At 46.7% G+C, this 143,052-nt stretch overlaps 4 protein-coding genes across 4 annotated transcripts; 2 read left to right on the forward strand and 2 right to left on the reverse strand.

Moving 5' to 3' along the window:
* Nucleotides 1-3,470: 3,470 nt before the first annotated feature.
* Nucleotides 3,471-47,439, forward strand: ENTPD2 (ectonucleoside triphosphate diphosphohydrolase 2). The gene is made up of 9 exons (XM_079962144.1): nt 3,471-3,703; nt 25,811-25,928; nt 28,242-28,392; nt 30,519-30,678; nt 31,140-31,367; nt 32,016-32,285; nt 42,755-42,874; nt 43,860-43,994; nt 45,169-47,439. The coding sequence occupies exons 1-9, from the start codon at nt 3,581-3,583 to the stop codon at nt 45,370-45,372; spliced, it is 1,509 nt and encodes a 502-aa protein (XP_079818270.1). The 5' UTR covers nt 3,471-3,580; the 3' UTR covers nt 45,373-47,439.
* On the reverse strand, nt 36,916-40,973 carry LOC307207933 (peroxiredoxin-2-like). Its single transcript, XM_079962270.1, has 5 exons — nt 40,830-40,973; nt 40,169-40,322; nt 39,266-39,388; nt 38,144-38,274; nt 36,916-37,210 (listed from the first exon to the last, which is right to left on the reverse strand). The coding sequence occupies exons 1-5, from the start codon at nt 40,930-40,932 to the stop codon at nt 37,125-37,127; spliced, it is 597 nt and encodes a 198-aa protein (XP_079818396.1). The 5' UTR covers nt 40,933-40,973; the 3' UTR covers nt 36,916-37,124.
* Nucleotides 47,440-55,092: 7,653 nt separating the features above from the next.
* NPDC1 (neural proliferation, differentiation and control 1) lies at nt 55,093-109,913 on the forward strand. Its single transcript, XM_079962248.1, has 9 exons — nt 55,093-55,266; nt 90,293-90,433; nt 99,209-99,292; nt 100,255-100,422; nt 101,776-101,842; nt 102,540-102,624; nt 103,097-103,176; nt 105,147-105,243; nt 108,852-109,913. Exons 1-9 carry the CDS (start codon nt 55,206-55,208, stop codon nt 108,927-108,929), a joined length of 861 nt encoding a protein of 286 aa, XP_079818374.1. The 5' UTR covers nt 55,093-55,205; the 3' UTR covers nt 108,930-109,913.
* A 17,582-nt stretch (nt 109,914-127,495) lies between these two features.
* Nucleotides 127,496-136,560, reverse strand: FUT7 (fucosyltransferase 7). Its single transcript, XM_079962217.1, has 2 exons — nt 136,358-136,560; nt 127,496-129,182 (listed from the first exon to the last, which is right to left on the reverse strand). The coding sequence occupies exon 2, from the start codon at nt 129,106-129,108 to the stop codon at nt 128,050-128,052; it is 1,059 nt and encodes a 352-aa protein (XP_079818343.1). The 5' UTR covers nt 129,109-129,182; nt 136,358-136,560; the 3' UTR covers nt 127,496-128,049.
* Between the last annotated feature and the right edge of the window lie 6,492 nt (nt 136,561-143,052).

Here is a 143,052-nt window from a genome sequence, read left to right on the forward strand (position 1 = left end):
GTGACCCCATGGACCAGAGCACGCCAGGCACTCCTGTCTTCCACTGCCTCCCACAATTTGGTCAAACTCATATTATTATTATTATTATTATTATTATTATTATTATTATTATTATTGCAAGCTGGCCTCCTGTACACCACTGCTTCTCAACCTCACCATCCTTCATCTGTGATATGGAGATGATGATGATGATGATGATGATGATGATGATGATGATATTTGTATACCACCCTATCCCCACAGGTTTCAGATATAACGATGCTTGCCTTGCATTTTGAGGCTGTTCTTCTCCTGAGCACATAAGGTGCATTGAGTACTCAGACACTATGTATACAGTTCATGTCCTGCATTTAAGTGCCATTCACTTGAATTAAATTTAAGTGGGATTGGAATGGCTGGATGAGTAAATAAAACTTGGTCACCCAAAGAGATGCTTCTGGGTGGCCCACAAGCAGGGCCATGGAGGCAGTAGTCCTCCCTGTTTGCCCCCAGCATCTTGTAAGTGGCTGGAGGCAGACTGTGTCTGGGTATGGAGTGCTTGTTTAGATGGACCAGGAGATCCATCTGGTCCTCTCTGAGTTTCATCTGCAGAGGAGGGGCATTGCCCATCCCCTAAGTGGTGGTGTCTTGACTTGGGAATACACCTTCCAATCGACTCATCTAACCCGCAGGACAACCCTTTGAAGTAGGTTAGGCTGACAGAGGCAGTGGCTGGCTGCCAAGATAACACACGGTAAGCCTCCTGCTGAGTGAGGATTCGAACGCTGCTCTCTCTTAGGTTCTAGTCCAATACTCTAACCACTATGCCACACTGACTCTCTACTGCTTAGCAACACCAGCCCCATAAAAAGCTGTGGGAATACCATCAGAGGAGTGTGGTGGAATGGTTAGAGCATGGATGGCAAGCCCCTGCAGTCCTCCAGTTTTTGTTGGACTCTGTGAATTGAAAGCAGAGATGCTGTATGTGCCTTTGTTATCCAAGAAAATATTTTACTATCTATCTATTGGTGTGGTGTGAGCAAACTTTTATTCTGAAAGTGTGGCCCAGGTAAAAAGTTTGAGAACAACTGCTCTAGTGTATAGCATATTGGTTTGTTTGTTTTTAAATTGTGCTAATACTTGATCTTTATATGCCCTGCCCTGAAATTCATGCTTTGGATGACTACATAGTTTAGACATCTTCAGAACAAATAAATGGTCACAATTTTATGGAACTTAGTATTTTTTGCACATGTATCCTACTACCTTGGGAGCTTGAGACAGCTGATGGGAATCTTTACTAAAATGTACATAACAAATAAAGAGTAGCTTGGCAATCAAGATTCCCACATGGTGTTTCAGATGCCTCTGTTGGGGCAGGGGGAGCCCACAAAGAGGCTCATCCACAAAAGCCAATTTTATGACATTTATAGCCCACTTTCCCTCCCAGGGACGCGGGTGGTACTGTGGATTAAACCACACAGCCTAGGACTTGCCGATCAGAAGGTTGGCGGTTCGAATCCCCGTGACGGGGTGAGCGCCCGTTGCTCGGTCCCAGCTCCTGCCAACCTAGCAATTCGAAAGCATGTCAAAGTGCAAGTAGATAAATAGGTACCACTCCGGCAGGAAGGTAAACGGCGTTTACGTGTGCTGCTCTGGTTCGCCAGAGCGGCTTAGTCATGCTGGCCACATGACCTGGAAGCTGTACGCCAGCTCCCTCAGCCAATAAAGCAAGATGAGCGCCGCAACCCCAGAGTAGGCCATGACTGGACCTAATGGTCAGGGGTCCCTTTACCTTTTTATCTTCCCTCCCAGGAGAGCTAGGCAGCCCTTCACTTCCTCACAACAGCCCTGTGAGGCAGGTTAGGCTGAAAGACAGCAGTGGGCACAACAGCACCCAGAGAACTTCCAATGGATTTGAACTTGGATCCCACTCTTTCTTCCTAGACTGATGCTCTAGCCTAGGAATACGTACAACCTCCATCAACTTTGTTGGACCGGTCATGTTGTTCAGATGCCCAATTATCATCTTCCAAAGCAACTACTCTATTCCCAACTTAAAAATGGAAAGCAAAACACAGGTGGACAACAAAAGAGGTTTAAAGACGCTCTCAAGGCAAATCTTTAAAAAATGCAGTACAGTGGACGCTCAGGTTGCAAACGTGATCCATGCGGGAGGAACGTTTGCAACCCGCAGTGCCGCGCGCGTGCACGCACAGGTTACGATTCAGCGCTTCTGCATGTGGGCAAAGCGTGATTTAGTGCTGTGCATGCACGACCGCTGAAACCCGGAAGTAACCTGTTCCAGTACTTCCAGGTTTCGGCGTGTCTGTAACCCGAAAAAAAACAACCTGAAGCATCTGTAACCTGAGGTATGACTGTATAAACATGGGAAATTGGGAAACACTGGCCTGTTGGGGAATATCTTTTACCAATGTGTATTGCACTTTGAAGAAGAATGAACTCAGGACAAAAGGAAGAAATGAGATGATGATGGTGATGATGATGATAATAATAATAATAATAATAATAATAATAATAATAATAATAATATCCTGCCCATCTGGCTGGGTTTCCCAAGCCATGCTAAGAGGAAGGCATGTTTGGCAGACTCTCACTGTGATCAGCTCCCACACGGAAACCTATGTCCCCACTGTGGAAGGACGTGTGGATCCAGAATTGGCCTCCACAGTCACTTATGGACTCACCATTACGACCGTGTTCATGGAAGACAATCTTACTTGGCTACAAGGGATCACTGAAGAAGAAGAAGACAACCTCCATCAATCCTAACCATTGTGTGCCACCCTGAGCTCCTTGAAGAAAGGGTAGGATGGAAATGAATGGAATCTATCGGATTTCCTTACCCATATATGCCCACTTGACCACTTTGATTGCCAGAATGGGCACTGTTATACCTGCTGCACCCATTCCATATTGCAAGTACTCAGTCTTTTAGTGTGGCAGCACCTGTACACTTTGGAACTCCCTGCCTGTTGATGGTGCTTTCACCTTACTCTTTGTGGCGCCTGCTAAAAACATACTTGTTTAAAACAATAAGCAATAGTCTAAAACAGATTAAAACATCTGGGCAGCCTTGTTTAAACAAGAATGCTTTTAGCAGAATGTTTAAGAAAATGTAACTTTCTGAAAGTTTTAAATTGCTGTTGTTAGTTTTTCCTTATTGTTGATTTATCTTTTTTGTAAGTTGCTTCGATGTTTGTGTGCCGTTGTTGCTGTTTTAACAGTCAAATTTTATGAAACAGACACATTAGCACATAAATCGGCGGTAGCCTGCGCCTGCACAGAGAGGTTCCACCGACCTGCCATCCCCACGCGTGGGGCGCTGGTACTTCCCAGAAAGCCCGGTCCAAGCTGACTTGGCAGCTTTGCTAAGAGGAGGAGGAGGAGGAGGGACTCTTCCCTACCTGCCCAGTCAGGTCCCGCCCCGCCTTCCTTCTTTGGCTGCGCCGGCCTCTTAAGCCGCCCGGTCAGGAAGGAGGAGGAGCTGAGCTTCGGAGCAGCGGCGGAGAGCAGGCGAGACGCATCAGCTCCGGTTTTCGGTTTGCAGCTCCGGTTTTCGGTTTGCCAAAGCCGCGAGATGGGCAGCGGCGGGACCAAGAAGGTGGCGGTGGTTCTAGGCGGTCTGGGCTTGGCGGCGTTGGCGGGCCTCCTGCTCCTCTGCCTGCCAACCAAGGACCTGCGGGAGCCTCCCGCTTTTAAGGTAGGTAGCGCGCGTGCAGCGCCCGGCACAATCCAGACGCCCGGCGTAGCCTCCGCTGCAGCTGGCGTGGAGGTGGTGAATCGGGGCACAGCTCTGTCTCCTCCAGGAAAAAGAGCATGTGCAGAGGCACTCAGCTTTGCAAACGGAGCGGGCTTGGGGCAGCGTTCTGCAGCAGAGCATCTGCCTTATGCGCGGCAGCTCGCAGGCGCAGTTATTGGCATCTCCCAACAAGGCTGGCAGCCTCCTTCGTCTGAGAACTTGGAGAGCTTCCGCCAGCCAGAGCTGGCACTGGCAGCGCTAAGCGCGGCGGACCAGTGGCCTGACCCCAGTATAAGGCGGCTTCTTATGGCTCCATTCTGATCCAGCTCTTCATTCAGAACCATGAGGACCGGAGCTTTATTTTAGTAGGGGAAAGAAAGGCTGTAGCTCTGCCTCAGAGCGCTCGCTTTGCGCGCAGGAAGTTCCTCGTCCGGTCCTTGGCGTTTCCAACGGGAGTCACACGGGGCTTCTGCCAGTCAGTGTCAGAGGACCAGTTCCTCAAACAGGGAGATGGGATGGGATGTTGTTTCTAACTTCCACTTTTCTGCGGGTGGTGGCAGCGCTTCTCTCCGCCTCGAGTTTCCGAGCCCATTTAATGACCTCCAGTTGAAGCCCGAACTCTTGAGTTGAAAGCAAACCAACTTAAATGTTTTATCCAATTGAAGAGTTCAGAAGATGAAATAAAAGGGCCCCATCTAGGATGCAAAGTTGGAGAGAGCTCAGTGTATTACACAGTTTCCATAGGAACCTCTCCATCTTTCTGTTCAAAAGTTGTGGAGAAGTATCTCCAGTTTGTTTTTCGTTTGGGGTGTGTGTGTGCGTGCGTGTTGAGAGTCATTGGGGACAACGCTCAAATTTTTTGTTATCCTTATTGCTATTTATTAATTTATTAGCCAACCCCTCATGCTAAGGTTGGCGGGTTACAGCATTAAAACCAATATTTAAAACAACATAAACTCTTAAAGCAACTTGCAACCATAAATATATGTTGGGTCCTAAAAACACGCGCCTCGAGTGTTAAAAGCGTTGGTCCTTCATGGGCGTGGGGTTGTCTCCTTGCTTTGAGTTCTAATGTCGCGGCGTTTAAGGGTTTGTAGATTTAGATGCGTTTTCCAGGTGGTTTGATTGGAGGCGGGCAGGGTTAATGGGGTTGAGGAGGGAAATGGGTCGCTAGGGAGAGGGGATCCCTGACTTAGCATCTGTCTGGTGCAATTGGAAGTTCATCCCCACTCCCTGAAATTGTCATTGATTTTGTTCTTGAACGGGTGGTGGAGGAAGGGCTGGCGCTTCCTGGGCAGTTTAAAGTTTAGTTTCTGGTGAACAAGTGGGATAGTCCAGCTCTTTGCGCTGTAATTCAATGGTAGCAATTCTTTAGGGGTTTCGTTGGAACCCAGGGCTGAGCCCCAGGGCTGAATCCAATCTCTCTTCATGGAGCGCAACGAAAGGTGGTCCTTTAAGGCCCTGTCTGTTCTTGGCTCTGGCGCCACCTATTGTTGGCCTCTCTGCTTTCTGGCTTTCTGAAAGTTTTAAACTGCTGCTGTTAGTTTTTCTTATTGATGATTTTATAATATTGTATTTTTTGTAAGCTGTTTTGAGATTTGGTTGTTGTTTTAACAGTCAAGCGGCAGGCAATTTTTCTGGGTGGCCTTAGCTGAGAAGTGGTGGCTAAAAATGTAACAGTAGCTCTGAGCATATCCAAAGTGCCACCCTACTTACTCATGCTCTGCTTATTAATTTTTTTTAATCACCTGTGTTTTAATATGCTTTAATATGTTTTAATATGCTTAGCTGAGATGACAAAGTTAACGTGTTTAATTAGAGAAAAATATTTACTGACATTTATTCAGGACTGGAAACTTCTTATGGAATTTTTCTATGAAATAAAATGCTTGTAATATCTGGATTTGAAGATTTGAAAAATGGTTTATAGAAGATAGAATGGTTGGAAATTAATGAGTAAAAACTATATTTACCTGCAGGACAGAGAACCGGGAGTCTTTTTCGTAGAGTATTTCTTTCCCTTTTCACTTTCTCCCTTTCTTCTTTCATTTATTTCCCTTTCTTCTTCTTCTTTCTGCCTTTATTCCTTTTTAGATTAAACATTTATTTCAGTGTATTATAAAAAGATATTCTGTACTGGGTATGAACTTTTGCATATCTTTGGGCAAGTATCAATAAATTTAATTAAATGGGGGGAGGGAAAATATTTTGAGATTGTTTGCTTACATCTTTCATTTTCAGCTTTTTGGATATAACCTGTATTTGGCTGACCAATAAAGTTGTTGTTGTTGAATAACCACACCCAACCTGCAACCGTCTAAAATCAGAGGCTGATATTTCTGAGTGTGACAGAATAATTTGAGTAGAGGATTGAATGCCTATAATCTCTCTGTTGTATTAATTAAATACTTTGTGTTATGTGTGGGGGGGAGGGGAGGGTCCTGGATGGCTTTCCTGGGTGCTAAAACTGGGGTATGTCCAGGGAGCAAATCATCTTCAGTGACAGGAACTCTGAATTGGTACCTTATTTATCAGCACTTATAACACACACAAAAACCCATGGTACAAATCTTTCAGATTGCACACCACACCTTTTCAAAGCAGAACGGGTTAAAATGAAGTAAAAGGCCACGCATTGTCTCCAGCAAAGTGCCACTGAATGTGCCCATTAATCTAGCATTGGATATTACCCATCTTTACATCTCCTGGTTAATATTAACAAGCTGAGATATTAACAAGAACAACTTCAGAGTGAGTGTTCTTTTAAGAAACAGTGGAAGGAATAAAAAGGTATTGCTGGGTGGACCTAAAGACCCCCCCCCCCGACCTTGCCCACCCACCCCTTTTGAAACCAATTATCAACAATTTGAAGGGGGTGGATCTGCTAAGAAATATTAATGGACTGGATGACAATGCACTTTCTTGCTATCCCTGCAAGGCCTTCAGGGCCTTTGGCACCTGGCGAGGGAGACACAGGTCAACTCATTTAGTCGCAAAGCCTGCTAGGAAAATTTAATGTCCTGTTTTTGGGGAACCCAGTACTGTTGGCCTCCAGCGCCCATCAGCCAGAACTGCCAGTGGTCAGGGATGTTGGGAATTGTAGTCCAGCAACATCTGAATGGCCTCAGGTGTTCCTCACACCTGGCCTAGTGGGCAGCTTCGCCCTGTGATAGAAAAATCCCAGTTTATCACACAGCAGCTCTTTCAAGATCTTTCAGTGGACCAGGGTTTGCACCTGACCCCTCCCATCTCAGAAACCAACCCCCGCCCAATACTGGCACGGAGTAACGGTCACAATCTTTCTTCCTTTCTACCTCCCTGGAGAGAAAGGCAATCAGTCAGCTCAAGCGCTCCAAAACACTTTAAGAATGCAAGGGTCATCTCTTTAGATCAGGGAGGGGCAAGGACTTTGCTGACATAGAACAACTGCCTGGCGTGCGGAAGAGCCCAGGTGTAAGGCCTAAGACCACCCTGGGAAGCTGCTGACAGTCGGAGGAGGCTGGATGGACAAAAGGTCTAACCTGATACAAGGCAGCGTCTGATGTTTAGAACAAGCAATCTGTTTGCTGGAAATAGTCCCAGTTTCTGTGCCTCCCTTTTTATGGTGGTTTATTGGATTCGTGTGAGGTATCTTCTTGGGCAGTTTGTAGTTTCTGCTTTGGAGAGATGCCTGGTTTTTTTTAAAAAATGCAATAGGAACCATCTTCAAATATTTGGAATGCTGTTCTCTCTTGTCTCTTGTTCCAGAGGATAAGAACCCAGATTAGTAGGTGCACATTGCAAGAAAAAAGGCTTTGAACGAAGTGGTAGGCAGTGGAACAGAATGTGGTTTCTCCTCACTAGAGGTTTTAAAGCAGAGGCTAGATGGCCTCCTTTCAGGGTTGTTGTATGAGGAGATTTCCTGCATTAAAGGGGTGAGGGTTGTACTAGAACCATGAGCTTAGCCCCTCATCCATAGCTCCACCCCTCTCTTTTCACAATACAGTGGTACCTCAGGTTACAGACACTTCAGGTTACAGACTCCGCTAACCCAGAAATAGTACCTCGGGTTAAGAACTTTGCTTCAGGATGAGAACAGAAATCACGTGGTGGTGGCAGCGGGAGGCCCCATTAGCTAAAGTGGTACCTCAGGTTAAGAACAGACCTCCAGAATGAATTAAGTTTTTAACCCGAGGTACCACAGTATACACTCATCAAGGTTCTGCTTGCTCCTTTCATATCTATCAACAACAACAACAACAACAACACAATAGCAAATATAACAACATAAGCAACAACAGTAGCATTTCAATACTATAAATACTACAAGATTGCATTAATCTTTTCTCAGAGTTGGTCTTGCTCCTTGGGAACCTCTTCCTTGAACCTTTTCCATCTAGGCATCTGGGTTGCTGAGCACCATGCCAGACAGGCAGGATGCCTTCCATATGATCACAATTTTCCAGTTACGTTTAGGGCCTATCTGTGTTCCCATCAGCAGGGCAGGTGCAATATCTGCTGTCAGGGAAGATGAGGTGAGGTTAGAGCAGGGAAGCCCTCTTGTGTCATCCACACTGTGGAAACTGTTGCCAAACACGCCTCGTTCCACGTGCATTCCTGCCATAAATAAACACAGGGCAGTGTAGGAGTTCTCCGCCTACCCTCCTGGTTTTTATTTAAATTGTTTGGGGCACTGCTCCTTAGCCCCTCCCCAGAGGAAAAGAGGCAAGAGAGAAAGGTATCCCAGCTATTTGGCAACGAGGATCTATTGTGAAATGGCAATGTGAGCTTAGGAAATGAAGTGGCACATTTAGGCAAGGTCAGGTTAAACATTAAGAATATATATACTTGCCGGTGCAGTTTGCAAATGGAGCGAGGCTGTGTGGAGAGATTGCGAAAGCGACTTCCTTGTAGTCGTCGTTTTCTTCTTTGACCACATTTTTGCACCATGGAAATCTCATACTGTATTTTCCTTGTAGGGCACATACCAGACATGCATAAATGTAAGCAGATCTGCTAGCATTTCCTTTTGTTTATCTCGCTGCCCTCCATCGTGATGGAGGCCATTTAGGTGGCTTTCAATGTAGAGAGAGAGAGATATGGTTAGATGACGTTGCTGGGCCGGAGCTCCCAGTGTTCCTGATCATTGGCCACATTAGCTGGTGCTGATGGGATCTAGGTCTGGTCTTGAACTGGGTGGGTGACCACCTAGAAGCCACACCCACCATGGCTTCTATGATAGCAGCGTCTAGTATGGTTTCAAACTGGATGGGAAACTGAGATCCCTAGCTTGCAGGGAATTGGACTAAATGACCCTCTACAGTTTTATGATTCTATGGAAGAAAGAGTCTATGGTTCTTTGCATTTATAGCCAACATTTCTTCCATAGAATCAAAGTATTGTAGAGTTGGAAGGGACCCTGTAAAATGAAGCGGACCTTCCAGATGTAACCTTCCAGATGTTGCTGGATTGCAGCTTCACTGTTCCCCACCCACTGCTATGTTGAAGCCAATGCAAAATGGATTCCACAGAGCCGCAGAGGGTTGAAAGGTAAATAGAACTTCCACATGCAGGGGCAGTCTACCTCTAGAACAGATAGGGCAGACAGACAGTAGATCACCATCAACTGCCACCCCCTGCTTGCCCCTTTTGGGACCTACAGTGCTGACTAAGTGAGATGATTGCTTCCCGTTCTGTTTGTGGTTTACCCACTTCCTGCCCCTGGCAGGCTCACATCTCCTGCTGATTTCTGGTGGCACTGCCACGACATAGGCTCACTCTTTTATTATTTCTATTTAAAGGTAGTCAAGATTTCCCACCTGTGAACATGGGATCTGTGGATCCATAGAAGGGGGATGAAGGACAGAGAGGGAGAATTGTGGGTTCATATCTTGCTTCCAGCATTCTCGCTCATCATCCCCTTTAATCTGCACCATGGGAAGAGTCACACTGACCTGTGTTACGCAGTCACTGGAAAGCTGTTTGAGAAAAGTGAAATAATATAGAGATTGTTCAGGGGAGTTTCTGCTTTTGGTTACATGCATAGGCCGGGTTGCTGTGGGAGCACTGCATTTGGAGAGTCTCCTGGTGGGGCGGGGGGAGAGGCACGGTCTCCGCATGGGCATCCTGCCTTCCACGCTTGGTATGTAAATCTCTTTAAATCCCTTGGCACCCCAGCCAAGTCTGAGAGTACTGCTTTGCCAGGGCAGGAGTGAGCCTTTTAAGAAGCCTGGGAACAATCTTGCACAATTTTGCTGAGGCCTGCATCCAAAACCCTGCCCTGCATGCACAGAAGCCTTTTGGCACCTTGACTTTGCTGGAGGTGAGATCAGGAAAGCCTTGGGGCTAATTCGTGGACTGCAATTGCTAGAGACACTTCCAAGTCGTTTCAAAGTCTAAATCCACAGTAAAAGGATGAGTGGTTTGCATTAACCATGACCCACTAATGCATTCTCTTTCAGCATGGTTACCTCTCAGCAGTTCTCAACCTGTGGGTCCCCAGATGTTGTTGGGCTACAACTCTCATCATCCCTGAGCTCTGGCCTTGCTAGCTATGGGTGATGGGATTTGTAGTTCAACAACATCTGGGGACCCACAGGTTGAGAAAGGCTGCTCCAGATATTATCAGACTCCAGCTCCCATCATGCCTGATCATTGGCCACACTGGCTGGGGCTGATGGGAGTTTGAGTCCAACAAGGTTTTAGGTCCTTGTATCTGTTTACAGAACCTTGAATAGCTTTGCTCCAGGGTACTTAAGGCACCACCTGAATATTTGTATCTCATCTCAGTCACTGAGATCATCTGCAGCAGCACTGCTGGTCATTCTCCGAGTTGGTGAAGTTCATATGAAAGCATCAAGAAACTGAGCCAGTTCTGTGGAACACTCTACAACCAGAGAACCAGCAAATTCCTTCCATTTCAACTTTTAAATGTCCGCTGAAAATTTCTACTCCTTCAGGCTTGGAATACATATTTCCACAAGAGTTAGCTGATTTCTGATTTTAAGCTTTTGATATGGTTTTTATTGTATGCCTTTATGCACAATTGTTGTAAACGGCTCTGATATATTTAGGAAGAAGCAACTAAGGGTAAGAGCTGTTCAACAGTGGAACGTTCTCCCTTGGGAGATGGTGGACTCTCCTTCCTTGGAGGTATTTAAGCAGAGATTGGATGGCCACCTGTCATGGATGCTTGAACTGAGATTTCTGCATTGCCGGGGGTTGGACTAGATGACCCTCGGGTTCCCTTCCAACTCTACAATTCTATGATCTTATGAATCATATGTAAATATTTTTATAAACATCTGGAGGGCCACAGGTTGCCATATGGAGTGCTACTTGATCAGGATCTGAGCCATTCCAGTCAGCCATGCCCCTGTTTTCCACCCCCACTCTGTCAGTCAGTATCCTTTGACTACTGACCACGCTCGGTCTTTATTCAGCAGTTTTTAGGGTTTTCTCTTTCCACCGCTCCGACTGCACTGGGGTTTTTTTTACTGGGTATTTTTGTACTTCTCCAAACTTTGGGGCAGCCCCAAGCCTCTTGACCTCCTTCTTGTGGGGGGGGGGGAGGGTGATGTTATTTTGGCTACCTAAACCTTGACTCTCATAGCCTGAATCTATCAGTCGAAGGAATGATTTGGAACCTTGTTCTGTGACCTCCCAGGACTGATCTCCTCCCATTCCCTTCTGCTCGTTCCTTTCTTCAAGTTTGATGACGCCTCCTCTGGCGTTTCTTCTTCCTTCCTCCAGATTAGCATTCAAGTCACTCAGGAGTTATATAAATGCTGTGCTCTTTCCCTGCTTTCGTTCCTACTTTCCAGCTGGAACTCTCCCTGACTCTCCTGTAACTTTGCCAAAGTGTGACTTCATCTGCAGCCTCCCAGATGAGACAATGAGCAATCCTGAAGCCCTGTTTCTCAATCTCTCTCACTTGGAAGCATTGGTGGGTAGAGCTTTGGGAAGTGACAAAATGTGCTGTCACAAACTGGCATGATATCTTAGGAATACAAGGAAGAGCTGGGTCAGGGAAGGGCTGTAGCACAGCACCTGCTTTGCCTGAAGAAGGTCTCAGGTTCCCCTAATGGCATCTCCAGGTACGGTGAAACCCTCTAGAGCTGCTGGCAGTCAGTGTAGTGATACTGAGCAAGATGCATCCTGTGGTCTGATGGTATAAGGCACTTAAATGACTACACCCCAGAACAGTTGGCCATAGAGCGAAGCAGAGGGTGAGGGATGACCCTGGACTGAGCCTTAGGTGGTCCCCAGGGCCTGGTGCAATATGTTAACTGTTGCTGGACCGATTAGCAACAGTGATCACAGAGCCATAACTTCACATATGTAAATGGACAGCTTCCAGTAACATTCATATTTGACTTCAAAAGTGGAAAGCAGGAATAGCATGGCTTCTGCAAAGGCAAGCCATGTCTCATTAACCTTTTAAAGTTCTCTGAGAGAATCTACAGGCACATAGAGGTGACCCAGCTGAAATGGTGTACTTTGTCAAAAGATTTTTGAAAATCTAAGCACCTCACCCAGGACTCCTGAGTGAGCTTAGCTGTCACGGAATGAAAGGCGGGGTCTTTTCTGTGAACCAGGAGCCTATTAAGAAACAGGGAAAACAGGAAGCAAAGAGTGGGACTAGATGGACAGTTCTCTAAATAAAGAGATATACGAAATGGAGACCCCCCCCCAAAGGATTGGTGTTGTGACCTCTGCTTTTTAACTTGATCACAAACTATCTATATGTAGGGATGAGCAGTGAGGCAGCCAGGTTTCCTGGTGCTACTAAATTGTTTAAAACAAAAAGAGTTTGAGAAGAGCTCTGATAGGACCTCTCCAAACTGACTGAGTGGGTGGTAAAACAGCAGGTGCAATTCACTGTACACAAGTGTAAAGTGAGGCACACAAATGAAATAGTAATATCAATCTCATGTTTATGCTCCCGGGTTCCGAGGAATAAATGTGGCCCTCTAGATGCTGCCTTGCAACAAGTCTCAGCATATTTCTGCATTGCGGGGGGCTGGAGTAAGATGACCCTTGCAGTCCCTTCCGAATCTACAGTTTATGATCTACGAGCTGCAAGAGTCAAGCAGCATCTTGGAGGGCTTGCAAGGGACTCCAGGCCTTTCGCTTCTTTATTTCAAATCAGGACACAGTGAAGCTGCAGTCAATTCTTCTTCCCAGAGATGTTCTTTGCAAAGGTCATTCAGCCGCTGCCAGAATGAGCCCCTGTGCGCTTAGAAAAATTCTTCTCTGTCCGGCAGATTGAGTGCCAGGACTTCTCCAAGAGACTATTGGGCTTGTCTTGGGCTTTTTGCAATGCAGCGGGGGCTGTTTTAATGAGGATCTCTTGAATTCATTCTCTCTCACTGGTGTTTCTCTCTCTCTCTCTCTCTCTCGCTCTTTCTCTCTCTGCCTCTGTGGCTATTTCCTTTCTCAGAGCTTCAGATAATGTTTTCTGCTCAGAGTTCTGTTTGCACCATGACATAGGTGCAAACTCCTAGGGGCCGAGGGATCTCCGCTCCCCCCCCCATAAAATATTTGGGGGAGCCCACCCCCACCCCCATTGATGGGCATTGCCAGTCAAATGGTGTGCATGTTCCACATCTTGTGATTGATTATATGGGGTGGGGCTTATATGGGGTATAGTGTAGTATCAAAATAGGGCTTCTTTTTTTGGCACAATATGGACAGACGTCTTTTCAAAATTTGAGGAAGAGGATTGGCTATATTTTACAAAAACTATACCAGTCAGTATTGAATCCATCAAAACTTATTTATACTGTTGAATTTATCTTAATGCTACCAGTGTTTTCAGCTGTACATAATTATTTTCCATATATTAACTAAACGTTTTCCAATCTTCTTTAAACACATGTTCTTCTTGTTGTCTTATTCTATATGTTAAGTCTGCATGTTGTGCATAATCTGTCAACTTAAGTTGCCATTCTTCTTTGGTTGGGACTTCGCTCGTTTTCCATTTGGGGGCTAACAAAATACAAGCTGCAGTTGTAGCATACATAAATAACCTTTTTTGACACCTGGGGATTCCAGTCTGAATTATCCCCAACAGAAAGAACTCTGGTTTTTTTTGGGGGGGGGAAAGAACCTTTAAACACCCCCCCCAATTCATTATAGATCACTTCCCAATACTCTTTTACTGGGGCTGGTGGGAGCTGTAGTCTAAAACAGCAGGAGGGCACCAGGTTAGTGAAGGCTGGTCAAGAGGGTAGCTCAGGTGACCCATGTAATGTTGGGGTGTCTTTCACCCCAGTTCCTCCCATTCTTAGAGCCAGCCAATTAGCCTTGATGGCCCATTGTCTATCCTGCCATGACAATGAATTGCAATGGCTTGGTCGCTGGGTGTGGATAAACGGATAAAAGCTTGAACTTGGAGTTCATGCAAGCACCTTGCAAAATTTGCTATATAAGGGCATTCTCTGAAGCGGAAACACAAACCCACTCTGCCACCTCCAGCTTTCAGTTTTAGATACGTTGTGAAGATGAAGGGAAACGTTTTCTTGGTGGTGTAAAGAAATTCAGAATCTGGCTTTGGGTCTCTCTCTCTCTCTCTAACTACTGATTGTTTTCTCTTCTTGGGGGGTCTCCTGAGATCCTTCTGCTGCTGTTTTACAACCCAAGCCCCCCCCCAAAGCCCCCAAAGATTAGAGTACAGCAATTCAAGGAACACCAAAACCTCCTGGGGCCACTGTTACGCACAATTCAATACCAAACCATGTGGGAGGTTGCCTCCCCTGTGGCTCTGCGAAAGTTGCTGCTCTGAGTTGGCATCCGTTCAGTTGCTCTCCTCCAGGAAGTGGAAGCTTCCAGGAAGTGGGGAGACAAGTCTAGCATACTCCACATTCTAAGGATAGATCACAACTAATAAATGCTTTTTGTGCGGTGACGGGGAAGCAGCATTTCCTTAGATTTGGACATGCTAGGCGCAAAAGAAAGGTAGCAAGGCTAATCGTGGACCCTTCTGCATTTCCAACTTTACTATAAGAAGACATTATTTAAAAGATACCCTTCAAAAATCTAAGGGCATATTGGCATTCCCACCACCACACGTACGTACATGTCCCCTCCCCACCCTGTATCTTGCATTCCCTCCAGCAGTTAAGCGATGGGAGATCACAAATGCAACTAAGGGCAGACCAGGGGAGGCAGATGCATGGAGCAGAGGTCTAGCCATCATGGCTAACAGCCATTGGCAGGTGGAGCCTCCAGGCAGTATGCCTTTTGAACAACTACTGCAGGGGCCAGGTCATTGATCCACCATGCTCACTGTTGTCTGCACTGACACTCTCCAGAGTTCCAGCTTGTGGCTGTTCCCAGCCGTGCCTGGAAATGCCCAGGATTAAACCTAGGAGGATTTTCTGAGGCAAAATGGTTGGCCATTGTACAAAAACAGGATACTGGTCTAGATGGACCAGAGTCCGATTCAGCAAGGGCTCGTCTTACACCCTTATGCTTGTTAAATGGAGCCTCCATTTGCAGAGGCAGTCTGCCTCTGAAAGCAGATGCTGGATAACCAGCGAAATGAGGCTCTTGCCTTTACACCCTGCTCGTAAAGGCATCCTGATTGGCTGCTGGAGGTATTGGTTTAGATGGTTCTTTGGCCAGATCCAGCAAGGCTCTTCTTAGGATATGTTGTTGTTCTTTGCACACACACCCCTCTCCTGAATGCGTCAGCTTTCCAAGAACTCTGTAATCTTTACAAGTCATGCATCTGGCAGTCCAAAGCATGTATTGTTTTGGAATTTGCAAGAGTCCAAGTCCCAACTCTAGATTTTTCCACCTAAAGGAGGGTGATAAAAAAAAACAGACTTCTCTCCAGGCTCTTTTGCAGGGGCCTGTCAAGGAAGCGGGGGGGGGGGGGGGTTGGAGGGGGGTGTTCCTGGCTGAGGTTTGACCTACAGATGTGCAGGCTGGGAAATGGGCTGCTCTCTGTTGCTGAGCTCACAATACGCTGTTTACGGAAAAATTGGCCTTGTGAATCTTGTAGCTAAATAAGCTCCAGGGGAGCCTTGCTTAAAAACGGGAGGAGAGGCTGGACTGTGGAACAAGGCAGGAGGCATAGATGACTATCAGATGTAGAAGAGAACATGGGCTGGCTGTCGGTCTGAATGTCCCCTTTTGGCTTGGAGTGGTCAGAGGTTATGGGAATGAGATTTCAAGAGGCGGATGCTGGTCCTGCAATAGGCAGAACCAATGTACAAACTGTGGAGGCAAAGCAAGCGAGCTGCTCTGAGTTTTTAATTCCCTGACGCCAGCCAAACTGCTTTGGAAATCATAGAGCTGTAGAGTTGGAAGATATCGGTCATCTAGTATAAACCCCTGCAATGCAGGTACCAAAAAAAATGAAGAAGTCCAACCTCTTGCATGAAACCATCACCATTTGCATGCACACATTTTACACAAATGCCCTGGAGTGTTTGCAAACATTCCTCTCAGGTGTATGGTGTCTGTCATAGAATGTTGGCCAACTGGAGCCTGCATCTGTGAGTCTGGATATAGCTGTCTGAATTGGATCTTAAGTTCAATTCCACATCAGCCTGCTATTTGTTCTTTAAGTTCTCATGAAAATTTATTGGTATTTTAATGCCAATTTCTGCTAATATTATTCATCTTTTTACACAGCTTTGCCCAACCTTTTATATTTTTTTATTGCAAAGCACAGCATCTTGGATGTCACTGCTATGAATACAGGTACACTGTTCCACACACTTTACCCAGTCTTATGTAATTTTGTGCACATTGCTGGACTGGATGAGAATGGCATTGCAAAATTCAGAGGAACATAAATTTTGGAGGATGGCTGTGTTTTTGTCTGCATATTTTTCGAGAAAGCAAAAATTAGGCAGGCTTACCTTTAAAGGTGATCTGGATGGAATTTCTCCCCCATCCTGAATAGTTGTCAAGACAGAGCCAGGCACTACTAGGGTAAGTGAGGTGCCAGGACTTGTCTGGAGGGAAACTGAAGCAGCGTTACCAGTTACAAGGCATTTTTTGCTTGCTCTGGATACTGTCATGTTGTCTGGGCAGCCTCTTTAGGACAATCAAGTTATTGCTTGAATGCAAACCAGCGAGACATGCCCTAGAAAATTAACTGCCCTGGAGGTGTGTATTAAGTAATCAGAAGGCATTAAGAAAAAAAAACCCATTTGCAAGAATCTCCACCAGATTTTTGACACAGAACTGGATCGTCCAGGTTCTCTGCGAAGTGGAGGGTGAAAGGCTGGTGCTGTGTGTGCATTGTTGCAAATTTGAGGACGTATCCTAAGAAGAGCCCTGCAGCAGCTGGATTGGACCAGAGGGGCCTATCTAGTCCAGCATCCTCTTCTCACAGTGGCCAACCAGAGGCCCATTATGGGAAGCGTGCAAGCAGGGCCTGAGTGCAAAGCAGCTCACTCCCCACTTGCAATTCCATGCAACTGGTACTGCCTACGATAACAATGATGGGTTTAGTTTGGATGTAATCTGAGGGGTCCCTTATAGTCCTGTGATTCTTGGCTGTGTTTTGTTCACCAGGAGCGGGTTTACAGAACAAGGAAGACCTCTAGGGATTATCTTGCTGGTTCTGAGACAGTGTTCAGCTGCCCTGCCTTTTGACATGGAAGCATGTTCCATCAACAGATGGGCTCTTCTGAAAGGAGGTCATTTGGGAACCAGAGAATCATAGAATTGTATTATTGTTGATGACTTCTGAGAGGAAGGAATGGCAGTTCAGCTGTCTCTCTGTTAGCTCAATCTTCTGGTGTAGGGAAAGCAGACTGAGAGGTTTTTTGCTCGTCCTACTAGAAAGAAACATTTTACCACCCCTGGTGAGAATACATTCCAATATGAGGGTTTTGGTTTGATGCGCGTAAGGAACTGCTACTGGTGCTACAGGTGATAATACAGAATTATTTTTGCTGTCTATGTTTATGGGGCATAACAAGGATATCAGGTCTAAGGACTTGATTCTGCATTTGCTAATTTCAGCTGGAGGAGCCGGCACTTGACACAGGTAAGATTTTGATAACCTAAACTTCCATCCTGGTACAGAAGGATTTGGACTTTAGCAACAGCAGAGAAAATGATGCAGCAAATCAGCTTTATGCAAGGAAAAGGAAAACCACAATAATTTTGCCTGTTTTGTAAGTCCAAAGACTTACAAAACACACAACATTAGCAGTTATGAACATTTGGCAACTTTAATATACTTAATGTGAACTCTGGAACTGTTTAATCTTTTATTCTTTGAGGTCACGGTGTGCCTTGTCCTTTTCTTGCATTCCCCCCCTTTTTAATTTCTATTTTATTGTTTTTCTTTTGGATAAATAAACTGGGGGATCCAATGAAGGTGAATGTTGGAAGATTATAGACAGACAAAAGAGAGTAGTTCACTCAGGGCAAAGTTAAACTTAAACTCTGAACTTCCCTCCCAGAAGGAGGATGGCTTTAAAATGGGGGGGGGGGGTGCACAAATTCATGGAGGATCAGACTCTCAGAGGCAACCAGCCACAATGGCTGTGTTCTGCCTCCACTGCCAGTGTCTGCATGTCTCCAAATGCTGGGACTTGCAGGTAGGGAGGCTGCTGTTGTACCCAGGTCCTACTTGGGCTTCCCATTTGGCTGGCCACTGCAACAAGAGGATGCTGGCTCAGATGGGCCATTGGCCTGATCCATGAGGGTTCATCTTCTGACGTCCTCGTGTTTCTGAGTCAGACTACTGTTCCACCCAGCCAACTACTGTCCCTACTCTGCTTGGCAGTTGTTCTCCAGGGCGGTGGGCAGAGAGAGCAATTTCCAGAGCTGATGCAGACATTGAAAGTGGGACCTCTTCTGCTTGCAAAGCATGCCATCTGCCACTGAGTGCTAGCCCCAAACGAGGGCTGGCAATCATGAGCTGGCACCACTGGGCACTTTCCAATGCACACGCCTCCAAAGGGGGAGGGCCACTGCCTCGTTGTTACTGCCTGTTTCTTACTCTGAAGTAGCATAGGAGGACCCAGAAGATGAGGAGGACCCTTGCCATCTCTGAGCTTTTCTGTGGACTGGACAGCATTGGTGGGGGGGGGGGAGGTTCACCTAGGAAGAGCCCACCCATCTCAAAATCTGGAGCTGGCCCTGTCCCAAATCCCGCTAATGGAGCTGGTTCTAGGTGCCTCGGCAGTGTGGATTTAGCCTGAGAGGTCAAGAGAGGGAGTTTTCCAGATGACTTTGCAAGGCTTCGGTCTCCATATCACTAGTTGACAGAGAAGAGCCTTCTTTGCACCCTTGGGTTCCGTGGGGCAGGCTCATTGCCTTTTGGAGCTGGACACTAGCCAGCAGCCACCATCCTTCAGTGGCAAAGCACAAGCTGCTATTTCATTCCATTGTGCACTGTTACTTGTTGGAATGTGAAGGCTTATCTCCCTCCCACTTAATAATGCTTTTTGTTTCTTTCATGTAGAGCACTTATGTCTCAAGTGCTTGTGCTTGCTGGCCAGAAAGGCTCTTTTCTTTTCTTTTTCTTTTTGTGATATGATACTTTATTTAGAATTCAACATTAACAAAGGAAAAAAGAAACCACAGTAGTTGCTACATCAATTCCTTTACAATTAACCAATTTTAACAATATATAAATAGTAATAAAAAAAATACATAACATCACTTTTAACTTACGGATGTTTTCATATTACACTTTTGTCTCTTTCTTAATATATCAAAAAGAGAAAGACCAAGAAGGGAAACAGAAAGAAATAAAAAAGAAGAGAAAGAAGAAGGGGGAGGGAGAGAGGGGGGGGAAAGAAGAAAAATAAAACAGAGCTCTCAGAGTAGCTGACACACACTCAGTTAAAACTAGACAGAGCCTGTCCACAGGCTTGCAGTCTAAAGAACACAATATAACATGGCACACAAGGGACAAGAGGGGACAGGGAATCAAACTCAGGCACCAACTCTTAAACAGTTGTTCCTGTAATGACCAAATGCTGGCGCTGTTCAAGGGAAGGAGGTGCTTAGTGCAGCTGGTCTTTCGGCAAAGCATCCCATCTCTCCTGCTGAGGCAGCCTGATGGAATGCCTTGCTCCCAGGGGACAGCTGAGGGAGAGGAGGAAGGAATATGTGTCAAAGGGTTACGTTCATGCTGATGGTATGAGTTGTTGTTTTCTTAATGGGCCAGGGCAGTTTTCTGTGGTTCCATGAACAAAAGCCCGCGGCCCTCCTGATGGCTGTGTTGGCAGGGGCTGATGGGAGATGTAGTCCAAAATGGCGGTGGGTGGGTGGGGACTCCAAGTTGGCCAAGGCTGGAAGAAACCTGCCCATTGGACACGGGAGCAAGCCCAAATACAGGAGAACAGCCAAGTAGTGAAGCATTGGGTTTCTGAGCTTATGCTGTAAGATTCCCAAGAAATGTTTATTGATGGGTGGCTAAATAAAATAATAGAATCTTAGAGCTGGAAGGGACCCCAGGGGTCATCTAGTCCCTCCCCCGCAATGCAGGAATCACAGCTAAAGAATCCCTGACAGGTGGCCATCCAAACTTTCTTTGAACATCTCAACTGAAGGAGAGTCTACCACCTTTCAAGGGAGCCTGTTCCATTGCCAAATGGACCTTACTGCCAGAAAGCTCTTCCAGATGGTTAGTCGACACCTCCTTTTTTAGTTGTTTAAATCCATTGGTTTGGGTCCTACCCTCCGGAGCAGCAGAAAACAAGCTTGCTCCATCCTCCCTGTAGATATTTGAAGATGGCTATCCTGTCATCTCTCAGTCTCCTCTTTTCCAAGCTAAACATACACAGCACCTTCAACCACTCCTCATAAGGCTTAGTTTCCAGACCCTTGGTCATCTTGGTTGCCCTCCTCTGCACAACTTCCAGTTTATCAATATCCTTCTTAAACTGTGGCACCCAGAACTGGACACAGGACTCCAGGTGTGATCTGACCAAGGCAGAATAGAGCAGGACTATTACTTCCCTTGATTTGGACGCTTCTATTGATGCAGCCTAGAATTGCATTGGCCTTTTTAAAAATTTTGGTTACTTTGAGTTGCCAACAGCATACTGCTGCCTGTGCCTTACAAAGTTCAGCTGATACAACAGCAGCAAAATTGACCCAGTGGGTCTCTTCCTACATTCCCATATGCCCCACAGGACAGATAATCTGAATTTCTGAGAAGGGGGAAACAGAAGGGTTAACTGGGAAGAAAATGCTCAGATGCTTCTGCTTGCTCCCTTGCATGCCCCTACAGGCAGGGGCCTCTCTTTTTTTAAGCGCTCTGTTCCTTTGATGGTAGCTTTCTAAATAAATAATAGTTTATCTTTCTGTGTACGTCTTTAAGTTGCCAATAATGCAATTGTAGCAAAATCCTGAGGGCCGTTCTTTTAAGTGGGGAGGGCAATTTGAAGCAAGTGCATTTCATTATGTATTCTTCTAATCAGGGAGAATGATTTGATGCAAATGCACTTGATGATAGAATTGTAGAGTTGGAAGGGACCCAAAGGGTCATCTAGTCCCACTGCCTTCTTTCTACCCGGCCTTTTGGCAGACATTGCTGAAATTTGCCATCTGGGAATGGATCTGAGATTGCCTGGCAAATGGAATCTCTTCTACCCCCCTCCAAGCTTCTTATCATCATCATCATCATCATCATTTATTATTTATACCCCGCCCATCTGGCTGGGCCTTCCCAGCCACTCTGGGTGGCCCTCAACAAATTTTCAAAACACAGTAATGCATCAAACATGAAAAGCTTCCCTAAACAGGGCTGCCTTCAGATGTCTTCTAAAAGTCTGGTAGTTGTTGTTCTCTTTGACATCTGATGGGAGAACTTTCACAGGGCGGGTGCCACTACCGAGAAGGCCCTCTGCCTGGTTCCCTGTAACTTGGCTTCTCACAGTGAGGGAACCACCAGAAGGCCCTCAGCGCTGGATCTCAGTGCCCAGGCTGAACGATGGGGGTGGAGACGCTCCTTCAGGTATACAGGACCAAGGCTTATCAGTGTCCTTCCTTTCCCACTTGACGTAAAACTGGTGAGGGCACCTGCATGGAACTTCCTGCTAACTCAGGGGGCTACCAGGGAGTTGTGAGTTCAGACCACATTCTGGTTGCATGGCTTTGGTGTGTCAAAGGCCCGTGCACCGCACAAGGAAATTCTCTGGGCAAACGCTCTCCAGCTCCCAAACAGTTTAACACCAAGTAGTAGTAATATTATTCCATTGATGTTCTTGTGCTCATCACTTCTCTCTTAGCTTCAGGATTCCTTACCTGTAATATAGGTGTGTGGATCAATTCAGGGGCATTGTTGCCCTGCCCTCTTTTGCAGTGGGCACTGGATCTCTTGCCCCTTCATCCCTTTAGTGGTGCAACTCCTGCTTTGCATAAAAGTTCAGCCTCCAGTGGCATCTCTAGGCAGTGCTAGGAGAATCTCCCTGCCTGATGAGTCCCTGCCAGTCAGTGTAAGCAATACTGAGCTGTATGGACTGCATTGGCTAATTATTGACAGTGCAGTATAATTTTTTTATGCCCTCATGAAAACTCAACAGTGTCTCAGTGCACCTTTCTCCATAATATATCCATTTCTGTATATAGTTTTCCTAATACAATGCATTTTGTTTTGTACGTTACAGTATGAATTATTTAATGCGAACTTTCCCCTGATATATGCATATTTGTGCATGGTTTTCACTTTGGCCTTTCTGATTGGCCAAAAGGCTGCACTGCAAGATTCGGGGAAACAGAGGTTTTGATGCTCAGCTCTGTTTCGGTTCCCTTCTTGCTTCGGGAAATGTGAATTGGGTAGGTTTGCATTTACATGAGGACCGAATTCCTCCTGCATCTCTCATTGGTGATGGGTGTTCCCCTTCTCCATCCCCGGCAGAAGCCTTGTGTGTTTCAGTTCCCTGTTCTTCATGGGCATTTGGTGGGGCTTGCCTTGGCAAGCAGGAGGGAGAAGGACGGACCTATTTATAGAATGGCTGTTCAGTCCATAGATGGTCAAAAGGACAGGAACCGTTGAGAACCCTGCCATTCTCCTGCCATGGTCTGTTTTGAGAAGGAGCTGTGGGTCTCTCCGCTCAGGTGACAGCTGAATCTTTCCTGATGCTCTCTGGCAAAGAGCAAAGTCCGGGATATCAGCTCTGAAGTGAGTAGCCTTGTAATCCCTGTATGGAAGTCCTGCACTTGAAGCACAGTTAAGTGTGGGCAAAGCTCAGTTAAAAGACAGGGGTGTGGCGGCTCCACTCCCCATCCTAAACCAGCAGGAGTCCTGTTGCTTAAACCAAGGTATATGAGAGCTGCCTGCTGGTATTCAGAAGAGGGATGGTGGAACTTTGCATGTGCTCAGAGGCTACTCCCCTTGCTCAGAGAAACACAATGGGATCCAGCCCCCAGGGGATCCACATTCAGTCCTGGTTCCTTTCTGTGTGCGCATTTGGAAAGCCTTTACCTATGGCCTCCTTAAATTAAATTAAATTAATTCAAATTTAATTAATTAATTCAAATTCAATTAATTAATTCAAATTCAATTAAATAAATTATATTTATTTTATGTATTCATTATTATTTTTAAGCCTACCATCGCTCTTGGGGCCGCATACATAGTTTTCATAGAACCATAATGTTAGAAGGGATCCCAGGGGTCATCTAGCCCAACCCCCTGCAATGCAGAAACCGCAGCTAAAATATTCATGGCAGACGGCCATCCAACCTCTGTTTAAAAGCCTCCAGTGAAGGAGAGCCCAGGAGGTCATCAGGTACCCACTTCATTTCCTCACATCAGCCCTGCAAGGTAGGGGGCGAGAGAGAAAATGAGTGACTGTCCTAAATGTCACCCAGTGAGTTTCATGATAGCCATGTTCAAATATATAAAAGGATGTCACATAGAGGAGGGAGAAAGGTTGTTTTCTGCTGCTCCAGAGAAGCGGACACGGAGCAATGGATCCAAACTACAAGAAAGAAGATTCCACCTAAAGATTAGGAAGAACTTCCTGACAGTAAGAGCTGTTTGACAGTGGAATTTGCTGCCAAGGAGTGTGGTGGAGTCTCCTTCTTTGGAGGTCTTTAAGCAGAGGCTTGACATCCATATGTCAGGAGTGCTCTGATGGTGTTTCCTGCTTGGCAGGGGGTTGGACTCGATGGCCCTTGTGGTCTCTTCCAACTCTATGATTCTATGATTCTATTCTATGATTCTATGATTGAGGGAGGGACTGTAACAGTAAGGGTGGGGGCTTTTAGGGGATAACCACCATCCGGGAATTATACTTACCCCTCCCCCACAACTTTCTTACTTTTTATTTTATCTCACTATTTGCTCCTAATCTGGAAGTGAAAGAGGCTCTGCAAGGCAGGGAGTAGGACTGAACCCAGAGATTGCTCTTCCACTGTGGTTAAAAATGTACTGTATTTTTCGCTCTATAAGACACACCTTTCCCCTCCTAAAAAGTAAGGGGAAATGTGTGTGCACCAATCCCTCTTGCTCTCCTGGCTTCAGCGATAGCCACGCAAAGCCTCTTGAGTGAAGAGGGATCCCTCCTTCCTCTTCGCTCAAGAGGTTTTGCATGGCTTTCTTGCTTTCCTCCTCTAAAAACTAGGCGCGTCTTATGGTCGGGTGCGTCTTATAGAGTGAAAAATACGGTAATAGTTATGAGAACAGAAGGAGAGCCTGCTGGGCCAGGCCAGGGGCCCCTCCAGCATCCTGTTCTCACAGTAGCCAACCAGATGCCCCAATGGAAAAACCTGCAATGGAAAAGCCCCCTCCCCTTCTGTGTCCCCCAGCAATTGGCATTATTCAGAAGCATTCCTGCCTCTGACGGTGGAGGCAGAGTAGAGACATGGTGTCTTGTAGCCTTTGATAGTCCTCTTCTTCTCCTCCATGAATTTGACTGCTCCTTTCTTTAAAGCCACCCAGGTTGGTAGCCCCCACTGCCTCCTGCAGGAGGGAGTTGCGTGGCGAGTCCCCCCCCCCAGTGGAAATAATGACACACGACACAATTATTAAGGTTAATGGGTTAAATAAGGCCACAATTATTAAGGTTAATGGGTTAAATAAGGCCACAATTTTGGTTACAGGTGATGAGCGGTATTGGCTTAGGCATTGGTCCTAACCGACTATATCCAACTTCAGCCTGTCTGCTTGAAGTCCGGGAAGGGTTAACCATCAGTAGGGGGAGTCCTGCTGATGCACATCAACTAGGAACTCCCCCGGGGTCGCCAATAGGGGGCGTGCCTTAGGCCCTCACCTCCCTATGCTTCGGACAGGGCCATGCCCCCCGGAATCCTTTATCGGACTACCCTTCAATATGCAGGGCAGGTGATGGCATAACCTCCCCTCTTCCATCTACAGAGCAATACCAATGCCTAACCGCCAATACCAAGAAAGTTGTGACAATTTGCTATGAGGTAGGCGAAAACCAAGTGGCTGGTGCCAATTTGCCAAGTGGAAAAATTCCTACCAGGCCCCTCAACGGCGACCAACCAAGGTCCATAGCAAGGTCAAGGAACGAAAACCTTATAGGGCGGGAAAAGCAGGAACAGCTGGTAAGCAGCAAAGAGGGAGATCCCCGGTTGCATCCTGCTTTTAATAAGGCAAGCCACATGCCCAGAGCCAGCCGATTGGTTGGCCAGGAGATGCCGCGACCGGGAATCCCCCCAATCGCCCAGAGGGGCCATGAAGGCCGCAACTCCACCTCCTCCGAAGGGCAGAAGTGGCTTTCCACAGTTGGACTTTGCACTGTGTGAAAAAGAACTTTCCTTTATCTGTCCTGAACCTTCCAGCATTCAGCTTCATCAGATGCCCACCAGTTCTAGCATTACGAAAGACTTTCCCCATGCTATGCATTGTTTTATAAACTCCAATCCTGTCTCCTCTTGTAAGGTGTTTAAATATAATACTTAGCCATTGATCCCCTTTGGATGATACACCCATGCCTGCTACCTCTTGGTTGGGTTGGACAGGTGGGTTTTTCCTCTTGCTGGATCTTCACAACAGCCCTGTGAGGTGGTCTTGTGAGGCACAGAAGCCTCTTGTCAAGAGTCACCTTTTGAGTCTCAGGGCTTGGCCATCTGTAATCCAGAGTTCCTTCTGAAGCTAACATCCCCTCCTTCTCTGTTTGTGCCCAGTATGGAATTGTTTTGGATGCTGGATCTTCCCACACTGCCATGTTCGTGTACAAGTGGCCTGCAGACAAGGAGAACGACACCGGGATTGTCAGTCAACACAGCATGTGTGACGTAGAAGGTAAGTGTGGCTTGTGCGCAGTTAGGCATCCCAGCCTTCAGGGGGCGCTCTACCCTTGCTGCAGCTCCCATCATGCTGTTAACAGAATGGGAATGTATTGTAGAATTGGGGAGTTGGGGCATCTGGCTGGCAGCTTACCTTTAAAAATCATTTTGAAATTAGAGGGTTCTGTCTGCAATTGGAGGCAACAACACTCAGTTCCTCAACAGATGTCACGGTTTGTTGGCAAGTTAAGGTACCGCAGGTCCTGGGTTTTGCAAGCTACAAGCAGATTACCTTAAATCTTAGCTGGTCAGCTGGTTAGGCTTACGAAAGATCTGTAGTCGACTCTGCTTGTTGCCACAGCCTGGAACTTGTTAGAGGATCCTCCTTTAACTCAGACCCACCTGTATCTTTTCTGCACCAAGGAAACCTATTTTCTCAAAGCAGAATTAAGTCTCACTTTAATTACGCAATTAAAATTGAAGCGATGGTCTGCTCTTGTCCTTGAAAAGCTCTCTGGCACAGTGACAGAAAATGACCTGCCCCAGGAGAAAGCAACCACCTGCATTTCTACCTGAGGGAAGATAGGAGAGAGCAGTGACTCATGGAGGGGCAATGGGAATTCTAGTCAGAAATCGCCATTCTTCTTCATAGGGCTCAATTTGCCTCTGAGTTAGTGATGTGGCAGAATTATCTGCAGCCCTGATTGGAAGACACTTGCAAAGATGCAGCAGACAATGGCCTCTCCTGCTCTGCCCCGCAGAGGACCTTAAGGTCCATGAATAACCATAGTTTAGAGGTTCCGGGCCCTAAGGAAGTCAGACTATCCTCCACCAGGGCCAGGGCCTTCTCAGTGATGGCTCCGACCTGGTGGAATACTCTGTCCCAGGAGACCAGGGCCCTGCAGGATTTAACCTCCTTCCACAGGACGTGTAAGACAGAGCAATTCTGCCTGGCTTTCAATTTGAATTTAGCCTGATCTTTTATTCCCCTTCCTTCTCCCCCTCCCCTTTTTATGAAGATTACCCGCTCTGGGATCCCACAGCTAATTCTCCCCTGGTCTCCTCGCTGGCCCAAATGGGACTAATTTGGCCAGCTAGCCCTGGTGATCTAATGTTTATTGGATTGATTTTTCCCCCTAAATTGATTTTTGAATTCTGAATTTATTGTAATTCATGTTTTGTACTGTATTTTATTCTATTTTTTGTTGCATCAATTAAGTGTTTTGAATTTGTTGTTGGCTGCCCTGAGCCCGGTTTTCTGAACCGGGAAGGCCGGGGTATAAATAAAAATTTATAATTATTATTAAGAGCACAACTCTGGGATTCCATCTTGTGCAATGTGGCACTTGTTCCTTCTTGGGTCAAACTGGTGGCGCCTGCCTTGGGAGTGCGTTGTGGCGGCTGGCTCTGATCTGGCCATTGTCTGAGCTTTCCAATCTGGCTTTTGTACAGTGGGCATGCCACAGGAGAAGCTGGGTTGGCCAGTCCACTATTTTCTCCCTATCCCTTTTCCCACAGAGCGCCAGACAAAGAACCAGCCTCGCCCACCTGCTTTGAAATCTTTAGTGCCAACTTCCTTTTCTTTTTTTAAGGCAATGTGGTCTCTGTTCCAGAGCTGGCATCGGTTGGGCAAATGGCACAAAAGGCCCAGGTGCTTGTTTTCAAAACATAAAATAATATGTCACAATGGGAGGAGAGGCAGAGAGCCAGGTGGGTGCTCTGCCCGTGCCAAACCAACAAATGGTTTGGGGATCCAGAGGGTGGCTCAACAGGGCGTGATTCGGCAATGTAAAGGGCACAAGTTAATCTCCTGGCCATTTCATGCTGGCTCTACACAACTTTGGGGAAAGCTAGGAGGACTTTGGGATGCGGGTGGTGCTGTAGGTTAAACCACAGAGCCGATCAGAAGGTCGGCGATTCGAATCCCTGTGATGGGATGAGCGCCCATTGCTCGGTCCCTGGTCCTGCCAACCTAGCAGTTTGAAAGCACGTCAAAGTGCAAGTAAATAAATAGGTACCGCTCCACACCATACCACCACACCACACCACACCACCCACCTGCCAACCACTTGATGTCACCATGGCACCAGACGATTGACACCTGCGGAGTTCAGTGGCGATCACTGTGTGATTGGAGGTAGCAGAAGCCTCCTCTGAAGATGGACTTTCTGTGCCGTTGGCTGATTGGCGCTGGGAATGCTCTTCCAGAGAGGCTCCCTGTGACCAATGACCAACTGGCATGACCAGTACCACCTTCTCCTTTGAATGCCCATCCCCTACTGTGCCCCTAGACTGGGAACGATGGCTTTGTCTCTGGTTGAATCCGCAGGTGGTGGCATCTCCAGCTACGTTGCAGATCCCTCAGCAGCTGGACGGAGCTTGCAGGCGTGCCTTGACCAGGCCCAGGATGATGTTCCAAAGGAGAGGCATGCAGCCACCCCTCTGTACCTGGGAGCCACGGCCGGCATGCGACTGCTCAAGTGAGAACTCCATAGCCTAGCCTGGCGTCTCGGGGCATTTTTTCATGCTTCTGTCTATCATTGCCATGTCATCCTCATCACTGGTTGTCATGGCTGCAGCTCCCCAGGAACTGGCTTTCAGAGGTAGACTGCCTCTAAAGCTGGTGGCTCCAGACAACCATCATGACTGGCTCCTCCTCCTCCCTTGAATTTGTCTAGTCTCTTACTGAAGCCACCTAAGCCAGTGGTATCTTGTGGCAGTGAGTTCCATCGTTTGCTTGAACCTGCTGCCCATCAACTTAATTGGATGATCCTCAATTCTAGTATTACAAGGCGGGGGAGGAACTTCTCTCTCTCTCTCTCTCTCTCTCTCTCTCTCACACACACACACACACACACATTTTTATAAACCCCACTTGGGCCCTCCCACTGTCTTAGAAACCTTTTTTCTGGGCCCCAAAGCTTTGAATACTGAAGGTGCTCTAATCCTTTGTTTGCACTCCATGGATGAGATCTATTTCCCATTTGGCTCTTCTTCACTGCATCAAAATTAGACTCCGTGAGGCGGCAGTTTCTGTCCTCTCTGGACAGGTCCTAGACCAAAAGGTCCCAGCTGAGTAGTATCTCTGACGCACACACACACACACACACACCTTTCATGCATTTTAACTTTTGACTATCACGTGCATGTTTGTGTGTTGCATGTGTGTTTAAAATTTGCAATTATAACCCACTTTATTATTTTGGAGCATGATTTATCTCTGTCACATAGGATTACACATTTATTTTATTTATCTTGTTTCATAAAATTTATACCCCGCTTGATTGTAACACACACACACACTGCAAAACAGTTCACAAAAAAGGATAAATCTATAAAATTGTCAATAAGAAAAATTAACAACAATTTAAGACTTTCGAAAAGTTAAAATAACAATAGACTAAAAGCAAATCAAAACTTTGCACCAACTCTCTAAACATCTGTGTAGGTGCTGCCACACTAAAAGATCAAATTGTTACATGTGCACACGTAGCGCTGATCACAATTCCTCACACCCACAGTTTCTTTGAAGGGTGTTGACCATCACCAGTGCCGTGAGTAAGCTGTGTGCACATGAGCAATCAGTGTGTGCATTGGGGTTCTAACAGACCCCCAAAACTGTTAACAAGATGCTTATGATAATATTTTATTCTCTTGTTAATTATGCTGTTTCGAAGGTTCATTTTATATTTGACTTCGTTTCACTTTGAATCTTTTAGATTATATTTTAGTTTTCTGTTGCTTTGAATGTTGCTTTGAATGTTTGACTTTCTTCAGCAGTGTTTTATTCTGGATTGTTTTATTTGATGCTTCAGTGTAGTAAACAGCACTGAGGTTCCCCCCCTTAAAAATATAAAACAGCATAGAAATGCAATGAATGAACAACAACAACAACAACAACAGCAACAAGACAACACTGGCCATCCAGTTCAGTTTTGCCTGCTTTGCACTATTTGCTGTTGAGTAGGGAGAGACGCAGGTGGTGCTGTGGGTTAAACCACAGAGCCTAGGACTTGCCGATCAGAAGGTTGGCGGTTCGAATCCCCGCAACGGGGTGAGCTCCCATTGCTCTGTCCCTGCTCCTGCCAACCTAGCAGTTCGAAAGCACGACAAAGTGCAAGTAGATAAATAGGTACCGCTCCGGCGGGAAGGTAAACGGCGCTTCCGTGCGCTGCTCTGGTTTGCCAGATGTGGCTTAGTCATGCTGGCCACATGACCCGGAAGCTGTACACCGGCTCCCTCGGCCAATAAAGCGAGATGAGCACCAGAACCCGAGTCATCCATGACTGGACCTTTACCTTTACCTAGGGGGAGTTGAAGGAAGGGCCTTAGTTCAGTGGTAGCATCTGCCCTGCAATCTGAACGTCCCAGGTTCAATCCCTGTCATCTCCAGGTAGGGTTGTGAGACACCCCCTGCCTGAAACCCTGGACAGCTGCTGCCAGTTAGTGCAGACAGTACTGAGTGAGGTGGACCAATGGTTGGACTCAGTATAAGGCAGCTTCCTATGTTCCCATGTTTCTGCACCCATGAATCTAGCTGGCTGCTTGGGTCACTGGTGTCCAACTTCCAGCCTGATCTAAACAAATGTTCTTGTTTTTTGGGCAGTCTCACTGACCCTGGGACTTCGGACAGGGTCCTTGAAGCTGTGAGCTCCACTATGAAGCAGTACCCCTTTGAATTCCGTGGAGCGAAGATCCTGAGCGGAGAGGATGAGGGTGTGTTTGGCTGGGTCACAGCTAACTACCTCCTGGAGAACTTCATCAAGGTAGAAGTGTCTTTTTCTTTCTTTCTTTCTTTCTTTCTTTCTTTCTTTCTTTCTTTCTTTCTTTCTTTCCTCAACCCCTTTTTACTGTATTAAACGTGAACCAAAGTCATTCACTGCCAGGTGTAGAACAGGACATTGCGACAGTGCAGTTTCTGCCCCAAAGGCTTTGCATGCAATGGTTAAAATCAGAGGGGTTCCCTCTGGGTTCTGCTGGACTCCAACTCTCACCAGCTCCTCCCTGCAGGCCAAGTGCTCAGGGGTGAGGGGAGTTGGTCCACCAACATCTACCAGGGCACAGGTTCCCCATAAGAGAAACTCACCATGCACAGAAAAAAAAGCATGCCTCGTAGAAAGGCTGAGCATTCGGGTGCTCTGGCAAACTAAGTCAAGAGCCAGCAGGCCAGTTCTGTCCTTTGAAGGCAGCTCCTTTAAGATGACCATACCTGTTCCTTTTAATTCAGTACGGATGGATTGGACAGTGGGTCCAGCCCAAGAAGAAGACCGTGGGCGCCATGGACCTGGGAGGAGCTTCCACCCAAATCACCTTTGAGACAAAAGAGACTATCGAGACATCTGCCAACGAGGTGGTGCTGCGGCTGTACGGTCAGACCTACAAGGTCTACACACACAGTTTCCTCTGCTACGGCAGGGACCAGATCCTGAAGAGGCTTCTGTCCAAGGTGCTGAAGGTAAGGGAGTAGGGTTGGAGGTGAGACATCTGGAGGCGCCATCCTAGTACAAAATTTCCAGTGGTAAGAGGCTCCCTCTGGACTTTCCTTCATTGGCTGTCTGCCAGGGATTCTTTAGTTGAGATTCCTGCACTGCAGAGGGTTGTACTGGGTGACTTTCGGAGTCCCTTCCAACTCCACAATTCAAGGATAGTACAAACTCCAGGGGACGCAGGTGGTACTGTAGTCTAAACCACAGAGCCTATGGCTTGCTGATCAGAAGGTCGGCGGTTCAAATCCCCGTGACGGGGTGAGCTCCCTTTGTTCAGTCCCAGCTCCTGCCAACCTAGCAGTTTGAAAGCATGTCAAAGTGCAAGTAGATAAATAGGTACCGCTCCAGCGGGAAGGGACAACGGCATTTCCGTGCGCTGCTCTGGTTCACCAGAAGCGGCTTAGTCATGCTGGCCACATGACCTGGAAGCTGTATGCGGACAAACACCGGCTCCCTCGGCCTATAGAGCAAGATGAGTGCCGCAACCCCAGAGTCGTCCATGACTGGACCTAATGGTCAGGGGTACCATTACCTCTACTTTTTACAAATTCCAGAGAATCCCAAAGGGCCCGGTGTTTTGTTGGTTGACTCAGACTGGTTATTTTCACCCACAACAGGCCGAAAGGTATGTTCTCCAGGTGAGCAACCCCTGCTGGCCCACAGGATACTGGAAGAACTTCACAGCGGCAACCATCTATGACTCGCCATGCACTGAAGCGGAGAAGCCGACCAGCTACTTCCCCACTGCTATAGTCAACATGAGCGGCTCTGGAAATGCAGCCAAGTGCCAGCAGCACGTGGAGAGCCTCTTCCAGTTTACTCCGTGCCCCTATTCCCACTGCTCCTTTGACCAAGTCTTCCAGCCAAGTGTCACAGGAAACTTTATCGTGAGTAGCTCGAGGCGGCGGAATGTCATGGGAGAAGGGAGGCCCACTGTGAGCCTTGGCTCAAATAGCAGGACCAGTATTCAGAATACACAGATGGAAAAGGGTGCCTCTGGGCATGTTCAGAGTACATTGCATTTGCCACCAATTAATCAGGGTCTTGCAAAGGATTTAAGGGGAAGGGCTGCAGCTTAGAGCACTTGCTTTGCATGCAGCAGGTCTCAGGTTCAGTCCCCAGTGGGATCTCCAGGTAGGACTGGGAAAGACGCCTTGTCTGAAACCCTGGGGAACTGCTGCCACTCAGTGTAGGTGATGCTGCGCAAGATTAACTGGTCTGACTCGGTATAAGGCATTTTCCTGTTTTCATTAGAGGAAGGGAGGACAGTGACCTCCAAGTCATAGTTCCGCCTTCAGCCCTCCACCCTGATCTCGCCCAAACTTCCATGACTATTCATATTTTTTCTAGTTTCTAATCTCCTTCAAATTCTGTGAACCCGAACACTGCAGTTATTAGATTAAACCATAGCTGCATGCTTTGCAGGGGGCCAACTTGAATAAAATATTTCAGGGGTGGGGGTGGGGAGACCCTGCTCCACATAATAAATAACAAAATGCAGTGCACACATTTGAATGGCAACCCCCATCAACTTTGGGGGTAGTGGTGGCCCTCTCAAATATTTTACTGGGGGGCTGAAGGGACCTTGGCCCCTAGGAGTTGGCTCCTACGATGCTTTGTTTTGTGTGTCTACTTTTATTGGTCTGTGACTTTATGAACAATTCATTCATTTGGATTTCTTAAATGAATACCTGCCTCTCTGTTTTCTAGTTTCAGGGATTTTGTAAACTACTGCCCCCTACTGGTGAATGTTTGAATAACACCCCATTTTCCCCTAAACAATTTGGGATATTGTTTGCTTGCACCATTGGTCCATGTGGTATGCATCTTTCCACCTGCTTACAGGATTCTGCCTGTGGCCCATGGACCACTGGTAGGCCCCCGTAGACTTTTAATTCTTAAATTTGGAAGGTGGGAAGAATATATGGGCAGAGAGGGGGGGTTATTTAAATACATTTATAAATATGCAGCATTATAAAACAAAAAGCATCTCAGCAAAACACCTCCACAAATCTTTTCTGTAGCAGTGGTAACATTTTGCCAAATTAGTCCCTTCCTTCTGGAAATGTTTTCCAAACTCTCTTCTGCATAAAATGCATTTAATTAGGAAACTTAATGGATCCTAGCATTTCCCAAAACTTACCATGACGGTTATTGGCTGTCAGGCCTATTTATTTAATTAAAACAACATTTTGCTATCCATATATTGGCAGCGGCCAACGGCTTTAAATAATAACCTCTGCTCGATTTGGATGTTTCAGCAGCTTTGTGGCTGATTAAGCCAATAACTGGGTTGAAACAAATAAACAAAAAACACATCACAGACTATTGCTCATGACAGTGGTGTAGCGGATGGGAGGGGCAGGGGGGGCTGTGTCCCCGGGCGCAGAATCTTAGGGGGGACCAGGAGCCCCCCTCATGTGATTGGTGTGCAAGCACCTGGCTGCCAGCTGACTGGGGTTGCATGAACACAGACGGGCAGCCGCTTCCATGCCAGGCAGGGGTGGTGCAGAGGGTAAATAGACCCTCCGTGCTGTGCCCCTGTCTAGTGGCAATGGTGAGGGCTGGGTAAGCAGGCTCCATCCCCGCCCTGGGGGGTGGGTAAACACTTGCTCCCGCCCCCCAGGCGCTGTCAGACAGTACCATGACCCTGGCTCATGAGTCCTAACCTCAGCGTACGACCACAAGATATTAAGTAAAATAAGGGCATTAAAAGAGCTTGCAGCCCATCTAGTCCAGCATGCTGTCCTCAAAGTGGCCAAGCAAAATAATAATATAACAATAATTTATTATTTATACAGGCTTCCCCAGCCACTCTGGGCGGCTTCCAACAAAATATTAAAGTACCGTAATGCATCAAACATTAAAAGCTTCCCTAAAGAGGGCTGCCTTCAGGTGTCTTCTAAAAGACTGGTAGTTGTTGTTCTCTTGGACATCTGGTGGGAGGGCGTTCCACAGGGAGGGTGCCACCACCGAGAAGGCCCTCTGCCTGGTTCCCTGTAACGTAAAAGTCTATTATGAGAAGCCCACCAGCAGGACCTGCGTACAAGACCAGTCTCCCCTTCTGTGCTTTCAAGCAACCTGCCATGGACTGGCTGGATGCAGAGAAGTGGTGGGAGGCAGGGGAAGAAGGCTCAAAGCCCAGGGGGTTGGTGTCAGGAGGACCCCGAGTGGTCAGAGGGAGAAGAGGGAGCAGACTGGGAGGAGGAGGTGTTAGAAGCAAAAGGGGGGACTGGGTTTGGCGAGTGGGAAGAGGCTGTGGCAGAGCACAGATCAGACTCCAAAGCAGTAGCTGATGCCAGGGAGTCTCCCACTCCTGCTTTGACCAGCAACCTTCCCCTCTGGTCTCCTAGAACACACAGAGAAATGCAATGTGCGGAGACGCGGCCTGTGACTGTGTGGGAAAGTTCCTGGAGAGGAGGAGTCCTAGTGGGCCCCTGGGAAGGGGGGGGGGACCTTTAGTCCTCTCAACTGCTTCAACAGGGCAAGACCTCCTAGAAAGCGTTGCTGAGACCACTGGGCTGGAGCTGTGGTCTGCCTCCTTGAATGAAGAATTAACTTCACTGGTCTCATAGCATTTATCGTACTGTTGCTGACCTACACCTGACTGCAGCCCTGACACAACTGGTATTCAGAAGCATTTCTGCCTCTGACTGTGGAGTCAGAGCATAGTCATCATGGATAGGGGCCACTGATAGCCCCCCCCCACATGAATTTGGCCTCCTTTAAGGCCATCCAAGTTGCAGTCTCCTGTGGGAAGAAGTTCCATGGTTTAGCTTGGTGCTATGTAAATAAGTCGCCTGCCAACCTAGCAGTTCGAAAGCACCTCCGGGTGCAAGTAGATAAATAGGGACCGTGTCAGAGCTGCCTCCAGGTCCCAGCTCACAGAGGACCAACGCTAGGCTGTAGTTATGTACAAAAGTCTTTACTGAGATTCAGTTTCCATTTTAAAGCCTCAGCGTGCAACTGTACGTCCCGACCTTAGACCGGCGAAGTCCCGTCTGAGTCTCCGCCCCCTCCACACCAGTTTAAGACTCTCGCTTTGCTCCACCTCTTCCTAAGTTCCTTTCTCCTCTGGGCCCTCCTGCCCGCTAGGGTTTCATCCTTTCTGGACTCCTCTGACGCTGACCCTGATGATTCTTCCCCCTCCTTCCGGCGGGCTTTAGGACCTGGTTCCCTATCCGGGCTACCTTCTGTGCCGCTCGCCTGTACCTTTGAACTTGGCGCGCGTGCCCAGCCTGCAACTTTCCTCTTGACCGTTAACTCGCTCTCTGATGGAGGCGTGGTCAACCCTGACTCATCTTCTCTCGCTGGTGGTGCATATGTGGGCTCTGACACCTGGAACTCCTCCCCCCCACTGCGCTCTGGTGGGGAAGCTGGTCCTGATTTCCAACTGCTGCTCTGGGAGTCCCCGCTGGCCCCTTGCTTCTGGGGTGTCCCCCTTGGCTCGCCCCTTGCCCTGCCCATCGGCGCCCCCTTCTGTGAATCTTCCGATTCGCTGGAGAGGCTCATGGAATCTCTCGGGCTGCTGTCATATTCTCCTACGCTGCCCTCGGATTGCTCCCCCTCGCTCTCCATCTCTTCTCCTCCCTGCGCTCCCGCTGAGTCCCTGACAGACCGCTTACCAGCGGGAAGGTAAACGGCGTTTCCGTGTGCGGCTCTGGCTCGCCAGAGCAGCGATGTCACGCTGGCCACGTGACCCGGAAGTGTCTCCGGACAGCGCTGGCCCCTGGCCTCTTAAGTGAGATGGGCGCACAACCCCAGAGTCTGTCAAGACTGGCCCGTACGGGCAGGGGTACCTTTACCTTTACCTTTAATGATTCAGGAACCAAGTGCTGATCCAGGAAGGACACTTCGATGAAGCTACTTTGTTATGCCAGAGGTTTGTTCAGCTTCTTAGGAAGGCCACTGCATTCCTTGCAAAAGGTCTCAGCTAATACCTAGGAGATTCTGTTTCTAGCTATCTAAAGCCTACATAATTCTAGCTCACACCAGGCCTTTGATACTCCCTGCTTTTCATTCCAGCTACGAAAAGCCTACAGCAAGCTAATGCTTCTTGCTTTGAATGTCATCATCAGAACCTTACTTCATGCAACAGCTGTATCAAATCTCAGCTTGCCTTCGGAAAAAGGTCCCAGCCAAGGACCTAAGTTTCAAAAGTGCTTGATCTCATCACTGACAGCATGGACGTACTAGAACTGCATGCTTGTTTTCCTGTTTTCTTGCACAAGCCATTTATAACACCAAGTCTACATCTCTTAACTTCAAGGAGTCCATGGAACGTTACCTCTACAGGGACTGGGGGTTCTTACTTTGCACATAAAACCAAAGGGTGGGCATAGTAATTATACCCCAATGCAAACCCATTTAGTAAAAGTATATCCTTCGAAAGGCAGGAAAGAACTCTTCTCTTTGCATCTGAGGAGCAAGTCCAGGATCACATTCTCCACTTTTGATTCTCCTTGTCATTTGCTCGTTCCGAATGACCTTCTGCAGCACCAGACATCACCACCAAGCTTATTTTAATCTCCACTTTTATTGAAGCATGAACATAAAGATGCCCTACTCAAAAAATTACATTCAAGCTACTTCTATGAACTACTACTCATGGGAGAGGCTTTCGTAGCCCAGCTCTCCCCAGAGAGTTACTTCTAGAGATCTCAACGGGAAAGATTCAGTATGAATAATCCCTTCACATTAGGCCAGATTTGTTCAGCAAGACACCTCTACTGCTGCTTGGCGAAGAAGGCCTTGCTGTCCTTTACTGTGGGCTTGATGGTGTCACCGCCAGGTTGCCAGCCAGCTGGGCACACTGTAGCAAAATGTACAGAAGTGTGGGGTTAGAATATGTCAAACAGCACTCAAAGCACATAGGTCCACATGGAGCAAGCTTAGGGCAACAAGGTACCCCCAGAAGCAGTAGAAGGAAGCTTTGGAGACATCACATATTAAAAAGTCAGAACTTACTCCATCAACAAGCACAATCTAGATTGGAGCGGCACCTTTTTTCTGGGGATACTCAAGGGTATGCAGTACCATTTTCTTCCAAATGTTAAAAATGTGGCACTTAAGTGTAACAACTTCATAGTGAATACCCACACCCTTTTCCTTAAAAAAAATAAAAAATCAAAGCAGCACTGGAGAGGGGCAAAATGCCACAGCCTTTCCCATCCCAATATGCTCCTTTTGGGGTTTCATGGTCCATAACAGGAGACTACTGTGTTTGCATATGTTCAGGAGGACAGCTGTCACTGGCTAATAGCCACAATGGCTGTGCTGGAGGTAGTATATCTCCACATACCACTTTCTGGAACTCACAAGTGAAGAGTGTACTTGCAGGCTTCCCATGGGCATCTGGTTTGGCCACTGTGGGAACGGGATGCTGGACTAGATGGGCGAATGGATTGAACCAGCAGGGCTCTTGCATTATTAAGAGTTGCATAAGGTTGTCTTGGGTCTACTTTGTACCACGCCACACTTCTGTGATGCTGAAGATGGTGGGCAAGACAGGATATGGCATGAACTGCGCTATGGAAGGCTCTAAGAAATGTTGCTAGCAGTACATCATGCCAACTTCATATATGATACCATTTGCTACAAAGGTGTTTGGGAAGCTGTTATGCACTGTCCATGGGCAGAGAGAGGCCCTTACTTGCCCCATGAAGAGGTAACAGCCACAATTTCTAAAGCAATACTGACCTCCCCCTTCTGTGTTAGCTCTATTATCCCAATCCCCACCCCTTACCTTCACCATGCTGGTCTGTGAACTGGAAAGCCTGTACCAGGCAAAGTGTCTCATCCACAGAACGCCCCACTGGTAGGTCATTCACTGTGATCTGACGAAGGATGCCTTTGTCATCAATTATGAACAGGCCTCTGGATAGTTGTGGGGAGGGGGGGAGAAAGAAGGGCAATTAAGAGCATTTATTATTATTATTATTATTATTATTTTTAAAAAAGAGGATTCAAGCTTGTATGCATTCAAGCCTAAGATGCATTTAAAGCACATGCCTTCCCCCAAAGAATCCTGGGAACTATAGTATAATGGTAGAAGGAACTGTAGTTCGGTGAGGGGCAAGCTACAATTGCCTGGGTTCTTTGGAGAAGGCGCTTTAAAAGGTATGGTGCGTATGCAGCCTTAGAGAGACAGGACAAGAGCAGACACGGGGAATTCTACCCCAGTATTGGAACCTTCTGGAATCTATGTGGCGCTTTTACTGCCTTTATCAGTAGTACCAGGGTCAAAGTTAAGAGTGGGGGAATTCTGAATCTATGCCTACGAAGAAACCTTACTGAGAGATCAACTAAAAGAGGTTGGGGCAAAAGCAGAGACAGACTCAATTAAGTTCCAGCTACAGCTACTAATTCTCTGAAGTCCAAGTCCATACATCCAAGGGCCAGGATTCTAGGACCTAGCTAGTGTTAATAGCTTTTTATATTCCAGCCAGGTTATTACCATTTAGATTACGTACATGGACTTGATGGGTGGGACCAAGCTGATGAATAGAGGATTGAACAGTCCAGCAGCATCAGGGATGACTAACCTCTTCAACAGATCACAGGATTTAAGAGCAGGAGGGACTAATCTGTTGTTCTCCAGATGCTGCTGAATTTTGCAACTTCCATCATTCCTGACCATTGGCCATGCTGGCTGCAGCTGGCAGCTCTAGTTCAGTAACACCTGGAGACTCCCAGGTTAGTTATCCCTGTGTTGCAGCACTGGAGAGAGGAGCTAAGTGGTACTTGAGTCAGCCATGTTGAGGCTTTGCTAGTGAACGCAAGAGGACTGGCATTTGCCAGGATGCCACCAGCCACAGCCCTTTGAACTGTCATCCAGAATTAAGGTTAGACCTCAAGATCTCCATACCTGTATGCAATGCCATCCTCCTCCTTGAGCACTCCATAGTCCTTGCAAATATTGTGGTTGATGTCTGCCACAAGGGGAATATTTGCAGATCCCAAGCCCCCTTCCTTTCTTGCTGTATTGATCCTGCAGGGAAATGGCCGTTAACATCTGCAATATCATTTAGAGCAGAGGTAGAGAACCTGTGAACCAATGCCCACCTCAAACCTAATCATTGGCTATGTTGGGCAAGGGCGGATGAGAGTCCAACAACGGGAGGGCCTCATATCTCCCACCCTTCCATCTTGAACGTCTGCAGACTACTACTCTAGCCATTTACTATTTAGAAATGGTTGAATCAAATATTTCACATGGGATAGATTGCCCCTAGCTTTTTGTTCCAAACTTGACATGGGGCTCCCAGACCAAAGCTGGGTCTAAAAACTGGGCAAGCATCTTCTTCCTCATCAGAAACCTAATTCTGAAGACAAACTGGAAATATTCTCCAATTAGATACAAGTCGGATCCTCTGACCCACAGAAGAGTGAAATGTTCTTTACACCCATTTAGGAGCTCAAATCAACTCTGAACACAACTGCAGTTAGTCTACTGAGGTGGCTGATAAAACTAACAGCAGCTAGGTTTGGCTAGATAAGGCTGGTGGGGACCCTCTACACCCTTCTGTCAGTTAACGTCTGCTTGGCTCCCTCCCAGTGTCAGATCCCTAGAACATTCTTAATGATGTTTCAATTCTAACCCTCTTACTAAGCAACACACAAAATAGGGATGTGCTGTTATTCCTGTCACTCAGTTTCCTTCAGCTAAGCCAGCCTTAAGAAACAACAACATAACCAAAAGTCTTCACAGTATTTGCTTTCTAGCATGGACGGAAACATTGCGCTAGATCTTGAACACCAGGCGACTCACCAGGCCAAATGGGTGAACTGAGAGTCAACCGAGGCAGCAATAACCTCACAGTTGATCTTGCGGAACTCCTCAACTCGATCACTGAAAGCTATGATCTCTGTGGGACAGACGAAGGTGAAATCCAGGGGGTAGAAGAAGAGAACCACATATTTGCCTGTGTAGAGAGGGAGAAAGCCCATCAGAAGCAGAATACTTTTGAGCCAGAAACCTTGCCTGGCTACTATCTGAAGTTTATGGAAGGAGACAACACCTGAAGGCACCAGCACAATGTACTCAAAACAAATGTCATGCCTTGACCACGATAACATTCATCCTTCCTTTGGGATATGGCAAACCCAAGGTCCATTAGCTGCACCTGCTAACAAAATATAGTATTTGCACTACACACCATCATCCCCACAGCAATCTGATTCAGTGCCTGGGGACTGATTACCTCTTGATAAACAGACGGATAATGCAAGATCCTTATGTGCTCCAATGCTGCATAGCAGGAAAATAGTTCTTAAGTGATCCATACCCAGCCTCTCTTATCAAGGTGGGTCTGGGAAACTCTTTAATTAGGGTATTTATGTCCTGCATATTCATGAGCTCAAGGCACCTTGCGACCTTAAGACTGACTGAAGATGTTGTTTAAACAACTGAAAGTGGTACTCTCTCTTACCTTTGTAGTCCGACAACTTTATTTCCTTAATGGCTCCATCCACCACTGCTGTGGCCTTGAAGTCTGGAACTGGCTTACCAATATGAGCTTTACCGGAAGCCATTTCTTTCTGAAATATCAAACAGTGTAAAGGCTTAGGTAGACAACCAAGTTGAGCCGCTTTCAACCAAGAGGTCTGCTACTGAGTACATATCCCAGGAGAGGCATTTTCTTACCTTCTGAAGGATTGTAAACAAGGCAGCTCTGTTTTGGCTTACAACTCTTCCCCAACGTCAAGCCCAACTTTTGTAGTGCCCAAACAATTAAGATGCACTTCAGAGGAAACAAGAAGCCTCATCCAATTCTGCATAGTGCTGTACAGAGCCCCAGTCACATGAGTTGTAAAGGATTATAACTGTGGAGGGTGACGCAAGGCAATCCCTGAGGAATGCAAGATCAGGGAGTCTTGCACCCTCACTCCTTTGAGGAAGACTGCAGAGGGTTTGAGTCAGTGGCCTCTTGGTTCAGCAGGATATTTTTATTAGCCTCATTCCATTTTAGCTAGGCGTGAGCAAGTGCTCCCAGACAACTTTCTGGCTAATTGAAATTTTACCACCTTCAATGCATTTCAGTTACCATGTGCACTATTTGCCTTGGAGCTCAACAAGCAGTTTCACTAATCCATTACATAAAAACATGAGGTGGTAGTGTGCTGTGTACAGTACTTTTGAACACTGCTTCTTATTGCTTGGCTCTAGCAGGTGTGTGTGTGTGTGTGTGTGTATATATAATTTTTAGGTGATTTGGAGGTCTGATGTGCCTCCTCCTCTCCAACCAGGGGCGGCACATCCCATTGTGTTGCTTGAGGCTAAGTGGGAAGTGCTTCCCCACCCTGCCGCTGCCGCCAAAGCATCCCTAGGCTGCATGGTGGCAGCATGAAGCAGCAGCAGGTTCCGGCAAAAATCCTGCTGGAAATCAGCTCTGATACTCTGCCAGTGGGGCACCCACCAAGGCACCCCCTCAGGGGCTTCCACCACCCAAGATGGCTGCTTCACCTTGCCTCCTGTGTGGGGCCAGCCCTGTCTCCACCCCCATCCCATAAGAGGCTCTCTTTATAAAGAATTTGCCCCATTACACCCCTTCATGTTAAACCTTGCCAATTTGGGTTTGGCTCCTTTTTGCATAAGCGAAGTCTCAATATTTCATAACTACTTCAAAGCTCCAGCTGCTTTTTGGCATCAAGAAAACAACCCTGGGATTTAGATGTAGCATGTATAAAATCAAACCTGAGTTCCTTTCAAGAAGCTGCATGCATGAATACGAAGTTTAATACTAGGTTATGAAAGGCCAAATCTGGAAGCAAACACAATAGATACTTGACAACATAACCAGGAGATTAAGTCTCTTCCATTCATAACTACAATGGTGACAGATAAGGATAGGCAGTGGGACGCAGGTGGCGCTGTGGGTTAAAGCCTCAGCGCCTAGGACTTGCCGATCGAAAGGTCGGCGGTTCGAATCCCTGCGGCAGGGTGCGCTCCCGCTGCTCGGTCCCAGCGCCTGCCAACCTAGCAGTTCGAAAGCACCTCCGCGTGCAAGTAGATAAATAGGGACCGCTTACCAGCGGGAAGGTAAACGGCGTTTCCGTGTGCGGCTCTGGCTCGCCAGAGCAGCGATGTCACGCTGGCCACGTGACCCGGAAGTGTCTCCGGACAGCGCTGGCCCCTGGCCTCTTAAGTGAGATGGGCGCACAACCCCAGAGTCTGTCAAGACTGGCCCGTACGGGCAGGGGTACCTTTACCTTTACCTTTTATGTAAATAAGTCCCTTTTTTAATTAAAAAAATAAACAATAAAATGAAATTGATTATTATAATGACCAGGAAGTGCGACCAGTGGTATGCCACACCCTTCTCACCTTCTTCTCCTTCCTCCTCCTCCTCAACAGGCCTTCTCTGCCTTCTTCTACACTGTGGATTTCATCCAGTCGCAAATGAAGAGACATGTGGCCACCCCAAGCGACCTGGAGCAGGCTGCTAACGAAATATGCAGCGCAACCTGGTCCGAGGTGGGTTTCCTCGTAAGGGGGGGCTTTTACAATGCAAACATTTAGGTCCTGGCAGTTTAAGAAGAAATCTGATATTTCAAAAGATTTCAGTTTCAGCTGTAGGGTAGCATGGTGTATAGTGCAGATACCTTCTTAGACCCAGGACCCAATTTTACCCAAACATGCATTTGGGGGACCCATATCTTAATCTTTTATCTTATATTTCTGCTGTGACCCTCCTTGGGTCATGCTGTGAACCACTGGCAGGTCCCAGCCCACCAGTTGAAGACCAGTGGATAGCGTTGGGGCAGGATCCTGAGCTGCGAAGCTCACAATGAGTGACTCACTCTCTCTCACTCACTTAGCCTAACCTACTTTGCAGGGCTGTTGAGACAAAATGGTGTGGGTATGGGAAGGGGAGGGAGGGAGAGGAAGAGGGAGAGAGAGAACCTTGTGTGCCACCTAGTGTTTCTTGGGGGAAAGGCAGAGTGTAAGTGGAGCAAGGAACATGCCTGTTGTGATTCCTTCATCACGGGGGTTGAAGTAGGTGGCCCTTTGTCTCCCTTCCATCTCTCCAATTTTGTGATTTCCTTCAGGACCAGGAAAGAGGCAAAAACAGGGACAAAGAAAAGATACAGCCATGCAAAACTGAGGAAAGGGCAGAGGGCTCTGCAATGCCCCTTTTTGGATAACTGGAGATGTCCTGGAAGCTGGGAGGTTAATTATGTGGGTGACATAACTGAGATTAGACGACAGCTCTTAACACAGCAATGAGGGATCTTTTTCAGCCAGATGGCTGCATTTCCTCACAGGAAACCCACCAGGCCAGTGAGTCTGGGGTAGGAGAATGGGTTGAACAGGAGGAGTAGCCTGTGAGAGCTAGGAACACCCTCCCCTCAGGCGGGACAGGACCCAAGAAGGTTGGGAGGTTGTGCTTTGCATTTGAGAAGAATTTCAAGCCTTTTCCCTTCCCTCCTCTCTTCCTGCCATGCTTTTGTAAATCTAGCTTCTTGAGAAAGCTCCAGGCCTAGAGAAGAGGCTTCCCGATTACTGTTCAGCAACCACCTTCATCTACGTCATCCTCACACGGGGCTACAAATTTGACAACAGCACCTTCCCCAACATCGCCTTCCAAAAAAAGGTACGAACCTAAGAAGAGGCTGTTGGATCAGGCCAAGGGACCATCAGGTCCAGCATTCTGTTCTCACAGTGACCAGTCAGGTGCCTATTCTGAGAAGCCTGCAAGCATGGCCCCAGCACGAGAGCCCCTCTCCCCGCTGGTATTCAGAAGCATTCCTACCTCTGACGATGCAGAGCAGACCCATCCAAATTGATGTCCATCACTTCCTCCTGTGGGAGGGAGTTCCCTAGTTTAACTAGGCTCTGTGAGAAAAAGGACTTCCTTATATCGGTGCTGGATCTTCCAACTTTCAGGTTCATTGCATGTCCATGGGTTCTGGCGTTATGCGAGAGGAATAAAAGCTTTTCTCCACCCACTTCTATCATGCCCCCCCCCCTTACTAGGCTTTCCTCTAAACTAAAGAGTCCTGGGCCACCATGCCATTAAAACCCTATGATCCCACTTTAAACAGTGCTGGCTTCTCCAAAAGAACTCCGGGAACTGTAGTTTGTTAAGGGGGCTGAGAGCTGTTAGGAGGCCCCTATTCCCCATCTCAGAGCTACAATTCCCAGAGTGGAACTTGAAGGTGGTGGAACACTGGGAATTGCAGTTGAGGGGAATGGATGGGTCTCCTAAAAACTTCCAGCATCCTTAATGAACTACAGCTCCCAAATAATTCTTTGGGAGAAACCAGCACTGTTTAAAGGAGTATTGTGCCTCTTTGAATATATGGTGTGAATGTGGCCCAGGTCTATAATACATACACAAAGTGTGCCTAAGCACATAAATTGAATTTAGATGTAGACCTAGGTAGAGAATGATCTATATTTAAATTAAACATGTTCATTCTGTTTGCTCCTAAGTTTATCTTTTGCCACTTGCTATCTGTCTCAGATTCCAACCAACGTGTTTCAATAACCAATATGAGCCTCCCCCCCCCAAAAAAAGCCCCCAGTTGTGCTTTTGGTAACCTGTATTCTGCCTGCAAAAAAGCAGTTATGTTCTTAGCAACATGAATTCTTCTGGAACATGCAGGGCCCTGTTGTGTGATGGTGATGTAGGGAGCTTTGAGAGGGACCCTGCTGATCGCTGTGGTGCTCAAGTGAGGGAACGCTTTGTAATGGAAGTAGCCACAGGGGAAGCGTTGCCAGTTGTGTGAGTCTTTTTACAACATTTTCTTTGTTCCTACATACAGGCTGGGGATACCTCCATCGGCTGGGCCCTGGGATACATGCTGAACCTCACCAACATGATTCCGGCCGAGGAGACCGGCTTCTGGAAGGGCACAGCATACGGCCCCTGGGTTGGCGCAGTCCTCCTCTTCGTTGCCATCATCCTGGTCACTGTGGCAAGCATCTTCTGTCTGCTGAGATCCACCAGGGGACGGGGAATGATGTAAAGGGCTGTCCTGAGCAGGTGGGAGCCCAGTACAGTGGGGTTTATGTGGAGATGGCGGGTCTTCCTGGGCCACATCCAGTGTCCAGCCTGACCACACGGCTTGTTGGCTTGGATCCCCTGTGGAGATCAGAACCCATTCCTCACATGACCCACACCCCAAACCACAACTACAGCCTAGAAGGAGAGGAGATGGAGACTGAGGCTGGACAAAAAAAGAGTTTATTTGAGGCTTGTGACGAAGCCCTTGTTTGGATCCAAGAGTGCTGCAGTCTGAACGATCAACTTCCCTCATTTTCTTCCATTGTTGAAGAGCCAGTGAAAATGACAAGGAGTGGTTGTGGTTGTTCTTGTTTTCTTTTCATAAGGACTCCAGCTGAAAGCAAGGTTTTTCTGGACTTCCACCCACTCCTCTGCTTGCATATCTGTTACTTATTGAAGCTCAGGGACTTATTGAATCTGCCATGAATGCTTTGTTCTTGGCAAGGCTCCAGCCCTGGGAAGAAATGTTGGGTGGGGGGACTGGGGGGGGGAGCTCAACTTTTTGCATTACAAACAGACCAGTGTGGCTGAAATCTGGCACTGTAGATAAGCACCAGGTGTGGCACAAATTGCACCAGTGATGTGGGCACCTGTGGTTCTGCTTTCTTTGAGCTCCCCCAGGGCCACCTTACCATTGAGCAAAGCGAGGCAGCAGGTGCGGGGGGCTGAGAGGCAGCAGAGAGACCTGCGTACAGGTCAGCGGTAGAGCTCCTGCTTTACATGCAGAAGGTTCAGTCCTTGGTTAGACCCTCATATAGGACTGGGAATGTCCCCTGCCTGAACCCCTGCTGTTGGTCAGTGTGGACAAGGCTGAGCTACTGACTGAGTAGAAGGTAGGTTCCTAGGTTCTTGGCCCCTGAGCCAACTTGCTGTCCATGGGAGCTTTGGAGAATGCTGCCATGGTTGAAGTAAGATGGGACAGCCACTCTAGTCAACTATCCAGGAGTGGCCTCTCTTGCCTTTTACCTCAGGCAGCAAAATGTCTGCCCCCACCTGACTTCTTAAAACTTCTTACGGTGGTCTGCTAACATTGCATTCAAGAGTCTCATCCAAAATTAAAACACCAAAGACAAATCTTGAATTTGAAGTCTACCCATAGAAAAGACTTCAAACTGGTTTAGTCTTCAATCCTGAACAGTACTCACTTACCTGGGCATAAGCTCCACTGAACTCAGTGGGACTTGCTTCTGTGTAAATGTGGGTAGCAGGAATGCACCACTGATTTTTTAAAACAACTATTATTATTATTATTGGTATTTGCTTGCTTTCCTGGAAACTCTGAACTGTGCAGGTGGAGGTGAAAGTGGGTTGAAGGTCTCTGAAGGAGGAGCTGCAATTCCAGGATAAGGAAATCACTATTTTTTTTCATGGAAAAATTCCAGGTGGGGCAGCTGGGAAACTGCATTTAAATATACTCTACTAACTTGATTTGAAATAATTTGATGAGGGGTAGAGAGAAAAAACATCACCCCACCCCTTCACAACTTTTGGCTGTTTTTACATCAAATACGCCCCCACATCTGGCTCATTTATTCCAGGATCCTGTTCTCACCGTGGCTAACTGGACCTTGGTGCAAAACAGACAAGCTTTCAGTGGTTTCTTCCTCACCCCAATACTCCTTAGCATATTCTGCACTCTTAAAACAAAATGCAGCTATATGTGTGTGTGATATATTCCATCTGTTTTCCTTTTAAAGAAAAACACTGCACGTCTTAAAAAAAAGCAAACTAAAACATCTCATAGATACCAACATTTGGCGTGCTCAGCTGAGGAGTTAGTTATTGATCATTGTGAGCCCCTGGTTTGCCTCCAAGCAGCGACTTCAGCATCAGGAGAGTGACAAAATATTTTCTACCATTAGAATCCATTGCTTTTAGGGCTGGTTTCCAGACAGATTCACTGGTGTTGTGGAAGAAGGAGCCTGTCAATTTCAGTTGCTCACCATTTCTCATTCCCTTCATTATGTTGAATTTGCTCCATTTTTGCATGTTTGTGATTCTTTTATTAAAAAAACACATTAAAAATTCATATGCATTTGTGTTTCGTTTCTCCTAACATAGAGATTTTTGAACACAATCTTGCTGAATAAAATGCACTGCTGCATGCTACTACTCCAGACATTTCCCTGATGATGATGATGATGATGATTTATTTATACCTTGCCCATCTGGCTGGGTTTCCCCGGCCACTCTCTTCAGATGTCTTCTAAAAATCTGGAAGTTTTCTCTTTGACATCTGGTGGGAGGGTGTTCCACAGGGTGGGTGCCACTACCGAGAAGGCCCTCTGCCTGGTTCCCTGTAACTTGGCTTCTTGCAGTGAAGGAACCTCCAGAAGGCCCTCAGCACTGGACCTCAGTGTCCTGACAGAATGATGGGGTGGAAACGCTGCTTCAGGGATACTGGACCGAGGCCATTTAGGGTTTTAAAGGTCAGCACCAACACTTTTAATTGTGCTCAGAAACGTACTGGGAGCCAATGCAGATCTCTCAGGACCGGTGTAATGTGGTCTCGGCAACTGTTCCCAGTCACCAGTCTAGCTGCCACATTCTGGATTAGTTGTAGTTTCTGGGTCACCTTCAAAGGTAGCCCCACATAGAGTGCATTGCAGTAGTTCAAGCGAGAGATAACTAGAGCATGCACCACTCTGGCAAGACAGTCCACGGGCAGGTAGGGTCTCAGCCTGCGTACCAGATGGAGCTGATAAACAGCTGCCCTGGAAACAGAATTGATCTGCGCCTCCATGGACAGCTGTGAGTCCAGAAGGACTCCCGGGCTGCGCACCTGGTCCTTCAGGGGCGCAGTTACCCCATTCAGGACCAGGGAGTCCTCCACACCTGCCCGCCTTCTGTCCCCCCAAAACAGTACTTCTGTCTTGTCAGGACTCAACCTCAATTGGTTAGCCACCATCCATGCTCCAACCACCTCCAGACACCCACACAGGACCTTCACCACCTTCACTGGTTCTGATTTGAAAGAGAGGTAGAGCTGGGTATCATCCGCATACTGATGAACACCCAGCCCAAACCCCCTGATGATCTCTCCCAGCGGCTGCATGTAGATGTTGAAAAGCATGGGAGAGAGGACAGAACCCTAAGGCAGCCCACAAGTGAGAGCCGAGGGGTCTGAACACTCATCCCCCAACACCACTTTCTGAACACGGCCCAGGAGGAAGGAGCGGAACCACTGTATGACAGTGCCCCCAGCTCCTAGCCCCTCTAGACGGTCCAGAAGGGTTTTATGGTTGATGGTGTCAAAAGCCACTGAGAGATCCAGCAGAACTAGGAAACAGCTCTCACCTTTGTCCCTAGCCTTGGTTGGTTTCACTCATCCAAACAGCCTGTCCACATCCTTGGAGGTAACAGATTGGAACTGATCCCACACAACTTGACTAGACAGGACTCTAGCCCTCTCCTGAGTGGTTGCTGAACAACTCCCAGCCCTGCTCCTATGGTGGAGTCTACCTCTTCCCAAATCTGAGCGACTTTATGTGCAAAAAAGTTTGCAAAATCATTGCAGGAGATCATACTGGGCCCCGATGTAGCAGGTGGTTCCGCTAAATTGCGAACCACCTGAAAGAGTCTCCTGCTGCTGTTTTCTGCATATGCAATAGAGACGGTGAAGAAAGTCCTCTTCACTGTCGCTATCGCCACTTGGTAGGCTCGCCACTGAGCTCTAACCCATGTCCGGTCAGCTTCAGAATGAGTTATCTGCCACCGGCACTCTAGCCGTCTCAGTGATTGTTTCATTGGCCTCAGATCCATGGAAAACCATGGGGCTGTCTGGGCTCCATGCAATCGGAGAGGGCGCTTTGGAGCTAAACAGTCGATAACCCTGGTTAACTCCACATTCCAGCGGGTCACCAGGGAATCAGCTGAAAGGCCATCAACATGGGATAAAGCATCCCCTACCACTCTCTGGAAACCATTTGGATCCATTAAGTGGCGGGGGCGGACCATCCGAATCGGTCCCATCTCCCTGCAGAGGGGAAGGGTCGTGGAGAAGTCCAGTTGCTCTAGGAAGTGATCTGACCATGGCACTTCTTTACTTTCGTTTTCACTTAGTGTCAGATCACCAATATCCATAGAGGTGAACACCAGGTCCAAGGCATGTCCGCGGTTATGAGTTGGGCCAGACTTATTCAGGGACAGCCCCATGGAAGCCATGCTTTCCATGAAGTCCCAAGCGGTCCCTTGTAAGGTCGTGTTGACATGAATAGTCCTCAAACTATGACTAAACCTGCCTCCTCGGTAATGACATGGTCTGGTCTTAGCTTAACTCCTCCTCCTACCTGTGATCACTGAGATCGGTTGTCCCAGTGCATCCTCCACTGTGGAACCTACCCCAGCCATTTTGTTGGCTGGGACCCACTCCCAGGCAGCCCTGCCCCCCCCCTTAAGAACAAAATAAAACCTAAAACAACAACAACAACAGCAACACCACACACACACACACACACACACACACACACACACAATAAAACAATACAAACCAAAAACAGTAAAAATTACAAACATACCAAAATTAAACACATTCCCAAACTAAACATCCATCCCACCCCCCACACCAAAACCAAAAATTTTAAAGGGGAAAAAAGGAATTTTAAAAACATTTTTAAAATAACTCTGCGCTGTTCTGAGTCCTCCTGGGCAGCAGCGGCGGCAGCGGCAGCCATCCTTATGATGCCTCTCAGGCCCCGCCCTGGGCCAGGTGGTGAGTGGCAGGAGCGGGGCCCTCAGGCACTCAAGCAGGGGAGTCCTCCTGGGCAGCAACAACAGCATCCTCCCCTAAGCAGATACCTTTTGCAATTTGCAAATGTGTAGTGGGCAGTGGCATAGCGTGGGTTGTCAGCACCCGGGGCAAGGCAAGTAATTTGCGCCCCCTAACCCGTGGATTTGCGCCCCCAACCCGTGGATTTGCGCCCCCTAACCCTAACCCCCAGATGTTGCGCCCGGTGCGGCCGCCCCCCCCCTGCACCCCCCACGCTACGCCACTGGTAGTGGGGCATGCCCTGATTTGGGGTTTGCTCCTAAAATCCTCAGAATGCTGTTGATGGAATGGCTGAAGGGTGAAATGCAAAGTCCAAGTAGGTTCTCTTCAGGGTCCTGACCAGGGATTTCGGTTAGGGTATTATTCTGTAAGCTGGTGGTGCTAGAGGTTGAACCTGGAAACTTTGCCTGCAAAGCAGGTTCTCAACCACAGATCCTTCCCAACAAATCAGGTTACAATTTCACAGTGGGGAACCTTTTCTGAGACACCAAGGGCCACAGTTCCTCCACTGTCAACCTCCTGTGACACCACATGCCAATGGTGGGCAGGGCCAAAGACAAAAGTAGGAGGAGCAATGGATGTGACTTTTGCCCCTGGGTGGTATGCTAACATTCCAAGAGGTTTTGACACATGTAGGGATCTCTCAGAGGCACATTCCTGCCAGGCAAATTGACCTGAAGGGGTTGCTCCCCCCACCCCTGAACCTGAGTCCCCTCACATCTCTAGCCAGGAGTACTACTAGGTACTCAGACATCTTGGGCCACAGGCCCTGGACACAAATTGTCAAATTCAGGCTGAATTTCAGATGGCAGAGGTGGAGGGGAATGCAAACTGTGGCTTTTGCTGCCAGGGTTTCCTCTGAGCTACGGGGTGCCTGCAGGATTTTCAGGACCCAGCACATTGCATGTGCCAAACCCCACAATGAATCTAACACACGTGTGTGTGTGTGTGTGTGTGTGTGTGTGTGTGTGAAATGTCCTCCGAAAGGGTTAAACTTCAACGGATTCCTCCTCCTCTCCTCAAACTGGGCGGGAATTATGTGGGGTTTTTAAACCCCACTCCTCAGCTGAAGGCCACTCAATGGCTTGCAATTCTGAAAGACACAACACACAAGGAAAAGGGGGTGACGAGGGAGAAGGGTTGGAAACAAAAAGCAAACTTGTGCATCCGTTCTTACATTAACCAGTTCAGGTACCCTTATGGAATGGCTGTTGCTAAGAGACAGTTGAGGCAGGACAATGGAAAAATCTTGGCTTACTTACTCATCTTCTGGCCTAATGGCAAATAATTCAGATCAGATCCCAGCCTCACAAAGCGGCTCAGAGCTAGAGTAGCTCTGGCAGTGCTGGTGGTGAGGGCTACACTGGCACAAGAATGACTCCATTCATCCTTCATGCCCTGACCCTCTAGCGCGTGAATGCATCCACTACAAGCACCAGCAAACCATGCTATGCTGCTGGGCATGACAAACATAGGTCCATTTCCGTGGGGTGTCCAAGTTCACTTGTTTTCCTCTTCCCTCCCTATCCACTTTTCCTTTTGTGTTTCATCTTTTTAGACCGTAAGCCTGAGAGACAGGGACTGTTTTATCTCCACTGACCTATAAGCTGCTCTGGGTGACTTTCCTAATTGAAGTGCACAGTACAAATGCTTTGAATAAATAAAATTAAACAAAACAAAAAAGTGGGGGAAGGATGTCTCAGGATGACCTTAGCCTCTGGGCAGTGCGGCAATTGCTTTCAGGCAAATTTGAAACTTACACTTAAGATGTAGTGAAGGATTTGTCCAGTTGGGCTTTAGGTCCCTTTAGATCTGAAGCTGGTGTGGAGGTTTTTGGCCGTAAGATGGCATTGTTATGTTATGCTGTAGGAAAATGAACTGTGATTTAAGAATGGGCGGGCTCTACAATCTAGCGGTTTTCGAGTTGCTGCCAGCTCATATGTAGCAGGTATTCTTGTTTTAGGAGTGGGGTGCATTGTGGGTAACCATGATGGTGAAGAAATGTCCCAGCTTCCCTTTGATAGCAGAATGGTACCACTTTTCTAAATAAAAAACAATGCATTCCTTTTCTTATTATTGAATTTGTTTTTATCTTGCCGTTCCAGTGAACACAGGACAGTGAGGCTGGCTCACCCTCACCCCTCCATTTCATCATCACAACAACCCTGTGAGGCAGGTCCCTTAGGGTAACAGTGGCTGGTCTAAGGTCACCCAGTGAGCTCTGCAGCTGCATGGGGCTTTGGATCTCGATGGCCACAGGCCTAGTCAATGAGACTGGCCAGAGTATGGTTACCAGACGTCCCTGTTTCCCGGGGACAGTCCTTGGACTTACAAATCTGTCCCTGGACAAAATCTGTCCCTGGAATGTCCCCAGATTTCATTTAATGTCCCCAGATTTAACGTATTTTTTGCTCTATAAGACTCACTTTTTCCCTCCTAAAAAGTAAGGGGAAATGTGTGTGCGTCCTATAGAGCGAATGCAGGATGCGCAGCTATCCCAGAAGCCAGAACAGCAAGAGGGATTCATAATATTTTTTTTCTGTTTTCCTCCTCCAAAAAATACCGCATTTTTCGCCCTATAGGACGCACTTTTTCCCCTCCAAAAATGAAGGGGAAATGTGTGTGCGCCCTATGGGGCGAATGCAGGCTTTCGCTGAAGCCTGGAGAGCGAGAGGGGTCGGTGCGCACCGACCCCTCTCGCTCTCCAGGCTTCACGCAGCTCCCATGGCTTCCGGAGAATTGCCTGAATGCTGACGCCTGGGCACGCTAAGCTCAGCGCGCCCAGACTTCGCACAGCTCTCTGCAAAGTGCAGGAGCCCGGTGCTGGGCTCCCGCGGCTTGCGGAGAGTTGCCTGTTCTGGGGGCTGGGGGGGAAAATAATTTTTTCCCCTTTATTTCCCCCCAAAAAAACTAGGTGCGCCTTATGGGACGGTGCGTCCTATAGGGCAAAAAATACGGTAGGTGCGTCTTGTGGTCTGGTGCGTCTTATAGAGCGAAAAATACAGTATATTTTAAGTGTTGTAGATTTAATAGTAGGGAATGGTTCAACGGCACAAGACATATCATATGGAGACTTCCAGCGAGGCAAAATGGCAGGCGCCACGGCAGCGAGCAGCTCCTGCGCTACCAGGCTGGCTCTGGGCTGCTGAGACTGCTGCTGCCATTGCCAAGGGGAAACCGGGGACGCCCAGTGCGTCAACTGTGGAAACCACTGAACACTCCCCATGACCCAAATCGAGCTGGGAGCGAGAGCGTCTGGCCACCCAGCAGACTCCGCAGCAGTCCTCCAGGGCCAGGAAAACCCTGGAGCTGATGCAGGGAGAAGGAGGAGAGGAGAAGGAGAAGGAAGAGAGAGAAGGAGGAAGGAGAAAAAAGAGGGGAGCCTCGACCTTGCCGCGCCACTGCCGCTGAGGAGGAGAGGTAGGAGAGCACTGGGAGGGCCAGGACATGTGGCCGAGCCCAGGCCCGACCCGAGCCTACTCCACGGCGGCTAGCACTCCAAGAGAGCAGGCTGGGGCCCAGAGGAAGGCCGCGCGACAGAGGAGACCACAGAAGAGAAGATATTACTTCTTTTTTAAAAAAACACACCTTTTTTTAATAACTTAAAAAAAAAAAAAAAAAGTGTCCCCAGATTCTTTGAAAAAAATCTGGTAACCTTAAGCCAGAGCACAGGAGCCAACTTTTAGGGGCAGAGGGGTTTTCATGCCCACCCCAATAAAAGTCCCTCCCAAAGGTAATGGGCACTGCCATTCAAATGGTGTGTGTGCACTGCATCACATGACTGATTATGCAGGGTGGGTATTACCTGCCCCCCCCCATATTTTATTCAAGTTGGCACACACACAACCACAATTTTAAACAGTATTATTTTAAATTGTAGTACAGTTCCTAGCACTTTTAGGCCCCCATCCTATATAGACACACACCTAGAAGGAATTAAATCCACTGAACAAACTTATTTCTCAGTGGACGTGAATAGAATTGCATTATTAGGTACTCTGTAATATGCTAATTTTTAAACATCTGAATCATTAATAACAATGATTAATAATAATAATTATGGGACATGCTTCAATATTAATCAACCAATAATCATTAATAACAACAGAATAATAATTAGAGTATTTCATTTTTATTGCTAATGACTAATAATAACAACAGTGCATGCTGTAGTATTAAATAAACCAATAACCATTAATAACAATAAAATAATAAGCGGAATATTGATTCTTATTATTCATGGCTAATAACAGCAGCAATAATTATTAATCTCTGTAAGTTCGGGGGGTATTTCTTTTTTATTATCAGTGACTAATAATAATAATAATAAGAGAGTATGAATATTAACCAACCAATTAATAATTAACTGTAAGATGGTAAGGAGAGTATTTCATTTTTATTATTTATGGCTAATAATAATTAAAAAGACGTTTTAGTATTAAATAAACCCATCAGCATTAATAGCAATAAAAAAGTCGTGCGGGTATTTAGTGTATAGTATTAATGACTACTACTACTAATAAAAATAATAACAGATCATGCTTTAGTATTACGCAACTGACCATCATCAATAACTATGAAATAACGGCGAGAGTATTTTTTTTCCCCATCAGTACTAGTAGAGTATGCTTTGATATTATTGGCCAAACATTAAAAAAAAAAACATGTCCCGGGGCTTAAGCGCCACCAGTCCGGCCAGGTGGAGGCGGCGGGGGCGGAGCTTTGCGCGCTGCGCTCGGCACCCGCCTCGCCCTTTCCCTCCTGCGTCCCGGGGCGATTGCGAAGCCCGGTTGCACCTGCGGCCACTCGCGGCTACGGCCAGGTGGGCGGCGCGGGGCGAAGCCTGCTGACCAAAGGAGGGCTGCCATTGGTCCCTGGCGCGCGCCCGCCCCCTCCCCGCCGGCTGGCCCCGCCCGGGCTCTGCTTTGCTCATGCCAGCGCAGCGCTGCTCCCTCGGCTCCCCTGTGCCGCATCGCCAAGCAGCCGCCGCCGTCGCCGCGATGCTCCGCCGGGCCAGCCGCTGAAGGATGAGCGCCGCTCCCTTCCTCCGCCTGCTGCTCCTGACGCCCCTCGCCTGGGGCCTCCTCAGTAAGCCCCCTCCCCCTCTGGGGGTCTCTCTCTCTCTCTCTCTCTGGGCCTCCCCCGCCTGCGGGCTTTCTCTCCTCCCGGTCGCTGTGCCCCCCCTCCTGCACCCATCCCCTCCTGGATTTTATCTTCAGTCCTAATCTCCCCCACCATTACTTTCCCCCCTAGCTAGAATAACCCCCCCCAACCTTCCTCTTCGCCCCGCTTCACTTTGTCCTTCGCCCCCCTCCACACCCCTTGTTCTCCTTTAGATACGCCCCCCCACCCGTCCTTTCCTTAATTAACATTTCTCTTACTAGGGTTCAATCCCATTCCTCCCCACATTTCCTTCATGACCCCCCCCCCGCTTTATTTTCCTAATGATTCTATTCCAAAGCTTTAATTCTCTCCCCCTCCCTTCTATCCAACCCTGATTCTGTCTGGCTGACCCCACCCTGCCCGAATAATTTCCTCTTAGTTATGTGCTGCCATTTATGCACTTTGTTGTTAGAGGGGTTTTTTTTTGGGGGGGGGTGTTCCACCGTTGGCAGTTCTGGCTGAGGTGGACTGGCTTATATTGGGCGCTCGGAGTTTAGCTGCAGGGCTGGATAGCTCCTGCCAAAGTTATACAGTGTTACCTCGGGTTAAGTAATTAATTCTTTCTGGAGGTCCGTTCTTAACCTGAAACTGTTCTTAACCTGAGGTACCACTTTAGCTAATGGGGCCTCCTGCTGCCGCCACGCGATTTCTGTTCTCATCCTGAAGCAAAGTTCTTAACCCAAGGTAATATTTCTGGGTTAGCAGAGTCTGTAACCTGAAGGGTATGTAACCCGAGGTACCACTGTACTGATATGTGGCCTCAAGGCTGTTTCCTTGGTGTTGTTTTTAACAAGAGTGCTCTTATTGTGCCTTACTTTTCGGTCGATGTGTGTGGTTGCATGTGTGTGGCCTTGGAGCATAAGCTCCTGCTTAGTGGTGGATTTCACACCCTGCCCCCACCCCACCCGTTGGTGTTCACTAAAGGAGAAAGGCTTCATTCCTTCCCACTCTGATGGACGGAGCACCTAAAACCATGTGTCATCCAGTAAAGAAATAGATTCTGGAAAACAGGGCCTCTTTTCTTGTTGTGCATAATGGGCAGGTAGCTTTTTTTGTTGCTAATTTACCATTTAATCTTGGTATGGAATCAGACCCCTTTGTCTGTGTTGCAAATGCTGCAGCATAGCAGTCCTTGCTAATCTGGGGCACCTCCAGATGTTTTGCACCACAAACCAGCATAAGCCTGATGGGAGTTGTTGTCCAACAGACCCGTAGAGCACCAGATTGGCAAAGGCACCACCTGCACATTCAGCCTCCTGGCAGCTGAGCTTGTTTTGCAACTTCTGACTCTCATGAATACAACCTTGGACACATCACATAAGTCACAAAGCTTCTTGATTGATTGATTGATTGATTGATTGCCCAGATGCCCCAATAGCAGAGATGCTTCCTGCGTTCCCAGTAGTGTGTCAGGATTAGGGTTGCCCAACCTTTGGAAGATGCTACATGCTGTTCATCTGCATGAGTTACTGATCCGCAGCAAAGGCTCCTGCAGAGAGACAGAGGGCAGCATCCTCTAAGGGAGGCCCACTGTCACCATCATTGCACTGGTGTGGCAGAATCAGCCATTTAGACCCCTTGAAGAGACTTGGCGTGATTGGAAGGAGGTGGAGTCAGAGCAGTAAATCTGCCAGGGTTGCAGTCTGCATCCTCTATGGTGGGTGACTGTTTGTTCTTGACTGTGAAAATTTAATGAATTCCTTTCTCACTGTGTGGAAGTTGCTGTGTAAGAGATGCAATAAACTTCCACCCGTCAGCTGTTTGGGTTTGTGGACTTTGTGAACTGTCTGCTGCCTTTACTCGAGGAAGCTGCCGCTCTCTTCAGATAGCAGCACAGCTCTTGACTTTCCTCAGTCAATGGATTGACACATCTTGACTTTTACCTGAAGTGGCTAGAAAGCATTATTTCAAGAGGGGCGGCAGGTTGCTAGAATCTTGCAGCGGCCCTTCTCTGTGATAGAAATTGTGGATGTACTTCTCAGCTCTATGAGGCATTCAGGTCAGTCAGTCAGTTTTATTGCACATAGCCAAAGGCTGCCGCAATGTACACAGAATCATTCAACAATTAAAAGAAAATATATTGGATTGATACAAAAAACTTAAAACATTTATATTATGAAGACATTACCTACTCTAAACAGAGCTATAAAAGTACCTCAATATACAAGTTAAGAAAATAAACAATAAAATTTATAAGCTAAACTTATCACACGGCCACTAACATATTAAAAAATAATGTTAGTTAATACAATGTGCAATTATATTCAGAGTTTGGTGATAAAGATAGAATATAGCTTGATGTAGACAGGGTCAAATAAATTCATCTCCTTTACAGTTGGTGGCTACCTTGGCTATATAATTTGCTCTAATTTTCCTAGCGGCAGTTGCAAAGAGTTCTACACGCCAGGTCACATACTTAGCTGTGTCTGCGAGGAGATATAAAATCAGGTCAGAGGGGTTCTCCATCGTTCTGCCCGGACGCTGAGGTCCAGTGCCGAGGGCCTTCTGGCGGTTCCCTCATTGCGAGAAGCAAAGCTACAGGGAACCAGGCAGAGGGCCTTCTCGGTCGTGGCGCCTGCCCTGTGGAACGCCCTCCCATCAGATGTCAAAGCAATAAATAACTACCTGACATTCAGAAGACATCTTAAGGCAGCCCTGTTCAGGGAAGTTTTTAATCTGTGATATTTTAGTGTATTTTTGGTTTTTATGGAAGCCGCCCAGAGTGGCTGGGGAGACCCAGCCAGATGGGCGGGGTACAAATAATAAATTATTATTATAATTATTATTCTGGCCAGGGGACCTTGTCCTTATAGGTGCTAAAAATCTTCCTCTTGCTTCATTATATAAGGGGCAGTGCAAGATATAATGCATAAGGTCCTCTACCTCAGGACACCCCCTAAATTGTGGATGTACTGCTCAACTCTATGAGGCATTTAGGCAGTGGATGTGGAAGACAGTTTAGAGCAAATGTTTTAGGTGTCCTCTTGGGTGTTTCATAATAATGCTGAGGCCATCTTTGCATCATTGAAGCACGTAATTTTGAACAAAGCTGTTGCTGGCCTGGCATAGTGCAAAATTAAGAAGAGCTGCTGAGCTAAAATGTGGGATTGCTCTCTTGCAACTCTGGCCCTGGTCACACCATACAGTCAAGGCATTTAAAGCAGTGTGGAGTAGTGGTTAGACCGCTGTGCTGTGACTCAACCATGAAGCTCAGTGGGTGACCTTGGGCCAGTCACTTCCTCTCAGCTGCACCTACCTCACAGGGTTCTTGTGGGGATTAAATGAGGAGGGATTAAATGTACACCAACCTGAGCTCCTAGGAGGAAAGATGGAATGAGTATGTGCGTGCAATAAATAATAAATAAATATGATGACACATTAAAGAGTCTTCCTGTAAAGAATTATTGGAAGTGTAGTTTAAGAGTGCTTAAAATTGTTAGGAGCCCACTATATTCCCCTCACTGAACTACAATTCTTAAAGTGATTTAGCAAACCATCGCTCTTCCCATAGTCACTGCTGGCTTACACCATAAGGGAAATGGGGGAGGGGGGATTGTCCCCACTTTGCTATTTTAAACACGCTTTGCAAGCAGGAATTAAATTGCTTTAACTGACAGTTTGGCAAAAAGTGGGGGGCGGGGGGCGGGAATCATTGACTTGTTGGCATGCATCCAGGGCTGCCTATCCTCTACGCAAAGAATTATGTGCCAAGAGAAACTGAATTCTGTGATTGGCAAAAAATATGCAAATTTGTTTTGCCTAATTTATTTGGCTTCTACTGACTGTCATGGGGAAGAGAGAGATGGGATAAGTCTCTCTCTCTCTCTCTCTCTCTCTCTCTCTCTCTCACGCGCGCGCGCGCGCACACACACATACACACACAGCAGGTAACCCTTCTCAGGTCCCCTCTTGCTCTTGAGGTTTTGCCAGGTACCTCCACATATTTTTCATTATTATATTTGCTGGTGATGAGGGACAGGACCTTGCCTCTTTATTTGTCTTTTAAAAGTGAAAGCTGAAAATGCAATTAAAAAACAAGCAAGCAAGCAATTGGTGGGATTTCAAACCATCAATTAAGAGCCAGATTGTGGCCAGGTGCTATATGGGAATTGGCTAATTAAAGGGTCCTTAGAATCATAATAGTTGGAAGGCGCCCAGAGGGTCCAACTCTGCAATGCAGGAGCAGGGGAAATTGGAGCCCCAGCTGAACAGGGCTGCGCAGATGTCCACTGAGACCTCAGCTGTGGGGGTTTGTCATTGTGGAAGCGCTCGGGAGAATTTAGCCCCAAGTTAAGCATTGTGCAGATTTGCTGTTCTAATTCCAGGTTCCAAGCAAAAATAGTCTCAGAAGTCACTCAGATTCAGTGGAGCAAAATGCATGCAGAGCTGGTCATATCTTGATGACACTTTGCCAGCCCTAAATCAGTTTTGAAAATGACGAGTTAGAGTTATTAACATAATTATTCTTAGGAAGCTAAATAGGTATAGCCTTCCTTAGCTTGAAGGCGTTTGGCTGAGCATATCTGGGACGCATCTATTCTCCACCCACTTCCATTCCATTGCACAGTAATTGATAAGACTGTAGCTTAATGGCTCGGTTTTACACCTGTGTCCATGTACTAAATCACACATTCAGAATAAGAGTCTTTAATGGCCTGAACCACTTCAGAAGAGCAATTGTGTTCGTTCCTTTTTTAAAAAGTCCATGCTTATAGAAAGCTAGTTCATCAGGGAAGATAATATTTCTTTCCCACTCCTTTATGTGATATTTCTACATGCAGGAAGTGCATGTTGGTGCAGTGTAAAGTGATAATTTAGAAAGGACCCTCCTGTTTACATTTTATTGAGGGGAAACTTTGCAAATACTAATCAATAATGCATGCAATATTTTAGGTATGCCCATAAGGGGCCATTTGAATGGCGTCCATATACAGGTCACTATTTGAAACCTGAGCTGGTTTGAAACCATTTTGCCTATTAGTATCCTACTTCCTGTGAAAGGACACTCTGGTAACCATGATTTGGGTAAAGGAGTTGAGATATTAGTTTTAACATCACAGCTGATGACATGCCTTACTGGTTTGTTTATTTTTAGTACAGTACATTTGCTTTTCATATGTGTTTTGATACATTTATTCCCAGTCCCCCCCTCCCAAGATTCTCAGGGCAAAATGCGTGGTTTTTCATCTTCTCTCAATCTCGATTTCATATTCTCAGCAACCCTGCGAGGTAGTTTATGCTGGCAGAGAGTGATTGGCCCCAGTTTCAGCCAGTGAGCTTCATGGCTGAGTGGGAGGGTTGAACCTGCCCTTCTCCTGGGCCATGTTGTTCTTGTGTTGTTTAGTCGTTTAGTCGTGTCCGACTCTTCGTGACCCCCTGGACCAGAGCACGCCAGGCACTCCTGTCTTCCACTGCCTCCCGCAGTTTGGTCAAACTCATGCTGGTAGCTTCGAGAACACTACAGCCATATCGTCCTCTGTTGTCCCCTTCTCCTTGTGCCCTTCATCTTTCCCAACATCAGGGTCTTTTCCAGGGAGTCTTCTCTTCTCATGAGGTGGCCAAAGTCTTGGAGCCTCTGCTTCAGGATCTGTCCTTCCAGTCAGCACTCAGGGCTGATTTCCTTCAGAATGGAGAGGTTTGATCTTCTTGCAGTCCATGGGACTCTCAAGAGTCTCCTCCAGCACCAGAATTCAAAACAATCTCCTGGGCCATGGATGGGAAGTTTCCAGATGTTGCTGGACCCATCAGCCCCAGAAGCCAAGATGGCCAATGGTCAGGGATGATGAGAGTTCCCCATCCCTGTCCTAGGTGGTCTGTCCATCCAGGCACTGCAGTTGTGTTCTGTCAGTTCCCCACCCGCCTCCCTGCCAGCACTGCTTCCCTTGCAGCTGCATTAGTGCCGCACTGGACGGCGCAACAAAGGTTGTGTGCCTGGAGGTGGTATTGTCAGTATTTTGGGGCTGCGCCACAGGCGTCTGCTAAGAGGGGTGTGGCGGTGTTGTGGGGAAAGTCTGTTTGCTGTCCATTCCTGGGTGGCACAGCCCATTGAGTCAAGGTGCCATGGCTGCAGGCAAGGGTGGCACCAAGTGCAGCTGTAGCAAATAGACTGCTTCTGAACCTTCTGAACAGCTATAGTGATGCACTGCCCTGTCAGGATCAGCTCCCAGGATACTCCCCCTTGCAGGGAGGACCAGCGTAGTCCAAAACATCAGGAGGTCACCAGGCTGACATATGGTGATGCTGTGCAAATTGAGCACCTAGAACAGTGGTTCTCAACCTGTGGGTCCCCCGATGTTTTTGGACAACAATGCCCATCACCCCTGAGCTCTGGCCTTGCTAGCTAGGGGTGATGGGAATTGTAGTTCAACAACATCAGGGGACCCACAGGTTGATAAAGGCTGACCTAGAACAAGGGTAGGCAACCTAAGGCCCAGGGGCTGGATCCAGTCCAATCATCTTCTAAATCTGGTCCGCAGACAGTCGGGAATCAGCATGTCTTTACATGAGTAGAATGTGTCCTTTTAACCCTGCATCTCTGGGTTATTTGTGGGGCATAGGAATTCGTTCATTCTCCTGCCCCCCAGCAAAAATATATTCTGGCCCCCCACAAGGTCTGAGGGACAGTGGACCAGCCCCCTGCTGAAAAAGTTTGCTGACCCTGACCTAGAACTTCGGATAATATCAGAAGAAAGGGGGTTGGGGAGACCATTTCCCATAAACAGGCTACCCTTGTAATAATTTATTTCCCAACTGTACGATATGTTGCTTGATTGTGGTCTCCACTGGATGGATAAGCTGCATGTTCAGTTTAGTTTTCAAAAGGGTGTTTTGATTTTTAGCACTCTTTGCTTGTTTCCTGATCTTCCAGTTAGCATCCTCTCGGGTCTGAGCAGGAAGCAAATGAGATTTATGAAGCTGAGTCTTGTGGGCGGACTGAATGGGCTCTCAAAACAGTTGAATTTTGGGTGGAAGGGAAATCTGTTTCAGGGCTGTAGCTCAGCAGCAGAGTGCCTGCTTGGCATGCAGAATGTCCCAGGTTCGCTCCCTGGCGTGATCCTTCTATGCTGAGGGAAGATTCTTGTCGGAGTCCCACAGAGAGCCACTGCCAGTTCATATGGGCAGAACTGAACTAGGTGGACTAGTGGATGGACACCATATAAGGTAAATTCATACATTTCCAGTGAGAAGAGGGTTAGGGCCCAGCAGTTCACAAATTCTGATCCTGGTGAACATCCACCAGCATTTTACTGCAGCTTTCTCCTAATAAACACATTTTTGTATGCAGTGCTGACAAATATACACATCTTTGCAAGCAGTTTCCTGTAAAATAATGCATTTCTGCATGTTCTTTTCACCAACGTATCCATTTTTAGGTACGTCATCTTAGCATGTTTGCACCCATTTTTTGTTTGGAGGACATCACTGCAACATTCAGAGAAATGTGATTTTCAAAGAATTATTATGACTCTGAGTGTTTAAAGCCCTTTGCGTAAAACCTAGATATACATATACATATATGTATATATACATGTATGTTTAATCAGGCTGCTGCTTTGATGGTACTGGCCTAGATAACTTAGAGTCCTCCCTGTGAATAAGGAAACGGGCAGATGTTTCTTTACGCTTATCTGGATTTGAACATTGCGGGTTGCCAAACCTGCTTTTCCTGAAGCATTTCACAGGAGGCCAAAGGTTTGCAGCCAGAGAAATGCGTCCTAGGCTTGCATGTGAGTGACACGATTTGAGGACAAGGAACATGTGTTGTTATTATTATTAATGGCTGTGGTTCAAGTGCTGCCTCTGTGCTTGGCCCTGGCCTGCAGTATCCTGATCACCTGGCTAAGGGTGATGGGGAAGAAGGGGCCCAGACCTTGCAGAAACAGAATCTCTTTGCTAAGTCCATTGAGGGGCCAATGGGAGAGGAGTGAGAAGTGGAGCGGAGGCTTCGCGCTCCCCAGCTGAGCTGCCGCATGCCACTCCTACCTGTGTGCAAGCAGGAGCAAAGCAGGGATCTCTCAGCTGGGAAGCACCAAGCCTCCACTTCTGAGAGATCTCCACTTCCACTCCTGCTTGCACGCAACTAGGAACAGGATCAGGGAGCTCAGCTGGGGAGTGCCTGGCTGCCCTCAGGTGGTTCAGGGGCTCTCAGATGCGGCTTCCAAGCTGCCTCCAACTTCCCCAACCCCAGAAACTATTCAGCCTGGCTGCCTTCACGGGGTTGCAGGGGATCTGATGCGGTGGTGGGGGGCTCCTTTAAACTTCTCCCTTGAGGGGAGTGCAGCCACGAACCCCTCAATGGAAAGTGTGAAGGAGCCTGCACTTCCCCAGCTGAGCAGCCCCAATCCAACTCCTGTTCCCGTGCAAGCAGCAACGCTGCCTAGCAGAGCAGCCCGATCCCACTCCTACTTGCCTGCAAGTAAGAGCAGACCAGTATAAAGTAAGCAGCACATAAGCGGCACACAAAACACTACCAAGCCATTCTACGTCCTAAATCTTATATTAATAATCCAAAAACTGAGAGAGCTATGTACAAGATCTACTACAGAAGCCACAAACAGAAAACTCATTCAAATTGTGTCCCAAAGGAAGAGTCAGTCTTTAAAGTTCCTTTAGCCAGGCTCCTGTAGATATCAACAAAGGTAAGTTTGATCAAATGAAGTGTCAGCGATGTGTGGCACTCACAATGGAAGTTATACTCAGAACAGAGCACGTTTGGCTCCCCTTATAAACTAAAATCTCAGTATTTAGGTTAAATGGTCATGTTGGCACTTTGCAATATATAAGTGGGTGTTGAGTTGCATTCGCTCTCTAAGGCTCGCCAACACTGCCCTAGCTAAAAAGCCCCAAATGTTGTGACCTTTCCTCATTGGGGAGTTGTTGCAGCTTCTTAATCGTTCTGGTGTCTCTTTTCTTCCTGGACTTTGAGATGAGCCTTGCAGTCCTTGCTCTGACATCAGGTGAGCAGGGGGAAAGTAACATGGCTTTTTCAGTGTTGGCTCCGCGGTTGTGGAACTTGTTCTTGGAGATCTTCCAAGGTCTCTCCCTTCTTTCCACCTTCAGCTGGATGATGAAGTCTTTCATTTTAAAGCCAAGCTAGCTTTAAATAAGTGACCTGCTGCATTTCTTGTTCCTTCACTGACGTTTTACATTCTGCTGTATCATTGTGTTTTAATGGATGTTTGGTTTTATTGATTTTGTTATATTATATTTAAAAACTGGGTTCGTTTTGGATAGGACAATGGGTCTGCAATATTAAAGTGAAATGAAATGGATATTTTAAGCAGAGGATTGAGCTGGGCATCTGCAGGCAAACAAGATTATGGGCCCATCAGCCCAGGTCTCTGGCCTGTCACTGTCTCTGTGTTTCAGCCAGCCATTTGGCACCGGGAATTTGAACCCAATACTTTCTCGCAGGCTCTGCTGGTGAGCTGTGGGGCTTTACCTTTCAAGTGTGCCAGATCCTCATTTTCCTCCTCCAGATTTTTTTTCCTGTTAACTGAATGCAAAATTTTGGGGGCAAGGATACAGACCAGTGAAGCGCCTTTAATCTAAACCTCTGCAGTGTGTTTGCTTCTGCTACCCCTGGCTGTAGGAAGGAAGGAGGGGGAAAATCCTGAACCTATTATGAACCAGCATGGCCAGGGTGGGGGTGGCTAGGATTAAGAAGGGGGAGAAATTCAATTAAGTTCACATTGAAAGGTGAACCTACCTAAATCACGCATTCTGAAATGATATGAGAATGAAACAAAGTTCATCCTTCTCCAATTTTTGCACTGCTGTTCTGCAGCCAAGTAACATGAAAAGAATTGCACATAGTGAAATATCCATAAAATGCATATTTTATTGTAAATATCATGTGCAGATGCATTATTTTAGAGGAAGTTTCTTTACAAATGTGTGCATTAGTGAGATGATAATAATAATAATAATAATAATAATAATAATAATAATAATAATAATAATTTATTATTTATACCCCGCTCATCTGGCTGAGTCTCCCCAGGCACTCTGGGCGGCTCCCAATCAAGTGTTAAAAACAGTACAGCATTAAATAATAAGAACTTCCCTAATAATAATAAAAATAAATTTGCACTAAAATGCTTATAGATTTTCATGAGCCCTTTTTTTCAAAAAATCACAAACTATGTAACTTTTATGTTGTAAACCAGAGCTTTCCAAACTCTTCATGTTGGTTACAATGCTTTTGTAGACATGCACCATATTGCTACACAGTAATTCAGTTTTACTAGCAAACTAGAGGTTAAACTAACCCCTTTTCAGCCCCGGAAGGATCGTGGGGAGCATTCGCACGACACACCTACACACTGCAGCTGGCACACTAGTGTGTCGTGACATACAGTTTGGGGAGCTCTGCTGTATATGAAGTTTATAAATTTAATAAATAAACTGGAGAATTGAACTTTAAATTGGAAAAATGAGAACCCGGGGGAAACTTGAAATTTGCAGCATCTCCCAACCCTGGTCAGGATAGCCTAACCCAGGCGTCCCCAACCTGCGGCCCTCCAGATATTTTGGCCTACAACACCCATGATCCCTAGCTAACAGGACCAGTGGTCTGGGATGATGGGAATTGTATTCCAAAACATCTGGAGGGCCGAAGGTTGGGGATTCCAGGCCTAACCCAGCCTCCATCAACCTGGTGCCTTCTGGATGTTTTTGACTACAACTCCCAAAGGCCTCAGCCAGAGTGGTTGTATGATGCTGTGGCTGATGGGAATTGTAGTCTAAAGCAGCTGGAAGGCACCAGGTTGGTGAAAGCTGGATGGCCTAGTTAATGCCTCTTAAAATATCTGTTCCCCTTTCCCCCATGCAGCTGCCTCATTTGATTACGTGAGCTGATTTGACATGGTGGTTGAGAGCATGAGCAGTGAGTGGGAAGTCGTGGGCTACAAACTCAGTATACTAGCACAGGAGGTGTCCTGACATATTACAATCTTCATTAGTAATATAATGATAACCATGCTGATCTACCCTACCGGGGGCTGGTTGAGACTGATTTAAGTAAATATTTATATCCCACCTTCACAGTGCTTACACCCCACTTGAGGTTTCAAACAATAAGATTTTCTTTAGCAGCCTTTCTCAACCCTGGGTCCCCAGCTGTTGTTGGAATACAGTTCCCATCATCCCTGACCACTGGTCTTGCTAGCTAGGGATGATAGAAGTTGTAGTCCAACAATATCTGGGGACCCAAGGTCAACAATATCTGGGAACCAGTCAGTGTAGACGGACTATTGGCATAGGGCAGCTCCTGCTGTTCCTGTGTCATATATTTGAGCTCCTTGTGTAGGTCATTTCCCCCTAAATTCTCTTCCTTTTCCTTCCCACTTCCATTGAGGTACAGTATTGGGAAATCTATTTGGGATGGAGGAGCAACTGCTTATAGCTGCCTGGACGTTGGACTTCCCCAGCCTTTTGAAAACTTTGTGTCAAGTACCTCCATGTGTGGTGGTGGTGGTGATGTTTTGACATTTTTGTAGCCATCCAAGGTGAAACACTGATAAGGCTGTTGAAAATTTAACACCCCCTGTTGCTAAAAACCTAGAGCAAGCAGAAACCCCTTATTTTGCAGAGAAGGTCTTCATACCCAGTAGCATTCTGCAGATTGCCCTGTTCTGACAAATTTGTGCTTGGGGAGCCCAAGGCCTTCTGCGTCCAAGATTCTCTTCTTCTTCTTACCCCCAAATAAGCACCACCTTAATAGCACCTGGTGATGGCTGGCTCTGCTCGAATAATCCCTTAAGCTGCCCTAAGGAGTTGCCTTTCCTGGAAGTATTCCCAAGGCTGCTTCGAAAACCCAGTTTCTAATCTGGAGCTAGAGCTGTAAGCACTCTGCATCCTGGACATCTGTGCTTCAGGCCTGTAATCCCAGGGGGCGGGGAAGGGGGGAGCTTTTGGGAATGGGTGGTTATATGACCGAATTGAGCAGAAGCATCTTCAAATACTTGGCATCTGGAGGAGATTTTTTTTTTTGGGGGGGGGGCGCAAATTCATTCCTCCTGAGACCTTTCCTTTTAAGGGGCAATCAATGTATTTTTATTTTTAAGGCATGTGCCGTTCTTCAACAGTGTTCCCCTAACAATGAAGTTTTAAAATACAGGCATGGTGTCTCTGGTTCAGGGGGATCTCAAACCCCTTGGAGCTGAGGGAAATTGCCCCCACTTCTTTCAGGAGCCCAGGCTGCCTGCTTTCTCCCCACTGGATCAGAAAAGCTGTCTTCATCATGGGGGAAGGTAGATAGCCCCACCAGCTCCTTGATTCTCCCCCTAGGATCAGCTTCTGCCTCTTTGGCCTCTCCCCCACTCCGCTGTAGTGGCTCCCTCTGGGGCTTATAGGCCAGGGGTCAGCAACCTAAGGCCCATGGGCCACAAGCAGCCCACAGGGGTTGTTTAACCAGCCCACAAGCCACCCCCAAACCAAGCCGCCCACTCAGCAAGTCCCTGCGCGCTGTGCTAAACCGGCACAGCGTGGCGTGGGGACTCACTTCCCCAGTGCCGGAAATCACGTCTGTGCATGCTCAGATGCTGAAAATCGTGTCTGCGCAGACATCGGAAATCGTGGCCGCGCACACGATCCAACCCACGGAGGGATCTGCGCTGGAGTGTACCGGCCCAGGCGAGGTAAACATTGCTGACCCCTGTTATAGGCCATCAGGAGGAGGCTGGAAGTTTGTATCCTCTAATAAATTGATCCCTTTTGTCCCCATCTGCACCCTACCTTGACTAACGGTGGGCTGAGCTACTCATGAGCCAGTAGTCAGTCTAGCATTCTAACAGACCATCTTGGCTGCCTCTTAGTGCAGACTCAGGACTGGCAGCAACAGCAGCAGATATGTTCTGTGCTTATGATGATAACTCACTTGTTAATAATGCTGTTTTAAATGTGCATTTTGACTTGGTTTAGAAATCCCTCCATTCAAAATGTTTCAGAAACTTTTTATTCTTAGCTTTGCTGCGTTAAATGTGCATTCTGTAGTTGACCTTCTTTGTAGTGTTTCATTTTGAAATATTTTAAATAATATTTCAGTTGCCCGTTAATTATGCTGCTTTGAATGTATACTTTATGGCTGACTTTCTTCACTAATGTTTTTTCCTGCATTCTTTTTCTTGATGCTCCAGTTCATTGGAAACAGAATCCTGCTCTCACACTGGCCAACAAAATGCTTCCAATTGCCGGAAGCCGTAGGAAGAGAGAGTGTTCCTCTTGTGCTTGCAGGCTTCAGAGCTGTAGCTAGGGGGGAGCAGGGGCATTGTGACCACACTGTGGGGCTTGACACTTACCACTCCTGAGCCACGTGTCTCTACTGGGTGTGACGTGGTTGCTCGGGAAACTGCAGGCTCCGTGCTGCCCAAAACAGCAGTGTGGGGCTTGCATCCAGGCTAGATGGGATGCATTGGCCTCATCCGGCAGGGTTCTCCTTATGTTTTCCTTCTTCACCCATTGTATTTTGTATCATACCCTCCCTTTCAAACAGCTCAGGGTTGTAAACATGAGGGTTATCCTACTTGATTCTTGTAACAACCATGTAAGGTAGGGGTCCCCAAACTAAGGCCTGCAGGCCGATAAGGCCCGAGGGGCTTTTTTATCTGGCCTGCGGTGACCCCCGCCACCCGCTTTTACTGGCACTGCGCAGCTTCCCACTTCTGGGTCGGAGGAGCACCAGAAATAGCTTGTGCGCATGCGCAAGCGTTATTTGCACATGCACAAGCGTTATTTCTGGTGCACATCCGGGGTGGAGGAGGCCCATGCACATGCGCACAAGCTATTTCCGGTGCTTCTCCGACCCGGAAGTGCGCTGGAAATAGCATGTGCGGACGCGTATGGGCACGTGCTCTCCCACCCTCTGGCCCGCTGCTCAATCGGCGCTGGAGACACCGGCCTGAGGCGCAGTAAGTTTGCTGACTCCTGATGTAACAACCATGTAAGGTAGGTGGGGAGTTTAATGGAACAGCCACAGTTCAGTGGGTAGAGGAGGTTCCAGGTTCAGTCCCCAATGGCCTCTCCATGCAGGGCGGCTAACACCAGTAAAATTACAATAGAAACATAATGTGGAGGTGACCCAATTTAAAATACAGGTTAAAATGCAATTTAAAATGCAATTTAAAAATGCAGCCTCATTTTAAAAGCAGCCCATAGATCAAAACCGTAAGGGGAGGGAAGACATAAGGGTCAGACTGAGTCCAAACCAAAGGCCAGGTGGAACAGCTCTGTCTTGCAGGCCCTGTGGAAAGATGTCAAGTCCCGCAGGGCCCTAGTCTCTTGTGACAGAGCGTTCCACCAAGTTGGGGCCAGTACTGAAAAGGCCCTGGCCCTAGTTGAGACCAATCTAACCTCCTTGCGGCTTGGGACCTCAATTGTTGTCATTTGTAGACCTTAAGGCTTGCCTTGCCTACCGCTTTGCAGCTCCCACCTTTCCCCAGCTCACTGTAGGCTTGGAGTTGTGGGCGGGTGGGGGGGGCAGAATGTCACCCCCGTCAGGATGGCACCCAGAGCACACCACACCCGCCACCTTGCTCACCTTGCTCCGCCTCTGCTGCCCATCAGTGTAGACAACACTGAGCTAGCCTCACTTAGGATGAGGCAGCTTCCTACATCCTATGGCGATGGGGGTGTTAGCTTTGATACAAAAAGCAAAAAAGATGATTTCAGTAATCAAGCTTTTGAAGCAACCCTTGGAAAACCTCAAGGTTTTGCCTTCCAGCCTTGCAAATGAGCCCACAACCGTACTAGCCTGCAAACTTCCTAATTTTGAGCTAGGTAAACCATTGGTCTAACTCGCTGTTGGCCTTGCACATTTGTTTTTCTTTCCCCATTAGTAATGAGTGCAGACTTTAACCCAGGCTCCTTGATAGACCCAGTGGCGTAGTGCTGATTGCCGGTGCCTGAGGTGGGCATGCGCATGCATGCTGGGTGAAGCGCATGTGCAGGGCAGGTGCCAGCCAAGCCCTCACGCCTGATGCCACTGGAGCAACCCCACCCCTGCTGGAACAAAGTGGGGCTGCACTGAGCTGCCCGCACGCACAGGGTGGAGCCCATATAGCCGATGCAGACTTTGGTGGGTGGAGAGGGGCACCGGGCTGGGCCCCACTGGGGGCACCTGCATAGGGGTTCCTGGTTCGTGCACCCTCAAAAATTGTGCATCTGGGGCCACAGCCTCTTGGCGGCGGCACCCCATGTTACGCTCTGGTTAGACCACACCACCTGTCTCTCACTCATCTTTGTTCCTGTTGTGCTTCTGAGGCCTGTGCCACAATAAACCCTTCTAAGACAAGTCAAATGGAAGCTGACAGAGGTGTAGGCTCCCGGTGTCTCTCTCTCTTTCTTAAAACCTTCTCTTCTGCTGCTCCTTCCTCTCTGCCTGTCCTCTCCCCTGCTCTTTCTCCAGCCTCTGGGATTGCCTCATAGAGCATCTATCTGTCTTGCACGCAGAAGAGGAGCCTGACTTTTGCAAGAGCACCTGCCAGAGGGAGGCACAGGTGTGTGGAGTTGGGCAACAGGAGCATCTGCTGTGGGGAGGGAGGTGGGCTGGATGGCCTGGCACAGGAGGAGAAGGCTGCGCTAGGTCTCTTGCTGATACCCCATGTGGCGGTGGGAACCAGGGTTTATGGCTGCATGAATCACGCAAGAACAGCTCATTGTGTGTGGAAGGCGAGCATCTGTAGCCTGGCTCCTGAGCTGCCTCTGAGCACCGTTTGCCTCCTGAAAGCATCTTCTGATTCTGCATGGCTCATGCATCTTAGCTCAGCCTTTTCCCAGGCTGGTGCTCCAGGCTAGATATTTTGTGCTGCAACTCCCATCAGTCTCAGCCAGCAGAGGCTGGTGGGAGTTGTAGCCTGAAACAGTGTGGGGACAGGGATGACAACAGGACACCAGGTTGGGGGAAGATGTTTTTGAGCCTTGGAATCTGTGCTGTGCCGAAGGTGAAGGCACCTTTGCGAAACCACAATGCGTATGACTTGGCTTTCAGTTTGAAGGCGCCTGGTTTGAACTGTGAAGGGGAAACTGTCTGTTCTTTTTGTGTGTGTAGTGCAAGGGGTGGGGATCCAGACTAAAAAATGGGTATATGAGCACTGACCCGTCCACTGGGCTGGATGTAATGATGATTAATTTTTATGCGCCTATTTAAATTTATGTCTTGTGCTTCACGCTAAGGTCACAGGAGCAGGTTACAGCATTGGGTAAAGGTAAAGGAAAAGGGATCCCTGACCGTTAGGTCCAGTCACAAACGACTCTGGGGTTGCAGCGCTCATCTCGCTTTACTGGCCGACGGAGCCGGCGTTTGTCTGCAGACAGGTTCTGGGTCATGTGGCCAGCAGGACTAAGCTGCTTCTGGCAAACTAGAGCAGCACACGGAAACGCCGTTTACCTTCCCGTCGGAGTGGTACCTATTTATCTACTTGCACTTGGACGTGCTTTTGAACTGCTAGGTTGGCAGGAGCAGGGACCGAACAATGGGTGCTCACCCCGTCGCGGGGATTCAAACCGCCAACCTTCTGATCGGCAAGCCCTAGGCTCTGTGGTTTAACCCACAGCACCACCCTTGTCCCACACAGCATTGGTTTTCTCTTGTGCCTATTTATTACATACACCATTGGGTACCATATGTAATAAATAGGCACAAGAATAAACCAGTTTTTTAAATAAAAAAACAACAACCCCTGGAATCTGTTTTAAGTCAGACAATCATAGAACTGGGCAGCAGTTGTTTTTTTACCTGGTTTCTCAGCACCAGGGAGTAACTTTGCCAAACATTTCCATCTTGGACTCAGCCTTGAAACATACACTTTTACCATATGTTTGCATGGTGGTAGTGCCCTTGTTATAACCCACCTGGGTCAGCCTGCAGACCACCAGGAGGTCCCAACCCACTACACGGACCAGCAGTGGCTCTCTGGGGTTTCAGACAGGCGACATTCCCATTAGGGACTGAACCTGGGAGCTTTTGCATGCAAGCAGAGGCTCTGCAACTGGGCTGCGGCCCTATCCTGACTTCATGTAATCTGTAAGCTGACCTCATTACTATAAGACCCAACCTATTTTTTTCTCTCCTTTAAAACATTGATTTTCCTTGTTCTGCCAGGCCCTACTTTATTTGCAGGCATCTCCTCACCCACTTAGGTGCAATCAGCTTACGTGTGACTTTGTGTATGCACAGCGCCAGAAAATAAATAATTCAAACCCAGAAAGGGAGGGAGAGTCATCGTGGCTCACAAGGAGACTCTCCCTGGAGCCCGGAGAGGATGTTGGTGAGGCTGGAGGAAGCCCTGAAGAGACTGGAGGCAGAGCAGAACCCTTTTAAACACTTTTCAGCCTTCCCAGCTAACAGCTGATGTGGCGCAGCTGCAGCTGCAGCAGCAGCAGCAGCAGCAGCAGTAGTCTCTAGGTTCCTGCCTGTCCTCCAGCCTTTTGCAGGCCCCAGAGCTTCAATACTAGTTATTTTGGCCACACAGTGGTTTTGGTATTGCTTGGAGAGAGAGTAGCAGAGAGGGTGTTTAGAGGGAGCTCCCCATTTTACACAATTTCAGTTATGCGCACAGGGGCCTGGAATGTAACCCCCACACAAGTAGGGATTCAATTTAGGGATTTCTTTCGACGAGGCAGTATGGAGCGATTTTACAACACAATAAAAGCATACAGAGATTTATTTGCAACCCGCATGTTTCCTGCCAAGGAGTTCTCCTTCCTCCCCATCTTACCCACACAACGGCCCTTCAAGGTAGGCTAGGCCAAGGTCACTCAGCAACCTGCATGAATGGTGTAAGAATGCAGTACTGTCAGAAAGCTGCAATGGATCTCAAATTACCCCCTAACTGCAGCACTATATAGGAGGGGATTCCTTTGCTTTTAGGGAAACATCAGTGCCTGGTTTTTTTTGGGGGGGGGGGGCTTGCTTTTCCTGGCAGGAAAGATGAAGGGGGGGTACAGTCTTGCCTTGTTCATTAAGAGGGAATCTGTGGAAGGGCCTCCTCTTCCCGCCTGTTTTGGAGCATTAGAGTATAATCTGCTTCTAAATCTGCCTTGTGTGAATTTAGCTATAGGTGCCTTTTTCGGCTGAGGAAGAAAGAGATTTAGTGTTTATTCCCAGCTACTGTAAATCTCCAGCTTTAGCAGCACTACAGAGCTCATATTTTCCCCCTCCACCACCCCCTTACATGAACTGGATATAATATTTGAAGAGGAGAGATTAAGTTATTTAATGCAGAGGCTTGGCGGCAGTGGCAGGGAGTGGGGCTAATGTTTTTGAGCTAATGGTACCAGGATCGGGCTTTGTGTGTTACCTAATTTGTTTTTAAATACATAAACGTTGCTGATTTGCTAGCTCTGGGTTCAAAATGTGTCAGAAAGGTGTGTGTTATTAAATGAAATTACTGCTAACAGTAATCATTGTGTTTCTGCCTATATTGTGTAATACGTAGCATTTGGTGCACAATTCAGTTTCCTATCTATGTTTTTCCCCCTCCCCTTCTTCTTCTTCTTCTTTCTTTCTTTCTTTCTTTCTTTCTTTCTTTAGCACAGTGATCGCAAGTTGTCTGCCCAGGCTATGGGTTTGCTGTGCAGAGTGGATAAAATTAATTGCCATAGTGATAACATTCATTTTTAAAGTGTGTGGAGGATACTCCAGGCGGTCAGGCCATGATAGCAGCTGTACTTTTCAGTACTTTTTGTTATGGGCAAATAACAAAGCCAAAGCTATTCAGCGTAGCTGAAATGAGTTTATAATCATAACCCCTTTGAATTAAAAAAAACTAGTCATTGACCAAAGTGATACTTGAAGGACACTTACCTAACTACAACAGCTGTCTTTTCATAAACTGCTCTGTGTAGCTTGTTTTTTCCCTAGTCGTACCTCAGGTTACATATGCTTCGGGTTATAACGCTTCAGGTTACAGACTCTGCTAATCCAGAAATAGTACCTCAGGTTTAGAACTTTGCTTCAGGATGAGAACAGAAATTGCGTGGCAGCAGTGGGAGGCCCCATTAGCTAAAGTGGTGCTTCAGGTTAAGAACAGTTTCAGGTTAAGAATGGACCACCAGAACGAATTAAGTTCTTTACCTGAGGTACCACTGTACAGTGAAGCTGTATATAAATGCAATGAAATAAATAGAAAAATAAACTGCTGTCTTATTTGCCTGATCATGGTTATGGAAGCTCAGCCTTTACCCCCAGCCAACCTTAGGGTTGGACCTTCAGTCCAGTGGTTTCCAAAGCGCGTGATCCCGCCCCCTGGGATCCTCAAATGGGACTCTAAGAAGCAAGCAGGTAGCAGGGGGCACTGGAGGTGCAAATGACTATCACACTGGCATCACTGGATCAAGTTCATCAAGTACTGATCAAAGAAAATCATTTAAATTGGATTTTGAATAAACGTGCAATTAAAGGTTACTGGTTTCAAAACAAATTTTCAAAACAGTGTCGAAGCATAAAATGCTCTCTTCCGGAACAAATACATGTACAGTGGTGCCTCGCAAGACGAAAAGAATCCATTCTACGATTCTCTTTGTCTAGCGGTTTTTTCGTCTTGCGAAGCAAGCCCATTGATGGCTTAGCGGATTAGCGCTATTAGCGGCTTTTAGCGGCTTAGCGGATAAGCGGATAAGCGGCTTAGAAAAAGGGGGGGAAGCAAGCCCATAGGAAATTCGTTTTGCGAAGTGCCTCCAAAACGGAAAACCCTTTCGTCTAGCGGGTTTTTCGTCTTGCGAGGCATTCGTCTTGCGGGGCACCACTGTACAGATGTTACTGTTTTGAATTTGATTGTGTTGTGGATGCTGCAAACTGCTATTCTGAATTAAGCTTTTTATAGGGTAGCGGGCACTGAGAGAGAGTTTATGGAACCAGGGGTGGAGGGGGAGGGGCCAAAACAGTTTGTGAGCCATTGCTGCAGACCCTCTACCACACTGCATTTATATTTTAACTTTTTAAAGAATGTTTTACAACTCTCTTAATTTATTTATTTATTTATTTATTTATTTATTTATTTGTTATTGCCGTGCCTGCCACTCTGGGCTCCTTTTGAGAGGAAGCGCAGGATATAAACTGTAATAATAATAATAATAGTAATAACTCTTTTGCTGTGAGTTGTGGCTTCGCTCCAGCGATGCCCAGGCACCTGGGATAGAGGAAAGGGTTCAGCTGCTTGCCTGTGGTGCATGGATTGCTTTGCTTATGCTGGCTGGCAGAGGGTGAAGGAGGAGAAAGGCTGCCTACAGAATTCATAGAATCTTAGAATTCTAGGCTGGGAAGCAATCCCTGCGGTCATCTGTCCCAACCTTCTGTAATGCAGAAATCTTTTTGTCCAACATGGGAACCCACATCGCTGAGATTAAGAGTCTCTAGCTTTACCAGAGGCACCCAATTGTGAGGGCGACTGGGGGTGGGTGATGTCAGGGTGTTAGGAGGAGCTGGGGACGGAGCCGGACACAGGGGACGGGCGACTTCAGTGGCCAGTGGCTCTGCCGCCACCCCCTGATTCTGCCACTGGTGGGAGGCTGATTCCACCCTCCTTCTCCTTGTAGCAGGAGGAGGAGCCGGTTGCTGGAGCTGTGCCACGCTTGGTTCTGCACTCAACCTCCTCCATCATTGGGAGGGTGTCCCCCCAAAAAAAAGACATTGAGGGGGCCCAAAACAGCTCGGTCCCCAGGAGCTGGTGCCCCTGTGCTTTACCAACAAACATATAATTGTAAAGCCACACCTTTCCTAGAGAAACTGAGATCTGAACCAAGTGTACCAGCTTGTCCCTGCAGTTGAGGGGGCTGTGACCATGTGACATGCACTTGCCATGCGCACATGCCACGTGATGTGCTGACATCACTTGCACACACTGCAGGGCATGCTGCGTGGCTTCTGCACATGACACGAGCACGTCATGCAGTGTGCATGCACGGCTTCGTAATTTAAAATTTTCGTGTCCCTGACCTGAACTGAAAACAAGCCCAGAACGATGGAGGTGGAGATGCTCCTTCAGATATACTGGGCCTTTGAGGCTATTTAGGGCTTTGAAGGTCAGCACCAACATTTTGAATTGTGCTCGGAAACATACTTGGGAGCCAATGTAGGTCTTTCAGGACTGGTGTTATGTGGTCTCGGCGGCCGCTCCCAGTCACCAGTCTAGCTGCCGCATTCTGGATTAGTTGTAGTTTCCGGGTCACCTTCAAAGGTAGCCCCATGTAGAGCGCATTGCAGTAATCCAAGTGAGAGATAACCAGAGCATGCACCACTGTGGCGAGACAGTCTGCGGGCAGGTAGGGTCTCAGCCTGGTAGACAGCTGCTTCCTGAAGTGCTGCCGTCCTAGTGCAGCTGTTGTTTTGTGCTTGTGTGTCTGGAACAGCCATGCTGAAACTTCTGGGGAAACTGTGTGTCAGTGTTTTCAAATGAGTAATAAAATAAATGCACGTGCAGTTGGTGGATGACAGGAGAGTGGGTGATTCAGCTGCTACGGGATCGCATAAGGAGGGGCTCCTGGATCAGGAAGGTCCATTGGCCTGTCCTTGGTGTGAGGGTGACTTCCTTCCTTCCGTGGCTGCAGGCAGATCTGACAATCAGACAAAGATGCTTGCCAGGCTGTTATATGATGGGCTGCCAGCTCCATGTTATTACAAGAGCAGGCGGCTAATGTGCTAAAGGATCCTTAATGGGAAGCAGCAGGATTGCAATTAGTAACTTTCTCCCTGTCTCGCTTCCCGTAATTGGAAGGAACAGGAGTATATTTCATTCCTGGGTAGGAACAGTTCCTGTTGCAACGGAGGAAATGTTGTGCAAAGCTTCATGTGTATTCATGGAGCACAAGCAGATTTCATGAGCCTGAGCAAATATTGGAGCAGCTGAGTCAAAAGAGATATTGGGATCCAGAAGCATAACCTTCACCAGAGAAGCTGCAGCTGGGCTAGCTTGAAAACCAGCGGCTCATTTCGTTGAGCCTACAAGCAGGTTGACTCAAATGGGGCTTCCATGTTCAGGAGCAATATATCCTTGTGTATTGGAGGGAAGTAGGGAATAGCCATAGCGAACTGTTAAAGGAGAGAGGAATCCTTGCCTACTCATCAGTGCTTTACTAGTCATAAGGAGTGGGATTTGCAACAAAATGTTGCAGCATAGAGCACTCTTCTCAGGGGGTTGGACTCGATGGCCCTTGTGGTCTCTTCCAATTCTATGATTCTAGGGTTCTGGTTAGGCAGCAGTGCCCTCCCCCTCCCCCCCGAGGCACAACATCTCATTCATTAGAGGCCTGGGTGGTGGATCAGGCCCACCTGGTCTAGCATCCTGTTCTCACGCTGGCCAACCACATGCCTGTGGGAAACCTGCAAACAGGAGTTAAGCACAAGGGCTCCCTCTCCTCCTGTGCACTCCAGACACTGGCATTCAGAAGCACTACTGCCTTGGACTGTGAAGGCAGAGCAGAGCCACCCAAGCTAGCAGCCTTTGACAGCCATATCTCCTCCACAAATTTGCCCCATCTTCTTTTAAAGCAATCTACATTGGCAGCCACCACTAACTCCTGTTGGAGTGAGTTCAAAAGTATAACTATGCACTGCGTGAAGGAGTTTCTTTTGTGCACTTACCAACCATTGTACTTTTTGGGGTGGGGCGGGGATTCCTCTAGTTCCCACCCACACCTTTAAAGATTCTCACGTCTGTGAACCTCAGGGCTCCACCAAACCTTCTGATTCTTCCCTCAGAATGACATCTAAATGGAACCTCCACATTCAGAGGTACAGTGGCACCTCGGGTTAAGTACTTAATTCGTTCCGGAGGTCTGTTCTTAACCTGAAACAGTTCTTAACCTGAAGTACCACTTTAGCTAATGGGGCCTCCTGCTACCGCCGCGCCGCCGTAGCCCGATTTCTGTTCTTATCCTGAAGCAAAGTTCTTAACCTGAAGCACTATTTCTGGGTTAGCGGAGTCTGTAACCTGAAGCGTATGTAACCTGAAGCATATGTAACCCGAGGTACCACTGTAAAGGTAAAGGGACCCCTGACCATTAGATCCAGTTGTGGCCGACTCTGGGGTTGTGGCGCTCATCTCGCTTTATTGGCCGAGGGAGCCGGCATACAGCTTCCGGGTCATGTGGCCAGCATGACTAAGCTGCTTCTGGCAAACCAGAGCAGCGCACGGAAACGCTGTTTACCTTCCCGCCGGAGCAGTGCCTATTTATCTACTTGCACTTTGACGTGCTTTCGAACTGCTAGGTTGGCAGGAGCAGGGACCGAGCAACGGGAGCTCAGCCCGTCATTGCGGGCATTCGAACTGCCGACCTTATGATCGGCAAGTCCTAGGCTCTGTGGTTTAACCCACAGCGCCACCCACGTCTCTACATTCAGAGGTAGCATAGCCCTGAATTCCAGCTGGCTGGGGAGCCCCACCCCAGGTGAGGACTGTTGCTGTCATTCCCTGACCGTGGATTTCTCTGGAGGCATCCCAAAGCCCTATGAATTCACTGACTGCTTCCTATTTTGAAAATGCAAGTGAGAGAGAACCTTAAAAAACAAAAAACCAACAACAAATGCAGCTACTCAGCTACTACAATGAGCGTCAAAGGCTAGGCTGCTTTCTCCCTTTCAAAGAGTGCTTTGATGGCTCTGAAAGGTTACCTTGATGGGGGTTATTTCTGTTTTGCTATTTTGCCGCTCTTCAGAGTTGTGGAGAACACCATCAATAATTCAACACTGCTTACATGGCAGAGAGAGAGTGGGACTGTCGCCGTTGGCAGAGCAGGGCTTATAATGGGAGCTGCTCAGGGCCTTGCAAAAGAACAAAGAAACGGGTGGCTGAGCCAAATGAAAAAGGCCACCCTTCCTGCTTTGTGTCATTGGTGGTGGTCGGGGGCAATGAGTGCAGCAATGCCTTCTCAGTCACAGGTGTTCCCAGGCCCTATTTTAAGAGAGCTTAGCAGAAGAGGAACTTGGCTGCGGAATCAGACCAAAGTTCCACCGATTCCACATTCACACCTGTGACTTGGCCCCTGTTCCATTACCCGAATTCCCAGAGTTTCCTGGAAAGATGATTGTTGAATGTTAAACCCCTCTGGGAATGGCATCTCTTTGCAATTGCATCTCAGCAGAGCTGAGAAACAACCCTCAGCACCTCCCAGGGTGCTTTGGGGGAAGCCATGACGGTTTGAAGTGGCACCACAGTGTTTTAAATGGAATGATTGATGGGTTCCTGGAGAGAGGACTTTATTGGTCATGCCCTCAATGTGGACTGGCACCCACATTGTCATTCTTTGGGCATCAGGGGAAGACCTTTATATTTTCCCAGCTGTTTGGGGTTAGTCTTCTAGTACTTTCATTGTATGGCTTGTTGGTTTTATTTCTTCTGCTTATTCTGTGGTGATTTGCTTGCTTTGTTCATTAGGGAGGGAGGGAGGGAGGTTGATTTTGTGAATTGTATTGATCAGCACCTAGAGATGGTTAATTTATTGGTTGGTATACAAACATTGTAAGTACATAAATGAAATAAATAAGTGAAGATAAATGTGAGATTCCTTCCCTGATCCCAGGTCCAGAAGTGATGAAATTGTGCATCAGAGCGCCTGAGTGAAAGTTATTTGGATGTTACCTTAAGGGTTTTCCTAAAACAGTCTGGTTTGATCCGTGGCTTCTGTATACCCTGAACTGTGCTGAAATGGGGACACTTGAGTACAAATTGTGTCCGGATCAATTATTCAAGAGGCTGGGGATTTCACTGCTTAAAGCAAGTGGCAGTGCTTACATGAGTGTGCAGAGACTGCTGGCGTTGTGAGTGCATATGGAACCTTGGAGCAGTAGGGACGAAGTGAGTTTTGCACACCCACACCCACATCCTGAATGATCTGTTTATCGCCTTGTTTTTCTCAGTGGTGCAATCAGTGTTCCAAGTTTATTTTCCAGTTTAGGTTGTCCTCCACTTCAGAACAGAACACCCTTTCCTGCTGTTCCCCAAGACTGCTTTCATCACTTCTTCATACATAAGATAAAAATGTAACACTGTCGTCATGCCACAGTTTGCATGGCCACCTACGGGCAGCGCATGAGCAAGCAGCGTGGGTGACAGGCAGCCCAGGCAATCTGTCTAACAGAGGGTAAGGCATTTCACGGCAGCCCCTCCATTAAATGTGGCTGCAGCGAGGTTCAGTGGAGGGGGGGGTTAGGCATTTCAGAGAGTGGCTTGACAGGAAAGGAACTTGGTCAGGTGCAGAAGGAGGAGGGGTTGGCCAGGTGTGGGAGAAGGGGGCTAGAGGGTGTAGGCAGGGTTATCAGATGGAGAGGGGAATACAAATACAAATAGGTACAAATTAAAGGTAAAGGGACCCCTGACCATCAGGTCCAGTCGTGGCCGACTCTGGGGTTGCAGCTCTCATCTCGCTTTATTGGCTGAGGGACCCGGCGTTTGTCCGCAGACAGTTTTTCTGGGTCATGTGGCCAGCATGACTAAGCTGTTTCTGGCGAACCAGAGCAGCTTACGGAAACGCCATTTACTTTCCCGCCAGAGCTGTACCTATGGTATTTATCTACTTGCACTTTGTTCTTTCAAACTGCTAGGCTGCCAGGAGCTGGGACCAAGAAACAGGAGCTCACCCCTTCGTGGGGATTCAAACCACCGACCTTCTGATCGGCAAGTTCTTGGCTCTGTGGTTTAACCCACAGTGCCACCCATGTCCCTTTAGGTACAAATTACAGCAACACTAAAAACTGGCATGCCAAACAGAAGCTGCACTCCTAAACAGTTTCACATGGTTTTATGATCTCTCTGAAACCGAACTTGGAAGTCCTGGTAAAATGAAAAAGAGGGTTCCCTTGTGTTGAGAGGTAACAAAACTGTGCCACCAGGCAAAATGTCCTGGGGTGCTGCTGGTACAAGGTTATGTTATTGCTTGACGCAGGATAGCAAATGGAGTAACCTCAAGCAGAGTACCCAAGGCTTGGCCAAGTGATTTTTTTGCACCCGAGGCTGCTCTCCCTGGCTTAAAAACATAATAAATTAAATGGCGCCCCCTCCGCAAACTCACTGTCCTTTATATCAGGTGCTCAAGGCAGTCACATCTCTTTACCTAATGGTATGAGTTTGACCCAACTGCGGGAGGCAGTGGAAGACAGAAGTGCCTGGCGTGCTCTGGTCCATGGGGTCACGAAGAGTCGGACACGACTAAACGACTAAACTACAGCAACAGGGTCTGTTCTGGGGAGAGTGCACCACAACTGGAGCATCACCCCAGAGAAGGCCTGCTTCTGGCATTGCAGCTTTCGTGCCTCTGATGACAGGGGCACCTGGAGGAGGGCCGCCACTCACACAACCCATTGAGGTGTGCAATCCAACCCAAGTTGGTTGTTGGAAGTAAGCACTGGTGCTTCCTATTGCACCGCCAAATATTTCTAGGGCTGTCTTAAGTACAGTGGTACCTCGGGTTAAGAACTTGATTCATTCTGGAGGTCTGTTCTTAACCCGAAACTGTGCTTTACCTGAAGCACCACTTTAGCTAATGGGGCCTCCTGCTGCCGCTGTCGCGCCACCAGAGCACAATTTCTGTTCTCATCCTGAAGCAAACCTGAAGCACTATTTATGGGTTAGCGGAGTCTGTAACCTGAAGCATATGTAACCTGAGGTACCTCTGTACAGTCATACCTCATGTTGCGAACACTGCGGGTTACGTCTTTTCAGGTTGCGTCCCGCGGCGACCTGGAAGTACCGGAAAGGCAGACACTCAAAATGACATCACGCGCATGCACAGAAGCAGGTTGCATTCCGTTCAGGTTGCGAACGGAGATCCAGGATGCATCCCATTCGCAACCAGAGATACCACTGTGCTGCCAATATGTTCTTTCAAAGCCTGTTCTGACTTGGCAAGGAAGCAAAGTGTATAAAATATACCAGGTTTCCCCAGCCTGGTTCCCTCCAGATGTTTGGGACATAGTTGATGAAGGCAGAAACAATGCACCCAAGTTTCTCTGCAAAATTCAGTTCCCCATTGCCCAGATTCTTTAAAAAAAGCATTTTTAATAAGGGGGGGGGGGAGGACACATCCCACATCCCCTTCCCTGCACCCCCCAGTTGTACAACTTTCATATCAATCTAATACAACTAAATACCTACATTGCCCAGATTCTGACTTTGAGGGCCGAAGAGACCTAGCCTTGTGTCACAGTTACCAAAACTGTTATTTGTGGTTCCGATCTCAAATACCATCCCTTCTACTTGCCATCTGATGAAAGCTCTTTCTTCCTTGCCGTGGTTGGCGGGCCCTTGTTTACTCCCCTGTGTGTGTAAAACAGACTCCGCTGACGTGTCCAACTGCTGCCGCACAGCTGAGAACACCCTCTGTGAGAACCTGCAAACCTGTTGTTTAATTTCTCAGTTCCCTGGGTTTTAAGCTCACAGCCTCTTTGCAGCCAGCTGAGGCGTCGCAAGTGGTGTTTAAACATTGCACACACATTTTAATTCTTTGAAAAGTGGAGCGGCCATGTCTTTTTAAAACAAAGTTGGGGTGCAACTGTTGTTTTAGTGCAGAACTGGAGGCATGGCCCCTGCTATAGTAGATGTGTTCCAACTTACTGTGGAGAGTCCTAGTTTTTATTCTTGTTAATTTCTGTGTGCACTTGATAAATATCTAAAAGATTAGCATCCACTTTGCCTTCTTTGGGGTGGGGTGAGGGCGGATACTTGTCACAAAATTTGTAAGTGTGCATTTGTATAGTGGGAGTTTTTCAGAAACTAGACTCTCATGTTCCTCCACTTCAGTTCTGTGTTTGACATAGCAGTGCAAGAGCAGCCTTGTTTGCTCCAGCATTTACTTTTTGAAAAAAGAAAATAGAGAAGGCTCTACGTGCCAGAGGCTTGCAGGTGGACTGCTTTGGAAAACTGAGGTTCTATTCAGCTACCCAGACTAGTAGCCATTTGTAGACCTCAAATCCACTTTTAGCTAATTCCAATAATCCAAGCTTGCAGCAATTTTACAGAATTGTAGAGTTGGGTCATGTAGTCCAATGTCCTGCAATGCAGAAATCTCAACTAAAACATACATTACAGATGGCCACCCAACCTTAAAAATGCTCAATGAATGAGAGCCCACCACCTTCTGAGAGAGTCCGTTATAATAATAATAATAATAATAATAATAATTAATTTATACCCTGCCATTCTGGCTGGGCTTCCCCAGCCACTCTGGGCAGCTGCCAACAAAATATTAAAATACAGTAATGCATCAAACATTAAAAGCTTCTCTAAACAGGGCTGCCTTCAGATGTCATCTAAAAGTCTGGTAGTTGTTGTCTTTGACATCTGGTGGGAGGGTGTTCCACAGGGTGGGTGCCACTACCGAGAAGGCCCTCTGCCTGGTTCCCTGTAACTTGGCTTCTCGCAGTGAGGGAACCACCAGAAGGCCCTCGGCGCTGGACCTCAGTGTCCGGGCAGAACGATGGGGACGGAGACGCTCCTTCAGATACTGGAAGATGTCTGTCATCTTTCCTCTCAGTCTCGTCTTTTCCAGTCTAAACATACCCAGCTCCTCATAAGGCTTGGCTTCCAGACCCTCCATCATCTTGGTCACCCTCCTCTCCCCACCTTCCAGCTTGTTAAACTGGACACAGGACTCCAGGTGGGGTCTGACCAGGGCAGAATCGAGTGGTACTATTACAGTCGAATATTTTGTAACAAGTACATGGCACATTTCCATCCCACCCGCCTTCCAAAGCTCAGTCAGTTTCCCCTGTTTTTTGCTTGCTTCTTTCTTAGAAGGCTGACACTTTGTAAAGCTTGTTTGCTTCTTCGCTTGAATACAGCAGTGCTAGCAAGGCTTCACCTTTGACGATAACCTGCTGTCTGTGAGCCGGGGGACATAGCTTGCCTGGGACAATGGCAGGATGGGAGGCTTGGCTTTGCCTCCTTCCCTCTTAGCTGTTGCAACCCTCAGAAGGACGTCACAGCCTCTCCCTGGCTTTCCGGACTGAGTTAAAGCTCTTAGTGTTTCTTCCTCCTGCCCTCCCTTGCTACCAGGAGTTCGGCTTGCTTGTAGCAGCCATTATATAAGGCCTTCTGGAAGGCAGGCAGACAATTTTTAGAACTGTTTTCTTTTTTCATTTGCAGTAGAAGGGGGAGTTCTGATTTTCCTTAGTGTTTGTGCGGCTTGACTCCTGAGCAAGTAGTGAACAGCAACATAACCATTAGATGAGATTGCTAGGAGCCATCAATTGCCCTTTCCTCCTCTATGAATTCATCTAATCCTCTCTTAAAGCTTTCGCAGTTGGTCACTATCACTCTCTCCGATGGATTCCATAGTTTAACTATGTGCTGCACATCGATCCTACTGCTCTTGAGCTTGCTGTCCAGTCTGCCAAATTTTTGAAAGCCTCTTGACCTAGTGTCCTTGTGGGATTTTTTTTTCCAAATTAATTTTTTTTTTTTTTAGCAGTCTCTGCTTAAAGGTTGTGGGGGTTTTCTTCCAGTTTGAAAATTTACAATAAAATGATTAAAACGCGAGGCTGATAAAATAGTGCTCAATGAATTATAAATTATTTGGAGGCTATTATAAATGAAGGCATGGAAGACCCAAGCACAAATTTGTGCTGGTTTGTAAGATTTGTATCGGCCATTGGCCACCGCTTTCCCATCTGTGAAATGGGCATGTTTCATGCTTGCTTCATAGAGTTGTTGGGCTGTACTGAAGCCAAAGAGCAGCGCAAAGGATATCCTGTGTGACTGAAAGAGCTGCTGTGCAGCTTTGACTCATCAACCCTGTTATGTACTGAAGTTCTCACCCTGGGCCAGCAGGGGGGTACTGTAGATTGTTATGCAAATAAGGGATCGAAAGTGACGTTCAGTGATTGGATAGTTTCAGAAAGTTGTTACAGTAACGTTGTACTGGAGCTCTGTATAAGCAGGCTGGCTGAACCCTTCAGCTCAGTTCTGTTCTGGCCTGTGAATAAACAAGAGCTGTTTGAAGAATCGCTGTGTCGTCTGATATGTTCACCCACAACTTAACAACCCCCCCTCAAACTCTGTTTTCAAAGAACTCAGCTGGATCAGGCCAAGGCTTCATTTAGTCCAGCAGGTAATGTTCCTGACCATGTTCAGAAGCAAGTTGCTTATGGGAAGCCTTCAAGCAGGACAGCAGCCCTCCTCTCTGCGGGGGTCTCCTAGGTCCTTAAAGGTAAAGGTAAAGGTACCCCTGCCCGTACGGGCCAGTCTTGCCAGACTCTAGGGTTGTGCGCTCATCTCACTCTATAGGCCGGGAGCCAGCGCTGTCCGCAGACACTTCCGGGTCACGTGGCCAGTGTGACAAGCTGCATCTGGCGAGCCAGCGCAGCACACGGAACGCCGTTTAACTTCCCGCTGGTAAGCGGTCCCTATTTATCTACTTGCACCCGGGGGTGCTTTCGAACTGCTAGGTTGGCAGGCGCTGGGACCGAGCAGCGGGAGCGCACCCCGCCGCAGGGATTCGAACCGCTGACCATGCGATCGGCAAGTCCTAGGCGCTGAGGTTTTACCCACAGCGCCACCCTCGTCCCTAGGTCCTTAGGTAAAGGAAAAGGTAAAGGGACCCCTGACCATTAGGTCCAGTCATGGCCAACTCTGCGGTTGCGGCGCACATCTCGCTTTATTGGCCTAGGGAGCTGGTGTTTGTCCGCAGACATCTTCCAGATAATGTGGCCAGCATGACTAAGCTGCTTCTGGCGAACCAGAGCAGCGCACGGAAACGCTGTTTACCTTCCCGCCAGAGCGGTACCTATTTATCTACTTGCACTTTGACGTGCTTTTGAACTGCTAGGTTGGCAGGAGCAGGGACCGAGCAATGGGAGCAATGTCAAAAGTTCAAGTAGATCAATAGGTACCGCTCCGTCGGGAAGGTAAACGGCGTTTCCGTGCGCTGCTCTGGTTCGCCAGAAGCGGCTTCAGCATGCTGGCCACATGACCCAGAAGCTGTACGCCGGCTCCCTTGGTCAACAAAGCGAGATGAGCGCCGCAACCCCAGAGTCGGTCACAACTGGACCTAATGGTCAGGGGTACCTTTACCTTTAAGCTGGTCCTAGACTAGACCCTCAGATCTGCCTGGCATCTTGCGTCACCCCTCTGTGCCAGGCAGACTCTGATTACATTATAGCAAACATGACTAATGGCACCTGATGGAAACAATTCTTGGCAAATGTGTCTAATTCTTTTCCAAGGATGTGCATAGCAGTTCATGTTTACGAAAACCTCAGGTGCTGGTAAATGAGGCCAGCCTTCCTCCCCACCCGCTGCCCTTCTAGAAATTTCCAGGACTGTTAACCACCAACAAATGGGAGTTTAATTGCATCGTAAGTAGCAGTTGCAACCGGAGACTGTAAATGGCAGCCGATAACCTTATTGGAGCTTTAATTAGATTGAGAAGTATCTCTCTTGCTGCTTAATCCTTGTTGGAAGGAGGGAGAGGGAGGCAGAGCAGAACTGCGCCAAAACCTCCCAGAGGGCAAAGCCGAGGCAAGATAGGTTTGTTGTTAGCAGGAAGCTGGCGACAGCTGCAGGGTCCTGAGAGCTTTGCTTGGAGAATCCCTTCTGTCGATGTGAGGATTCTCTCCTGTTAACCTAAGATGAACTGGCTGGACCAGGCCAAGGGGGACCCACCTGGTCCAGCATCCTGTACTCAAAGTGGCCAACCAGGTGTCCCAATGGGAAGCTCAGAAGCAGGACCTCAAGCACAGTAGCTACTTTCTCCTCCTGTGGTTTCTAGCACAGAAACCAGCACTTCTTTGGTTCTCTGGCTGGGTAGCTTCCTGGCCCTGAAGGCTTCTCAACAAGGGATTTGCTGCTGTTGCTCTTTAATAGCAGTATCAAAGGAGAGAGGCCATCATTATAAAATCAAATTCTAGACAGGGCAGGAAAGGCAGCCACTTATCACATTATTCAGTTGTACACTTTAATTTTAAAAGAATGCTTTAAAACAGCTAGGAGATATGTGAAATGGTGTGTGTGTGTGTGTGTGTGTGTGTGTGTGCAGCTAAAGGAGCTACCTGCCCACCCCACTGGAAACTTCATCTCTCTGCCACCAGCATTATGCCGGCCCAGCACCTAAGCCAACAAGAGCAATCATTGGGTTTCCTTTGCAAAACCCTTCTCTCTCTCTCTCCTCTGCCAACCTTCCATCCCTGTGGACAGGCAGTCAATGGTCCTGAGATCTAGCTCAAAGTCACCATGTGCAGCCAGGTTGTGTCTGCTGTGGATGGAAACTGCTCCTGTGTCATTGCCTCCCCTCGCATTACCACCTTGTGACTTTATTATTATTATTTTTTTAAAAGCTGCTTGATTCTTTTCAATCAGCAAATTCTCAACATTCTCTCCCCACCCTCATGCTCATCCTTGCTTTCCAAGAAGTACATAGTAAACCCTCCTTGCTTTACTCTTCTCTCCACCACCACTAATAACCCACAGCATGAAGAATATAGTCACCTGAGGCAACACCATCACATCACATTCTCCCTCTGCTGGCAGGCTAGGCATGGGTTGTTTGCTTTTCAGGTGGGGGGAGTTTCAGTACACACACACACACACACACACACACACACATTTAAGCAAACAGTTCCTGGAAGGGAGCAGGATGTCAGGGCAGGCTCCAGCGTCCTGTGAGTTGCGCCTTCTCCTGGAAGACTCTGGAGCATTTTTAAGCTGGTGTGTGGCAAGTGACTGTGTGTAAGGATGGCAGATCCTATCAGTCTTGGTTGCTGTCACTTTTTCATTTTTCCAGTCTTAAGTCCCCAACCCCCAAATCTGCATTGTTTGCTTTTTTTTTAAGTTGCACACACACACACACACACACAAAAATTGCATGCTATTTCCCTCCAATATACATGGGGTAAGTTGATTTTGAATAGGCCAGTTGTGCAAAGCTCTACATTCTAGTTGGGGAAAGAGGAATGGGCATCCACCCAGGGCAGTGGAGGGGTAAATCCTACACTTAGGCGAACCCAAATCCCCAGATTCCCAGCTTTCATTTTTTGAAAAATATACATACAGTCATACCTCAGGATAAATACGCTTCAGGTTGAGTGCTTTCGGGTTGCGCTCCACGGCGACCTGGAAGTAATGGAGCATGTTACTTCCTGGTTTTTCCACTTGTGCATGCGCAGACGCGGCAAAATGCGACCCGTGCACGTGCAGACGCTCAGTTGCATCTTACGTTCTGTTCGGGATGTGAACAGGGCTCCGGAATGGATCCCATTCGTATCCCGAGGTACCACTGTATCTGTAGATCTGTAGAATCTGAGATATGGGGTGAAATGTACTGGTGGTATTAATATTTTCCTTCTGAGAAATTAGCCTGCTCCCCACAGCCTTTTCAGTGCTTTGCTTTGCTCCTGGGGAAAACTTGCAGACATCCATGGTGTGTGTGTGTGTGTGTGTGTGTGTGTGTGTGATAGAGACTTATAATACAATGCAGGATGTGCAGGAAGTGGGTTTGGTTTCCCCCACACACACACCAATACTAGAACTTGGGAGGCCGGTGTGTCTGCCAAAAAGTGGGTGGTAGATTCAGGCTAAATAAAGGAACGCAACATTCATTTCACTGCCACAGTGTTGTATTAATTTATGCAACAGCGGGATGGCCACTAACTAAGGCAATTTTTTTAATGGAGTCTCCATGAAGTTCAGTCCAGGGCTGTTGGTGATGTTGTCCTTGTTTAGCAGTGATATGTAGTTGCGTTGCATCTGCTGGGGGAGTGGGAGGGCTGGAGCCCCTGTGGCCTCTGTTTGGCTTAGCTTAGGGTTACCAGATGTCCCTGTTTCCCAGGAACAGTCCCCGGATTTGCAAATAAGTCCCCAGACAAATTCCAGCCCCGGAATGTCCCCAGATTTCATCTAATGTCCCTGGGAAATGCAGCTGCGGCAGTCTCAGCAGCCCAGAGCAGCTGGGTCTTGCTGGCTTCAGGAGCTGCTCAGAAGTCACCATATGATGGTAGTGCAGGGGTTTGAAGATGCAACTACCGGGCTGCCTCCACCTTCCCTGACCCCAGCAACTAAGCTGTGACGGGAGGCTTCATGCTGCCTATCGGAGCAGCCCTGATCTCAACTCCTACTTGCATGCAAGCGGGGGAAGGGGAAGGGATCTCTCAGTTAGGCAACGGGAAGCCTCCCTTCCCAGCTGAGGATCCCCGCCCCCTCCTGCCTGCACGCAAGTAGGAATGGGATTGGGGCTGCTCCGATGGGAAGGGAGGCATTGCTCTGCCCGAGCCTTGCCGCCGCCGCCACTCTCGGCCCTCCTTCTCCACCTTCCATGCCTGACCCATCACACACCGCTTCCCCACCACCACCACCGAAGAACCAACAACTCAGGATTCATTGAAAAAAATCTGGTAACCTTAGCTCTATTACAGGTGAAACTCGAAAAATTAGAATATTGTGGAAAAGTTCATTTCTTTCAGTAATTCAACTGAAAAGGTGAAACTAATATATGAGATCGACTCATGACATGCAAAGCGAGATGTGCTTCTACTTCTCAGAGGTCCAATCTTGCTCGATTTGCAATCCTTGTTTTGCTGCTTTCCTTGAATATTCTAATTTTCTGAGATTGTTAATTTGGGGTTTTCATCAGCTGTACGCCATGATCATCGCAATGATAACAAATCAAGGCTTGACATACCTCGCTTTGCATGTCATGACTCTATCTCATATATTAGTTTCAGCTTTCAAGTTGAATTACGGAAATAAAGGAACTTTTCCACGATATTCTAATTTTTCGAGTTTCACCTGTAGAAGAAATCAAGGCTTGACATATCTCGCTTTGAATGTCATGAGTCTATCTTGTATATTAGTTTCACCTTTCAAGTTGAATTAGTAAAATAAAGGAACTTTTCCACGATATTCTAATTTTTCGAGTTTCACCTGTAGGTCACGGTGGTGCTTTTGTCTTATCTAGCAGGGGCATTGGGGGTGACAACTTTGTGCAGAATGCATACAGATTACTAATGGGTTCTCTCTCACACACACAGAGTCTTGTCCTCGAAGTCTGGAATGCGCTTTGCTGCGGCGTGAGTTCTGCCTCCCCGGATCATATTCCTGTGGCCCGTGTCTCTCTCAGTTCATCGAGGATGAAGACGGCCAATGCATCCCCAAGGCACGGGCGGCCAGCGGTAGGTCGGGTTGGGTGCAGAAAGCCTCAGCCAGAACAATATTGCCAGTTCTCTTCCCACAGCTCCAACTCAGTAAAGCTGTTTCTGGATGATCCATGCCAGAATCAGAAGTCTGGTATTCATGTTGTCCTCTTGTTGTTGTTGTTTAGTCGTGTCCGACTCTTCGTGACCCAGAGCACACCAGGCACTCCCACAGTTTGGTCAAACTCATCCTAGTAGCTTCGAGAACACTGTCCAACCATCTCGTCCTCTGTCGTCCCCTTCTCCTTGTGCCCTCCATCTTTCCCAACATCAGAGTCTTTTCCAGGGAGTCTTCTCTTCTCAGTATTGGAGCCTCAGCTTCACGATCTGTCCTTCCAGTGAACACTCAGGACTGATTTCCTTCAGAATGGATAGGTTTGATCTTCTTGCAGTCCACAGGACTCTCTAGAGTCTCCTCCAGCACCATAATTCAAAAGCATCCATTCTTCGGCGATCAGCCTTTATGGTCCAGCTCTCACTTCCATACATCACTACTACTACTACTACTACTAAATTTTATTTATATCCCACCCTCCCTAGCCGAAGCCAGGCTCAGGGCGGCTAACAACAATAAAATAGTACAACATTCTAAAATCATTTCATTATAAAAGTAATTCAAATCAAATTGATGGCAACCATTGGGCCAAAGTTCTGTGAAGATTGCCAAAGGAGGGAGTCAGGCTGTGCCCTGACCAAAGGCCTGGTGGAACAGCTCTGTCTTGCAGGCCCTGCGGAAAGATGTCAAGTCCCGCAGGGCCCTGGTCTCTTGTGACAGAGCATTCCACCAGATTGAAGCCACAGCCAAAAAAGCCCTGGCTGTAGTTGAGGCCAGCCTAACCTCTCTGTGGCCTGGGACCTTCAGGATGTTTTTGTTTGAAGACCGTAAGTTCCTCTGTGGGACATACCAGGAGAGGCGGTCCCGTAGCTACGAGGGTCCTAGGCCGTATAGGGCTTTAAAGGTTAAACCTTAAACCTGATCCTGTACTCCACCGGGAGCCAGTGCAGCTGGTATAGCACCGGGTGAATGTGATCTCGCAGCGAGGACCCCGTAAGGAGTCTCGCTGCGGCATTTTGCACCCGCTGGAGTTTCTGGGTCAGTCTCAAGGGCAGCCCCACGTAGAGCGAGGAGAAAACCATAGCTTTACTATACGGACCTTTGTTGGCAAGGTGATGTCTCTGCTTTTTAGGATGCTGTCTAGGTTTGTCATTGCTTTTCTCCCAAGAAGCAGGCGTCTTTTAATTTCATGACTGCTGTCACCATCTGCAGTGATCATGGAGCCCAAGAAAGTAAAATCTCTCACTGCCTCCATTTCTTCCCCTTCTATTTGCCAGGAGGTGATGGGCCCAGTGGCCATGATCTTGCCCTCTACTGTTTCATTTTCTGTTTGGAGGAGAGGCCCCCATCCTCTGCTGCCACACTGTCCTGCATAGTATTCCCTCAGAGCTGCATTCCCTTGGGAGATGTTTAGGCAGCTTCCATGCTTTGGTGTGAAAGGTGAAAGCCGTTAAACCCAGATTAAACACTTGAGTGTTAAAAAGGAGTTGTTGTTTTGTGAACACAAATAAAACAATTGCAACTCATGACAACATAAAACCAGGATTCCTGCAGCATGAAGAAACTTGCTGAAACCTTCCTACTAGAAAATGTATGGGGAGGAGGGCCAAATCCTTGCAGTAACACATTTATTGCATCAGTATTTGACCTGTTTCTTATTCCTTTGGACCTCAGCAGCTCCAGTGATAGGTCACACATCTAGATAGGCCCTCCCAGGGAGAGCAGAAAGCCTTAATTTTCTCAGGGCTCCCCCCCAGTTTTGTAACTCAGTGGTTCATGTTATTCAATAGCGCCATCTCTAGGCAGCTGATGATGATAACTAAAAAAAGGTCTTCAGTACACTTTGGTGCTATTCATTCTAGCCTAATGCAAAAGCTGGTTTTGGAAGTGTAAGGCGTACTGAGTTTGAAGATCTTGCCATCTGTTGCACAAGGAACCTATTTGTCCCAGGTGAATGTACTGGACCCATGTGGGTACAGTTGTCTTCCACGTACCCACCTTTTGAAAAGTGAGGAATGGTGTTGGAAAGGAATGCAGTTTGTACACTGTGGTCTTCCGTCTCCTGCCTGAAACATGACTTCATGCAAAGTGATGATTCTTAGCGACAGATGGGAGCTTACATAAGAGCTTGGTTGTTAACGGATTGATGTTCGGACTGCATTTCAGTTACCCGGGGAGATTATGTACTGCAAGTGGCACATCCTTTCCCCTTTAAAATGCTGGAGATTTGGGGCTTCTCTGTTCCTGCGCTGTTTGTAATTTCCTTTAATACTCATGCGCTTCTAATGGAGTCTCAAGAGAAACAGCTTGCCCTAGACAGCTCATTCCCCCTTACTCATCGCGCAAATGAATAACAAACTGGATTATCTGAAGGTGGACCCACATTTCAGACCCAAATGCTTGTGGAGAATGCAGGAGGCGCACCTCTTTACCCTGAATTTTTCATACATGAGGGGCGTGGTTTTAGGCCTCACCTTGTTTTTATGGTTTTAAGTTGTTTTATATATTTTTAATATTGATTTCAATGCTGCAACACATAGGTGAAGGGCAGATAATAAATGAACTAACAATAATAACAAGTTCACCACCACAAGTGCACGAGGAGGAGGTAGCAGTTTGCAGAAGTCTAAAAAACATTTAAGGGGTGGGAACATAACACGTATTCACAAAACAGCCTAGTGGCTGACTGGGGGACAGGGAAGAGAGATGAAACAGAGCAAGCTCTTAAAAAGTGGTGGTCCATGGATCAGTGCTGGCCCAGAATACTACTACTACTACTAATAATAATAATAAAGCCAAGGTTGAGGGGGACACTTCAGATTTGGCCCTCCTTGCATGATTTCACATGCCTGGAAGTCTTGTCTCAGCAAACCTTACCAGGGCACACCATCTAGCTGGCTACACTTATTTTTTAATTGTGGCTGATCTTATTTGTGTACTACCAGTGATTGTTTTATACTGTGCTTATGTACACTGCTAAAAGTTTTTTGTTTTTTGTTTTTTTTTTTTTTTTTTTTTTTTGGTGAAACTGTTTATGGACGCTTCCAAGCAAATAAATCTTAACATGAGATCCTGGTGATGTTTTGATGGAAACTGACTCAAGGGTTGAGAATGTGAACTGAGCGAGGGCTGGGTTGGCTGGCGAGTCTGTTTCTACTGGTTGTTCAGAGCAAAGAGGCCTGTTAACTCCGCCAACCCTAGAGCTGCAGGCAGAGAGAGAGAGAGAGAGAGAGAGAGAGAGAGAGCAGGTCTCCTCGGTTGTGTGTGTTCTGTGCTATGTGCTTGCATTATTAAAGACACTTTTTCATGTCCCAAGCAATAAAAAGCTGGGAAAGCTTGCCGGAGTCATGAAATATTCACAGAGTTCTAAAAATAGTAACAGGGGGACTACATGGGACACAAGGTGTACCCTGGGTAGTGGACACCCTCCCACACAAACACCCCGCAAAGGGATGCTGGTATCCATAATTTTGGGCTCTTGAGAGTGGGAAAGTACATAAGGACATAAGAAAAGTCTTCTGCAGGCCAGTAGCCCATCTAGACCAATATACTGTTCTCACTGTATCTATCTATATACCGTATTTTTCATCCCATAGGATGCTCCGTCCCATACGACGCACCTAGTTTTTTTGGGGCGAAATAAAGGAAAACTTTTTTCCCTTTATTTCCCCCCAAAAAAACAAGGTCGGGGAACAGTGGTATGGCGGCGCAGCACCTCCCAGCTTCTGGGCCTGGGCGATGTCTGCGCGGGGCTCGGGGCGCTCTGCTTAAGGGTGCCTCTCGCGCCGGGCAGCAGGCTGCTATTCGCAGCGTAGGGAGCCCCGTGGGAACTCCCGCAGGGCTCCCGACGCTGCGGATGTCTGCCCGGCGCGAGGGGCGCTCTGCTTCAGAGCGCCTCTCGCGCTGGGCGGCAGGCCGCTATCCGCAGCCTAGGGAGCCCTGCGGGAACTCCCGCGGGCTCCCCAGGCTTGCTGATAGCTTCCTGAAGCCTGGAGAGCAAGAGGGGTCGGTGCGCACCGACCCCTCTCGCTCTCCAGGCTTCAGCGAAAGCCTGTATTCGCCCCATAGGACGCACATAGATTTCCCCTTCATTTTTGGAGGGGGAAAAGTGTGTCCTATAGGGCGAAAAATACGGTATATCTATATGGATATATGGATATATAGATATATAGATATATAGATATATAGATATAAAGGGACATGGGTGGCACTGTGGGTTAAACCACAGAGCCAAGGACTTGCCAGTCAGAAGGTAGGCGGTTCGAATCCCCGTGATGGGGTGAGCTCCCGTTGCTCGGTCCCTGCTCCTGCCAACCTAGCAGTTCAAAAGCACGTCAAAGTACAAGTAGATAAATAGGTAGCGCTCCAGCAGGAAGGTAAACGGCGTTTCTGTGCGCTGCTCTGGTTCGCCAGAAGCGGCTTAGTCATGCTGGCCACATGACCCAGAAGCTGTACACTGGCTCCCTCCACCAATAAATTGAGATGAGCGCCACAACCCCAGAGTCGGTCACAACTGGACCTAATGGTCAGGGGTCCCTTTACCTTTACCAATATAGATATAGATACAAATTTTTATTAATTTTTTAACATATCATTTTCAACAGTAATTAAACATACTTTTACATCTTATTCAATTTTTTTGACTTCCATCAGTCCTGTCTGAAAATCTAATCTCTTAGTATGCATTTCTTATTTTCCCTATTACATTTCAAAATCATAACCAATATCTATATCTTTTTCTACTTTGTAACGCTTTGTATGTTTCTGCTTACAAAACTTCTTGTAGTCCTACTAGCGCAATTTGTTGATTACAGGTGCTCTTCAAATAATTCATATACTTCTTCCAATCTTCTGTAAATCTCTGTTCCCGCAGGTTTCGAATCCTTCCTGTCATTTTGTCCAATTCTGCGTAGTCCATTCATTTTGTCTGCCATTCTTCTTTTGTCAGAAGTTCTTCTTGCTTCCATTTTTGGGCTAACAATACTCTAGCCACTGTTGTTGTATATAAGAACCTGTTCTCAATGTATCTGATCAGATGCCTGTTATGGGAAATTTGTAGGCAGGATTTGAGCAGAAGACCCCTCTCCTCTCCTGTGGCTTCCAGCAACTGATTTTCAGAAGCATCACTGCCTCATACTGTGGCAGCTGAGTAGAGCTGTTAGGGCTACAAACCATCAATGACCCTCTCCTCCACAAATCTGTCCTTTACTCTTTTAAAGCTATCTAAGTTGGTGGTTCAAATCCCCGTGATGGGGTGAGCTCCCGTTGCTCGCTCCCTGCTCCTGCCAACCTAGCAGTTCGAAAGCACGTCAAAGTGCAAGTAGATAAATAGGTACCACTCTGGCGGGAAGGTAAATGGCGTTTCCGTGCGCTGCTCTGGTTCGCCAGAAGCGGCTTAGTCATGCTGGCCACGTGACCCGGAAGCTGTATGCCGGCTCCCTTGGCCAATAAAGTGAGATGAGCGCCGCAACCCCAGAGTCGGCCACGACTGGACCTAATGGTCAGGGGTCCCTTTACCTTTAATTTGGCAGCCATTACTGCCTCCTGTGGCACTGAGTTCCACAAAGGACTTTCTTTTATCTGTTCTGAATCTTCCAATGTTCAGCTTCCACAAATTCTAGTGTTATAAAAGAGGGAGAGACACTTTTCTCTATCCACTTCACTTCACTTCACTTCTATCCAACTCAATTCATTTCTACCAACTCCCAGAAAATAGCTGGTCAGCTGCTGGCGGACAATAGAGCATAAATTGCCCATTGGCCTGCTATTCACTTGAGCCTGTAAAACTCAGTCTCAAACTTTTCCGTTCTGGCTGGCCGTGGGATGGAGGGGATCTCCAGAAATCAAGACTTAAGTGTTGAGGGCAGTATTGCCTGCTTCGTGAGTGAAAATGATGAAATGGTTAAAATAAAGAGAGCGTTGCGGGCAAATATTTGATATCTAGGGAAAAGTGATGCAGGGGCCAACATCTAAGATGTTGGGTTGGTGGTGAGGGAAATGCAAGCTACAACTTCTCGGTCATGTTTTGAATCAGGACTTCATGTCAGTCTGGGCTGGGAGATATTGGTAGCCCTACAGGTGTTATTGACCAGTAGTCTGAGATGATGTGAGTTCAGTAGCATTTGGAGAGCTGCAGGCCCCCATCCCTGATGAAAGGATTAAGAACTAATGCCATGTAGTAGATTTTTCTTTCCTTTTTTTTGTAATCTGCTTTGTAATAAAACCTAAACCGGGGAGTATTTAAATTTTGTTAAATAAAATAAAGATGGAACAATAAGGGGCAGGATAAACTGAACCTATTTATGTCACTTGGAACCTTGTGGTTACTGATTTATTATGTTTTATTCTGGTATGTAAATTTGTTCCTTTATGTTTGGTTCTAGATATTCTCTTCAACTTTTGCTTTATTTTATTTGTCATCCATTTTTGCACTATATGTTTTATTATGAAAAATATATATGGAAAAAGCAATTGCAAAATAAAATAGATTGAGTATGAAGTTACAAGTCCCCAGTTCAAATCTTACCAAGTTGCTTTTGGCAAGTCTTCATTCTCCCTCTCTATCTCTCATCCTCTCCACCAGGAATAATATTAGTGGCCTACCATATCTGGAGGGCAGATTGAAGGAATCATAGCATTGTAGAGTTAAAAGGAATCCCAGGGGTCATCTAGTCTAACCCCCCGCAATGCAGGAATCTCAACACATGGCCCATCTAATCTGAAACTACCAGACCCTGCTTAGCTTTGAAAATGTGGTAGCAGTTTTCTTGCTCTACTACTAGGAGTAGCCTGGCATATATAGGCTTTTCTCATCTACACTATTAAAGGTAAAGGGACTCCTAACCATTAGGTCCAGTCATGGCCGACTCTGGGGTTGCGGCGCTCATCTCGCTTTATTGGCCGAGGGAGCCGGCATACAGCTTCCGGGTCATGTGGCCAGCATGACTAAGCCGCTTCTGGTGAACCAGAGCAGCGCACAGAAACGCCGTTTACCTTCCTGCTGGAGTGGTACCTATTTATCTACATGCACTTCGACGTGCTTTCGAACTGCTAGGTTGGCAGAAGCAGGGAGCGAGCAACGAGAGCTCACCCCATCGCAGGGATTCGAGCCGCCAACCTTCTGATTGGCAAGTCCTAGGCTCTGTGGTTTAACCCACAGCGCCGCCTGTGTCCCATCTACACTATTAGGGTGGTGTTTTCTTGTTTTTTGTTAAAGAAAACTGCTGGGAATGTGATGCCAAGGCCAGCTGATTGCGCACGGTGCTCCTTGACCCTCCCTCCACCATGCCAGCCCCCTCCCACACCCTGTGTACAAGAAACCCTGGCAATCATTCACTCTGATCTGAGGACGCTTAGCTCCTCCGGCAAACATCATAATTGCCACTCAGGGAACTGCATCTAACTGAATTTGAAGAAGTGACCTGGAGGGGAGGGAGAGAGAGAGAGAAATCTACAATTCCATCCTTTCAAAGAAGCCTGGCTTTATATAATTCCTAGCAACATAGGAGAAAACTCCCTAGGGGCTGAGGGGTCTTTCCCCCCATAAAACATTTGAGGGGGCCATGCCCCCCCCCCCGAGTTGACAGTCATTGCCATTGGAAATGGTGTGTGTGCACTGCTTCATGTTATCAATTATGCAGGGCAGAGCTCACCTGCCCTCCCCTCCCCCATATTTTACTCAAGTCCCCCCCCCCCCCCCGCCTAGCAGAGTGTGTCCAGTGTTGCCCGGGATTTTTTAGAAACTGAAAAATATTGCATTTTTAAAAATGGATAGTGTGATTTGTGAGTTTGGACCCACCACGGCAAAAATTGGGTGAAGTCACGCCACTCATGTTTTGGCCCGCCATCTTGGTTTGGAATTATGTCCTCACATAAGACTCCCACCTTAATGATCTTATTGAGTGGTGATCGAACCTATGCCAAAAAAAAAAAACCCAGGTGAAGTAACACACACAACTTTTCCTGGATATTTAATCATATTCACATTTAGATGTGCCACTGTCTTCCAGAAGCAAGCGGACTAGACTTCAGTATGGGAGAAAATCCAGTTCACATCCCCAAACCTCTGCCCCCAGCCTACCTCACAGGGTTGTTGCGAGGGTGAAATGCCACTAGCTGGGGGAGGGGGGAGAGAACAGGATGCAAACATGTCAGCCACAAGTCCAACGGCTGTTCGATTGGGGAAGAAACACAGTCAATCTTACTTTTAGCCTATTGTTGATTTTATAAATAATTTTGTATTTTTTTTACACATATTTTCCAGCATAACATCCTTTTAAACATCATTTCGAAATTTTTGGCTATCACAGCCTGAGACTTCCTTCAACCTCGACTGATGGTTTTCTAAAGTCTTTCTAATTATGCATTTGGTTACTGCTGTAGTTATTGCTATAAACTCAAATTCCCAGTACATCTATTCTTAATTCTCTTCACAATTTATTAATTGCTCCTTAAAAAACTTCTTTCAACCCTACAAGCGATGTCAAGCTTATTGTTGGTTTTAATTATTATTTTTTAACATTTTGCATCTTTTAAAACTATTTTTACTGGTGATTATCAGTAAACCACTGTGAGGGTTTCTTTTAAGCAGTTGTTTGGTCTATAAATTTATGAAATAATCTGTTGATAGCTTTTCTTTGGATTTGTTGTTCCCCCCCCCCGCCCCCACCCCCCCAAATACCTTCTGTCTTCCTTCTTAGGGCGAGTCAGTGTTCCCAACCTAGAGGAAGAAGTTGATTTAGTGGCAGATGCACTGTCCAAACAGAATAATGCTGTCCAGGATGGTAAGTCTCTCCTGCGGACCAGTTTCCACTCCGCACATCTTGGATGAAAGATTAGGGTTGATACTTTCTTTCTTCTCACATAGGGCAAGACTGTCCAGGGGTGCATGTGGGTTGTCCGTCTGCATGAATTAATTTGTAAAGAAATATACAATAATAAGAGTACAGGTGAAACTCGAAAAATTAGAAAATCGTGGAAAAGTTCATTTATTTCAGGAATTCAACTTGAAAGGTGAAACTAATATATGAGATCGACTCAGGACATGCAAAGCGAGATGTGCTTCCACTTCTCAGAGGTCCAATCTTGCTCTATTTGCAATCCTTGTTTTGCTGATTTTATTGAGTATTCTTATTTTCTGAGATTGTTAATTTGGTGTTTTCATCAGCTGTACGCCATAATCATCACAATTATAACAAATCAAGGCTTGACATATCTTGCTTTGCATGTCACGAGTCTATCTCATATATGAGTTTCACCTTTCAAGTTGAATGACTGAAATAAATGAACTGTTCCACGATATTCTAATTTTTCGAGTTTCACCTGTAGAACAAATCACGGCTTGACATATCTCGCTTTGCATGTCATGAGTCGATCTCATATATTAGTTTCACCTTTTAAGTTGAATTAGTGAAATAAAGGAACTTTTCCACGATATTCAAATTTTTCGAGTTTCACCTGTACATTCATTGGTAAAAAAGGAATATAGAACGGGATAGACAGGAAGTCCAAAGTGTTTGTAGATATATGATTTTGGAATAGTTTTTTGTCCTTGTTTCTTTTATTTAGGTATATAAACTTTGTATACATGCTGAAAATTATATTATAATAAGCCTTGTGATGTATTATGAAAATGTTTGCCGATGTAACATAAGAACGTTAATAAATAAAACTCAAAAAAAAAAGAAGAAAAGAAAATCTTTCGCCCTCACCCCAACCTTTGTGGACATGTTTTTGCCTTACACAGAAACCCCAGCCCCCACAGGCAAGCACCCCAGGATCGGTGCGTCGAAGTCAGTGTCCTCGCCAAAGGGACAGGCAAGACGCCCTCCTGCAACACCTTCCCTTCGCACAGAAGCAGTCAAAAGTACTCCAGTGAAAACCTCACTCTCGTCAAATGACGCTCTCATACTGGGTAAGCGGTTCAGCAAGGCAACTGGGTGTTCCATATATGGCAGAATATAATATAACAATGGAAGACTATATCAATCCAAATTTCAAACGCACAGCAGTGAGGCAAATAGTTGTTTCCACTTGGGGGGGAGGAGGGTTCCCCCTCCCACCACAGAGTTTTGGACTCAATCCGTGTGGAACTTAGGGAGCACTTCCGGAGTGCTTGGCTCACCATCGGAGGTGGATAAGAGGAATAACAAAGAAAGACAGGTTTGACTCGGTAGGGTCTCAGTTTATATCCTTTATTAACAATAGGAGAGCCTCTTCCACCTCAGTCGCAGGAGCCACTATGGAGACATTATCTTAACGCTTCTGATTGAAGCATGCCCTGTGGATGTTAGCTTAAACTGAAATGTAAAAGATTTTCCAAGTTTGTTTTGATGCCATGTGGGTGACTACATTTAAAACTTAACAGCTGGACGTGCATTTGTCTTGGAAGACAGCACTTTGTTTGTTTGATTGTTTGTTTTAATTGTAATTAAGTTTGTAAAGAAAAATGTTTAATGATGATGATGATGATGATGTTGCTTTTAATCGGTGTACAGTAAAATTGAAAAGACACAATGAAGATAAATCAATTTAAACTCAACCACAGAGTTACAAAACTTGCTTAAATTGTCCGCTGAGGTGGAAAGGGCATCTCCAGCTGCCAGAAGTCTAATAGGGAGGGGACTCCTCTGATAATAATAATAATATTTTTTTATTTCTATCCCGCCCTCCCCAGCCGAAGCCGGGCTCAGCGCGGCTAACAACAATAAAAGTAACACAGCATTCTAAAATCAATTCATTCTAAATCAATTCAGAATCAAATTAATGGCAACCATTGGGCTAGAGTTCTATGAGGATTACAGAAGGAGAGAGGAGGTCAGACTGTGCCTTGGCCAAAGGCCTGGTGGAACAGCTCTGTCTTGCAGGCCCTGCGGACAGATGTCAAGTCTCGCAGGGCCCTAGTCTCTTGTGACAGAGTGTTCCACCAGATCGGGGCCACAGCCGAAAAAGCCCTGGCTCTGGTTGATCTCGACCACGAGAGAGTTCCACAGAACTGTCCCACAATGATGCACCACTGGTTCCTGATTTGCCGGTAGGGATTTTATGCTTCCGCCTGCAATGAGGGGCAGTGTATGAACACATAACAAGGACAGTGTTTAAGCAAACAAATAAAATGCTAATGAAGAAAATAAAATTGTAAAGGCTGGAAGTTCTTTGACAATGCTTCACCTGCCATCATCCCAGGAGGTTACTGCTGGTTCCTTCCCTGCTTCCTTCCTTCCCTGGTGTGTCTCTATACAAACTTTCCACCTGTGTGTCTCTGCAGGGATGATAGTCGTGTGTACAGCTGCAGGAATCGCAGCTCTGGTGGTGGCAGCTGTGTGCTGGTGCAGGTAGGCCCATGCAAAACCTTTACTTGGCAAGAGGCCAGCAGTTTTATTTAGTGCTTCCCCCCCCCCCTACCCCAAAACACCATTCTCGGGAACCACTAGGAGGGGTGGGGATGCAGGTATAACAACGGCTAGAATGAGGAGCTGCTTAAGAGCAGCAGCAACTGCAATTGTTCATTGCATTTGCATCCCACCATTTTCTCCATGGAGCTCAAGGTGTCACCCATGGTTCTCCCCTTCTTCATTTATTTGCTGCAACAACCCTGTGAGGTAGGTTGGGCTGAGAGTGAATGAGTGGCCACGTAGGGATTTGAACCCTGGTCTCTCCCAGGTTCAAGTCTTGCACTCTAAGCACTAAACAAGGCAGCCCTGGGTACCATGCTGTGCTGTAGTATCAAGTGCTGAGGGACGCGGAATGTTGCTCTCAAGCCCTTCTTATGGGCTTTTCAAAAGCAGGCCACTGTTGGTAACAGGCTCAGCCTTTCTCAACCTGTGGGTCCCCAGATGTTGTTGAACTACAACTCCCATCACCCCTAGCTAGCAAGGCCAGAGCTCAGGGATGATGGGAGTTGTAGTCCAACAGCATCTGGGGACCCACAGGTTGAGAACCGCTGGCACTAGATGGATTTCTCACCTGATCCAGCAAGCTGCTGGTGTGTCTAATTATTCGCTTGCTTTCCTCTTCTCCTCCTCTTCCTAGGCTGCAAAAGGAAATACGCCTTGCTCAGAAAGCAGACTACCCAGTTCAGAAACTCCCGGGCCCTCCGTCGTATGACAAGATCTCAGTATGTCCTTTCCTCTTTGATGCCTGTTTGCTGGCTATGCACTAAACTTGATGCTCTTCACTGTTTGAAGGGAATGTGAGGAAAAAACATTTGTATGCCTAGTTCCAGGCAATAATGAGCCCCCGTTACCCAGCCATAGCAGGGGGTTGCCTTTGCATCTCTGTATCCTATACTGTTCTGGCCTCACAACCTTCCAAATACATCTCTGCTAGCAGGGGCAAGTCATTCTGCATGTTTCTGCACTGGATGCAGTTCATACAATTGCTCCTGGGGCATAAGAATTACCTTCCCTAGGGAGGAGTCTGCACATTGCTTCCCTTTGTGAGCAGCTGCTGTGGACTTGGCTCCTTCTCAAGAGGAAATGCTTGCCTGGACTGTGATGAGTTCTGCATGCTCTTTTCTTCCAAACTCACTGCAACTTGGGCTAACTTGCAATGCTGTGTACACTGTGCCTGTTTTTCTCTCCCCAAAGCCTGGCGATAAGAAGTTGGCACAGAGTGCCCAGATGTACCACTACCAGCACCAGAAACAACAGATGCTCTCCATGGAGAAGTGAGTAGCACCATTATTCACCCATATTTTTAGCATTTTCTTCAGACTGCGGCTTCCACACACCTCGTGGCAACAAGTCTGCTTTATTAAAATACTTTTATCCCACTCTTCACCCTAAAAAAAGAGGGAAGTCCTCTTAGAGCAGCTTCCCAATGTCATTGATGAGACAATTCCCTGCCCCTCGGGCTTACAATCTTAAAAAAAAGGCATGATATAAGACAGAGAGAAATAGATTTGGATGAAGTAGGAAAAAAGCAAACTCAGGCCTCTTCCTTTCCATGCATGGTTCTGGGACTGGGTTCCTGTGGAGGGTGCATTTCAAACACTTCTGCCCGAGAGAACTGGAACAGCTAGTCCACAACATTGCATCCACATCTTTAGTGTCTTTTTAATGTGGACTCACTTGGGAGAAGAAGAGGAGGAGGAGGAGTTTGGATTTGATATCCCGCTTTATCACTACCTGAAGGAGTCTCAAAGCGGCTAACATTCTCCTTTCCCTTCCTCCCCCACAACAAACACTCTGTGAGGTGAGTGGGGCTGAGGGACTTCAGAGAAGTGTGACTGGCCCAAGGTCACCCAGCAGCTGCATGTGGAGGAGCGGAGACACGAACCCGGTTCCCCAGATTACGAGTCCACCGCTCTTAACCACTACACCACACTGGCTCTCTACATTCCTTTGGCCTATGTGATGTGGCCTCTGGCTCAGATAGCCTTTTTAAAAGCTTAGGTCAGCCTCTCCCCAACCCAGCAAGCCTCCAAACTGCAGCTTGCACCAACTCCTGCTAGCTAGCACAGCCATGCTGGGTAGGAGGTGCAGTTAAAACACCTGAAAGGTACAAGGTTGGGGAAGGCTGGTTGGATTTTGGGAAGATTCAGGACAAAAGAAAGTGCTTATTTACACATCACATAGTTAAATTATGGAACTCCCACAGGAGGAAGGGATGGCCACCAGCTTTGGGCACCAGGCAAAAACATTTATCTTCTTGCAGACCTTTGAACAATTAAACAATATGTTTGTTTTTTTTAATGGGGGGGTATTGTTTTTGTTATTACGTTATGTGTTTTTGTGTTTTTGCATTGTAAACCACCCTGTAATCTTTGGATGAAGGACAGCATGGAAATTAATAATAATAATAATAATAATAATAATAATAATAATAATAGCAATGCTCCTGAATAACAGTTGCTGGAAGGCTCTTGTGCTGAGGTCTGGCTTGTGGGTTTCCCACAGGCATTTGGGTAACCAATGGGAGGACAGGATGCTGGCCTAGGTGGGCCCCCTTTGGCCTGATCCAGCAGGGCTCATCTTGGGTTCTTATATGACAGCTTTTGGAAAGGTATAGTTAAATTGATGGAAGGTCTGTGTATACACCTGAAAATTGCCAAGTGCCGTCTTCTATGTTCAGAAACAGGGCACTTTTGAGTACCAGGTGCCAAGGTCAAGGAGGGGGGGACAGGGGGAGCGGGGAGCAGTCTCACTTTATTACCTGCTTGCCAAACTTTATCCTTGGTGGCTCCCGTTAGAAGTGAAACACTGGACCAGGTACCCTGTGGTCTGACCCAGCAAGGCCAGTTGAGTTTCCCCAACACACCTAGCCAAGTTTCAGAAACGTGTCACGTCAGAGTGCCAGAGTTCTGCAGATGGCTAAGCTTGGAAATGCAGCTTTTGATACTCCAGGGTTTCAACACAGGACTTTTTTTAAACCCGGGAGTGGCTCCAGCTAACTCCTGGAGCTTCTGAACCACCACCACCACCACCCCACCCCAGCATTTTGGCTCTCTGTGTGGTGGAGTCATAGAATCATAGGACTGGGTCAGAAGGGACCCAAAGGGTCCTGTAGCCGAACTCTGTGGGGAGAGTGGGTTGGGTGTTCTGAACGGGTGAAAGGCAGCAGTGTGCCTGTATGTGTGTGCTGCACTCTCTCCCTTCCTGCCCTGCCACCATCTCACCTCCTCCACCCCATCAATAGGAATAAAGAGGAGGCCAAGGTTCCAGAATCTGCATCATCGGATGAAGAAAATGAAGATGGAGACTTCACCGTCTATGAGTGCCCAGGCCTTGCTCCTGTGAGTGTTTACTCTTCCACGCACCAAAGAGGGTCCTTGGCCCTTTGACAGCTTTTCTTACTCTTTCTGTGTGCTTCTTGATAACTAAGTTCTGCTTGTTTTATTGAGTAATGGTTCACACACTCAAATTAGGATAGATTATTGTTGTTGCACTTAACCCACACCTCCAATCACAGTTGGAAGTGGCCAGAAGTTCCTGCACTTACCCAGAGTTCAGTTTCCTTGGAAGGAGAATCAACAGAAACATTGGTGTCTTTAGGAAACATGGTTTTATTTACGGGTATATACAACCTGGGACACGGGTGGCGCTGTGGATTAAACCACAGAGCCTAGGACATGCTGATCAGATGGTCGGTGGTTTGAATCCCCGCAACAGGGTGAGTTCCTGTTGCTCGGTCCCTGCTCCTGCCAACTTAGCAGTTTGAAAGCATGTCAAAGTGCAAGTAGATAAATAGGTAAACGGCGGGAAGGTAAACGGCATTTCCGTGTGCTGCTCTGGTTTGCCAGAAGTGGCTTAGTCATGCGGGCCACATGACCCAGAAGCTGTATGCCGGCTCCCTCGGCCAATAAAGCGAGATGAGCACCGCAACCCCAGAGTCGGCCACAACTGGACCTAATGGTCAGGGGACCCTTTACCTTTACAACCTGAGCATAGGATGCAGGGGCTCACAGTATCGGTGCCCCAGCTGATCTTGCTACTTCATTAGGTTTCCAAGTCACAGCTTTGTTGTTGTTTTTTTAATAATATTTATTGCTTTTAAACCTTACAAACAAGAAGAAAAAGAAAAGGAGAAAAAAAAGAAAAAAGAAAAGAAAGAAAAAAAAATACAATACAATATATAAACAATACACCACGCAACATTAACGCATTAAACTAAACAAAACAGAACAAAAACAATTTGAAAACATACATCATACCATTTCAATGTCTTATCTTTCATTCCCTCGTTTCATCGACTTCCTCTCACCTCCCTTTTTGTATTCCACTTCTATTAATTGTTTCAGCAATTCCTTTCCATCTTTCACTATTTTCTGTCATATAAATATCTTAACTTATTTTAACTTTTAACTTTATTTTCCATTAATACTATAATACTTATTTATGCTTAACTCCTTATAACACTTCTACTAAAGCCATATAATTTCATTCCAACATTTTTCTAACACTCATTAATTTTACCGTATTTCTATAAATAAACTTTAAACTTTTTCCAATCTTCTTCCACCGTCTCTTCTCCCTGGTCTCGTATTCTGCCAGTCATTTCCGTCAAATCCATATAGTCCATCAACCTGGTGATCTTCTGTCCGAGGCTCTTAACTCTTTTCCAGGTCCCTTCTGCAAGTCTTCTTCGTATACTTTGTCTTCTGCTGATCTTGTTGTTAATTTCCTTCCTTTGATGCTGAAGAGTAAGTCTCGGGGGAGCTCCAACGTAGCAATGTTTTTATTCCTTCTCAACATGTCATCCACATCTCCGTGGTTAAAACTAAAATCCAAAAGATATTTCAGGACGTGTTTCAAAATCCCTCCAAATCTGAAGGTCCCCACAACTCCAATTTCCTCCTGACCCAAGTCCAGATCCCAAAGGTCAGTAAATTCCTGCATGAGATGATCTATCCAACTTTCCTTCTCCAGTCCAAGCAGGGTTCCAATCTGACTTTCTCTGAATTCAATCATAGAGGGCAACAACTTGTAGTCATCAAATTGCCTCTGTAAGGCTGGGGCTCTCTCCCTCTCCATTTGTATTACTTTAGGTTCAACAACCACAACTTTCTCCCTCGCTTTCTCCACCATTTGGCATGTCAAAGTAGATTCCTGTATCGGTTCCTGAATAGTTTCTGTGTAGATGTTCACTTTTTGTCCCAAATTAGTCGCTTTTTGTCCCAAAATATCAATTTTAATATTCATCACATCCATCTTCTTGTGGAGCTGTTCCAATGACTCACTTATCTTGCCTAGTGCAATCACTAAGGCTTCTTCTGTCGACATTCTCAAGCGATCCAAGGTCAATCTCACGGTTTTCTCTTGCAGCTGGAGATTCCACCAGCCCAACTCTTATAACAATTTCAAAGGCTCCCTCTAGAGGAAACAATTTCTGTTTGTATCAATCCTTTTAAGCACAGTTCAAGCAGTAAGATTAGTTTCAATTTTCAACTACTTTTACTCCTTTTTAAGCGCAGAAGGAGACAATGGAAACAATGTATTTCTCTTATTTAACTAACTGTCACAGTCAATGAACTTTCCCAAAAACGTCAGTCTTACTAGCAGTCCGTTTCCAGGTTCAGAGCGGTGGTGATCCAACTTCCTTCACTCTCTCCTGCAGGCTTACATGATCCAAAAATTCCCCCCTCTTCTCCTGCCTCCAAGGGGGGGTTTAATGATTTTAGCCGATGGAAGTTTAATCCTTTACACAGGACTTTCCAGGACTTTAGCTTGCAAATTCTTTGCTTCAATCTATTTACAAAAGAGGAAGGCGGACTTCCTGTTTGAAATCGAATTTTCCGTTCTACTCACAGGTAGTTGTTTAGAATCAAATTGTCCACAGGAAAAAGTCAGCGCTCTCCGGCAACAGCAATGCGGCTTCACTCCGTGAAAGAAGCAGTCAATTCAAAGCACCGCTCCGCTCACCCCACATCACTCCGGATCCCTGAAACCGGGTCTCCCCGCGAGTAGGGGAGGCACAAAAGGTGCCAGCCGAATCCCACAGGCTTCTCCCGCCTGCGATTTTTAGTGGGTCTCCGCCTTCGCCGTGGTGGCCAGACCCTGAATTCCACGGAGCAAATTCCTCCCGGAAGTCTCTCCAAGTCACAGCTTTGGGGTCCAGCGCAGAGTAGGTGTGCCTCAGTCTCCCCAGCTTCCAGCATCTACTCAAACTCACTCACACAACTCTTAACCCCTCACACTTGGCCTGTTGTCCTCAGAAAAGGCACACCCATTTGTCTGTACGGCAACAGAGCTCACTCTTTCAAGATGTGAATGATGAGTAGTACTTAGATGACCTGCTAAGGCCATCACCATGAAAAAGAAACTGATTTGGCAGTTTCTCTCTTGCAGAACATAGCTTCACAGATACAGGATTGCAGGTCTGGGAAGGAACCCATGGAATCCTCCAGACTGAATTCACAGACTACTAATTATTAATCCAGGTGATTCCTCAATTATATGAGGGTTGTGTTCCAGGGTTCCATCATAAACCCTCAGTGTTCCATCCAGGCAAGCCAGAGCCAGGATTGCAGTTTAAGGACAGCTTCCACCCAGGCAGAAGTCCTTCTGGAGAGTGGAGAGCAGGACTGGTGAAGGGGAATGGCCTCAGAAAAGGGAATTTGAACCCTTGGCTCCCTGGTCTGGTCTTCTAACCACACGCTGGCTCTTGAAGGGAAATGCCAAGTCTTGCACTATTGTGAGAGAGCATTTCAGTTGTGTGTAATAACTCTTGAGCTCTTCCAGCTGAACAGTGTAGGGCAGTAGATTTTTAAAAGAAAATGCTGAAAAAACTGGGGGTTGGGGGAGAAGATGACTAACAATTCTTGAGGCAATTAATTTTTCCTGCTTTTCACATCTTCTCTCTTCTCTCCTCTCCCCCACCTGCGCCACCCTGGACTCCATGCAGACTGGCGAAATGGAAGTGAAGAACCCTCTGTTTGATGACTCCTCGCTGCACTCCCCACCCACCAAGTTGCACCCATGACCTCTGGCCGAGCATGTTGTGGACTGCGTCTGCCGAGCCTTATGTGTAGGAATGTCCCAACCTGCCGACATCCTCACTACCTAAAGAAAGAGTCTCCTTTGCAGCACCTCCAGATGCCCGAATGTGCATCTCCCCTCCCCCCTCCCCACGCCAACAAATGAATCTCTGAAATGAATGCACATTATTGGCTTCTGGGGAGGGCGGGTGGGGGGGCTTCACTCTTCAGCTCTTCATTGCTACCACTGCAACCCCCAACTCCTCTTAGATACAACAACCTAGCACTATTTAGATGATTGGGCACGTGAATTGGGGTTGGGGGGTGGGAGGAAATGCCTATTTGCTGTTTTGTTGACTGGGGTGGGGGCGGAGTGTGAGAGAAGGAAGGGGAGTTCCCTGACTTTTTCACCCACCCCCAGCTCCTGAAAGAGGCCCTTGTCCTGGAGGCCAAGTCGTCCTGTCACCCTCAGAGCAAAAGCCCGAAATGAGAATCCACCCAACATAAAATGCTATAAATCTATTTTGAATCCAGTGGTGTCATTCCTCCAATTTGTAGTATATAAAAATACATGCGGATATACCTTGCAGTTCTTTATTTGAGCAGTATGGTTGGGGGATCGTGGCCCTCCACCCCAACTTTCTGTATTTTGTGAAGATTGAAAGGGAAGGTTGACCTTCCTACCTAATAGTACTCCTAGGACATTAAAATGCCCATTTTAAAGGTGGGAAGGGGGACAAACTCATGTAGAAGGATAACAACATTCATGGTAGTGAAACAATTTCAAATCACTTCTGGGCTTTTATCTGCCAGGCAGTTGGGTCCTCAGCTGTTGGATCTACAGCAAGGTCCAAACCCATCCTAGGATGAGTTATGGTCCCTTTGAGAAGCCTATCTACATGCCAAAAATAAATTCCCCTTTAAGACTCAGGATGTCTCCCTTCCAAATAAAACTGGGAATTGTAGTTTTAAGACTTCTGAGAACTCCAGAGGTTCCAGCTCTTCTGTGCGGAACTGTGGTTCACAAGATTTCGTTCATTATCATGGCCATGTTGTGGGATAAAGAAAATTGTGGACAAAAGGGAGAGTTGACGCAAGTGGAACAGCTTAAAAACATAACAGTGCAGTCCTGCGTCCATTTACCCAGAGGTAAGCTTTGCTGCACTGATGGGACTTTCTCCCAAGCTTGGGACTGTGCCCTTAAAGTCATCAAATCACTGTGCTTTAATTGTAGCACTGGGGGCGGGGAAAGCACTGCATCTGGTCTTCACAGATTGCCCCACCTGGTGCTGCAAGGGGGCAGGGGGTGGCGGTGGCAAAGATGCTTCCCCTTTAGAGTCTAGAGAACCCACCCTTGCTAGCAAGAGGAAAAAGTTAAAGGCCCAGTTCAAAGGTGGATGACCGGCCATTTCAGACTGCCGGGGGTAGGAGTGATCCAGCCTATGGGCTTTAAAGGTAAAGGTACCCCTGCCCGTACGGGCCAGTCTTGAGAGCCTCTGGGGTTGTGCGCCCATCTCACTTAAGAGGCCAGGGGCCAGCGCTGTCCGGAGACACTTCCGGGTCACGTGGCCAGCGTGACATCGCTGCTCTGGTGAGCCAGAGCCACACACGGAAACGCCGTTTACCTTCCCGCTGGTAAGCGGTCCCTATTTATCTACTTGCACCCGGAGGTGCTTTCGAACTGCTAGGTTGGCAGGCGCTGGGACCGAGCAGCGGGAGCGCACCCCGCCGCAGGGATTCGAACCGCCGACCTTTCGATCGGCAAGCCCTAGGCGCTGAGGCTTTAACCCACAGCGCCACCTGCGTCCCTGGGCTTTAGCAGGAACCAAATAAAACATCTTGGTGTTCACAGGGGGTTCCTTGAGTTTAGGCGCAGTGGTTCTCAGCCTGTGGGTCCCCATACGATGTTGGACTACAACTCCCATCATCCCTGAGCTCTGGCCTTGCTAGCTAGGGGTGATGGGAGTTGTAGTTCAACAACATCTGGGGACCCACAGGTTGAGAAAGACTGGAGGGGGTTGCCAAGCTGGAAAGTGCTGGGTGTCTGTGTGCTGGGTGCGCAGCAGTCAGGCCTGGACCAGTATGTTCTGAGGCAAGACAGAAAATCTGCTCCAGAGAGGAGCAGGTGGGAACGTGGATGTGGGGTGGTTGGGCAACAAGCAGAGGGGGAGGTGAGATGGGCGCTCCTCAGGAGCCCTGATCTGCCACCCATCCAAGCTGTCCCCACCCTGCTGCCTGAGGCGCCTGCCCCACTGAACCTCATGAGCAGGCTGGCCCTGACAGCAGTGCAAATTTGCTGCCCCAAACATTGGCTTCTTTCCCTTCGCTTTCACCACACAGTAGTGCTGACCTCCCTAGTTGACAACAGGGGTGACAACTTCTGTTCCATTGCTTTTCTTCTACCCCACTAACCCCCAGTACCGCCAGGGCATCTAACTGACGAGGGGTACCCCTGTCATTCTTTGTGATAAGTGAGAGATTATTGGCAGGGGGCTGGGTGTGTGTGTGTGTCCTTGGTAAGATCACTTTTGCAGCCAGTTCAGCCAAAAGCAGGTCCACTGTGGCTTCTGAAGCAGCTGAAGACCCCTTTGTTTTGTACGCAGAGGGCTCCAGGTTAAAATTGCATAGCATTGTGGGTCCAGTAAGGCTGAGAATGACCCACGTGCAAAGCCCTGGACAGCCCCTGCTGCCAGTCAGTGTAGGCAGTTCTGAGCTAGATGGAATCAGGGTCTGAGTCAACTGTTTCTGACAATCATGCCCCTGGGCTGCACAAGAACCAAAATGGGACTATTCCTCGTGTGTTTGGGATGGAGCCAAGTGCTTCTAAAAGTTCAAACCTCAAACCCTGATTTTTTTGGGGGGGGGAGGGGATTTTCTAATGCTGAATCTGAGACACTTAAAAAAACCAAAACAATTGAAAACACAATTTTTGAAAGTTCTCCCTCTCCTAATTCGCTGAACAGAGGAAGGATGAGGTTCCTAACTTTGGGGTAACTCCGTTGTTTTGAAATTAAGAGAAGATTGGGGTGAGAGAGACCTCAGTTCATAAAGCAGCCTTTGTAAACCAGATGCATTGGGCTACATGCTGGGATGGCTCAGTTGGTAGAGCATGAGACTCTTAATCTCATGGTTGTAGGTTCGAGCCCCAGCATGGGGTAAAATATCCCTTCATTGCAGGAGGTTGAACTAGATGACCCTCATTGTCCCGTACAATTCTATGATTCTGTGACCTCCCATCAGCCCCAGGCAGCATGGCTATGTGGGCTGGGGAACACGGGAGTTGTAGTCCAATGCATCAGGAAGTTAGCTGGTTAACAAAAGCTGTCTTTATAAAGAGTTGAGCCTGGATAGATTCTTAAAATCAGACATGGGATAAAGAGAGCCTCATATATCCACACCTGTTTTATGTTTTATTTCCCCTGGTCCGAAGGCATTCCTGAACAACAACATCAGAAACCTATGGCCCTTTAAAGTTTTGCCCCAGTCATGAGGTCTAGAAACTTGGGTTTCTTAATTTTCTTTTAATGTTTAGCTGGTTGGCATGGGGAAGGAAGTAATGCTTGAAACAGGAGTGTACCTCTACAACGCTGACCCAAGGAACCTTGAATATCGTCTTACTCTGGGCCCGTGGAATGACAGACAAGATCTACCGGGAAAAGAGATGGCAACTTTATACAATTTTAAATGCACAAAATTGGAAGAGATCTGATGTTCCGCACCCGCTTACCTTGGAAGCCCCTGACGCGAGAGAATCCACAGCAACTTCTGTAGCTGCTGGACTGATTTTTAATTCAGGTGTTTAAATATACCATTGCTGGTTATCCCTTGTACAGTGTAAGAGAGCCACACTGTTAAACTGCAGAAGGGATTGGAAATTGTCATGGAAATGTATTGATGGAGGGTGTGGGGGGTTAGTATAAAGTTATCTGAAGGTAATACACCAAGAAAACCCGTGGGGTCTTATATGCAGCCTTCATTGATTTGAAGGCTGCCTTTGATTCAATTTCTCGAGTAAGACTCTGGGCCAAATTGAATACATCCAGTATAGATAAAAGATTATTATTTTTGATTAATGACCTATATAAAGATACTGTGTTGTACGTAAGATCCTCCACAAATGGCCAACTCATAGGCCCTGTACCAGCCACCAAGGGGGTTAAACAAGGCTGCATTTTAGCCCCAGCTTTATTTAACCTATATATCAATGACATGGTTAAAAGCTTAACATCTCTGGAGTTCCATGCTCCTAAATCGGCCACAAAACCAATCTCAGTGCTCTTATACGCTGATGATGTGGTCCTCTTATCCCGAAGAAAAATAGGCCTTAATTCTTATGCAGAATTGAGCAAAATGACAGGAAGGATTCGAAACCTGCAGGACCAGAGATTTACAGAAGATTGGAAGAAGTATAAGAATTATTTGAAGAGCACCTGTAATCAATAAATTACACTAGTAGGACTACAAGAAGTTCTGTAAGGAGAAATATACGAAGTGTTACAAAGTAGAAAAAGATAGAGATATTGGTTATGAGTTTGAAATGTAATAGAGAAGATAAGAAATACATACTGAGAGATTAGACTGGAAAATTTTCAGACAGGGTTGAAATTTGAATAAGAGGTAAAAGTATGTTTAATTACTGTTGAAAATGATATGTTAAAAAAAACTAATAAAAAAATTATATTTTTTTAAAAAATAGGCCTTAAAAGGTTGATAGGAGAATTCTCAGTATATTGCAGGAGAGAACAGCTGGTGGTAAACTATGAGAAAACCAAAGTCACAGTTTTCTCAAGGAAACATAGATCACATAGCTGGAGCATGGACAATCACCCAACTGAGCAGGTTAAAGCCTTTAAATACTTGGGCATAGTCTGAGGGTCAGCCATCTTGTGAATCTTAAAAAATCCCCCCCCCATGCCCCCATAGCATCTTTGGGACAGTCCCTTCTGCTTTCTATTGCTTGGCTTTGAATTTAGCAAACTTATTTTCCATCAGGACAGCCCTGCAAAGTAGGGCACTGTCTCCAAGTTATAAGTTGCCTGAAGCTATACAGCTCGCTGGCGTTTGAACCCAGACTGTGCAGCTCAGAGTCTTAACTGTAGCTGTGGGGCATTCAGGTTCCTAAATCATAAAGTGAGAGAAGGAAGGGATCCTTGATTGTATGCTAACATTTTTTTATAGCTCTACAGTATTAAATATCCTGAGCACAAACACTGCTATTGAGAAGGCTCTGCATTCTACCTGCTCCTTGTTTGGCATTTGCAAAGAGCTTCAAAAGGCGCACACACACACACACACACACACACACACACACACACACACCAAGTCTTACTGGGATGGGGGGCTATGCCCAGGGTGGGGGGTGGAGATATCCAATTTCTCTGATTTATTTCTCTCTTATTCTGTTACATGTGACTCCTCCAAACTAATTTCATTGTATGGACTGTGCTTAGTGTTACTTTAAAGAAGGGGAAGTTTTATTAAAGGACTAAATTTCAAATCAAATCATGACTTCTTATTCTTTCTTAACCCACTCGCACTCATAAGTTAAGCTGGTTTCTAGGTCTTTGGTTTAAAGAGCGTATTTAAGGAAGTATGTTGGATTTCCATACTGGGGGGACTGGACACTCTTCTGCCTTGATTTCGACTGCCAAGTAATCTTTGTGCCCAGAGGATTCTGGGAAGTGTTTCCAGAGTGCACTTTTGGGTCATGTGAAGGCCCAGTGCCGACTACAATATACAGGATGCCTTTATCTAACCATTTTGAGCTCTTGGGGTATCGATGGAAACTGCTTGTGTCTTCTGCCATGGAGACATAGGTTGAGTCTCAGTATCAAATGAGGCAGGTTAGACACCTGGCCCAGGTAGCATCCGATGGGAACGTGGGCAGCAATGATGATGATGATGATTTCATATATTTTTACCCTGCAGTTTGGGGCATTAATGCTTCAAAATGCAAATATTGCTGTAAAAATGTTGCATTCAAATAACAGCAGCAGTCATTGCAATTCTTTAAATATAACACCTGTATAGTTACCACTCCGATGAGGAATATGGAGTTTAGGCAAAGCTGCTTTTCACCACTTGTCTTTGGCCTTTATAAAGTCACCATTGTGGGGGGATGAAGGCAACCGCAGGAAGGAAACAAAGTTCACCTGAAGCTATCTTTGGTACTGCAACTCCTAACTTGCTTTGCTCGGTGATATCTGACTAATGTTATTGCCAGCCATCATGTAGATTTCCCTTTTCTTCTCTGTCCAATGCCACTAGCTGCTAATAATAATAAAAATTGTTTGTTTGTTTATTTCCTATCCCACCTTTTTCTCCAAGGAGCTCAAGCTGGTACACATGGTTCCTCCCCATTCCTCATTTAATCCCCAAAACAACCCTGGGAGGCAGGTTAGGCTGAGAAGCAGTGACTTGGCCCCCCAAGGTCACCCAGTGAGTTCCATGGCTGAGTGGGCATTTGAACCCTGGTCTCTCCCAGGCCCTAGTCTGATGCTCTAACCACTCTTTCAGGGATCACCAAGCCACGTGTTTTAGAGTACAGCACCAATCATCACTAATAATTGACTTTGCTTGCTGGGGCTGATGGAAGTTTGAATCCCGCACATCTGGAGAGCTGCCCCTGAACTATATGCATCAATGGCTCTCCAGGGAGACATTCACCTGGAAAGCACAGGTATTCCCCAATCTGCATTTTCAAAGCACTCTCCCTTCAAAGCTCTCTTGAATATTTCTTTGCAGATACGATACGATACGATACAATAATCTTTATTGTCATTGTCCCATACAGAACAACGAAATTGAAAAAATCTACATCAGACATTCAAAAACCAACAAGCCTGCTATCCCAGCCTGGTTAACCCCCTAAAAACTGAAATACCCCATAATTGAATACAATATACTCCCAAAGAGACTACCTTACACTGCGTTTAAAACCAAAATCACATTTGGATAGAAACTGTTTCTCAGGCAGCTAGTTCTAGTCTTTATAACCCTGGACCTTCTTCCAGAAGGCAGAAGCTGAAAGAGATCATTTCCAGGGTGCGCACTATCCTGCGCTGTCTCTGCAGCTTTCTTATGACACCTGGAAGCATAAATTTGATCCAAGGTGGGAAGAGTGCACCCAATTATTCTCTCCGCAGTCTTTACAACCCTGGACAGCACTGTTTTTTCCCTGACCGTGCAGCTCCCAAATCACACACAGCTTCACAACCCTTAAGAACTGTAGAACTTCTAGAAAACAATATTAAGACTCTGTCAAAAATGTATAACTTGCTCCTAGAATGGCGTACAAAGGATGAACAGGTTAAAATGGTTATGATAAACTGGGCAAAGGACTTAGGACATAACATACAAATGGCAGATTGGGAGAGGCTATGGAGAACAGAGCTGAAATTCACAGCATGTTGTATGCTGAAAGAAAATTACATTGGTACCTCAGGTTACATATGCTTCAGGTTACATACGCATCAGGTTACAGACTGCGCTAACCCAGAAATAGTACCTCGGATTAAGAACTTTGCTTCAGGATGAGAACAGAAATCATGCTCTGGCGGCACGGCGGCAGCGGGAGGCCCCATTGGCTAAAGTGGTGCTTCAGGTTAAGAACAGTTTCAGGTTAAAAACGGACCTCCGGGTCAAATTAAGTACTTAGCCCAAGGTACCACTGTATGAAAATGACTCCTACTAAGTAATCTAAAATGTATAGAACAAGCTCCAATATTTGTTGGAAGTGTAAAGAAAAAGAGGGTATCTTTTATCATATGTGGTGGTCATGTAAGATAACAAAGTCTTTTGGGGAATTGATGTACAATAAATTGAAAAAAATGTTTAAAATAACATTTGTCAAAAAGCCTAAAAAAACCTAAAGCTTTTTTACTAGGAATTACAGGCTCCGACATCCCAGAAGACCAGAAAAGACTGTTTATGTATGTGACAACAGCTGCAAGGATGCTACTAGCCCAAAGATGGAAAGAACCAACAGTTCAGACTAGGGAAGAATGGCAAGCCAAACTGTTGGACTATGCAAAACTGACTTGGGAGACTCAAGAATCAAGAAGATAATGACTTTAAAAAAGAATGGGGAAAATTCATAGTTTACTGAGGAGGCCATTGTAAACAAATAAAAACATTAGCTGGACTTGTAACTTGTAAAGAAACGAAAGACCTGGATAATTCAGAGAGATGAAAAACTGTGGAAAACATAATGATAGGTAGTCTTAGGAAAATTACCAGTATTTTAAGGACCCATGCAGGGGCCGGGGGAAGTCACAAGATTCAGAGTATCTCATATATGGATATGTTAAAAGTGTTTTCCTCCTTATTATTTTAAATTTGTTCTTGTAAAAACTAAAAAAAAAAACTATAGGAGAAGTTTGTGCCCTGCGGGTTAGCATAGTCTGAGAGATAGTGCCTGGTCCAATGTCACCCAGTAAGCTTTATAGCTGAACAGGGATGAGAACCTAGATAACCTAGCCAAACACCCTGAATCTCCACCAGCACCCCCACAACCCAACCTGATGGGTTCTGATGTTTTGATCAAATAGATGTAAAGGTCTAGAGAGCTGAATAAAGCCCCAGCCAGCACAGGTATGCTCCCACCAGCCCCAGTCTCATCGGAATGATGGGCACTGTAGCCCCAAACAGCTGTAGGGCGCCATGTTGAGGAACACAGATCAATTCTGTAGGGTTGGGAGATCTCTTTGGGAAGGGGTGGAACAGGTACTAGGGTCTTACATTTGGCTGCAGGCTCCTTTGAAGCTGCCAATAATCTGGAAATGCCCCATTTGTTTTGATGGATGCTTGAACTAAGAAGATATTTCCAGCCATTGGGTGGAGCAAGTGAACCATGCATTCTGCAATTGAATGTTACGGATGGCGCTTCATACCACACCTTAGTCACACTGCAGGACTCCCTTCCATAAGATGCAGCTTTGAAAAGAGTGTCCTCCCCCCTCATCCTCCCCATTCTTAGTAAAGGTAAAGGGACCCCTGACCATTAGGTCCAGTCGTGACCGACTCTGGGGCTGCGGCGCTCATCTCGCTTTACTGGCCGAGGGAGCCGGCATACAACTTCCGGGTTATGTGGCCAGCATGACTAAGCTGCTTCTGGCAAACCAGAGCAGTGCATGGAAACGCCATTTACCTTCCTGCTGGAGTGGTACCTATTTATTTACTTGCACTTGACATGCTTTCGAACTGCCAGGTTGGCAGGAGCTGAGACAGAGCAACGGGAGCTCACCCCGTCGCGGGGATTTGAATCGCCGACCTTCTGATCGGCAAGTCCTAGGCTGTGGTTTAACCCACAGCGCCACCCGCGTCCCATCCCCATTCTTACTCCTTCATTAAATTATCTATCCATGGCTACAAGTCAACATGGCATAGAGAAGCGACATAGAAGTTTTTCTCCCTCATAGCACTAGAACTTGTGGGTGTCCAAGGAAGCTGATTGTTGGAAGATTTGAAACGGAGAAAAGAAAGTCCTTTTACATGCACCACACAGTTAAACTATGGAGATCACTTCCACAGGAAGCAACTGTGTCCATGGAGATGGGTGTCTTTAAAAGAGAACTGGGCAAATGTGATGTGGGATATTGATCAAAGGCTCCTGGCCACAATGGCTACGTTCTGCCTCCATTGTCTGAGACAACAATACTTCTGAATACCAGTTGCTGGAATAAGCCTCGGGAGGGGAGAGAGTGCTTGTTCACAGATCCTGCTTGTGGCGTTTCCTAGAGGCAGCTGGCTGGCCAACAGGCGCCTCTAAGATGCTGGACTAGAGGGGCCACAGGCCTGATCCAGCCTCAGGACTATGTTCGTATTGCTGCATGCCCCCTAGATTATTGGAGGCAGTACATCAACTGCTGGAGTTCACAGTCAGGAGGCCAGTGTTGCACTCATGCCTGACTTCATTAATTAATTCATTAAAATATCTGCATCTTTCCTTCTGAGGAGCCCTACGTAGTTTACAGAATGAAATTCCAACTAGACAACATTTGCGTGTGAGTTTGAAATATATGTACAGCAAACAATGATCGATGGTACATCGAGGATGTATACAAATACTAAAACAGGTCCATAACCTTTCTGGGTAAAGTCTGAGCAAAGACTTTTCAGCAGTCTTCAGAAGTAGCCCAGCATGGGTGCCTTTAGTAAATTACCCAGAGGCATATGTAGGAAGACAGGAAGCGACTTCACTGACTGAGTCAGCCCATTCATCCTTCTAGCTGGGCACCGTCTACACCAGGGGTCAGCAAACTTTTCAGCAGGGGGCCGGTCCACTGTCCCTCAGACCTTGTGGGGGACGGAACTTTTTTTTTTTTGCGGGGCAGGGGATGAATGAATTCCTATGCCCCACAAATAACCCAGAGATGCATTTTAAATAAAAGCGCACATTCTACTCATATAAAAAACCACGCAGGACCCACAAATAACCCAGAGATGCATTTTAAATAAAAGGACACACTCTACTCATGTAAAAACATGCTGATTCCCAGACCATCCACGGGCCGGATTTAGAAGGCAATTGGGCCGGATCTGGCCCCCGGGCCTTAGTTTGCCTACCCATGGTCTACACCAGGCATAGCCAAACTTGGCCCTCCAGCTGTTTTGGGACTACAGTTCCTATCACCCCTGACCACTGGTCCTGTTAGCTAGGGATGGTGAGAGTTGTAGGCCAAAAACATCTGGAGGGCCAAGTTTGGCTATGTCTGGTCTACACTGACTTGTAGCAGCTAATCAGAGTCTTGGGGCAGGGGAGGGGGGATTCCTAGCCCTACCTGGAGATACTGGGGACCAAACCTGGGACCTTCTGCATGCAAGGAAGTGCTCCATCCCTGGGCTATGGCATCAGCTTGGCCACTGTGACAAGTGGGAAGCTAGACTACATATGCATTTGGTCTGGTCCAGCTGCAAGGGCTCTTATATTAAACTGGAAATTCTTGCTTGCAGCTGCCTAGATTTGCAAGCCTCTGTGTGAAATCTGCTAACTGTGTGGGTCACCAGCCCCCTCTAGTGCCTGCACTGTGCCCAGCAACACTTCCCAAGCTAATAGAGGAGGTGCTCCTTACCCTGAAATAATTTAAGGGCAAGAATGAGGAGCCTCCCCCATTTGGCATGTCTGCAGGAGATACTCATCTGGGCACAGCTGTGGTTGAAAGGAAACAAATCCAGAATATTGACTCCATAGAGGTCAGCAGCCACCCTTTCCTGAAGCGGCAACATCTTTGCATGGAGAGTGATTGAATAATGTTAGTTGTAGGAAAGGGAGCGGAACAACCTATACTGCACAGAGGCTGAGCTGGACAGAGGCAAATCCAGGGCGGTGGCAACTCATGCAGAGATGCGACAGAGAACCTCCTCTGAAAGTGACTCTCCAGCACTCCAGTCTGGTGTGACTTTGGTTACGTTAACAAGGAAGACTTAAGCTTGTCTCTTCCTCCAAGTTCTCGGGACATTTGGGACAAATAAAGCGCAGCTTAACTCTGATCTCTTTTTACTATGCATTTACTATGAGGACTGCTTCTGGCACCTGTTTCATTCTGCACAATGTCAAGTTTTTATATCACTTTACCTTCTGATATCTTAAGTTATAGTTAACATGATAACACAGTTCGTTTGCATTAGAGCCATAGCTGTCAACGTTTCCCTTTTTTAAGGGAAATTCCCTTATTCTGAATAGGATTCTCACAAGAAAAGGGAAAAGTTGACAGCTATGGATTAGACATTAGTGTGCAGGCTCATAGGACTTAAGAGAAACTCCTGTTGGCATATTTTGATGCGCAATCTTATGCTGTTCTGGAGGCCCATTCGCAACATGAAAAGAGCGCAACCTGTAGCAGCACGTCTGTGTACACGTGGGTTGTGATTTGCCACTTCTGCGCATGCGTGTGATGTCATTTTGTGCTTTTGTGCATGTGCAAGCGGCGAAACCCGGAAGTAACCATTTCTGGTACTTCCAGCTCGCCACAGGACGTAACCTGAAAGAACGTAACATGAAGCAGACATAACATGAGGTATGACTGTACATTATTTACAGAATGAGTCCTGTCTGATTGGCTGATTCTGCTTCCTTCCTGGAGGCTGATTGGTCTTCTCCTGTAGGCCAATCAGTTGTTGCATTCTACGATCCTACCAGCCTAATAGGCTGATTAACTTCCTCCTGGAGCCTGATTGGTCTTTTCCTCCAAGCCAATCAGTTGTTGCATTCTAGTACGTTTCTGAGCACAATTCGAAGTGTTGGTGCTGACCTTTAAAGTTCTAAATGGCCTCGGTTCAGTATACCTGAAGGAGCATCTCCACCCCCTCTGGTGGTTCCCTCACTGCGAGAAGCCGAGTTACAGGGAACCAGTCAGAGGGCCTTCTCGGTGGTGGCACCCGCCCTGTGGAACGCCCTCCCACCAGATGTCAAAGAGAACAACAACTACCAGACTTTGGAAGACATCTGAAGGCAGCCCTGTTTAGGGAAGCTTTTAATGTTTAATAGGTTATTGTAGTTTAGTGTTCTGTTGGAAGCTACCCAGAGTGGCTGGGGAAACCCAGCCAGATGGGTGGGGTATGTATGTATGTATGTATGTATGTATAAATATTATTATTATTATTATTATTATTATTATTATTATTATATCCTACTTGCCTATTGTTCTAGGATCCAAGCTTAGTACATAACACAGCCGCAATGGCTATGCTCTGCCTCCACAGTTTGAGGCAGCAATGCTTTCAAATACCAGTCGCTGGTGCCACAGAAGGGGAGAGGGTATTGTGCTCAGGTCCTGTTTTCTGGTTTCCCTTTAGATCACCTTGTTGGCCACTGTGAGAAGAGGATGCTGAACTAGATGGGGCCCCTGTGGCCTGATCCAGCAGCACCTTCTTATGCCCTTGTGTTCTCCTGCCCTGGAGAAGAGTTGTGGGGTTTTTTTTCAAAGTGGGGCAGGCACAGCTGCCCTCCTTTTCCTGCCCAGCTCCTGTCAGTTTATGTTGGGTAAACAGGAAAGGAAACAGGTCTCACTGCTGAGCGAGGTGCTCTCTCATTTCGAGCATGGCGTAGGAGGGTTGCTTCCTTCCTCTCCCCCCTGCCCCCCCCCCACAACTTTGTGGTAATGAGTGGATCAGATTTATTTCCTTGATTGGTTTTATTTCGGCGGTTCTCACCTCTAAGCGAAGTCCAAGTGATGAAACCAAGAAACGTCTTCACAGTCATTTCTCGCCACACCCCTGGATCTCGCTGCTCTTCATCTGGCATTACTTGCACAGCTTGAGAAGCTGTAAGCACCTCGGGGCAGAGACCTGCCAGCACTGCTTATATTACTTTGTGAAGCATCTTCTATGTACCATCCTTCACCCCCACCCATGCCTTGCTCACAGCCCCCAGTGCAAATGAAGAAGAAAGAGCTGCATTTGTATTAGGTAAAGGTAAAGGGACCCCTGACCATTAGGTCCAGTTGTGGCCGACTCTGGGGTTGCGGCGCTCATCTCGCTTTATTGGCCGAGGGAGCCGGCATACAGCTTCCGGGTCATGTGGCCAGCATGACTAAGCCGCTTCTGGCGAACCAGAGCAGCACACGGAAACGCCGTTTACCTTCCCGCCGGAGAGCTACCTATTTATCTACTTGCACTTTGACGTGCTTTTGAACTGCTAGGTTGGCAGGAGCAGGGACTGAGCAACGGGAGCTCACCCCGTCACAGGGATTCGAACCGCCAACCTTCTGATCGGCAAGTCCTAGGCTCTGTGGTTTAACCCACAGCGCCACCCGTGTCCCAACAGGAGGCAATGATGGCCACCAATTTGGAGAGCCTTGATGGCGGTTTGGACAAATCCATGGAGGAGGAGGAGACGAGCCACAGTTACTGCGCTGTGCCTCCGTGGTCAAGAGGCAGCGAGGCTTCTGAATACCAGATGCAGGAAAACACAGGAGAGAAGACCTGCTCTTGTGCAAGGATCCTGCTTGCTGGTTTCCCACAAGCATCTAGTCAGCCACTGTGAGAACAGGACTAGATAGCTCATTGGCCTGATCCAGCTAATGGCTCTTCCTGCCTTCATAAGCTTCATCTGCCTGGATGAACAAGGACTGACCTTGCCAGCCTAATGCTTTGCGGATGAGCATCAGGCTGGTAAAGGCTATGCGAGACAAACAAACTGTATCGGACAATCAGTTCTTCTTCTTACATTATGATGTTCCCTAAACAAACCTTGACATTAAAGCCACTCTGTTGTGTTCCTCTCTAAACACCAGCTGGAGGGATTGGGGCTTAATCTGTTTGGCCTTCCCAGGTGACAGCAGGGCTCAGCTAACATGGAAACCATGATCCAAGGTGAAGCAGCTCAGCCAAAAAGCAAGGGGTAGGAGGATGAGAGAGACAGGTGTGAAGGTGTAGGTCCTGCCCTGTGGAACGCGTTTTCATCAGATGTCAAGGAAATAAGCAGCTATCTTATTTTTTATTTATTTTTTATTTTTAAAGGTAAAGGGACCCCTGACCATTAGTGGCTGACTCTGGGGTTGCGGCGCTCATCTCGCTTTATTGGCCGAGGGAGCCGGCGTACAGCTTCCAGGTCATGTGGCCAGCATGACTAAGCCGCTTCTGGCGAAGCAGAGCAGTGCACGGAAACACCGTTTACCTTCCCGCCGGAGTGGTACCTATTTATCTACTTTCACTTTGATGTGCTTTCGAGCTGCTAGGTTGGCAGGAGCAGGGACAGAGCAACGGGAGCTCACCCTGTTGCGGGGATTCGAACCGCCAACCTTCTGATCAGCAGGACCTAGGCTCTGTGGTTTAACCCACAGCGCCACCCGCGTCCCTTTGCATTTGTATTAGCAAGGGGTATTGCTTTGGGGTCCGTGTGTGTGTGTGTGTGTGTGTGTGTGTGTGTAGATACCACCTGCACAGGTGAGACCAGCAGGAAGCTGTGGAGAGGAAGTGGCGAAGGAGGCTGTGAGGGTATTCCCATTCCAAAGCTATGGGACATCTCAGGGAGGGATAGAGGGAATGAGCTGGGAGATTTGGGTTTAAGAGAAGTTTGCTGGCAGAGGAGGAAGTGTGTGAAAGGGTGGGGGAGGGGAGAGGTCCCAATTTATTATTTATTTATTGCATTTCTAACACGCCTTTCTCTCCAAGGACCTGAAGGTGGCATCCATGGGTCTCTCGCCTCCTCATTTAATCCCAACAACAACCCTGTGAGGTAGATTAGGCTGAGAGGCAGTTACTGGCTCCCAAGGGATTTGAACCCTGGGCTCGTGGGGCCTAGTCACAACACTATGCCACAATGAGGTGGCTGAGGTTTTTTGTTTTTTAAAAACATATTTTTATTAAGCAATTTCAACAGAACAAATTATCAATCCAAGTAGTCAATTACATTATTTCCCCCCCTTTTTTATTCCTCCCCATCTCTCCCTCTCCCCCCTCCTCCAACCTGGGACTTCCCTCAGCTCCCCTCTCTGATTTATTCGCACATAATATTCTCTGCATATTAAAAATTGTACGTATCATTGCCTTATCTATCATTTATTCTATTAATGAGGTGGCTGAGGTTTGAGGCGTGGCAGAGAACTGAATTTACAGGTGCAACAGGTACAAAACTGCTGCCCCACCAGCTGTTTGCACACACCCTCCAATGAAAATAGAGGTGTCTCATTCCATAATAAAAAAAATATTACAATTTATTCCCCACCCATCTGACTAGGTTGTCCCAACTATTCTGGACAGCTTCCAACATACATAAAAACTTTTTTAAAAAATTAAACATTTTGAAACTTCTCTATACAGGGCTGCCTTCAGATGGCTCGGGGAGTCAGATAACTCCATACCCTCCAACATTTCTCTGATGAAAATAGGGACGTCCTAAGGAAAAGTAGGACATTCCAGGATCAAATCAGAAACCGGGACAACTTCTGTAAATCTGGGGCTGTCCCTGGAAAATAGGGGCACTTGGAGGCTCTGCTTGCATGACATGAGCTGTTAAATTCATTGTCAGCTAACGTTGACAATGGTTCAGATGGCGATTTGTTTTGTTTTTAAAAAATTATTCAAAATTAAAACAAAACATATTATCCAAAAACATATCATCCTTATTTTATCCCCATTTTCCCTCCCTCCCTCCACCCTCCCACACAAAACCCACCCACACCCACCCCCTGGCTTCCCTCAGTTCCAGTCTTTGGTTTCTCTGAGAATGCTGTTTTCTGCATGTTACAAAGTTGTATAGATCCTCAAACTATTTAGCTGATTATTATCAATAAAAAGTTTGTGAATGTTTATTCAAAGCCAGCCAAGGAGTCCAGTTCGCTTTGTTGCATCTTCAAATACTTTGTAAAGGGTTCCCATTCATCTTTAAAGTCACAGTTATGCTTGTCCTGTAGCTTATATGTCAGTTTTGCCAGTTCTGCATAGTCCATCAATTTTTCTTGCCATGATTTTTTAGTTGGGGTTTCTTCAGTCTTCCATCCCTGTGCTATTAGGATTCTCGCGGCCATTGTCGCATACATGAAGATGTTTTTCAGCTTTTTTGGCAGATCTTTCCCTACAATACCTAACAAAAATGCTTCAGGTTTTTTAACAAATGTTAAATGGAACATTTTCTTCAATTCGTTGTATATCGTTTCCCAAATTTTTTAAATTACATTACAATCTCACCACATATGATAAAATGTCCCCTCCTTTTCCTTCCAACATATATTTGAACTAGTTTTGTACATTTTCCCTAAGTGCACTGGTGTTGTGTACCATCTGTACATCATCTTCATGTAATTCTCCTTCAATAGGGAACAATCTGTAAATTTTAAATCAGTTTTCCATTATTTTTCCCAATCTTCCATCATAATGTTGTGACCTAGGTCAGATGGCGATTTGTGTCAGATGGTCAGTTTGTGTCTGTGTGGGATCAATCCTCTCTGTGATTTCAGATTAAACAAGGATGGCAGAGATAAAGAAGAGATAAAGCGCTTAATCAGCACTCTCCCCCCCCCCCCCCGCCCACCTCTCTGTGTTCTCAGTCATCTTCTGGAAAGATATATATCCTTAGTTCTCAGTATCAGATCTTTGAACCCTTATGAACTTTGCGATTCAACTCTTTAAGCCTGAGGCTTCTTCAAGGGAGCCTTTCTCGTCTCCTGCCCTGGCTCCTCTAATATATTGGAGGCTGAGCCAGCCACAGAGTGACTGTTGAAAAGGTGGTACAAGACCTGAACCTTGGTATCCAAGTCATAGAATTGTAGAATTGTGGAGCTGGAAGGGACCCAATGTGTTATCTACTCCAGTCCTTGCAAGGCAGGAATCACAGGTCAGATGGCCACCCAACCTCTGCATGCGCAGAATAACTTCTCAATGAGTTTGTTTTTCTCCCTGGGAATAGGACGGTCCAGATGTCAAAATGCTAAACTTTCTCCCAGCCACCTAGGCGGCAAAGACATAAAACGGTGCCCAGCCGGACATACAACCACCACCTGGTGTGAAGCAAACAAAACTCTGCCCACCTACAGAGAGAAAGCATGTACCAGTTATGTACCCTGTGGAACACCCTCCCTTCAGATGTGAAGGAAATAAGCAGCTATCCTATCTTTAAAAGACATCTGCAGGCAGCCCTGTTCAGGGAAGTTTTTAATATTTAATGCTGTACTGTTTTAACATTTGATTGGGAGCCTCCCAGAGTGACTGGGAAACTCAGCCAGATGGACGGGGTATAAATAAATTATTATTATTATTATTATTATTATTATTATTATTATTATTAAAGTAACAGGGTGAAAGGAAACCCCTGTGTCTTGTACAGGCTCAAGCTAGCTGATGAGCAGAGATGAGAAAACTGTTAGGAACACCCCTGTCGCTTGTGCCTGCTGGGCCACAGGCAGCCAAGCACACAGGTGTGAATCCTGATAGGACTGGGTCAGGAGCCGAATTCTGACGTTCATCCAGATGCAGGTCCAATAAAGAACCAGAGGCAATTTGCAGGCACTGGGAAGAGAGGGCTGAGTCAAGAAATCTGTATCGGGCAGGGTTTGGAGTGCAAGAACAAAGGCACAGGCAGTTGTGGAGCAATCTGATGGTTTGCCCAAGAAGGAGTCTGGCATGACATCACTGCCGCTGCTACGAAGAACGATTTGGAAACAGGACACGTCAGAAGAAGCTTGTGCAAAAGAACAGTGGAGCAATAATGGGGCCTTGAGTCCTTCTTCTTGCAGGCTCATCCTGACTCGTCACAAGGAAGATCAAGCCCAGGGTGCTCCTTGATTGAATTCAGCAGCTGGCATTGTTGGTATGTGTGGGTGGCCCCTAGGTCCTTTGCACTGGGCTCCAGATCTGCTGCCTTGCTGTCTCCCATTCAACCTTTCTTTCTTTCTTAATGCTTACAGGGGATCCTTCCCTCTGGCAATTAGCCTAAATTTCTATGCACACCAACAAATCAGCAAATGCAAATTTGGCCCATGTGCCCCAAGTCCTGCAAGGACTACTACCAGCCATGCAGGTTCAGCTCTGCCTCCACAGTCACAGCAGAGACAGCAATGATTCTCTTTGTTAAAAAATAATAATTTTTATTGAATGATTTTATGTTACAAAAAACATTACGACTATACTACCACAAAACAGAATTGAGAAATAAAAATTACATACGTCAATATTTTGTTTGTTATTTGTTATCTACCGTCTTATTTCCTCCCAAACATTCCATACAAAACATACACCCACACAAACACACACACAAAATAGTGATAATAATGAAAATAAATATTTCTCCCCCTTTTATCTTACAAAATCTTTTCTTCAGTTTTGACTTCCTGTCGAGTCCCTACGCATATATTTTATCTTACAATTGAATGTACACAAAACAATAAGCCTTTCTGTATAGATTTTCCAATACATTCAGAAAAAATAATAAATCCTTAATTGTTGTCCACCTCCTTTTACTTCCTTTGTCACTTGAACGCTAGCACGGAGTCAAAACTATTATTGTTTTTTTGAATGTATCTTCTATAACCATCCCATTTTCCTGCAAACTTTTGCTTTGAGTTACCTCTGAGTTTGCTAGTCAATTGCTGGACTAGACAGGCCACTGGCCTAATCCAGAAGGCTCTTCTTAGGTCCTTAGGTTCTTAAGCACCTAGCGAGGCCCCTAACTTCAGCCCACCCTGATTGCTAACTCCAGAACCACTTCTCCAGACTGTGGTAGACCTTCCCTTGGGGCAGGCTGGAGAAACACTGGCAGATGGTGCAGAACCTCTCTGGCCAGCTATCATACAGCTTCACGGCAAAACTCCTCTTCCACTCAAAGAACCTCTGGTAGCGGCTCTCATTCATGGTGAGCAGGAAGTCTGCAAGTTCCTTCACAGAGCCAAAGTCGTCTATGTGGATGAAAGCATCACCAGGAATGAACTGCTGGTAATTGGCTCGGGGAGGCCCCATGACCACAGGCACGGATCCAGCCAGGAGGGAGTTCCTCCAGAGCTTCTCAGTGATGTAGTCCCGGTGGACGGAGTTCTCAAAGGCCAGATAGAACTTGTATTTGGAGATGGTGGGCAGTAGGCAGGCTGGGCAGAGAGGCTTCTTGTTTGCTCTCCCATACACATCAACCTTGATGTACTTGGACAGGTTCCTGTACAGTTGCGCTCTCTGCTGGGTATGGTGGTGGTGGCTGATGACCCATGACACAAGGCCAGACTTCTCTGGGATGTCCACCTCATCTGATGGTTGGGCGACAAGCTCCCCATAAGGGATGAAGATGTCAGAGTCCCGCCTGAACGTCATGGTCCAGTTGAAGACTCCATCCCACCTGGCTAGGTCTTTGCTGTGTGTGGGGGACTCCAGGGAGAGCCACACCCACTTTTGCCCTGGGTGGGGCTTAGATGCAGGGGGGTGCGATCTGCGGTGCTGGAGTGCCCAGTGGTGGAAAACTACCACATCTGCTTGGTTGTACAGGTTGCGGTTCCAGGTCAGCTGGCAGCCCTTGATGGAGCAAAGTGTGGCACAGGGATCGCCAGTGAGATTTAAGGCATGGCCGTAAGGCCAGTCCCAGATCAGGACCATCAGGGAATGGTTCTGTGCTTGAGTTCTGCTGGGGTTATGGAATGGCTGGGCAAGGAACGTCAAGTTCAAGAACACAGCGCCAAGCAGGAACATTGCGCCAGCAAATCTCTTCATGGTGATCATGGAGTAGGAGGCCATTGTGCAGGCAGGGGACACCATCCTCTTGCTCATTAAGCAGGTGCTTAATTCTCCTGAATTCAAAAGTCAGCATTTCTTGTCCTTCAGTCAGGGTGGGCGTTAGAATGCTGCAACAGAGAAGAGAAGAGGAGAGTCAACTCCAGGGAAACAAGTCCAAGAAAGAAGCTTCCGTTTTTGTAAAGTTCTGTGTAGAAAGTTATGAGAAGCTGCCTTAGACCACAGTAGTCTATAGTTGCCCATCTAGTCCAGTATTGTTCGCACACTGGCTGGCAAAACCTCTGCAAGCTTCGCAGGGGAGGGTCTTTCCTAATGTCTGGTATCTGGTCTAAGTTTTGAAAATGAAGATGGTGGAGATGGAAGAATCCCCCAAATCATGCAGAAATAAGTTTTTGGTTCTTCTTTCCAGCTTCCCTTGTGAAAGGGCAATGAACTGTTGAAATTCTTTGTTTGTTACAATGAAAAATGGGGTCCTGTGCATCCCTCATGCTTGCTGAATGACTAATGAGGAAGTCTTCAGAGGTTTTGCACTCACTGTGAACTCACTCCTGTGGTGGCCAGAGGGGACATAGAGATGGACTCTTGGACGCAGTTTCCCTAGTGGCAATATAGCACTGATTTACCCTGTAAGATTTTTGTAAGGATTATAGCAAAGTGTTTTGCTTTACAAGTATGCTATACATATATGGAGATCCAATCAAAGCCAGTCCATACCATGGATTAACCAATGCATTAGCAATCACTGGATCTCCTGATCAAGGTTTTAATTTGTTTAGCAGCAACTCAGTGGAAGAAGGAGTAGATCTGAAGCAGTGAAAACCATAGGCTCGAGACTAACTGGGACAAACCACCCAGTTTATTAGTGTAGAAAGTGCTGTAGTTCTCATAGAAGTGTTTAGAATATCTAATATCTGAAGGGACATCACATGGAAGATGGACCAAGGTTGTTTTCTGCTGCTCTGCTCCAGAGGGGAGGGCAAGAACCAGTGGGTTCAAATTGCAAGAAAGGAGATTCCAACTAGGAAGAACTAGGAGATTCCAACTAGGAAGATCTTTTAGACAACATTTGCTGCCCAACAGAGGAATGAACTCCTTTCAAAGGTGGTGGGGTCTGTTTCATTGGATGTTCTTAAGCAGAGGTTGGATGGTCCTCTATCAGCGATTCTTTAGTTGAGATTCCTGCCTTGCAGGGGGGTTGGACTAGATGACCCTGGGGGCCCTTCCAACTCTACAATTCTATGATTCTATGAATTGATAGGAAATAAAACAGGTTCCATGGGATGAAATATTTGAAAATAAAGCAACTTGCAAATAAATTGATTTAATCAGCGTAAATTAATTCAAGTTTTAGTAGTGGTTGTTGTTGTTGGCAAGGCTTTGTGAGAAAGGCTTTGGTGTGAAAGTGGTGTGAACTCCTTAATAGTGTTGATCAGACTATCAGTCTGAGTAAATGACATAACTTCTCCTAACTGCATTCAGCCCATCTTGCTCTGACATATTAGATCAAAGAAAGTGTCGCAGACATAGCAGTCCAAGACCAGGCATTGGGGCTTTTACCTGGGATAAGCACTGGGAGGCAAGCAGGAAGCCAGAAAGAAGAAAGGAACTATTCCACCCACACAAAAAGAAAACATCATTCCTGAATACACCTTTCATAAGGATCAGGAACTGTCCAGGGAGCTGGACTTATCCATGTGAGCGTAGCACACAGGCTCTACTCCATCTGGGAGGGGGAGCAAAGTAACTGGTCTCAGCAATTTCGAACAGTGGCTGCTGTTTCAGCACTTTGCTACGCTCAGGTGGGGGCTCACCAGAACACATGACACTTTCACTTTTCCTTTGGGCCTCATGACCTGTTTGCTGCAACTCTCTACCACGATGCCTGGGTCTCAGAAAGTAACTCCTGGCACAGAAACATGACAGTGTTTCCTCCTTCTTATTCATCCCACCACGTGCCATTAAGGTTACAGTCATACCTCGGGTTACAGCCACTTCAGGTTGCGTTTTTTTGGGTTACGGACACGCCAAAACTCAGAGGTACCAGAATGGGTTACTTCCGGGTTTCAGTGGTTATACATGCGCAGAAGCGCTAAATTGCGCTTTGCGCATGTGCAGAAGCGCCAAATCACAACCCGTGCATGCGCAGATGCGGGTTGTGAACGCTGCGGGTTGCGAACGTGCATCCTGCATGGATCACGTTCGCAACCTGAGCGTCCACTGTACTATAATTCAGGGGTGCCCAAACTTTCTTCAAAGAGGGCCAGATTTGTGAGCTTTTTCTAGGATTGAAGTTCTTTTTTTATGATTTGACCCCAATAAATAAACTGCCACAGAGGCTGGATAAAACCGGACGGGGGCCCCCCCAAAACAGACTTTGGACATGCCTGCTGTAATTGCTGACTATGCAGGTTAACAGGGTCCCCAATCAACAATGCAAAGTATATATTCTTTAAAAACTTGTGCATTTGGTTGTTTGGCTTGATTATTTGCTCCTCCCTGATTTAGGGACTCATTGGACTGAAAAGTGGTATATAGACTGTAGTGGTATCACCCAAGAGGTATCAGTACATAAAAATGTGATACAAAGCTATAAGACCGTTTGGAAGTGAGTTCCAGAGGATGGGAGACACTGCAGAAAAGGCTCCATCTCTACTGAATTCCATTTTAATTGACTTCTAAATGGTGTCCTCCAAAGACAACTGTAAAACTATTGGCTTCATAGGAATGTCAGAAGCCACCTTATACCATCAGACCATTGATCATCTGAGCTCAGTATTGACTACACTTGACTGGCAGCTGCTCTCTGGGATTTCAGGTAGGGGGCATCGCCAACCCAACCTAGAGATGCTGGGATGCTGAGGATTGAAAATGGGACCTTCTGCATGCAAAGTGTGCTACTATTGAGCTATTTGCTTTCCAGTTAGGACTATAGAGAGCTGCCTTATACCAAGTCAGACCATTGGCCTCATCCTTCTCAGTACTGTTTACCCTGATGGGCAGTAGCTCAATATTGTCCATCAGGCTCTCCTGGATTTCTGACAGGGGGTCTGTCTCAGCCCCACCTGGAGAGGCTAGCGGGGCTCAAACCGGCAACCTTCCCTGATCTACAGCTCTTCCCACCCATACAGGTCCCCAAAGTAGCTCACAAGCATAATAAAACGAAATAAAACAATAGGATTCGGTCAAAAACCAATAAGGAAGAGCAACAAGCAATCAGTACCATTGTAAACCAAGACTCTGAGAATCAGAGATTTTAAACAGAAGCCTGCTAACACATTTCAAGTGAACGCTGCCTTTCTGAAGGCCAGGCGGGAAGGAAGTGGTGGTTCTAATGAAACACGTTGGCTATATTAAGTGCCGAGGCCCCAAAACAGCTGGAGGGCACCAGTTTGGTGAAGGCTGATTCTGGCATAAAACAAGCAGAAGGCTTTGTGTAGAATGGGAAGGTTTAGGTGCATCTTCTGAATCCAGCCATGGTCCTACTTAGTTCCTACTTCCTGGCAAATAATAATAATAATTGTGTCCTGCCTAATGGGCACTCTTTAAAAAAAACAAACCCAAAATCTTAATCGTACGGAAAAAACACTTTAATGCATGAGATCTAAAGAGGAAAGCAGAGCTTGCTCAACCTGAACATTGCACACTGACACAGCTTAATGAGAACATACCGGCAGCAGCCAAAAATATACCGTCACCTGCTATAATCTATATACAGTAGAAGGAACCACACCCTTACAGCAAAAGTTATTCTAACCCTCCTTTGTACTGTTAATAACATTCCCAGCTGCCGGCGTTTCTGGTTTTGATTGCAATTGCCCCTGGAGTAAGTCCCTCTAAGCTCAGTTGGACTTATTTCTGAGTGGACAAGAATCAGTTTTCACAGTCATAAGTTTTACACCTGAGGTCCTGCACTGGGGTTTCTTCTGACAGTTGCCTCTCAAGCTGATTGTGGTTTTTATTGTTAGGTTTCCACTCTCTTTTTGTTTGTATGACACGTAGAGAATTTGGCGTAGGAGGTGTCTCGTAGATATGATAATAGAATGGTGTCGTGCTTAAGAGTGCTAAACCTGGGAGACAAGGGTTCAAATCCCCACTCAGCCGTGAGGCTCACAGAGAGGGGGGATATTAACACAATTTTTAAAAAATGCAATTATCAATGTCTTTTTAAAAGGCATCTCCAGATGATCTGTATACAGTGGTACCTCGGGTTCAGCACTTAATTCGTTCTGGAGGTCTGTTCTTAACCTGAAACTGTTCTTAACCTGAAGCACCACTTTAGCTAATGGGGCCTCCCGCTGCCGCCGCACGATTTCTGTTCTCATCCTGAAGCAAAGTTCTTAACCCGAGGTACTATTTCTGGGTTAGCAGAGTCTGTAACCTGAAGCATCTGTAACCTGAAGCGTCTGTAACCTGAGGTACCACTGAACTGAGCATTCATCCTGATTCTTTTTCAGGGAGTGATCAGATGAATTTAGCTATTTATTGAGCATCCGTTCTGATTTTTTTTAATGCAGAGGTAAAATGATTTTGCAACAAAGCACATTTTCCAGTGTATTTTCCCATCACTTTCCTTATCTTTTTTTTTTTTTTGGTCAAATCTTTTTTAGTAAGTTTTACATTGCCACTTTACATTCAAACCTTAAACATCAACATCATCATTTAGGATTCCTTAAATCCTTTGACTCACCTCCGCCCTTCCATGGTGACCACTCTCAGCCGTTTTTCACCTGCTTCTCTTATTTTCTCTATTTTTCTTAAATAGTCAATTTTTACCATAATTTTTAGTACATTATAAGCATTACTCAAATCCTCTCAAAGTTTTTAGTTGTTTACGGTGTTCACTTAAATACATTGTAAATGATTCCCATTCCTTCTTAAAGTTCTTCTCTTCCTGTTTTCTGATTTTCCCAGTCAATTTCGCCATCATCATTTTCCTTATCATGAAAGTTTGGGTGTGTGCTGTTTTTGGGTAGGGGAATAGGTTTTTTTGCACAAGAACCCCAAATCAACTATAATAGCACAACCTGAATTTGCTGGTATGTTAATGAATCTCATTCACAAATAGCAACAATGCTGAAGTAACCCATATGTGTAAGATTTGGCAATGTTTTAATCCTTACCTTAAAAAAAAATTACTCTCCAAAACTGGATGTGAAAATGAAAGTTTCTCCATCTGAAGCCTTAGCTGCAAATACGGCAAAGGATGCTGGTTTTCAAAAGTGTGCAAAATGTGCCCATTCGAGAGGTAGACTAATGAGGACATGGAGGGGAGGGGAGCTTGTATATGTGGCGTTCAGGAAGCAGTGAATGGCTGAGAATGTCAAGCTCATGAGTCAAGATTAGCTGAAGTTAGATGGAGAGATTTATTTTCTCCTTCCTTCAGCTTTTCAGCTTATCATTTAAAAACAACACTGTCCTAAGAAAAAAGCAAACAGGCAGCTTGATAAAATTCTTACCCCTCTCCCAGGGAGCTCCCCGCCATAGCAACATAAAATGCAAAAAGTCAGAGACAGTAAAGCAGCAGAAAGCAGTGAATCAAGTGCCATGTAAAATCCTACTTTAAATTTATATTTAAAAAAGTAGCACACAACTGCTAGCCCTTGGTTTTTTGTTGTTTAGTCGTTTAGTCGTGTCCGACTCTTCGTGACCCCATGGACCAGAGAACGCCAGGCACTCCTGTCCTCCACTGCCCCCCGCAGCTTGGTCAGACTCATGCTGGTAACCTCAAAAACACTATCCAACCATCTCGTCCTCTGTCGCCCCCTTCTCCTTGTGCCCTCCATCTTTCCCAACATCAGGGTCTTCTCCAGGGAGTCTTCTCTTCTCATGAGGTGGCCAAAGTACTGGAGCCTCAGCTTCACAATCTGTCCTTCCAGGGAGCACTCAGGGCTGATTTCCTTCAGAATGGAGAGGTTTGATCTTCTTGCAGTCCATGGGACTCTCAAGAGTCTCCTCCAGCACCATAATTCAAAAGCATCAATTCTTCGGCGATCAGCCTTCTTTATGGTCCAGCTCTCACTTCCATCACTACTGGGAAAACCATAGCTTTAACTATACGGACCTTTGTTGGCAAGGTGATGTCTCTACTTCTCAAGATGCTGTCTAGGCCTGTCATTGCCCTTCTCCCAAGAAGCAGGCGTCTTTTAATTTCGTGGCTGCTGTCACCATCTGCAGTGATCATGGAGCCCAAGAAAGTAAAATCTCTCACTGCCTCCATTTCTTCCCCTTCTATTTGCCAGGAGGTGATGGGACCAGTAGCCATGATCTTCGTTTTTTTGATGTTGAGCTTCAGACCATATTTTGCACTCTCCTCTTTCACCCTCAATAAAAGGTTCTTTAATTCCTCCTCACTTTCTGCCATCAAGGTTGTGTCATCTGCATATCTGAGGTTGTTGATATTTCTTCCAGCAATCTTAATTCCGGCTAGGGATTCATCCAGCCCAGCCTTTCGCATGATGAATTCTGCATATAAGTTAAATAAGCAGGGAGACAAAATGCAGCTTTGTCGTACTCCTTTCCCAATTTTGAACCAGTCAGTTGTTCCATATCCAGTTCTAACTGTAGCTTCTTGTCCCACATAGAGATTTCTCAGGAGACAGATGAGGTGATCAGGCACTCCCATTTCTTTAAGAACTTGCCATAGTTTGCCATGGTCGACACAGTCAAAGGCTTTTGCATAGTCAATGAAGCAGAAGTAAATGTCTTTCTGGAACTCTCTAGCTTTCTCCATAATCCAGCGCATGTTTGCAATTTGGTCTCTGGTTCCTCTGCCTCTTCTAAATCCAGCTTGCACTTCTGGGAGTTCTCGGTCCACATACTGCTTGAGCCTTCCTTGTAGAATTTTAAGCATAACCTTGCTAGCGTGAGAAATTAGTGCAATTGTGCGATAGTTGGAGCATTCTTTGGCACTGCCCTTCTTTGGGATTGGGATGTAGACTGATCTTCTCCAATCTTCTGGCCACTGCTGAGTTTTCCAAACTTGCTGGCATATTGAGTGTAGCACCTTAACAGCATCATCTTTTAAAATTTTAAATAGTTCAGCTGGAATACCATCACTTCCACTCGCCTTGTTATTAGCCAAGTGCAAAAAACCAAACAACCCCAGGGGTCTCTTAGAACTGTGTTATTCTTTTTTTAAAAAGTAATTGCAATTCATTTTGATTTGATTTGATTTTTTAAATAAATCAATCAATCTGTCTGGTTGGGGTTCAAGGCACCTAAACAAAAATATCAGGAGAAGCATTCCCATCAAACAACATAACTCACCCCTCAACAGCTTAATTACCATGTTGCCCTCCTTGTCGTAAGATGCTCGAAACCTCATGAATCCTTTCTTTTTAAAGAGGCCTTTTTTCTTTGGAAGCAGCAGCAGAGGGAAGCAGCAGCTGAGTAGGGGATGGCAGTCTCTTTCCTTTCCTTCTTCTGTTTTTTCTTGGTAAGATTTCATCACCGGCGTCTTTCACACCCTGCTTCTACAGCGGTTTCCTGAAACTTCACATTGCGTTTTCATGTGGTTGGACACCCTCCCACACCAGTGCCTGGTCTTGCATGGCAGCACATGGCGGTGGGAGGGGGGGGAGAGAACTTAGGCAACACTCAAAGATGGAGTGGGTCTGATTAAGAAAACTTAGGGTGAGGGCAGCAGTGCTAAATCATTTTTTTTTTTTTTTAATAATTTTTATTCAGTTTTCCATATATTTTTTTTAACAAATAAAACAAAACAACAAAAGACAATAAAATGCAACATGTATAATTTCCTGCTCTTAATTTCATATTTCTTACTCTCCCGACTTCCTCATACCTCCCCTTTCTGCATTCTCATGTCAAATTAATTAATTAACAAATCCCTCCCTTACTTTCAGATTTATTATAAAAACATTCATTTTCTTCCACTTAATCATAATCGCTGTTAACCCCTATTTTTCTTATTCAACATCAATCTAACATTCACTAATTTTAGAGTATTTCTTTAAATAGTCTTTAAATTTTTTCCAATCTTCTTCCGCCGTTGCTTTTCCCTGGTCGCGGATTCTGCTCATCATCTCTGCCAGGCCCATGTAGTCGATCACTTTCATCTGCCACTCTTCCACGGTGGGTAGGTCTTGTGTCTTCCAGTACTTTGCTATAAGAATTCTTGCTGCTGTTGTAGCATACATAAAAAAAGTTCTATCCTTCTTTACAACCACTTGGCCGACCATGCCCAGGAGAAAGGCCTCTGGTTTCTTAGGAAAAGTGTACCTAAGTACCTTTTTCAGTTCATTATAGATCAGTTCCCAGAAAGCCTTAATCCTTGGGCATGTCCACCAAAGGTGAAAGAATGTTCCTTCTCTTTCTTTACATTTCCAACATTTGTTCTCGGGCGAATGATAGATTTTCGCAAGCTTGACTGGGGTCATGTACCACCTATAAATCATTTTCATAATATTTTCTCTCAAGGCACTACATGCCGTGAATTTAATCCCGGTGGTCCATAACTTTTCCCAGTCAGCAAACATTATGTCATGACCAATATCCTGGGCCCATTTAATCATTGCAGATTTAACCATTTCATCTTGTGTATTCCATTTCAACAGCAAGTTATACATTTTTGACAAGTTCTTAGTACTAGATTCTAACAGTTCAGTTTCTAATTTTGATTTTTCCACCTGGAAGCCGACTTTCCTGTCTAGTTTAAAGACTTCCATTATCTGATAATAATGCAGCCAGTCTCTCACTTTCCCTTTTAACTTCTCAAAACTTTGCAATTTCAGTCTGTCTCCTTCTTGCTCCAAAATTTCCCAATATCTCGGCCAATTAACCTCCATATTTAATTTTTTAACGGCTTTTGCCTCCATTGGCGACAACCACCTTGGAGTTTTACTTTCCAGCAAATCTTTATATCTAATCCAGACATTATATAATGCTTTCCTGACAATATGATTTTTAAAACCCTTGTGAACTTTTACCTTGTCGTACCACAGGTATGCATGCCATCCAAAAAAATTATCATAACCTTCTAAGTCCAAAATATCAGTATTCTCAAGAAGTAGCCATTCTTTCAACCAGCAAAACGCTGCTGATTCATAATACAATTTAAGGTCTGGCAGGGCAAATCCCAGCAGTGCTAAATCAAAACACAAGATTTTGTGGAGTGAGAGGACGCCTAGTGTATTTTCCCTTCAACCACCCACCCACTCTCTCATAATGCCAGAGTTCTGTGACATACAACAGAACAGATTCAACCCAAACTTCTTCAAAAGATTAGTCTATGAAAGGAGACTCCCACCATCCCTGTTGGTTAGGCTGGCTAGGGGGGGGGGCAGGTGTTGGCAGACCCAAAACATATGGGAAGCTGTAGTGCCCTGTTCCTGGTCTATTCTGACTGACAGCATCTCTCTGGGTTTTAAAACTGGATGGGCCCATTCAGAGAAGCTCTGAAGGGAACCCAGGAACCCAGATCAGTTACCCCCGATGTAGAGGTTGCTGAGATGAGGCACTTCATGGCTTCGCAGAATTGTAGAGTTCAAAGGGGTCCCAAAGGTCATCTGGCCCAACCCCCTGCAATGGAACAGGCTGCCTTGGAAGGTAGTGGGCTTGGAAGGTTTTTAAGCAGAGATTAGATGGCCACCTGTCATGTATGAGCTAGCTGAGATTCCTGTGCTGCAGGGGCTTCGACTAGAATGGGGTCAGCAAACTTTTTCAGCAGGGGGCCGGTCCACTGTCCCTCAGACCTTGAGACCTTGTGGGGGGCTGGACTATACAGTGGTACCTCGGGTTACAGATGCTTCAGGTTACAGACGCTTCAGGTTACAAACTCCGCTAACCCAGAAGTAGTACCTCAGGTTAAGAACTTTACCTCAGGACGAGAACAGAAATCACGTGGTGGCGGCAGCAGGAGGCCCCATTAGCTAAAGTGGTACTTCAGATTAAGAACAGTTTCAGGTAAAGAACAGACCTCCAGAACGAATTAAGTTCTTAACCCAAGGTACCACTGTATTTTGAAAAAAATAATGAACGAATTTCTATGCCCCACAAATAACCCAGAGGTGCATTTTAAATAAAAGCACACATTCTACTCATGTAAAAACATGCTGATTCGCAGACCGTCCGCGGGCCGGATTGAGAAGGCGATTGGGCCGGATCCGGCCCCCAGGCCTTAGTTTGCCTTCCCATGGGTTACATGACACACTGGGTCCCTCCCAGCTCTATGATTCTATGCATTCCATAGAAGTATCCCATATGTCGAACACATGTGAACTGGGGCCCCCAACATAGTGTTGTAAACAAAATCTGCCCTTCTTCCCTTATGGAGTATCCAAGAGCCCATATAGAGTCCTTAAGTGAGTTCCCTATTGGGAGGAGAAAATAACAAAGGCCAACCAGAGAATATTGAGAAGCAATGCTGCTAGTAAGCTTGATCTTTATTAAAGCTGTTGCAACAGGGTGCTCCCCTCACACGCAGGAAAGGAGGAGGGCCCTGAACCAAGGTGTGCCTGCCCTTATATTTACATTTTATATTGCCTTCCCTGGAGCTCAAGACCACCCCTCCATACATGATACATACATCACAGAAGGGGTGTAACCCAAGACCACACCCCACAAACATCATACCTACATCACAGAAAAGGCGGTCTACAACAGAAATTTGAAAGTTGTTGTTTTTCCTGTCTGCCAGGTTATCTGATAATGCCTTATCTGATTGCCTTTCCTGGTAGTCTGGCCATTCCTTTGAGATGGTGATTACCCAATTCCTGAGACAATGGGAAGGTTCCCTCACCCCCTCCCTCCTTGCAGAGAAAACATTTGGTCAGTTTGGAAGTCAAAATGGTTTCAGGACGGTCTTCCTGTGCTGCTCCTGACATGTGGTCCACACATCTATGCACATGCTTGGTTGGTAAATTTATGAACATTTATTATATATATAAGACCTTTAATTTTTTATTACAATAGTGTCTGCAGAATGCACTCAGACACACACATTGTGGGGCCTGGTAAGGCATGCTAGCCACCCTATTATTATTATTGTTGTTGTTGTTGTTAAAAGTTTGGGGCGTGGGGACAAGACTCCCCCTAAAATCTTTGGATTCATTAAAACTCCATAATTCCTGGCTATAGTATATGTTTAATCAATGGATTTAGCAGTGTAAAAATAAAGACTGGACTTGCTTTCCTGACCAGGGAATCACCTTAGCACAGGCAGAGTCATTAACCAGTCAGGAAAGCCATCAACAAAGCAGACACAGAGCAGGGAGACCCCACCCTGAGCTCTGGGTAATTATCAAAAGGCAATCCCAGAGTTGGGGAGGGGGGGGAGTTTCTAGAATTGCAGTAGGCAGTGAGGTAAGCGAACAGGGTCGGGGAGGAAATGTCCCTTTTGCAAGCCAGAACAGGAGGCAGGCAGCCTGCTTTAGGCTGCACAAACATGATGTTTGGGGTTTCTTGTAATCTGAGGCTGCCGCAATGAGAGGAACAGGATCCTCTTGGGATATGAACGCTCTGCACCCTCTCCACAAAGATGCAGGTTGTATATATGCATAAATAAAACCATATACCATAAAGACACCACAGATTCTGTTGTGCCTCGTTGTCCAAAGAAAATAGAGACCCTCACGGTGATTGTGGTTGTTTAGTGATTTAGTCGTGTCCGATTCTTCGTGACCCCATGGACCATGCCCAATACCCCGGAATTTGTTTTTTGTGGGGGAAGAGTAGCTTTGGTGAGGGTTGAAGTTCTAGGTGTTCTGCTTGCTTTTGGGAGGGGAGTCTGAGCATCCCCAATCTTTCTTCTGTGAAATGGGTATTTTGTAGTGTCCACAAGAGTTTTTTAGACTTCCAGCTCCACTGCCGTTCTTCAAAAGGTTAATGACCACTGCACTAATGCCAGTATTATGATGAGGGTGTTTGGAAGAGGTGCATGCAAAAGGATAGCAAGCTTTAAAAAAATCAGGGTTTTATTTTGTTTCTTTTAAAAAGAGGCTTAAAACTCCCCACCAGATTTGTATCCCATCCAGCTCTAAGTTGCCACTGCGAAAAGAAAAAGAGAGAACTTAGGGAACACTAAAAGGTGTCAGAGAGCCAGGTAAAGGTACCCCTGACCGTTAGGTCCAGTCACGGACGACTCTGGGATGCGCGCTCATCTCGCTCTATAGGCCGAGGGAGCCGGCGTTTGTCTGCAGACAGCTTCCAGGTCATGTGGCCAGCATGACTAAGCCGCTTCTGGAGAAACCAGAGCAGCACACGGAAACGCCGTTTACCTTCCTGCCGGAGCGCTACCTATTTATCTACTTGCACTTGACGTGCTTTTGAACTGCTAGGTTGGCAGGAGCAGGGACCAAACAATGTGAGTTCCTCCTGTGGCAGGGATTTGACCTTCTGATTGGCAATCCCTAGGCTCTGTGGTTTAGACCACAGCTCCACCCACGTCCCTATCAGAGAGCCATAAAAAGGTAAAGGGACCCCTGACCATTAGGTCCAGTCATGACCAACTCTGCGGTTGCGGTGCTCATCTCGCTCTATAGGCCGTGGCCAGCATGACTAAGCCACTTCTGGCGAACCAGAGCAGCGCACGGAAACAGTTTATCTTCCCGCTGGAGCGATACCTATTTATCTACTTGCACTTTGACGTGCTTTCAAACTGCTAGGTTGGCAGGAACAGGGACTGAGCAACAGGAGCTCACCCTGTCGTGGGGATTTGAACCGCCAATCTTCTGATCAGCAAGTCCTAGGCTCTGTGTTACCAGGGTTCAAATCCCCACCTGGCCACAAAGATCACTGAATGACCTTGGGCCAGTCACTGCCTCTCAACCTAGCCTACCTCACAGGGTTGCTGTGGGGATTAAATTGTGGGGGGATCATGTACACCAACTTGCACCTGTTGGAGAAAAAGGTGGGATATAACTGTGCCATGAATAAAGTAAGTTTCACCAATTTCAGACGTGAGAGAGAACTTGAATCACCGTCCTCAGATTAATCGCGGGTTCCACATTTTGGAGCAATATTTCCTCCCTGCAACTGCCCTTAAAATGTTGACCCTTGATGACGGTCCTGGTCAGATCGTCCAGATGAAGCAGACGGGTTTTTAATAGTTAGTAGAGTGTCGTGATTCTTTTGCCAGTCACTGGCATTTCCTACCATTCCCCCCAGGAGGCGCTCTTGTTCCTGAATTTGGTATTCAGCTCTAACAAAAGTAAGCCGAAAGTGGCAAATTCATTGGCAAGAGCGCCACCTGCGAGAAAGAAGGGGGGAAATTCCCTGTTTTTCACAAAGAGTGCTAAAAACTGGGTCTGCATTTGTTCATTTGCTTTGTTTACCCCTGATTTCCCTTGCGCTGTTGTTTCCACGGCACTTGGATTTCGAACTGTAAGTTCCTGCAGCAGAGAACTATTCCCTTTTGCTCTGTTGAAAGGGTTGTGTGCACTTATGGCACTACAGCAACATTTTTTAAAATGACATTTCCGGGGGGTGCGGGGAGGAGGAAAGCTTATTTTGCAGTGGCAACCCTTGAAAACTTGCTGGGATGTGCCCCTCCTTATCCTCTGGTACCATTGTTTAATCTCATGAGGGGTGAATTTTTGCCAGATGCAATTTCTTCTTTATCAGATTCCCCAATGAGAACAAAAATGCTGCGCTCACGCTGACCCTTCTGCAGCCCTCCCTCCAGAGCACGAAAAGCAAAATGCCACCGCAAAGCCACCTCGGCCGGCCTTGCCTGCTGCAACATCCCGGCCATATCCATCATTCTCTGCCCAGGTGGGTCACTCCCCAGGGTGCCCACCCTCTGGTTCCCTGGAGGACAAGTCTCTTCTGCACATGATCTTTTACACCTGACCCAGCACTTCAGCTGGGCGCCTGAGCCCCCAGAGGGAATAGCAGCTGGGAGGACATGTTTTGTGACTGCCCTAAATTGGCTGCCAAAGATCTGGAGGAAACACGTGAAGGTCGTGTAAGACCTGAAGATTATTTTTAAGAAGCTCCTGGGTTGGATCAAATATCCACCTGGTT

Source organism: Podarcis cretensis, assembly GCF_951804945.1.
Source record: "Podarcis cretensis genome assembly, chromosome: Z".
Classification (NCBI taxonomy): domain Eukaryota; kingdom Metazoa; phylum Chordata; class Lepidosauria; order Squamata; family Lacertidae; genus Podarcis; species Podarcis cretensis.

Coding starts and splice junctions, on each gene's coding strand:
- NPDC1 (XM_079962248.1), top strand. CDS start 55,206: ATGAGCGCCGCTCCCTTCCTCCGCCTGCTGCTCCTGACGCCCCTCGCC. Junction 55,267..90,292: donor CCTCGCCTGGGGCCTCCTCA/GTAAGCCCCCTC, acceptor TCACACACACAG/AGTCTTGTCCTCGAAGTCTG. Junction 99,293..100,254: donor GAATAATGCTGTCCAGGATG/GTAAGTCTCTCC, acceptor TGCCTTACACAG/AAACCCCAGCCCCCACAGGC.
- FUT7 (XM_079962217.1), bottom strand. CDS start 129,108: ATGAGCAAGAGGATGGTGTCCCCTGCCTGCACAATGGCCTCCTACTCC.
- ENTPD2 (XM_079962144.1), top strand. CDS start 3,581: ATGGGCAGCGGCGGGACCAAGAAGGTGGCGGTGGTTCTAGGCGGTCTG. Junction 3,704..25,810: donor GGGAGCCTCCCGCTTTTAAG/GTAGGTAGCGCG, acceptor GTTTGTGCCCAG/TATGGAATTGTTTTGGATGC. Junction 42,875..43,859: donor GCAGCGCAACCTGGTCCGAG/GTGGGTTTCCTC, acceptor TTGTAAATCTAG/CTTCTTGAGAAAGCTCCAGG.
- LOC307207933 (XM_079962270.1), bottom strand. CDS start 40,932: ATGGCTTCCGGTAAAGCTCATATTGGTAAGCCAGTTCCAGACTTCAAG. Junction 39,389..40,168: donor CAGTTCACCCATTTGGCCTG/GTGAGTCGCCTG, acceptor ATTTCCCTGCAG/GATCAATACAGCAAGAAAGG. Junction 37,211..38,143: donor CACAGACCAGCATGGTGAAG/GTAAGGGGTGGG, acceptor ATTTTGCTACAG/TGTGCCCAGCTGGCTGGCAA.